The 144,179-nt window shown below is 45.1% G+C and overlaps 3 protein-coding genes across 3 annotated transcripts; 2 read left to right on the top strand and 1 right to left on the bottom strand.

Annotated features, from left to right (window-relative positions):
• Positions 1-22,080: 22,080 nt before the first annotated feature.
• SPATA18 (spermatogenesis associated 18) lies at positions 22,081-60,766 on the bottom strand. Its single transcript, XM_055139531.1, has 13 exons — positions 60,335-60,766; positions 50,830-50,935; positions 50,453-50,568; positions 48,112-48,221; positions 42,823-42,918; positions 41,110-41,331; positions 38,196-38,697; positions 36,246-36,404; positions 35,026-35,201; positions 32,521-32,644; positions 30,365-30,448; positions 25,000-25,045; positions 22,081-24,343 (listed from the first exon to the last, which is right to left on the bottom strand). Exons 1-13 carry the CDS (start codon positions 60,419-60,421, stop codon positions 24,336-24,338), a joined length of 1,836 nt encoding a protein of 611 aa, XP_054995506.1. The 5' UTR covers positions 60,422-60,766; the 3' UTR covers positions 22,081-24,335.
• Positions 60,767-70,178: 9,412 nt separating this feature from the next.
• Positions 70,179-94,058, top strand: SGCB (sarcoglycan beta). Its single transcript, XM_055139700.1, has 6 exons — positions 70,179-70,287; positions 78,337-78,543; positions 82,267-82,452; positions 83,582-83,773; positions 84,070-84,201; positions 90,379-94,058. The coding sequence occupies exons 1-6, from the start codon at positions 70,255-70,257 to the stop codon at positions 90,580-90,582; spliced, it is 954 nt and encodes a 317-aa protein (XP_054995675.1). The 5' UTR covers positions 70,179-70,254; the 3' UTR covers positions 90,583-94,058.
• Positions 94,059-99,009: 4,951 nt separating this feature from the next.
• LRRC66 (leucine rich repeat containing 66) lies at positions 99,010-129,232 on the top strand. Its single transcript, XM_055139991.1, has 5 exons — positions 99,010-99,493; positions 118,318-118,487; positions 122,362-122,551; positions 125,978-128,397; positions 129,149-129,232. The coding sequence occupies exons 1-5, from the start codon at positions 99,010-99,012 to the stop codon at positions 129,230-129,232; spliced, it is 3,348 nt and encodes a 1,115-aa protein (XP_054995966.1).
• Positions 129,233-144,179: the final 14,947 nt, after the last annotated feature.

Here is a 144,179-nt window from a genome sequence, read left to right as displayed (position 1 = left end):
GGGAGAAACAGATATAGAAAACAACCATCCATTTTTGTTTTGTTGTTGTTGTTGTTTAGGGTCTATACCTAGCTGTGTTCAGGGATCACTTTTGGTGTTGCTCAATGGACCACATGGGATGCAAGCGCCTTACCTGCTGTACTATCTCTCCATCATCAATCTTCCTTTATAATCTAAAATTTACCTTAATGTATTAGAAAGGAAATCAAAGAGAAAATCAAAATATTCCTGGAAACAACTGAGAATGAAGACACGACTTATCAGAATTTATGGGACATGGCAAAAGCTGTGTTAAGAGAAAAGTTTATAGCTCTACAAGCATTCCTCAGGAAGGAAGAGTGAGCCCACATAAGTAACCTAACCTCACAGTTTAAGAGCTTGGATGATGACCAACAAAAGGAGCCAAACCCAGGCAGGAGGAAGAAAATAATGAAACTTAGAGCAGCAATTAACAAGATGGAAGTCAAAAAAAACATTTTGAAAGATCAATGAAACCAAGCGCTGGTTCTTTGAGAAGATAAACAAGATCAATAAACCTCTGGCAAGACTCACAAAGAAAGGGAGGGAGAAAACCCTAATAAACAGAATCAGAAATGAAAAGAGGGATATCACAACAGAGACTACAGAAGTTCAAAGGATTATCAAAGATTACTTTGAGACTCTTTATGCCACGAAACATGAAAACCTTGAGGAAATGGATAAATTTGTGGATTCCTATAACCTCCCAAGGCTGAACCAAGAGGACCTGGAGTACCTGAACAGATCTATCACCACCGAGGAAATTAAAACAGTAATAAAAAGTCTCCCCAAAAACAAAAGTCCTGGCCCAGATGGATTCACCAGTGAATTCTTCCAAATCTTTAAAGAGGACTTACTCCCAATCCTTTTCAAGTTTTTCCAGGAAATTGAAGAATCAGAAACATTTCCAAACAATTTCTATGAAACAAATATCACCCTGATACCAAAAGCATACAGAGATACTACAAAGAAAGAGAATTACAGGCCCATAACCCTGATGAACACAGCACAAATACCCTCAACAAAATCTTAGCAAACAATATCCAATGACTCATCAAAAAGATCATACACCATGACCAAGTAGGATTCATCCCAGGATGCAAGGATGGCTTAACATTCACAAGTTAATCAACACAGCACTGTAGCACTGTCGTCCTGTTGTTCATCGATTTGCTCGAGCGGACACCAGTAACATCTCCATTGTGAGACTTGTTACTGTTTTTGGCATATCAAATATGCCACGGGTAGCTTACCAGGCTCTGCTGTGTGGATGGGATGCTCTCGGTAGCTTGCTGAGCTCTCCGAGAGAGACAGAGGAATCAAACCTGGGTCGGCCGCATACAAGGCAAACACCCTACCTGCTGTGCTATCTCTCCAATCCCAATCAACATAACCTATCATATTAATAACCCATCATATTAATCAAATAAAAGATAAAAAACATATGATCATATCAATAGATGCAGAGAAAGCATTTGACAAGATCCAGCACCCATTTATGATTAAAAAAAAAACCTCTTAGCAAAATGGGCATTGAAGGAACTTTCCTCAATATAGTCAAAGCCATCTGCCACAAGCCCATGGCAAGCATCATTCTCAATGGGAAGAAACTAAAAGCCTTCCCTCTAAGGTCGGAGACAAGACATAGTTGCCCACTCACTCCACTCCTATTCAATATAGTATTGGAAGTTCTTTCCGTAGCAGCTAGGCAAGAAAAAGATATCAAAGGTATCCAGATAGAAAAGGAAGAGATCAAGCTATCACTATTTGCCGATGATATGATTCAATACTGAGAAAATCCTAAAGACTCCACAAAAAGGTTTCTAGAAACAATAGGTTTGCACAGTAGTGGCAGGCAACAAAAATCAACACCCAAGTGTCCATGGCTTTCCTATATACAAATAATGAAAGAGAAGAAAGAGATATTAAAAAAAATCCCATTCACAATAGTGCCTCAGAAAATCAAGTACCTTAACTAAAATCAAGAAAAGCTTAACTAAAGAGGTGAAGGGCCTATACAAAGAAAAATTACAAAACACTACTTCAATAAATAGAAGCGGACACTAGGAAATGGAGACACATCCCCTTCTCAGGGACTGGGAGGATTAACATTGTCAAAATGGCAATACTGCCCAAAGCACTATACAGATTTAATGTAGCCCCTGTTAGGATACCCATGACATTCTTCAAAGAAATAGACAAAACACTACTAAAATGGATGTGGAATAATAAACCCCCACGAATAGCTAGAGCAATCCTTGAGAAAAAGAAGATAAGTAGCATCACCATCCCCAACTTCAAACATTACACAAAGCAGTAGAAATTAAAACATCATGGTATTGGAATAGAAACAGACCCACAGACCAATGGAACAAAGTTGAATATTCCGTCACAGATTCTCAAACATATGATTACTTAATCTTTGATAAAGGAGCAAGAAATGTGAAGTGGAACAAGGAAAGCCTCTTCAACAAGTGGTGCTGGGAAAACTGAAAAACCCTGCAAAAAGAAATGAACTCAGACCTCTGTCTAATGCCAGGGACAAAAGTCAGATCCAAATGGATTAAAGACCTCAATATCAGACCTGAATCCATAAGGTATATGGAAGAAAATGTAGGCAGAATCCTCCATGACATTGAAGCTAAAGGCATCTTTAAGGATGAAACACCACTGACCAAGCAAGTGGAAACAAACAAACAAATGGAACTAAATTAAACTAAGAAGATTCTGCCTTCAAAAGAAACAGTGACTAAAATACAGAGAGAGTCCACAGAATGGGAAAGAATATTTACCCAATACCCATCTGATAAGGAGTTAATATCCAACATATACAAAACATTAGTAGAATTGTACAAGAAAAAACCTCCAACCCATCAAAAAATGGGGAGAAGAAATAAACTGGAGCTTCCTCAGAAAATAAATACAAATGGCCAAAAGGCACATTAAAAAATGCTCTACATCACTTTTCATCAGGAAGATGCAAATCAAAACAACAATGAGATATCATCTCACATCACAAGACTGGCACACATCAAAAAGAGCTAGAACAATCAGTGCTGCTGTGGATGAGGGGAGAAAGGAACACTTTCATTTTTGTGGGAACACTGACTGGTCCAGCCTTTCTGGAAAACAACACAGGAATTCCTTTAAAAACTATAAATTGAGCTTCCATATGACCCAACAGTACCATTTCTGGGAATATATCCCAGGGAAGGAAAAAAAAAGCATAGTAGAAATGACATCTGCACATGTATGTTTATTGCAGCACTGTTCACAATAGCCAGAATCTGGAAACAACCCGAGTGTCCAAGAACAGACAACTGGTTAAAGAAACTTTGGTACATCTACACAATGGAATACTATGCAGTGGTCTTCTCTGAGGAATCCATGAAGGTAGAATTTGAATTTTTATACAATCTGGTCTAATTTCCAAGTTAGTTAGAATGTATTTTTATCCCAGATTGTATAAAAATTCAAATTCTACCTTCATGGCTTCCTCAGAGAAGACCACTAATGAAACATTTCATGGGCATCCTTCCCATAGGAAGCTTACTGTCTTTTAGTTTAATCCAGGAGAACAGAGAGAATAATCTGGTAAAAACAAGCATTAGAAAAGGAGAGAGATGGGGCCGGAGCAACAGCACAGCGGGTAGGGCATTTGCCTTGCACGCAGCTGACCCGGATTCAATTCCAAGCATCCCATATGGTCCCCTGAGCACCGCCAGGAGTAATTCCTGAGCACAGAGCCAGGAGTAACCCTAGTGCATCGCCAGGTGTACCCAAAAAGAAAAAAAAAAAGAAGAGAGGAGGGGGCCGGAGCGATAGCACAGCCAGTAGGGCGTTTTCCTTGCACGAAGCTGACCCGGGTTCAATCCTCAGCATCCCATATGGTCCCCCGAGCACTGCCAGGAGTAATTCCTGAGTGCAGAGCCAGGAATAACCCCTGAGCATTGCTGGGTGTGACCCAAAAAGCAAAAAAAGGAAAAAAAGACTAAAAGAAAGAAAAGAAAAGTAGAGAGGATAAGCAAGCAAGAGAGGGAACAGAAAGACACAGTCCAATGGCTTTTATCCCTGGCACACATAACGAGCACAGTAAAGAGCAACGTGAGACCTACAAGAAAGACCACTAAGGCGTTTGATCCAAAGAAGGACAGGACAGGACAGGAAAGCCTTCCCCTCCACCCAGAAGCAGGATGAGGCAGGCAAGACAGAAGCTCAGCATATGTCTAACCTCTGTCTCCTGACTGGAAGGACAGGGTGGTGGCTCCCTTTGGGGGAAGGCCTGCCCTGTACAGTGTTGGGAACTGGCAGGAGATGCCTGAGCAGGGTGACTCTGTGCCTACAGAGCCTGGGAAAGCACAAGCTACAGTGCTCAGGCAGAGAGGAGATTCTGTGTGTCTTCCTGAGCCCCCAGCTGACACCAGCTGGACCGCCCCAGGCTTACTTTCTTGGGTGCAAAGATTTAAGCTGTGCTTCCTTTAAGATGCCTGGAAGTTGCAGATTGAACTGTTTGCAAGTCGGCTTCTCTCCGTTAGTGGTCTCCAGCTGCGTGAGACCAGTAGACTCACAGCTCTGCTACAAGTCAGACAGCCTGGGCCGGAAACTGGGTGGACTCACGGCAGAGACTGCCAACAGGAGACTGAAAGAAGACAAGAAAGAGTCTCTACGTCTGCTTTTCCCAAAGTAGGTGGTACTGCTCCTCCTGGGTGGGGGTGAGGAAGGTCACTGGGATGATCCAGGGGACATATATTATCAGCTACAGGGGCAGTTGGGGGTGGGGGGCACTTTCTGCTTGTTCACTTTAAAAAGGTAGAATTTGGGGCTGGAGTGACAGCACAGCAGGTAGGGCATTTGCCTTGCATGCCGCCAACCCGGGTTCGATTCCCAGCATCCCCCATATGGTTCCCTGAGCACTGCCAGTAGTAATTCCTGAGTGCAAAGCCAGGAGTAACCCCTGTGCAACGCCAGGTGTGACCCAAAAAGCAAAAAAATAAATAAAAAGGTAGAATTCTCGGGCTGGAGCACTAGTATAGCAGTGAAGGCATTTGTCTCGCACACAGCTGAAGCACTAGCGTTATTAGCATTATTGTAAACCATCGTGCCTAAAATTTTAAATATATTTTTAAAGACAGGATTCTCCGGGGGCCATTAACATTAACAGGCACATTATGTGCACGTTTCTCAATACACTCTGGGCTTCTCGAGCCAAGCAGGGAGTCAAGCCAGCTCCACGCACCCACCCAGCAGTGGGAGCTGCGCCTCGGCTGCCCTCTGCTTGAGCGTGTTGTTCTCCCTAAGCGTCCACAAAACCATCCACAAACCAGACCCCAGTTCTCATTTCGCTTTCTGCCAAGGACAATTTTTCCTCAGCTTTCCCAATCCCCACAAGACCTCCCTGCAGTTCTGCAGATCCAATGGAATTAAAATCAAGTCCTGAAAAAAAAAAAATCACCTACAGACCCTGACCTCTAACAGTGCTGTGTTCCTCGTGGCTAATTTACTGGAAAGCCGCGCATAAAGGCCGTTGAAGCAGACTGCCGGCAGACCCAACCAGAGGATCACGCAAAACTTTCATTTCTCACTTCCTCAACCAGCCAGGTGGAGGTTCCCCCGAAAACCCTAAGACCTCGTGCAAGAACCGTTCCAGGGTACAAAGATCAAGCTCTGTTCCCTTTAAGGTGGACTGGAATCCAAGACTTGAAATGATGTTTCCAAATCCGATCCTCTTCATCTGTGGGCTCCAGCTGCTTGAGTTTCATGAGGGCCTTCAGATCATATTTCACATCAAACTAAATCTGGTCTTGATTAAAGTCACAGTGAAAAACGCATATGGCAGTTAGGGCTGAGGCAGCTGGGTAATAAGCCTCCGCACGGTTACACCGAGGGGGGACCCCATAAACAGCCGCTGTTCATTGAAGTTGGGCCCTAAACCCAGCACTAACATGTGCATTGCCTGGGTATTGTGCATTTGTGTTCACTGAGTTTTTAATTATTACAAATGAGTCCAGCCAGGCAAGGGATTTAGTGAAGTATGACAAATACACGTCATCGGTGCAAATTTTTCTCTAAAGTCACCCTTCCAGGATGCGTGGGGACACTCTTCAGGGTCACCTAATCTAATAAAAGGGTCAGCTGGAGCTGAGACCCTTTTGTTTTCAGGAGTTTTTACATCTGCAAAATGGAAGAGATTAAGTTAGGGGCTCTTGAATTCCCCTAGGACAGACCAAACACTGCTCCAAGGACACACGTCCATTGGCGTCAGGAGCTAGTACTACAGTGAGGCAGTGTCAGCTCACTTCCTGGCTTCAAAGCTTCAGAGCAGCCCAGACCAGAGATGCTGCCTGTTACTCCTGCAGTCCCTGCATTACGGCCTGTTACTCCTGCAGTCCCTGTACTGCCGCCTGTTACTCCTGCAGTCCCTGCATTACGGCCTGTTACTCCTGCAGTCCCTGCATTGATGCCTGTTACTCCTGCAGTCCCTGTACTGCCACCTATTACTCCTGCTGTCCCTGCATTGCCGCCTGTTACTCATGCAGTCCCTGTACTGCCGCCTGTTACTACTACAGTCCCTGCATTGCTGCCTGTTATTCATACAGTCCCTGTACTGCCTCCTGTTACTCCTGTAGTCCCCGTATTGCCACCTGTTACTCCCTCTGTCCCTGTACTGCCGCCTGTTTCTCCTGCAATCCCTGTACTGCCACCTATTACTCCTGCTGTCCCTGCATTGCAAAGCCATCTCCTGATGGAAAGAACCAACCCAGGCATATTTTTCCTAAATGCTAAGGAGTTCTATTTTCTTTCTTTCTTTCTTTCTTTCTTTCTTTCTTTCTTTCTTTCTTTCTTTCTTTCTTTCTTTCTTTCTTTCTTTCTTTCTTTCTTTCTTTCTTTCTTTCTTTCTTTCTTTCTTTCTTTCTTTTGGGTCACTCCCAGTGATGCACAGGGATTACTCCTGGCTCTGCACTCAGGAATTACTCCTGGCAGTGCTCAGGGGCCCATATGGGATGCTGGGAATCGAACCCGGGTTGGCCACGTGCAAGGCAAACGTCCTACCCGCTGTGCTATCGCTCCAGCCCTGCTCAGGAGTTCTCAACACTGTACAGATGAACTGTAGAGTCAAGGTTCTCCTACTATGGGAAGCTTTAGCTTTCTAATAATGATGTGGACATTTTTCAATAAAAAGAGCATCTCAGCTGGGTGCCCTTTGTAAAATACCTATTTCCTTTCCTACAAAAGCTATTTGTTCTACCCTTTCTCACCTGTGCAATAATTTTGGTTTGTTTTAATTTGGGGGCCACATCCTGTGTTGTTCAGGGTCTTACTCCTGGGCAGCCTTTGGGGCCAATCTATGGGGTGCCGGGGATCAAAGCCAGGTCAGTCATGTGCAAGGTAAGGGCCCACCAGCTGTACTGTGGGTGCTGGTATTGACGTGGGACAGACAGGCCACCTCCCTCAGACTGTGGAAGTAAAGTTGTCCCTGGGGGAGATGCGGAGCATCTCAGTTCTCTGACCCTTTCCCCTGCCACCTTATCTCGTTCAAAGGGAGCGATCCCCTTAGCTCCTGTCCCTGGTTCCCAGGCTACCCTGAGCTTTCTGGCTTGGGCAGTCATAAATTGCTGTAGGGATCATTGGCTTTGACTGAGGAAGGCCTGCCAGTGCGTGCAGGCTGCAGTATTAGCCCAGGAAAAACAGCTCCAGAGTATCCCGGTTAACTGGGCTGGCTTTGTACGGGCTATGGTGAACACATACTAACATATGAACATACTCTTTAGGAAGTATTTGTATTTTTACAAAGCAGCAGTCAGGCAACTGTGCATGTGAGGGCCTTTTAGGTTAGATTATATGACACTTTTTAAAAAAAATTACAGATGGGGGCCTGAGCAATTGTATAACAAATAGGGCATTTCACTTGCATGAAGTTGACCCAGATTTGGTCCCCAGAACTTCATACGGTCCCCAAGGCCACCAGGAGTGATCCCTGAGCACAGACAGGTGTGACTCCAAAACAACAACAACAAAAAAGATGAATGTGGAGGTGGTGCCCATATTTTCTTGAAGGCTCAAGGACTCTGAAAACAAAACAACACCCACAGGGGCAAAACATGAAGCCAGTCTTCAGAAACCTGTAGGGACAGTGACCAGCCTACACACAGACCCTCGTGTACATGGCTCTGATGAGCAGCCTGCTTGTGATGAACAGAAACACCCACTGGAAAGGAAGCTGGTGGCGTCTGGAACATTCCTGCTGCTCCTTCTCCCAGGAACAGCTCCAATCCCCCTGAGCTCAGAAGCCCACTCTCTCCACACAGCATCCTGCACAGGGTCCCAGGCCCACGGCTCTGACTGCAGCGTCCCCTGCCCCAGCCCACCCCACCCATCTCTGTAGGATAACATTGGTTTGTCCTTTCCACCTTGCAGAAGGGAGCTTAGGTTTATTAAGTTTCTCCCATCACAGTGCTCCCATTCCTCTATGTTTACTTGTAATCTCTTTCTTTGTGCTCTGTTGATTTGTAAATATTGTTTTTCTCTTCTTAAGTCCTTAAGTCTTTTGTTCTGGGTTCACTCCTGACTCTGCACTCAGTGTATTAGCCTCTGCCCTCAGATAGTGCGGATAGGGGTCCAACTTCATGTCCTTGAAGCTCAAAAGAATTTGGGGTGCATTTTGATTTTCACATGGTTTAACAAATTCAGTAGGTAGTAGGGGGCCCAGGGAGATGCAGAGCTTTTAGAGAACACAGAGTGGAGGTGGGGGATGCACCAGGGTGGGTTCACTCCTCCTGCCTCTGCACTCAGGCATCACGCCTTTCAGTGCTCAGGAACCTTTTGGGATGCTGGTAATGAAACATGAGTCGGACCTTGCAAGAGGAGCGCCTCACCGACTTACTGTATCTCCTGCCCCTTTGTGCAAGAAATTTTGATTTATTTAATTGCAATTTGGGGGCCACAGCAGGCTGGAGCGATAGCACAGTGGGTAGGGCGTTTGCCTTGCACATGGCCAACCCTGGTTTGATTCCTCCGTCCCTCTCGGAGAACCCAGCAAGCTACTGAGAGTATCCCGCCCGCACGGCAGAGCCTGGCAAGCTCCCCGTGGCGTATTCAATATGCCAAAAACAGTAACAACAAGTCTCACAATGGAGACATTATTGGTGCCTGCTGGAGCAAATCGATGAGCAACGGGATGACAGTGATACAGTGAAGTCCTTTGCATAATTAATTCAGAACAATACCCATTTTGTATGGATGCAAGAAGACAGTTATGCTATGCTTTTGTAACTTGGGAGTTAATTGATTCTGAATGATATTTTCCTCCAGGACACCTGTTCTCTCGACTTAAGCCTCCGTTGCCCTTACTTCCTAGCACCCCCCAAAAATAGGGTACCGACGAGGAATGGGATGGAGCCAGGGTAAGCTGTGAGCTGTGTGCTACCCTGGCATCGAAATGGGTCTGACCAAAGTGCCATAATACTTAACTATAAGTTAAGAGCTTGGTCATGGACAAATGCTGTCATGATCCAAAAAGTAATAACTAGATTCAGACCCTGCTAGGATTAGGAATGATTAATCCGGCCTGAGCACTGTAGTCAGAGTCTGCAGTGAGATGTCCTCAGGAGAGCCAACCTACCAGCTCAATGTATCTCTTACTGTGTCCATACAAAATAACTAATATTAAGAAGTAGAATTAGGATGTTAATTAAGTTATTGGACTAAGGAAAGGAGAAAAACACCTTAAGTGGTATTTTGCCCGTGAGCAAAGGAAGGGCTTTCTTATGTTGATTTTACTGCTGGACTTAGTGTGGTGGCTACCCCATGCCATGGGAGTTGGGAGTTGGAGAGAGAGAGAGAGAGACAGACAGACAGACAGACAGACAGAGACAGACAGGGAGAGAGAGAAACCAGAGCAGCAAGATGGAGCGCAGAGAGACTAGCAAGGGGGACAGAGGGAGAAGAATGCAGGGGAAGAATGCAGGAGCAGGCGCAGGGAGAGAGGAGAGAAGAGGCTGCGAGAGGGAGCGCGGAGAGATGAGCGGAAGAGACAGGAGGAGACGGGAATGAGGGGCAGTGTGAGGCTGGAATGGGGAGCTCAGAGAGACTGGGACAGGCGCGTGGGGAGAATGGAATAAACGGCAACTGATCACCAGCCGGCCTGGCCCTCGTTTGCTCCTTCGTCCGCCCATGGCATTGGCCGGCCCGGGTAGACGAGTGGCCGGAGTCCACCGAACCCAGGCGGCGAGAGGAGAGTCACCGGGGCTTTCCCGAGCCGCCCGGAGATTATGCACATCTCCAGGGTCTTAAGGCTGAAGGGAAACTGAACAAGGGGCAGGGCCCTGGAATGATCTCTGGGCTTCCCTGCTTCACTGCATTCTCTGCTGAGCTCTGCGAGACTCGGGAGACTCCGCCCACACCAGCATCTTACTGTCTGTCTTAGGGTTTAGCGCAAGCAGGGGTCTCTACTGAGCACGGAGCCAGAGAGCGCCTAAATGCTGCTGTACGGAACACCCCCTGCAAGCCCCCAAATCTAAACAGGACAGACTGTGGGGTCCCCTCCAAGCTTGCACAAATCTGCGGTTATATAGGGAGGAGGAAATAGTAACCTTATTGCCACAACTAAGAATGTTTAGAAATTGGGGTGGAGATGGATGGGATGCGGGGAGGGGGGACAAGGACCTGTTTCCTCCCAGCACTGTGTGGCCTCCCACACACCCCAAGGGAGGTCCTGGTGAGCCTCACCCCAACCCGGCACCTCGCGGCTGGAATAGCATTGCCTCCACACCGGAGCATTCAGTGTGCAGACCGACTCTCTGAGATTCACGAGAGCGGCCACCAGCAGCTCCGAGAAATTTTGGAGAGGCCCCAAAGAGCTTAAAAATAAAAATTAAGGGGGCTGGAGCAATAGCACAGCCAGTAGGACGTTTGCCTCGCACGCGGCAGACCCGGGTTCGATTCTCAGCATCCCATATGGTCCCCTGAGCACCGCCAGAAGTAATTCCTGAGTGCAGAGCCAGGAGTAACCCCGGTGCATCCAGGTGTGACCCAAAAAGCAAACAAATAAATAAATAAATAAAATTAAGGGTATTTAGAAATGTTAACTTCTCTTGGGAGGAGCGGGCAGTCTCTGAGAGGAGACTCCGCAAGCGTCACCAAGAGTATGCCTGTCTCTGTGCTTAATCTACTTCCCGGTGCTCTTCAGGAATTGCTCAAGAACCGTCTTTCCGCTGCTGGATGGGAAGCTCTTCTGGGAGGGAATTCTCCAGAGTAAAGAGTAAAGCCAAGCAAGGTAATATTTTCAGAAAGTGCAGAGGACACAACATAGTCCGCACTGTGAGGAACCAGGCTTCATAAATGTGAGGTTTTCCGAGGAAAGGTCTCTCTTCCTGACACATTCTCTTTCAATGATGTCAGTATTAGAGATTCACATTTTCCCGCAAATAAAAGAGCTCCTTTTGTTTATCGAATCTCTTTCAAGTTTTATTCATCAAATTATTGAATGATTAGAAATGCCTTTTAGGTCTGCTAGCTCTCATGTCCACATATGGGAAAACTGATCATTTTATCCTGTAGTTTGTATTGGCCTAAAATCTTCTTAAGAATTAAAATTAGAAAAAAAAGGAGGGGGTGCTGGAACAATAGTATAATGGGTAGGGCATTTGCCTTGCACATAGCCAACCTGGATTTGATCCCTGGCATCTCATAGGGTCCCCCGAACACTGCCAGGAGCAATTCCTGAGTGCAAGGCCAAGAGTAATCTTTGAGTATCACTGGATATGAACCAAAGACAAAAAAAAAAAAATTGGGGGGGGGTGTCACACCCAGCAATGCATAAGGGTTACTCCTGGTTTTGCACTCAGGAATTACTCCTGGTGGTACTTGGGAGACCATATGGGATTCTGGGAATTGAACCCGGGTCGGCCATGTGCAGGGCAAATGCCCTACCACCAGCCCCAACAACAACAAAAAATTTTTAAAAATATTTTAATTAAGTGGTATATTGACCAATCCATGGAATACAGTTCTCGTGAACAGAAACTGAATTTGAACAAGTTCTCATTTTAGGGACTGGAGCAATTGCACAGCAGGTAGAGCGTTTGCCTTGCACATGGACAACCAGCGTTTGATTCCAGCATCATATGGTCCCCTGAGCACCGCCATGTGTAATTCCTAAGTGCAGAGCCAGGAGTAATCCCTGTGCATTGCCAGCTGTGACCCAAAAAGCAAAAAAAAAAAAAAAAACACCCAAAAAAAACTCTCATTTTATTCTGAGCTCTGGCTTATTTTCATTTTTGAGTCTACAGCGAAAAGTTGCTGATAAGCACAATTTCATTTGACACAGAAACTTGTTATCTGTTTTTGTTGCTTCTAGCCCAATTTACTGAGAGACGAAGTTCACAGGACTCATCACATCCCAGTGACACTAGATGAGCAGAGATCAGGTGCAATCAGAATATGCAATCAGAACCCAGGAGAACACATTAGCAGATTCATCCTGTCTTCACGTGAGATGCTGGCACTTGGGTTATGGTGGACTTTTTTATTAGTGGTAGTAGTGTATCACCATAGGGTACAGTTACAGACTTACAAACTTTCGTGTTTGCATTTCAGTCATGCAGTGTTCAAGTACCCATCCCTCCACCCGTGCCCATTCTCCACCACAAATGATCCCAGTATCCCTCCCACCACCACCCCAGCCCCCCACCCCATTGTCAACAAGGATGGGCTAGGATAGAATAATTGTTATTAGAGATGACCAGTAAGCCTAAAATATTTGCATTAATTATTAACACCTAGGGTATCTACCTGATTAGTATTTTTTGCTTTCTTTGGGGCGGAGAGGGGGGGACACCCTTTGGTGCTCAGGGTTTACTCCTTACTCTCTGCTCAGGACTAATTTCTAGCTGGGTTCAGGGGACCAGAAGTGGTGCAGGGGATGGAACTAGGTCAGCTGTGTGCAAGAAACTGCTGTACTATATCTCTGGCTCATCAGAACCATTTTTTACTATTCTCCTGCAGAATACATAGACACCATTTTTTTTTAATTTTATTGAATCGCCGTGAGATAGTTATAAGCTTTCATGTTTGGGTTACAATCTCACAATGATCAAAAACCCATCCCTCCACCAGTGCACATTCCCCACCACCAATATCCTGGTGTACCCCCCCTTCCCCACCCTCCCCCTGCCTCTATGGCAGACAATATTCCCCATATTCTCTCTCTACTTTTGGACATTATAGCTTGCAATACAGACACTGAGAGGTCATCACATGAAGGAAAAGTTGTCTTTTCTTCTGTCATCAATAATAACATTTTAAACGAATTCAATCTCTTAGGATGCTCCAAAATTGAGGACTTGAGCCCATCCCAAAAATCTGAGCTAATGATTCAGAGCCTAAAGAGCTGAGCTGGAAGCCAAGATTAGATAGGGAGAAACATAAAGGCCTTTGCACATACTTTATTAGAGAGGGCATGGGCGATGCCTCAGTGGCTTAAAGCACTCGCCCAGGAAGTGTGAGTTCTCTACAAAGCCTAGTCCTGATGTATGCACAGAGGCTATCCTGAGAGCACAAGGGAAACAATCCTTTTTGCTTGGAGATTTCTATTTCAATCGAAACTTTGGGTGTGTGGTCTTATGCAGAAGATGTATCTGATTGATTCACAGGCTCCGAAGACATTAATTCAAGATCAATGTTTTCTAAAATGTTTCTTAAGCAATCAAATAAGGAAAAATCAAAACAGAAAACATATTTTTACTGGAAATATTTCTGCATCTGCAGTTTTATTGTTTGAAGAAAAATAATTGGACTCTAGTGACCCAAAAATACAACGCAGAAAAGCCATCTGCACTCCTATGTTCATTGTAGCACTACTGTTCACAATAGCCAGAACCTGGAAACAACCCGAGTACCTAAGAACAGATGGGTGGATAAAGAAATGATGGTACATCTACATAATGGAACACTAGACAGCTGTTAGGAAAAACGAAGTCATGAAATTTGCTTATACATGGATGGACATGGAGTATCATGTTGAGTGAAATCAGTCAGAGGGAGAGGGACATTGAATGATTGCATTCATTTGTGAGATATAAAAAAAATGACATGAATATTACCCAAAGACAATAGGAAAAAAGGACCAGGATGACCGGTCCATGGTGGGAAGCTGACTGCCCAGGGGGAGAGGGAGTGCGGTTAGGACGGAGAAGGGACTACTGTGGCAATAATAGTTGGGAATGATTACTCTGGACACAAACTGAGTGCTGAAAGGGGGTAAAGTGACAGTGTCTGGAAGGAGAATAAGAGGGATTGAGAGAGAGGGGAAAGTGTCTGTCATAGAGGCAGCCTGTGGAGTGGGGTAGGGGAGGCAGGCAGAAAGGAAACGTGACATTGGTGGCAGGAAATGTGCTGGTGAAAGGACGTTGTATGACGAGGCTAGATCATGAGCAACTTTCTAACTGTATACCTCACGGTGATTCAATTTAAAAAAGAAAAAGAAAAATTGGGGCAGGGAAAAGGAAAATAGTTGCTCATGTGATTAATTTTTACTGCCCTTGAAGCCACAGAACTTTTGTTTTACCACACGAGCAATATTATTGTGGTGTATCCCTTTATTTTCTGAGACTTTATTAGCAATATATTCTATCATTCAGGAAAAAAATGAACATATTTGCTTAGAATCACCCTACAAGTTCCTAAAATTAAGCTTTCTACCCAGAATCTACAACATAATGGGCCATGTGAAATGCAAAGTCTTGGAAAGATAGAGGTTCACTAAAAAACCCATGTTTCTGGGGCTGGAGCAATAGCACAGCAGGTAGGGCATTTGCCTTGCACTCAGCTGACCTGGGTTCAAATCCCAGCATCCCATATGGTCCCCTGAGCACCACCAGGAGTAATTCCTGAGTGCATGAGCCAGGAGTGACCCCTGTGCATCGCCGGAGGTGACCCCCCCAAAAAAACATGTTTCTCCTGTTTTATTAGAAAGAGATCATCAAAACATTTAACAAATTCATTAACAAAATGAATTATGCCTCAGTAAGAACTGTTGAGATGATATTTTTTGTTTGTTGGTTGGTTGATTTACATTGGTTTGGTTGGGTTCGGGGCCACACCCAGCAGTTCTCACAGCTTACTCCGGGCTCTTTGATCAGGGATCACTCCTGGCAGTGCCTTGGGGATCAAATAAGGTCACCGGGGTTGAACCAGGGTCTACTCCAGGCAAGGCAGACATCTTAACCTACGGCAAACCTCTGTCCAGAGGAAGGATTGGAGTCAGAAAATAAGACAAAAACACACAAGGGCTGTTCAAACTTTGGGTTCACCTGGGCAGTTATGGGAGAGCTCGTAGGCTGACCATTTTGTCAGTAAAATATCAGTCCCCAACCTTGGATCCTAACACGGGAGCCATTGTTGACATTAACTGAGACATTAAGGACCATTAGTAAGGACATCAAAATTCAATGGGTACATTAAGAGCAAAGACTGAGATATTTCACATAAGCAATCAGTAGGCAATAGGCACCCTAACAGTTTAAAGTCAAGACAATTTCCTTTTCCATTTTAACCTCTGCATTTGAAAGATCTGAAAGTTTTATACTTTCCTTTCCTGGGCCCACCCATTTTGTACTGAAATGTTTTGCTGCCCCATTTTGTACTGAAAAACCTAAACTGTTGTACCCAAGGAACTGTCCTTACCTTGGTGATAAGTTCTCACATTAATCCTTTACTGTCTTTCTGCCCCCTAGATGAAGGTGCTTGGTTGTAGAAGGGAATTTTAAAATACACACACACACACACACACACACACACACACACATACACACACACACACACACACACACACACACACACAGTGGTTCTACACAGTGGTTCTAGCAGAGAAATTATATCCTGAACTCTGGGGAATCACATGCATAAATCCTTTTTATAAGGTAAAAATGATGTTATTATGTAACACTTCACATTTTCTAGCACTTTCTGTATTTTATACCTAGTCTTCCTCCTTCAACTTAAGTTATTCTTCAAAATGGTGGGAAAGTAAAATATAATAAACGAGATTTTATCAGCCGTCTCCAGCCCAGTGGGATCTGAACCCTTGGGCTATTCAAGAAAGTCATCTCATTTCTTAAGCAACATTGCCATCTTGTGGCTAAATGCATATACAAATTTCAAACCTGCATGGACTAAGGATACTCCAAAGAGTACAAAGACTGGAATTAATTTTTATATTCTATCCCTAAAAATATTCTACCTTTATACATCTGGTTGGTTGGTTAGAAGAAAGTAATCATGTCACCCAAATTTTACACCTTTGGTTTCCAATAATTGATGTAGATTTTTCTCATCTTTCCAACTTTTGGAATATATAAACACTGAAGTTATATGAGGTAGGCGTGATAGCTTCTTTGGTCCCTTCTTTTTTGTTTTTACTCTATCATCATTTCCACCGAATCCACAGATGCATCCTAGCATACCGTCATGTCTCCAAATGCTGGTTAATTCAAATTGGGTTGCTTTTGATCCCTTCGTGCCAAAATTTTTTTTCCAGGAGCTTTTAAGAACTTACTTTTTAACCCAGAGACACTCTAAAAATGAAATTTTAAATAGGGCCTTTTAAAGAAAAACAAAGATCTTCTGTTTTCATGAATGGAAAATGAAACCATGTCATTTTTTTCCTCTGGAACATCTGTTACTTTGTCAAGTAAACAGGAAAGGATATATGTGGTCACTTTGGGGGGAAATTCCAGATTGGAACTCTCAAATGGGCCACTTGAGTGGTCTAATATCTGGGTGTCAGTTTCACTGTTTTAGATGTTTCCCTGGAGACTCATGAATAATCATAAATATGTCACTGAATCTGAAGAGTCCAGGTGACTCCCCACTTGACATAAAACCATGACTAGACAAACTACAGCCCATGGGGACTCATTATTTTAATGGGAAGTCTCACTCAGTTCTACATCATTGGACACATCTATAGGGCAGGCAGGAATGACTTGTGAGTTTAGCAAGAAATACAAATTCTGACAGCACAACAGAGCATCTCTCCAAACATGAAACTGAGAGGAAAAGCTGAATGTTTAGGGAAGAAAATTTCTTTGATTGATAATCTGTTGTACAACCCATAATAAGCCATATTGTATAAGCTCTTAGATAAATATAGATTAATTTTTTTCATTGGTTTCTCTTTTGCTAGGATATATAAGGCATTCTCAAAGTTTTTTTTAATATATTCTTTTCTATTTACAAAATTCAAGACACTTGAGCATGTGTAAAAAATTTTCTGCCATCTTTTTCTTGTACCATGAAAGGCAGATCTTGACGAGTGGTCTGTCTTTGTTTACATATTTGTCAGTGTCAAAAATAGAAAATAATGTTGGATATTTTCATGAGTGTCTTATCCGAAACAGGATCAAAATGCATTTTTCTGTGGAAAACTTACTCAGTGTGAACAATACTCATTTCTCTCTTTTATTGATGTATAATCAAAGAGTAGGTGAAGGTGTAGTCAAAGACGTGTAAATGGATCTGTATTAGATAGAGAATTAACTAATACAGACAGAAAAGAAAAGAAGAAGAGAATTGGGGAGAAAAGAAATGAAGATGCTATCTAAAACGTCAAATACCATGATCGAGTAAGATTCATTCCAGGGTGCAAAGATAATTCAAAATACGCAAATCAATTGATGTAATACAGCACATCGATTACATCAATCAATGAAGAGAAAGCTTTCAATAAAATTCAACATCCATTCATAATTAAAAATAAAAACCAGATCAGGTACAAGACAAGGATAGCCACTCTCAGCTTTTATTCAATATAGTACGTTACAAGTCCTAGCAACAGCGACCAAGCATGAAAAACTAAACAAAGGGATCCACATTTGAAAAGAAGAAATCAAATTATCATTTTCGTAAATCATGGTGCTTTAATTTTTTTAAAAAATCCATTTAAATGGAGACATATCCCCTGCTCGTGGATTGGGAGGATTAATGTTGTCAAAATGGCAATACTCCCCATAGCATTATACAGATTCAATGCAGCCCCTAAAAGATACCCATAACATTTTTTCAAGGAAATAGACAAAACACTCCTGAAATTCATATGGAGCAACAAACCCCCTTAGGAAAAAGAAGATGGATGGCATTACCTTCCCCAATTTCAAACGGTACTACAAAGCAGTAGTAATTAAAACAGCATGGTATTAGAAGAGAAACAGACCCGCGGACCAACGGAATAGAGTTGACTATTCTGACACAGCCTTTCAAGTATAGGATCACTTAATCTTTTTTTTTTTCTTTTTGGGTCACACCCAGCGATGCTCAGGGATTACTCCTGGCTCTGCACTCAGGAATTACTCCTGGCAGTGCTGGGGAGACCATATGGGATGATGCCGGGGATCGGGGATTGAACCCAGGTCAGTCGTGTGCAAGGGAAACGCCCTACCCGCTGTACTATTGTTCCAGCCCAGGATCACTTAATCTTTGATAAAGGAGTAAGGAATATGAAGTGGAGCAAGAAAAGCCTCTTCAACAAGTGGTGCTGGGAAACCTGGATAACTACATGCAAAACAATGAACTCAGACCCCTGTCTAATGCCAAGCGCAAAAGTCAGATCCAAATGGATTAAAGACCTATTATCAGACCTGAATCCATAAGGTACATGGAGGAAAATGTAGGCAGAACCCTCCATGTTATTGAAGATGCCTACAGGCATGTTCAAGGATGAAACACAACTGACCAACTAAGTGGAAACAAATATAAACAAACGGGATTAGATTGAACTAAGAAGCTTCTGCACCTCAAAAGAAACAGTGACCAAAATACAGAAAGGGCCCACAGAATGGAAAAAATTATTTACCCAATGTCCATCAGAGAGGGGTTAATATCGAGGATATACACAAGTCAAGTCACTGGTAGAACTTTACAAGAAAAAAACTTCCAATCCCATCAATAAATGGGAGATGAACAGAAACTTCCTCAAAAAAGAAATTCAAACGGCCAAAAGGCACATAAAAAATGCTCTACATCACTAATCATCAGGGAGATGCAAATCAAAACAACAATGAGATATCATTTCACACCACAGAAACTAGCACACATCGAAAAGAACAGGAACAACCAGTGCTGGCACGAATGGGGAGAGAAAGGGACTCGCCTTCATTTTTGGTGGAAATGCTGACTGGTTCAGCTTTTTTGGAAAACATTGTGGCATTCCTTAAAAAAACTAGAAATTGAGCTCCCATATGAGCCAGCAATACCACTTCTGGAAATATATCCCAGGGGAGAAAAAAAAGCACAGTAGAAATGACATTGCAGGCTGAGATGTGATCCCAGGGGCCGCACGTGTGCGACCTCACCGCAGCTACACGAGCATGATTCCAGAGGCCAGCTAAATTTCCTTTGATACCTGCAGCTCCTTGCAAAATGTCTCCAGATTGAGAACTAAGCCTCGGCTCCATGCCTGCCCAGGAGGGGAAAGGTTTTTCTCTCTTGCCTTTTCCTTGCTAGGGGCCGGGGGGGGGGGGGGGGGGGCAGGGAGTGGGGGAGGGCAGGGGAGCAGGGGGGGGGGGGAGGAAGGGCGTGGCAACCGCCATATTATGAGGACCACAGATGAGAGTTACAAGCTTGCAATGATCTAATTTCTGGAAATTTCCCTGGACTTCACGATCACGAAATCCCGTTAATCACCAATTTCTCAGGCGGGCTCAGTAAACTTTCATTTCGTCCTTTCCCTGAGATCTTAGAAGTCTATCTCAACTCGGCCCTCCCAAGGATGTCGCACTGCAGGCTCTTTCAGGGTCAGGGGAATGAGATCCAGCTTGGTACTGGATTTAGCATATGAATACACCATGGGAAGCTTGCAAGGCTGTCCCATGTGGGCAGGAAACTCTCAGAAGCTTGCCAGTTTCTCCCAGAGGGAGAAGGCTAAAGATATCGCTTCTGAGAGCTTGCTTTTAAATCTCTCTCTGGATGTTGGCCGTTGATGGGATTACACACACCTGGGTTCCTCTGCCGGTACCTACATGCATGAGGCCTGTTCGAACGTGTGGAGAGGGGCCTCGAGCATGGCTATAACTAGGTTTCGGTGGTCTTCGGTCGCCGGGAACTCTGCTCGGGGTGGGGAGGGAAGCTGGAGCCCATCCCCTCTGAGGGGCCCCGGGGAAGACAGCCAGGCGTGCAGGCAAGAGACTCTGCATCACTCTCTTCTGAGAGCTTGCTTTTAAGTCTCTCTCTGGATGTTGGCTGTTGATGGGACTACACACACCTGGGTTCCTCTGCCGGTACCTCTATGCATGAGGCCTGTCCGAACGTGTGGAGAGGGGCCTTGAGCATGGCTGTAGCTAAGTTCACGTGGTCTTCAGCTGCTCGGAGCTCTGCTCGGGGTGGGGAGGGAAGCTGGAGCCCATCCCCTCTGAGGGGCCCCGGTGAAGACAGCCATGCATGCGGGCAAAAGATCTCTGGAGTTTCCCTGGATTTAGTTGCTAAAATATAGAAATCCAAAACCACGCAAACCTCATTTCTCTTCACAGCAGGTCTGACTCAAGTGGGGAACTCCTCACAATAATAGTGAGTTTTTTTTTGTTGAAATATTGAATGTAACCAAAGTAAAGAGAAAGTAAAGTGAAATTTATCAATTACACAGGTGGGGCGGGGGTTGGGAGGATTGGAGGTATATTGGGGTTTTTTTTGGTGGTGGAATATGTGCACTGGTGAAGGGATGATTGTTTCAGCATTGTATAACTGACACTTAAGCCTGAAAACAATGTTATTTTCCACATGGTGATTCAATTTAAAAAAAAAAAAAAGAAAAAGAAATGACATTGCACTTGTATGTTTATTGCAGCACTGTTCACAATAGCCAGAATCTGGAAACAACGTGAGTGCCTGAGAACAGACAACAGGTTAAAGAAGGTTTGGTACATCTACACAATTTGGAATACTATGCAGCTGTTAGAAAAGATGAAGTCATGAAATTTGCTTATAAGTGGATGGACATGTAGAGTATCATTCTAAGTGAAATGAATAAGAAAGAGAGGGACTGACATAGAATAACATAGAATTCATTTGTGGAATATAAAGTAACATAACAGGAGACTAACACCTAAGGACAGTAGAGACAAGGGCCAGGAGGATTTCACCCTGGCTTGGAAGCCAGCCTCACATGCTGGGGGAAAAGGCAGCTGGGATAGAGAAGGGAACACTAAGTAAATGATGGTTGGAGGGATCGCTTGAGATGGGAGATGCGTGCTGAAAGTAGACTATGTACCAAACATGATGGCCTCGTAATGCCTGTATTGCAAACCATAACACCCAAAAGGAGAAAGTAAGAGGTAATGTGCCTGCCACAAAGGCAGGGGATGGGAAGGGGTGGGGTTGGCAGGAGGGATACTGGGAACACTGGTGGTGGAGAATGGGCACTGGTGGAGGGATGGTGGAGGGATCACTGGATGATTGAAATGTAATCATGAAAGTTTGTAAGTCTGTAACTGTATCTCCCAGTGGTTCGATTAAAAAAAGGAAAATGATCAATTTAAAAATACATTTCTTGAGGAGCCCATGGTAGAAATTGTAAATGTTGATATATTCTGTGTATGAAGTATCAAGCCTGGCAAGCTACCCGTGGCGTATTTGATATGCCAAGAACAGTAATGATAGGTCTCATTCCCCTGACCCTGAAAGAGCCTCCAATCATTGGGAAAGATGAGTAAGGAGAAGCTGCCAAAATCTCAGGGCTGGGAGGAATAGAGACATTACTGGTGCCCGCTTGAGTAAATCGACGAACAACGGGATGACAATGATACAGTGATGAAGTATCAAAACTAATATCTGACATTTTTTTTAAAAAAAAAGAAGTGAAATTGCTGATTGCACAATAAAGCATTACTGAAAAATATTGGAATGATATAAAAATAGCATCAATGTAAGTCCTACACTCTATACTCATGGAAATTCTATCATACAACTGACAGGTGGAATTGCAGCAGAGGGTCCCGGGGGCTTTGGGGCAGGCACAATGGTATTTTACGGTAAAAGAACCTACAGATACAGGTACACTTTTTCCTTCATTTTATTGGATGCTATTTGGTGATACAGAAAAATCTACCCAGATTATGAAGTAAAACTTTTCCATTTTATAGTCACTGAAGTGAAGCAACAAAGCATGCCCGAATGCAATAAGAGCTCATCCTCATTTGATTTGGAGATCCTTGGTCAATTATTCTAGCCTGTTTCCTGTTCCCGGCATTGTCACCGTCCCCATCAGAGACTTGAGAAATGGCACTGGGCAGACAGAGCCAACACACTGGGCTACAGGGACCTTTTTCCCAATGTGGGCACACAGGTCTGCCGAGGATTCCAGCAAAAGTTTAAGATTTGCAAGTGTCTGAATTATTTCATGGTTTTAGAACTGACCTCTACCTACCCATGTAAAATAAAGTAATTGTCCTGTGGTTTTAATATGCACCCACTTTTCCAGGAAAACACTTAGTGTGTAAGTCAAGGCTTTCCTTGAGAACTTGCCAGGAGTGCGTCACAGCTCGGAGCACCTCTCCCCTCGCCAGGCGTCCCGCCTGAGCGGCTGCCGTACCACAGTGATGCCCTGCTTTTGGGGCGGGTGATTCTACGGACAGGTGCGAGCACATCTCACAGCTTAATTTTGCTCTTTTTAGATGGTTATACTTGAACATTTTATTAAAAATTAATGTTATTAAAATTTTTCCCTTTTTTCTGCTTTACATGATAGCTAGGATACTACATCTGGATTATATTAACTTTGAGTTCAGTATAGTGAGAATAAAATAGGTATTATAGAAAGGTCGAGGTCTGGGAGAGGCAAGGCCACCATGGGGCTCATTCAAGCCCCTCCCTTGCCCCAGGCCACTGAGATAGCTGATGGAATTTCTTTCTCCTCCCAGCATGCTGCTGCCTTACCTCCCAGTAATGACTGCACAAATGCACAGAGGGAGAAAAATTAGGTTTGGGAGCACTAGCCCCCACAGGCAGAGGCTGAGGTCTCTATCTCTCTATCTCTCTATCTCTGAGGTCTCTACCTCTGTCTCCCACAGGAAGACTTAGAGAAGTCATGCTCAGACACAGAGCAGGACTCAGGGTCACATGCTGTGTGGGAGGAGTGAATGGGGATCAGCCACATGTAAGGCAAAGGTCTTATCTCCATACAGCCCTGGAAAATTTGTTTTCTGCACCGCAAAGCCGCAGATGCAGGCGTGAGCATTGAAGGTAAGCAATGGTGTGGAGCCTCTTAAGACTCTCCCTTGCCTCAAGGCTCATAGCGAATGCTGCCATTTCCTCGTTTCATCTGGCTTGTGTTCAAGGTCGCTCTGAAGTGACACAGGGCAGGGAGACAGTAACACTGAACTTACTTGACCTTCAATTTCAACGAGGTATTTCGCTATAAAGAAATGAAGGGATCCTAACTTCACATCAGTAGTGACCCATGATTTAAGGTTAAATCAGTTTTGCTAGGTGAAGTTTCCAGAAGGCCTGGTTTTGAAAAAGGGCTGGGCAGAACAGCTAAGGTGGCTCCTGGGTAGCTTCTATAATAAAATAAGGGCATTCAAATATGAAGCATACCCTGGAGAGAAACACAAAACAGTGGCAATTATCTCCAGGCTGGCTTCTAGTCAAAGCACTGCTGTACACACATAAAGTGAGAAAATTCCCTCCAGCAAGCGGCTTCTCTAACGGATACGTGTCTCAAACCAACTGCACCCTCTGAAAAGGGGGAAGAGAGAAGCCAGTGGGTTGTATTCCTTTCAGTCCTCCTCTAAATTTTGTCTGAAGTCGCCGGTACCTGTGCCCCACCTGAGCTATGACTGTCTTCCACAACTTCAGAACCATTAATTCCCCAATATTGTTCTCAAGGTAATGCCAACACAAGCAATTATGAGTTTAGGATCAATCTATAAACTGTAAGAATTTGTCTTTGGAATTCAAGGCCAAGATTTTTCTCCCTATGCCTAATTTAGTGACTTTTTTTTTTAAGCCTCATTCATATTTCAGGCCAAAAAAAAAAAAAGCCCAAAAGTCTATGGCATGGACTTTGCTTCAAATGAATATGATCCTAAACACCTAGGCAAGAGTTTTTATCGAATTGATGGCATCTGTAGCTATAAAATAAAATAGAATGCAATATTTTTGACGTTGGAAACGCTCTAAACCAAAGCATTTAACTTTCTGTGTGGAGTGATACACAGAATTGCCTTTTCACATTATCTTAAGTGAGGCTTAAGCAGGCCCAGCAGGAAGACGGAGACGCTGGGGAGGACGTGGCTGCGGATGTTCTGTGGCAAAAGAACATATCAGGTAGTTCAAAACCCTGTGGAGAGAGACAGGTCGTTGGCCAGGAGGTTATTAGAGCAGCGGGTCTAAGGTGACCCTCCCTTAGACTGGGGGTCAGTGTTTAGAGGATGGAAAGGAAACGGAAAGGATCATCCATGCTCCTTTCAATACACTCTCCCCAATAAAAGCCCCTGCAGCTAAGCCATGGGAGCTGTCCATATCGTAACAGTCAGAGGCTCCACACAGAAAGGTGTGAGGCAGGAGGGAAGATGTTCCCTGAAAAGAAAAATATTCTTTTTGCTGACTACGAAAAAGAAAATAAGTGTTAAGGGCCAAGAGGTTGCCTAGTGCCTAGGGCACCTGGGTTTGATGTCCCACGGTCCCCCTGAGCATTGCCAGGTGTGTCCCTGGATGCACCCCCTTCCCTCTCCCCCAAAGTACTGCGGGCGGTAGGAGGGAAGCTTTGCAGGGACCCCACACTCCTGGAGCCACAGGGCCCAAGCAGCATTTTGTCCTTGGGGCCTTGCATAGAACTGAGGGACAGTTGACTAAGAACAGCCAGTGGAGCTCCTGGACCTCCTTGGGATAGCTCCCACCCTGCTCCCCTCACACACACACACACACACACACACACACACACACAAATAGTACTATAAGGCAGAAAATTTGCTCTATCTGAACAATCGCACTTACTTGGCAATACACAACTTATTGGAGAAGGACTTCGACTTCGAGATATCTGGAAAATATAAAAGTATCATTTGAGGGGCCAGAGAGATAGTACAGTGGGTAGGGCACTTGCCTTGCATATGGCCAACCTGGGTTCCATCCCCAGCACCCCAAATGGCTCCCCAAGTCTTCCAGAAGTGAACTCTGAGTGCAGAGCTAGGAGAGAGCCTGAGGGTGTGCCTCCCCACCCAGTGTCAGATAAAAATTTCAAGTGGAGTTTAATAAATTTTAAAGTAATTTTTCCCTAAAACTAGCTGAGCAATTGCTCTAAGAACTGTGACTTCCCCCTACGCTTGAGGACGAAACATCCATGTGTATTTTGGGGTACATTTTTGATGCTGGGGGATCCAGCCCAAGGCCTCACACACTTGCAAGGCAGCTGCCCTGCTGCTAGTCCCAGCCCCTCCTGACAGAACCCAAAGCAAATAGCCATTCCCACCTTAGATTACAGTACACATGAGCAGCTGGCTTCAGTTGCCTCTATTTTTATTTTAATGATGATTAAATATTGAGACTTGATGCTTTATGACTCTACTAAATTCAGTATTTTCCAGATTAGTGTCACCTCTCCAATATGCCTCCTTATTAAGAAAGGTCCCTGGGGAGAGCCAGGATAAAAATAATTTTTCAAATCTCATCCCCGCTTTCATTTAGCAAAGCCAACGTAATGGGCACCTAAGGATCTGCTTTGGCCCAGATAACAAAGGCTCCCAGCAGACTTCCAAACATTTTAAATAGTTGCTACTCAGAATTAAAGCTCTTTTGGATGCACCTTAAAAAAAAAAATCAAATAAGCAACCACACTCCCCTCCCCACCAAAAAAAAAAAAAAAGAGTAGTCAAACTACTCTTATTTTATTTAATCTGGCAGGTTTTACCCAACCTGTTGTAAGAAGATGTAGAAAGGGGTAGGAAGTTGCCAGCAGGTTTGCCTTAAGTTACTTAACTATCCCTAGACACAAAGTCAGAAAGAAGAGGAGGTGGTAGGAAGCCAGAGAGGGGCTTCTTACAGAGAGGCTGCCCATCTTTAAGGCTTCCAGTAAGACAAAAATGGCTGAAAAAAATAAAGCAAAACACCAAAAGTTGTCTACTATTATTCCTTCTTCTGATATGAGGCTTCCCCTTAGAAAGAACAGACTTATGATTCTTCAGTTTGAAACTCGCAAAACCTCCTTTTCATTGGTTGCCAAAATGCACTATTCTTTTGCTTCTGTCAACTGTGAACACTTATTCCTCAATAAAGATGATTACATTATATTTAAATCTCCAAAAGCAAAAGAGCAGACACGCATGCCCTTTTTCAGTCTCGGGTCATTTCCTGCATCCCTACATCCCTACCCACTTTCCCAGCCCACTCAACTGCCAGCCATTCTGATCAACCAGCTCAAACATTAACTCCACCACAAGCCCCTTGCTCACCATCAAATCCACCAGGAACCTCTATCTCCTCTGTGCCACCTCGTGCCTCTTTGATGAACTGGATCATGTATCACACTCTGTTACTTGGTTTAAATCATATTGGTACTCCTATATTGAAACCCATTCAGAAAAGAGAGCAATTTTTATCCGTTTTTGTGCTAACCCCTCCCAAACTTAGCATCCATCAGCTACCGAAGGGAAGTTTGATAAAGAGCAGACTGGAGTGACATCAGCTGGTCTGACACTCAGCAGGAAGGGGGGGGGGCTCTTGTTAACTGCCAAGGGGTTTTCTTTTACTGGATCAAGCTTTCTGCCTTTTTGTTTCTTCAGCAGGAAAGCTAGAGCCGCATTGCAGGAGATCGTTTCAGAGGAGCACAGATGTGGCTCTCCTCCGCTACTCCCCCCAGGAACAAGCCTGCACAAATATTTAGAAAATTTCCATTTGAGGGAACCATCACTCTGGTGTCCACATGTCTTGGCCCAAGCCTGCACTCAAAGACCAATTAGGACTGACTGAGTCAGATGAAGAGCTATGACTTTTTTTTTTTTGCTTCCATAGTTGCTTTCCCTGTTATTTTAGTTTGATGGAGATAAATAATCCTCCCAAGATCGAGTACACAAAACACTCATCTCACTCTCCATACAATGAAACTTGGAAGATAGTTTGTGTCTGCAAGGCTCAGTACAGAAATATGCCCTATGCTGAAATCCAGACCACTGGAGCAATTGCTCCAAACACCTAAAAGTTGCAGAGAAGAAACCTGTGTCCTGATCCGTTGACTAAGGGGTCCCACTCTAACATCTCACAGTCCATTTCCAGCCAAGGATCAAAGTAGCATAAAGCCATTCTTAAAATGCACCAAGAAAAATCTGCTGTGCCAGAGAGAGAGAGAGAGCTCAATAGCTGGGAAACCACATGTGCCAGGGCCTGAGTTCCTTCCTGGCATGGCATGGCATAAGCACACACAGTGGGGGCCCTGAGACCGCCACCTCAACACTGCAATCCCGGTGGCTGCCAGTGCCCCTGGACCGAGACAGCACCACAATGCCAGGCCCAAGCACCAAACCATCTGGCCCAGTTAGCCAAGTATACCAGGGAATGACCCCTGGACTCCTGAGCACAGCAGGAGAGGAGGGGAGGGCAGGAGGAGAGAGGGGAGCGGAGGGGAGCGTAGGAGGAGAGAAAACTACCTTCACTTCCCTCTTTCTAGAACAAAAACTTCCTTGACCTGGGGGAGCATAAAATTGATCTGGGTTACTTCAAGAGTGCTCTTTTCACCTAGACACTTATATCCACCATGTCGGGGCAAGTACTCGAGGCCTCCTGCTTACCTAGAGTCTGCGGTGGGCAAATGACAGTGCCTCGTGCCCACCTGCCTCGGAATGCACATTTCAGCTGTCTTCCCCGCTCCCAGCAGCTACCCAAGGTCATGTCTTCAAATCAATTGCATTACTAAAACCATCTGGACTGTGCATGAGAGAGTGAGCCCAGTTAATGCCTTTACGTAAACTCCAAAGGCTTGGAGACACGTGCAGAAAACCACAGGTCAAGTGATGTGGCAAATTTACTTTGTCAAGACCAAGTCTCCATTTAAGTCCCTGGGGCAGGAAAACTGCCACCAGCCAGTGGGTGGGGGGAGGGGGGAAGGGGCGAGGTTGGATGGGGAGGGGCTCTGCCTTTGCTCTCAGTTCTACCCTTGCCCCCATCTGTAGACAGCCGCGTGCTTCAGATTGCCCCTGGCTGATGAGGCAACAATTGCTAAGTCAGCAAGGAGATCGCAGGAAAAAGACACAGAAAGAGGCTGGGGGCAGGGAAGTAGAGGGGTAGGAGGAAGGGTGGGAGGAGTCCCATGTGGGCCTTGGCTCTGGGTGCAGAGGGTGGTCCATGGGGCAGCCACCTAGTGAACGCATCCCGTGAAGCAAGACCTCCAGATGCTTCTCCGTGCCCAGATGATGTAAAGCTATCTTGTATCGCCACTGGACTGGAGAATTTACTAAATTCACTACTGCTAAGTCAATAAACCTTCAAGACAAGCAAGAAGAAGCCCAGCCATGCCTGCCAGAGGCAGAAAATCCAGTTCATGAGCTGGATGAGGGGCCCAAGGCTTAGCAAGGAAGAGCACCCGCCTCATACGCGCTAGGCTATAAGTTGGATCCCCAGTGACTCCTGTTCCCCCCACGCCCCACATGTGGTCCTAGCGGCTCTGCTCTCTGCGATCCCCAGTGCCACATCAGAGGGTGTGATATCTAGCACACAATCATGTGTGCAGGAGCACTGGGTGTGAGCACCCAGAAGAAGAGTGCAAGCCTTGGAGGGCATTACAACTAGAATGCGTGCAAGTGCCTAAATTGCTGAGTACAACCCCTGGCAAGCACCACAAGCTAGTGTGAGTCCGTTCCCTCTCCACCCAAACAGCATACCTCTACCACGGCAACACAGTGGGTGGGGAGAAGCTAGAATAAGAACTAAACATAGGACATTTACTAAGTCCTTTCGTAAAAATGGGATTCGGGTCGAAGCGCTTGGAACAAGCCTGAAGAACTGGAATCCCCAGGCAAGTGAGAAGAGGAAAAACTTAAATAACAATTAAACCAAACACTTTCCCCTCCACTTGAAACAATAACTCTAATCAATCTTTGAAATGAAAAACAAAAACAAAAACACCTAGGGAGATAACCAAAACAGTGCCCACAGAAACCGAAGGGGGAAATGAAAGAGGGATTTTAAATTCAGACTTTCTTTAATAAACAGTCTTCACTTTGAGAATGCACACTTGATTTCATGGACAAAATTTTGGAATTTATATCCAATACCATGCTATACACCTTGACCCCTCAACAACCCACTCCTGATTATCCTGATTATCTGCCTCCTGGCTTCCTAACGGACCAAAGTATCACCCCAGGCTTGAACATATGTGTATGATCATTCAATAGGACGAGTCACATCCTATGCTGCACCGGGGACAGCTGCCAAGGTAGTGAGGGTCATGGATAACTGCCTTTACTCTGAAGAACATGCCGTGCTGCTAAGAACACCAAGTCCTGTTATATCTGGGAAAGGTGCCTGCATTGGAACTAGCAAAGATGTCCCAGTGAGACAGGTAAGTGGCTCTGTACTCCTCAGAAGGAATAAAGGACTCAGTCCCCACCAGAAACCCATTGCCATGCTGTAGGTTGAACCTACTGAGATGAACTGGAATGGAAGGGACCATAATGCACCACTGAATGAGGGAGGAGATGGGGTCCTGGTATAGCTTATCCCCACCCCAAGTTCATGTCCTCACACTTGACAATGCCATCTCCCCTCGCAAACAGTTCATACACCTACAACTAGGTCAAGCTCCCTCTTGCCAAGGCTAAACACATGTTCTATGTCCACTGGTGTAATCAACTGGCCGCCACCTTTGCCCCCTCCATTGGCCTGGAGAACTTACAGGATGTAAAGAAGCCCTTACTGACTTTGCCCAGCAAGCCTGGAATGACAGTCAACCAAGTCTGCCCCTGTGAAACACTGACGTGTTTCAAATGAGCAAAGCTGTCTCCCAAGATGGAATGCCTTCAGACACTACAACTGCCTCACAGGGAAGTGCCTTGACCATTATCCAGGAAATTTGGTGGTGGAAGTGGTGACAGTTAGACACAGAGAGGGGTGGAACCAAGCCCCTGAAATTCCACAATATTGTATGCCAATGATAGTCTTTTTTTTTTTTTTCAAATTTAAAAGCCCTCCGCATACCAAGTTGCAGCGGTCTCCGGTTTTTCTTTTTTTCTTTAATTTTACTCTTTTTTTCCCTCTTTGAGGAATTTCAGGTTGCCCCTGGGGTGTGACCTCTTTGATAGGGAAGTGTTGAAAATAAGAGAGTCACCCACAGATGAGCTGTATATAGACAATTCAAACAGACACGTACCATGTTTAAGCAATTGTGACTACGGGGGTAGACGGGACTTAAACTCCTGCTTCGGCATCGAGTTACAGATCGCACTGAATTCCACTGGAAAAAAAAGACAAAATAGTGACTACCTTGTCATAATTTAGACATAACTTAAAACAGTATGCATATGCCATAGATTGAAAGGTTTAACTCATACTACTAGACTACTACAAGTCAGAACATGCAATATTTCATTTCCTATAACTGTTCAATATTGGATAATAAATTTAGGGTATTTCTTAAGTAAAATCCACCATATGAAGTCTGGAATGTTCAACTTCTTGGTTCTTGTAGAATTTTGTTTTGAGGAGTATGCTGTTAGGAAGAAGAACACTTAGATTCTCAAGTATTAGAGAATATAAGTTCGCCATGGGCCAGGATTTGCATCATTTTGTACATTGCTAAATGTCCACCTGGATATGATCATAAATAACTTTGGAAAAAATGTCATTGAAGGAAACTAATAAGTGAGTGGTAGAACGCTGCTACCCACCTACTTTCTAAATGAAACGATGAATAAAAAGGAAACTATATTCACTATAATGGACTTCACTAGCAAAAGCCTTCCTACAAATTTCCCTTCATCCAACCCTTTCCTTTGCCAAGTGTGTCCTTTTAGATTCTCATTTTGTTTTAGAAGATTGGAAAAATATTGATAGCAATATATTTGATGGAAAAGAAAGAAGTTATAAGGCACCTGTTATTTGATACAGAAAATTAAAATAGTGGGTTGAAAGCTGCGTACCAAAAGTAGATTATAGACCAAACATAATGGTCACTCAACACCTCTATTGCAAACTACAACATCCAACAGGAGAGAGAACAAAAGGTAATGCCCTGCTGCAGAGGCAGGATGGGGTGGTGGGGATTGGGGTGGTGTGGTGGAAGGGATACTGGGATCATTGGTGGAGGAGAATGGGTGGGTACTGGTGGAGGGACGTAAACCAAATACAAACATGAAAGTTCATAAGTCTGTAACTGTACCCCACAGTCATTCACTAATAAAATTTTTTAAATTAAAATTCAAATCAAAAAAGAAAAGAGAAGAAAAATAGTGGCCATTGCCTTTCCTTCCATTCCAAAGTACATTGAAGGTTGTCTTTACTAAGAGTTTGACCATAAAGGATGACCACTGTAGGGGTCCAAGACAGGATTTCTGACTCAGAGAGCACCTGCTGTTGTCAGATTAACACAACCCAATATACTGGGCTCAACCTTCAAAGTGCAAGTATTTTTCTTGAGTCACTACTAAGCTCAATGAACCATTTCAGCTGCAATGGGCTTTTTCTTAGGTTTCTTAGCGCTTCCCTCCCTGGTTCACTCTATGTGACAAATGGCTGTGAAGCACTTGCCCCCATTCTCCAGTGTAAAGAGAACCACTTAGGTGGCCGCGTTGGCCTAGACTGAGACCTCTGCTTCAGATCTCACTTTCCTCTCCAGGAAGGGCAGGGAGAACATTCCACAACATGAACCGTGCAGAGCACTCACACACCCACAGGCCCCCGTTGTAACACCCAATCCTCACCCCAGCAACTGCACTCACACACTTGCACACCCAAAAATGCCCTTTGGACACTCAATTACAGAACAAGCCCAAAGCATTCCGCAGTCCACGTGTACATAGCAACTGTCCAGCACCTATTAGCTCCTCGGTCCCCCACCCCCACCCTGTATTTCCCTTCGTCTAAACTCATGCCAAGGAGAGAAAAATTAAGCATGCTCATTGTTTCCCAAAGTGGAGGATCATCCATAAAAACGTGGCAAACTGTTTCCTGAAAGCTAATTAATCATTTTTGAAATTATTTAGAATTATCGAGGGCCTCCAATACAGTGAAGTCCATTGGCTTTTTGCCCTTTTCATGGCATCGTGTATCTAAGACCGGAGCAGGCAAATAGGACAAGTGGACTTGTTTCCTGTGGTCAGGAAAATGACCAGAGAATGAATATGAAACATCATGGAAAAGAGAAAAGAGCAGTACTTTCCCCTTGCCAGTTCCTTTTCTCTCCTTGGTATGAAATTTTATCCAGCAACTGTTTTTGAACTTCTTTTATAGAATCTCGGGTTTATAAATGTTCTCGAACTTGTGGCATAAACACTTGGGATGAATTGTCACAATGCAAGGCCACCGTACAAAAGCCCCTCGCTTGGTGACAGCTTCTCCCTTCATAATGACAGTGTCATTCTCCATGAGAGCAGGCCACACGTGGTAGAAGACCAAGGGAGCAGTGAAATCCGAGTCATAGCTGCGGCGGTACCTGTGTGACAGACACAAAAGAAGGAAGAGGAGGTAAGCAGTCCTGCATCACAGTGGGCACGGAGGGGCATGTCTCGGCGTGGAAGTGTGTCATTTTGCTCAGATCTAAATACACATGGAGACTAGTTACCTTAGGTGTGGGTTCTTGGCACAGGTGCCAGTGATAACAAGAACCCAGTATGGGCACACTAAACGCCAAGTCGTGTCAGACTAATCTTGATCCCTTCTCTCCTTCTTTGCTTTTTTGTTTGTTTGGAGGACACGCCCAGTGGTATTTAGAGCTTATTCCTGACCCTGCTCTCAGGCATCACTCCTGGTGGGCTCAGAGGACCATTAAGGATACCAGGGATCAAACCCAGGTTGGAAGAATGCATGGCAACCCCCCTACCCACTGTGCTATCGCTCTGGTTCCATTATTCACTTCTCTTCTCAGGACTACAAGACTCTAAATGCTGGGAAAGGCTGGAGAGAAAAAGCACTGAAGTTCCACAGGTTACCTGTAAGAGGTCTCATACTAATTTTGTGGATAAAGTAAAAGAAATACAGGCAAATTATTGAATGGGTGGAATAATAAGTCATCCAGAGAGTCCACTGGAAGAGGGATAACTGATAGGTCAGTGCAAACTTGATTGAAGGCATGAATTGAAGGCAAGATTGACTGGCTCTCTTGGAATCCTGTGACAAATCAACATGTTTGTTGATGATGTGCAAGAAATCATAATCAAGATGGGGAGGGGGAAATAACATTCAAAGGTGGGAGTTGGTTAAAGAAAAAAAGCAAACAACAGTATCAAAATAGAGCTCTAGAACAATAAAGCCAAATCTACTAATATGCAGTGTAATGTGGAGATTAGGCCCTGCGACTGAGTTAAAAATGCGATTACCTCTATAGATAAAGGAGATAGAGGCTTAATTGTAGCACCAGTAAAAAAAAAAACTATTAAAATATCCTAGTGGAACTCAAAAGAAGTCAAGTGTTATATGACTGGTAAAAGAAAAAACCCACAAATTAGCTATATTATGAGAGAATACGAATGGAAAGGCTATGAGTTACTCTGGAATGGTCAACTCAAAACAAGGGGAAATACAGTATTTTGTATGGATTTATTCAGTGTGGGCATGTTCTTTAAAAAATAATTCAGGGGCTGGAGTAGGCAGAGCATTTGCCTTGCATGCGGCTGACCTGGGTTCAATTCCCAGCATCCCATATGGTCCCCTCAGCACCACCAGGGGTGATTTCTGAGTGCAGAGCCAGGAGTAACCCCTGCGCATTGCCAGGTGTGACCCTCCAAAAAATAAATAATTCAAAATATATATTCATGGAGAACCTGTTGTGGAAAAATAGTTTTGTCCTGAAGATTCAAGTATTTTGGGCTATACCCCATAGTGCTCAGTGTGGAGGTCAGGTGACCACACGGGATGCTGGAGTGTGAACCCTGGTCAGCCTTGTGCAGAGCAAGCGCCTTGCCTGTTGTACTATTTCTCTAGCCCTCAAACCACCTTTGAAAAGAAAAAAACCTACAACCATTAAGCCAGAAAAAAAGGAAGTCTTGCCTAATTGCTATCAAACGTGTGAAGGACTAACAGGGTACTTAAAATACATAAAAAGATTAGACTTGTTCTAAGATATCCTAAAAATAGAACTAAATCCAACCACTAAAGATCTCAGGTTCTTAACTCAGGGCCCGAGAAATAGCATACCACAAGGTAAAAATTGTGTGCTTATGTGAGGACATTTGTGGTAGTCATTTTATAATATATATGTATATATTAAATATTGAATATTTACATAGTTATTCAAAATGTATATTTGAAATTAGCATGATGCTTTACAGTCAATGATACCTAGATTTTTTTAAATGAGTAGAAAGTAATGATCACTTGAGTTTATAAAACACCTTCCTGTTAAAAGCTTCCAGACGGGCTTCAGGAACTCATGAGGGTTCCCCAAGACTAATATGTTCAAGACAAACTACAGCACATTGAGTAGAAAGAATAACATGGGCCATAGGGATAGGATGGTACATAGGGCCTTTGCCTTGCATGGGGCCGACAGAGGTTCAATCCCCAGCACCCTGTATAGTTCCCCAAACACTGCCAGGAGTGATCTCTGAGCACAGAGCCCAGAAGTATACCCTCAACACTGCTGAGTATGATATATAAACCAATAATATTACATCACAGTCACATGTGATGATCTTTTCAGAAAGGAGTTTCCCAGGAGCAGGTCTGGCCTTGCAGAAGCGTGTAGCAGGAACTGGGAATCAGAGGGTGCCTGACGAATTCCATCTAGACCTCTTTTCCCTAAGTTGTTCTCTGGGAACTGAGGCAAGATTTATTACTTCTAAGGAATCCTTTAGCTTCCGCTTGAAGGTTGCTTACTTGCAATCATTAAAAATTTCTCCGTCAGCTCCAAATGCTATGTCTAGGGGTGGGTCCAAGGTCTGCATAGCAAAAGCAATGCAACAGATCTCCTGGATGAAACTACTGAGGAGGCAAAAGTCAACCTCCGGAGGAAAGGAAATCTTGGGATTGACGTTCATGGCTCGGATCACGTCCTGCAAAACAAAGAAAGCATCACCTTATTATCACCATGACCCAAGAAACTGACCAGTAGAAGTCTGTTCTGACTAACAGGAGATAGGGAAAACTCCTGGGGGGAAAAAAAAAACATCATGACTTGTATTTATCATTTCTTTATTTTTCAACTGTGAAATTTTATGTGAAGACAACTAATTTATTTTTAATCTAAAAATTAAAGGAATCATAAATAATAAATAAAAGCATAAATTATGAAATATAAGTAACAGAAGATAAACTCATGTCTAATGTTGTTTTAAATAATATATTAAAATAAAAATTTATAAACAAAACATGTCAGCTGTCATAGCTTGTTTTCACTATATGCCAATAAAGCTCACTATGTACCAAGTTTTCTGCTTTTTTTTCCTGTCTTTGATCTTGGGACCATGCTTACATTGCTCAGGGTCTATTCCTGAGTCTGTGCTCAGGAGTGACCCCGGAAGTGTTCTGGGAATCATATGCAGTGCCAGGTATCAAACCTAGCCGGCAACAGAGGCTGGGTGAAGGAGTTCCTTATCTCCTGGGCTATCTATCTCTCCAGTCCTGTTTGCTTTTACTGAATCCTCTCAAGCACTCTATGAGAACATGACCATTATTGTGCTCACTTAAAGATGAGACACTAAAAGTACAGAGATGTAAAGCAAACACACAAGGTCACACAGCTGGTAAGTGGCAGGACTAGGATGTGAATCCACAGCCATCTTCCCAAAGCCATTGCTTCGAAGAACAATAGTGTTCTCCCTTCCAATCTTAAGGACCCATCTAGGAACTAGGGCTATAAGTACAGAATACTTTCCCTCCACCATAAAATATGTGAGAAATATACCAAAGAGTGGGTGCTACCAAACAAGTTGGCTAATGCTTACTGCTGCTCTTTTATTACACAGAACCACTGGATGTATTTCTGAATTCTTAGTATTCAAGTGATGAAAGCCATCCTGAATCTAGGAGAAGATGCAAATGTGAATTCTGAAAAGCACACGCCCACCTGTCTGTTGCATGAAGAACCCAACACTTACGTTAACACTGCTTTGGGAGTCATATAGGTCAAGATGACAAATGATGTAATCTGAAACAGCATCCTCAAAGTCATTGGACCCCACATAGGACGGTGTCAGTGATTTCCTCACACGAATCTTGAAGTGTCTGAATGCCATTTTAGCTACATGGAACGCTTCCTGCACGGAAAATGCAGCCAGTAAACTTGGTGGGGGAGTGAAAGGAGGGTGCATAAAGCAATGTAGGTAAGAAATGAAAAACAAGAGGGTTATGGGTATGGTGTGGGAACTATGTTCATGGGAAACCATCATTAACATATTGTCAATCACAGTTTCTCAATCAATAGGAAGAAAGAAAGAAATGAAGAAAGAACCCCAACAAAAAAGCAATGATTTCCACCTAGATCTCTTATCTTAATCCTAAATGTAGGAAGCTAGAAAAAAGCAGAGTTTGAAGAGAAAATAAGTCACTCATGGTTACATATCTCATTGAAAAGTGCCAACTGATACTAGGATTCCCAAAATTTCATATCATTGGCAAATAATAATTAAATAAAATTATCAAGCTATAGAACTCAAATGTTTTGCTTACTCAACTATTGCGTGCCTGTTATGGAATGTGCCCTAAAAAAATCCTCAGTTTTAAGTTACAGTCATGGTTTCATGCTACAAACTTTAACCAACACTGTAAGCAATTCTTGGTTATATAAACCAGGGATTGTCAAGTGTTCTTCTACAAAGAGCCAGATAGTAAATATTTTAGATCACATAACTGTACCTGTCACTATTTTCCCCCAACCCTTTAAAAATGTGTCACTGTCCCTCAGTGGCTGGGTCCCCTGGTGCATTTGGGACCAATATACATTCCTCAGCCTGATATATTAGGTTACATGCTGGTGGCCAGCAACATTTTAATTGGGATCATGCAGGGCTGATATAGGGAAAGAGATACCAAGTAAGGGTCTGGGGACAGGGATTAACATGGGTTTGGTTGAACCTAAGTATAAGCATGGGTTTGTTTGAATATAAACATATGTAAAGTGCTTCCTTCAGGGGAAATTCTGCTAAGCGACCTGCCCCAGGCGTGACACTCCATCTCAGGGGCTCCAGCATTCTGGATTCTGGTCCCCAACAGTACTGTTGTCCTGTTCTCAACCCTTAGGTGGTATTTCTTCTGGAAATACAGACTAGTAGGACTAGACAAGGCCCACAGGTCATACTCTGCGGACTCAGCCTGAAGTAAATGAATACAGGAAACATTCGGTCACAGATAATTCTGCTTACAACAAGGTTTGGTTTTATAATCAACTGTTCTCTTAACAGACCCTCTCCGTGTCGCTCCCATAGAACAAGTGCATGTGTTTCAGACTCAAGGCTTATATATGAGCACTGGTCCATCTGGCGCATTCAAGCTGCTGAATAGTGGCGGTTTCATTGATTGCTTCAATAAACAAGTGCATGCACTCTCAGCCTGCTGACAGATGGAAATAGGCGGCCATTGATCTGAGAGCAACAGGTCTACCTGGGTACAAGAGCCTGTGTTTGAAAATTCCATCCGTACCCACTTAGTATAGACACAAGGATTTATAGTCCTACAGGTCTGGGCACTTCACCCGCTGTCTGGTCAATACATGTGTTAATACATATGAACTTACTGAAGGCAAGGAAAGAGAAAGGAAAGGAGGGAAGGGAGAGGAGGGAAGAGGATGGGAGAGTTGAAGAGGGGAGAGAAAGGAAGGGAAAGGAGGGATGAGGGATGACAGGAGGGTTGAGAGGAGAAGGGAAAGGAAAGCAAGGGATGGGAGAGAGGGAAGGGGAGAAAGGAAGGCAAGAGGAGGGAGGGAAGGAGAGGGGGAGGGAAGAGGCGTGGAGGGGATAAGAGGAGCGGGAGGAGGGCGGGGACCCGGCGTCAGGACCACCGGCGTCCCTGCGCGCGACTGCGTGGCCCCCAGGCCGGGGGCGGGCACGCACCACGGTGGCGATGTAGATGATGCGCTGCACCGTCTCGGCCTTGTCGATGCAGCGCCGCAGCAGGCACTGCGCGTCCAGGCGCGCCTGCGAGTAGGCGTCGCTGAAGCGGGACAGGAGCGCCGCCTTGCGCGCCACGCTCGAGCCCTTGGCGCGGCTCGGGGACGGGCTGCGGGCCTGCGCGGCCAGCGCCGTCGGGCTCTCGGGCCGGCTGCGGGAGCGGCTGCCGCCGGGGCTGCACGAGCGGCTGCGGCTGCGCTCGGGGCTCTGGCTGCGGCTGCGGCTCTCGTCCAGGCGGTCGTGGCGGCTCTGGCTGCGGCTCTCGGGCCGGTGGCGGCTGCGGCTGCGGCTCAGGCTCTCTCGCCGGCTGCGGCTCTGGCTCACGGGCCGGCTGCGGCTCTGGCTCTCGCGCCGGCTGCGGCTCTGGCTCACCGGCCGGGTGCGGCTCGTAGTCTCCGGGCGGCTGGGGCGCGCCGAGGGGCTCTGCGAGCGGCTCCTGGTGGGCCTGCGAGGCAAGGGCCGGGTGGGGAGGCGCTCAGGCTCGCGTGACGCCCCAGGAACCCCAGAGGGGCGCTCCCTCTCCTCTCCCCACCCACGGGCCTGGGGGGAGACACCCAGTGGGTCCCCCACGTCTAAGATGGGCTCGGAGATGCCCCCCGGTCAAGAAACGAAATTCCTGAGATGCGATCACGGATTGCAGGTCTAAAGCAATTTCAACGCACTGGGCTTCTCAATGCACTTTTTCTTTTTCTTTTTGGGTCACACCCGGCGATGCACAGGGGTCACTCCTGGCTGTGCACTCAGGAATTACCCCTGGCGGTGCTCAGGGGACCATATGGGATGCTGGGAATCGAACCCGGGTGGGCTGTGTGCAGGGCAAACGCCCTACCCTCTGTGCTGTCACTCCAGCCCCTCAGTGCATCTTTTAAGCGGCCCCAGAAATCCCAGCGCGTTTTTACAGATGAGGAAATGACTGAAAACTCAGGAAAACCCAGCAAGCACGCGACAGCCACAGAGCTAGTGGGAGATGGACGTAGAGGAGGAACCCCCCAGCCGCGGAGGACCAGCGCCCAGGTAGAAGATGGAATGAATGCACGTTGGAAAACGAGAAAGAGGATTTTTGTTCTGGTCCCCAGCACTGCTCTTTCATACCAGGGCACTTCCTCTCTCCTGTCCAAGAATCTGTTTCCACCTCTATAATATCTCTGTCCTGTTGGGAGTGGGAGTTGGAAGACGGGGTGAGCTCGTTCATGTGTGAGCTTTTTCTACCTGGGAAAGCGTTGTGACCAGTGAAAAGTCCAGAGTGACCAGGTGAGCTAACCCAAAAGGAAAAGGGGAGTTTTACAGGAGAAACTCTGGGGCCAAAGGTAGGGCAGAGCAAACTCTCTGAAGAGGAAAGGGAAAGAGAAAACCTTCATTTCCAAGGTTTCTCTGGTTCCACGGTATGCCCAGACATCTCAGTGTGACACTCCTGATTCCACAGGGGACAGAGACTCACAGCATGGGTTCTTGGGAGCCAGAACAAGCTGACAGCAGCACACCCACCGCTGGGGGAGTGACTCCCTCAAATGAAGGGCTAAGGTGACATTTGAGGAAAGATGGGCTTGGACAGCGGTGAGTGAGTCAGGGTAGGATTCAGGAGCATGCCAGAGAGGATCCCAGGACATGGAGAAAATGAAAAGAAGAGGGAAAATGTGAACTCCAATGGAAAACCAGCTGCTTTGCCTCACTGGGGGCAGTGTGAGAGACACTGGTTAAGATACTTGTCTTGCTGACCTTAGATCCATTCCCAGAACTACAAAGGGTTCCTGAGCAACAACAGCGGTTACTCCTAAGCACAGAGCCAGAAATAGCCTCTAAGCACTTCTGTGGCCCCCAAACCAGCAGCAGCAATGAAGAAAGACACTGAATAATCTTTCTGAATGCTCTGTCCATCATTAGAAAGGGATGGTGTCAGAATTGTAACCTAACGTACACTCTCCATCCCACAAAGGAAGATCTAGCACAAAGAACAAAGATCACCTACAGGAGGATGACGTTATCCCTGGAAAGAAAAGGACCTTCATCTTACAGATCATTCAACAAGAAACCACCTACTGCAATCCAAACCCATTCCTCGTCGTTTTGTCTAAGGACTCTCCTTTCTCTCCACTTCATGCCTTAAAACCTCAACATCGAGTGATATACATGATCGCTCAGTTCCTGTATTGCAAACCATAATGCTTAAAAGGAGAGTGTGAGAGAGAGACAGAGACAGAGAGAGACAGAGAGAGATGTCTGCCATATAGGCAGGCTGGGGGTGGGGGTGACAGGAGGGAAACTGGGGGCATTGGTGGTGGGAAATGTACACTGGTAGAAGGATGGGTGTTGGAACACTATGACTGAAGCCCAATCCTGAACAACTTTGTAACAGTGTATCTCATGGCGATTCAATAAAATAAATAAATACACGTTCACCACCAAATCAAACCCCAAAACCCCAACTGCCACTGTCATCCCATTATTCATCGATTAGCTCAAGCAGGCACCAGTAACGTCTCCATTGTGAGACTTGTTACTGGTTTTTGGCATATCGAATACGCCACGAGTAGATTTCCAGGCTAAAAACCCCGACATTAGCCCCAAATCAGTGCATGCATTGGTGCTCACAATCCAGCAAGTGTTTTCTCTTGCTGGAAGGTTGCAAGTGACAGAAAGCAACCCCTTTTGCCATTAAAAGTAATTAATATGGTTGATTGGGGTTCAGGGTATCATTTCATCTCCTCTCTTTTCCTATCCAGAGCCAGAATGTGATCATTCAACCAAGAGTTTAAAATGGAATGCTCTGTAAAATAGGTCAGACCTTCCTTGCAATGACGTTTTCTCAGCAGATAAAACAGCTATCTCATCCTTCAAGTTCCGGACCTGCTTCTCATACCTAGATATCCCCGAGCTCTGCTGATCCACAATGGATGGCCTCTCGGAAACGGTCGAATCAATTGTGGTTCTCCTTCTCTCCAGCAATCTACTTTCCGGAGGCCGCTTTTCTGAGAACCTCAATTCTGACTCCCGAGGTACTTCTGAGCGCCTAAATTCTGAGTTTCGTTGGTCAATGCTGCTTCTGTGACGTGCCTCTTCCTGGGCTTGAAGAGATTTTAGCCTGAACAAGGGAAATTAAAAAAAAAAAAAGTTATGATGGGAAAGAGAAAGAATGAAGAAAACAAGTAACACTTGAAATATTTTAATAACAGCGGTTATTCCACCTAGTATGCCATCATTACTTTGGAAAAACTGATAGAAATATAGAGGGACAAGCACAAATGAATCAAGGGCCAAATTGCTAGGTTTGAGGTGCGCTTAATTTCTGCAGCTTGTACAGACAAAAGATCAGACACTCCGGCTGATACTTTAGCAGAGTGAGTCTCAGTCCCACTGCCCCATGTCAGACTGAGCTGAACTACGCCAAACTCTGCAAGCGCTGACCTCCAAAAGCTACCCTCCTACCTGCTCAGACACTGTCTCCTCCCCACTAGCTCGAGTCTTTGAAATGGCTAGGCTCTGAGGGAGACAACCCCGTGGAAATGGACTAACACCCACAATGCTAGGTGGAAGTGTCGGCCTCTGAGCCTAATATTACAGAAATAAAGGTTTTGAAATAATATTAACATCATTAAAATAGAGGTCTGGCCATCATTAAATACTAGTAAAACCCAGAAGAAGATAACATTCAGGGATGAAAATGACAAGTAATGTAGAATGAAAGGGAAAGAATCAGGTCTTTTCAAGAATATAGAAAGGCTAAAAATGCAACCACCGCATTCAAGCTGCACTCACTAGAAACAGTGAAGAACAGGATTGGTGCTACAGGAAATCAATATAATCAAAGAATCTGAGAAGACATATCAAATGGGAAATAAGAGATTAAAGTGATGACAAAATGAAACGTCAAGTGGAAAGTGAAGCAATTCTCCCAGCTGGAATGTATGGATGTTCCTGAAGAAATGACAACCGGTGGGAAGAGGGCAGAAAGATGCTTGTGTCTCTAGGTATATTCATTTATATGTTTACAATTTAGAAATACAGTAATTTATGTTTTAGTCCAACTGCCATTACTATTTTGGGGAGGAATAATCAAGAGATTGGTGGGTTTTTCCCCCCTACTAGAAATTTTTTAGAGAGTAATCTGATATGTAAACTAAGATTTGCCATCAAAATGAGCACAGTATTATTTCCAATGTTGAAAATGAGTGTCAAATATCCAATACTAAGAAAATACATAAGTGATGAACCAGGAGACATCTCATTTGAAACAAAACCGTGGTATGTTATCTTAAAAATGAAATATTTAAATAAAAAATAATGTCTTCCAAAGTTGTGCATTTAAGACTTAGTTTGCAGTTTTAATTCATTAATTGCAAGAAATTATGAAATAGTAAGGAACTGAATCTGGAATTATGAGAAAATTTTAGGCTCCTTGTACCTAGGAAACGTTAATAGGCCATGTTTTTGTAGTAAGAAAAACATATACAACATTAATAAAAATATTGCTGCCTTTTATCTTGGATAGCAAAAAAAAGAACTTTTCATATTGTAAGGGAGAGCTAAACTTAGATTAATCAGCAGGCTGCAATTATCCTGTCATATTTCTTACTGCTTTCTTAGCTGATTTATTTCCTCCTCTGCAGCCATAATGGATATGGACGATCTGTCCTTGGTGTCTTCAAGAGTCTTTTCAGCTGTAGACATACTGTAAGAGAAATCAGCAACGAAAGAGATTTTCCAGAATTGGCATACTTTCTAAATCAAGACATAGGTTCTCAACAACTTTTGGCATAATATATAAATGCAACATAAACAAGGTCCAATTATAAGATGTCTGCATCCAATCAGATGATATTGAAAATGTTATGGTGCACTTGTATACAACTCATGCCAGTATCCTTTCTCAATGTCAAACACAAAGACAGTAAAGAGGTAATACCCACTTAAAGGACTATTAATAGTTGTTAATATTGCAATGTTTTAGAAATTAAGACTTGGTCACTCTTCTCTCCCCTTCAAATTCACCGTCAATAATTACACCAAATTCCCAGGCTGCTTCTTTCTGTGAAAACTCCATTTGTGGGCAACAGAATAAAATCTGTTCTTTACTTTGCCCATAGATATATGTTTGACTTCATTTCCCCAAACTTCTTAAATAAAAATAGATAAAGGAAATCCTCCACTGTTACACTTAGCTACCAACTATTTCATGTCTTCAGATCTCTGATTTCTGCCACTTATTAAGCTTGATTTTCCTGAATTTTCACCATCACTCAAGTCCTTGTCAATATCAAGAACTTTCTTCCCTATACACAAATCAAAATACCATATTTTACTACATGATCATTGCAGATCTTTGCCAAACTGTTTTGCAAAAAAAAGTGAGGTGTGACCATTGTGAAGGGTTGTAAACCAGTTTTATTGACTGAGGGGGAGGGGAAGAGTGTGATGATTATGCAGTTAAATAGGGTAAATAATACTGTTTTTTAAGTCTCTCTAAAGTTAAAAAAAAATGGGAGTGTGAAAGATGACCCTGGATGAACACCAATAAGTCTTCATGAAGTTGCTCTGATGCAGGGAGAGATCCTGAGATGGGGGTCAAAGGTATCCTGACTTTTCATCCTTCTGCCCTGGCCCCTGCAGCCTCCTTTCATCACTCTGATGCTGAGTCTGAGAGTGAGCAATTGCTTTAGAAACACACCGGTCTTCCGCCTATCCTTCTAATGCAAATAGGGAAGATCAAAGCTCTGGGCTCCACCCTCCCCTTAGACAGAGAAGCAGGCTTCATATCATCAGATCCACACCAACCAGAAAACACACAAAAGAAGAGGAGTTACCCACAATTCCAGCCCACCTACTCCTCTAGCTCACAGCTACCCATCCTGCACCAGAATCTCCAAGTTTGTCTCTTCTGCTCCATCACTCCCAACACTTCACCATCAATCAGTGTATAAGACACCATCATCTCTTTACAAACACACCATGAAAGATGCAAAGGAAAAGATTCTATCTTGTTCATCCACTTTATCCCGGCAGTTACAAGCATGCTTTGTCACTATAAATTGGAGGGCAGGGAGAAAGATGAATGAGTGGGACTCTGAAAGCCTAAAGCAAAGTAACAATGGCATCACAGTAGGGCTACAGGAGATGGCAAGGAAAATGTGAGTTAATCCAAGTGTGAATGTTATTGCTCCTTAAAGCATATATTGGAAAATAAACATTTTTATCAAGAGAAAACTGTCAAGACTGAATAAAAAGTAGCAACAAAGGAGACAGCGTATAAACAAGAGCATGGTTTTCTTCTCTCTCAAGATATGGTTGGCATTTATATGTAGTAAGGACATAAACACAGAAGCAAACGTTCTGCTAACTGGGTGCCCTGGCATAACATAGAGAAAGAAGAAAAGGGAGTCTATGTGTCAAACATTATTTTTAACATCATCTTAACCTTCACATATTTTCTTTTATTTCTTAATTCATTAAGTCAATTTATTGAGTATTTACTCTGTGCCAGGCATGGTGCCAAATGCTAGAGATACAAGGGTGTCATCGTGGCCATACAAAAGAGTAACCCTTTGTTAGGAGTCTTAATATATACAAACATTTTTAAGTTTAAAATTGTAGTAACTGCTTCTGTTGTATCATTACAAAAGGAGATTAAAGGGGCAGAAAGGGAAAATATCTAGGGAAATCACTCCCAAGTTGAAAAGGAAGGATAACAAAGAACCAGCCCTTCAACAATGACAGCAGAAGACTCCTTTGTTCCTTTGCCATAGATAAAGGTCTCCAGAGAGGAAATAGACTTTGACTAGATGAGGAGAGACCGGTGTGAGCTTGAGACAGAGTCAGGCTACATCACACCACGCTGTGAGAGTCCTAAGTGGAGAGTTTCAATTCCCCTCCCTTACCCCAGTATAGATGGAAGCCACTGACAGTTTTCAAGCAGGGAGAGTGACTTGATAGCATAACATAACTATATTTGCTATGTGGAAAAGGGATTGTAAGCAGGCAAGAATGAACGGAAGCTAAGAAGCCATTTGCAGGGCATCTAACTGGTTAAATATTGGCAGATTGAACTGGGACAGTAGTAATAAAAGGTTGCAGAGGGGAAAGAACAACTGTAAGAGATGTTTAGGTGGTATATTCAAGCAGAGAACCAAACAGATTGAAAAGAGAAAACGAGAACAAGACTGACAGTCAAAGCCAAGCATACACACCAATGGTCTCCCCTGGGTTAGGATCTGTTACACCTGGTAAGAACTATCCCCACTCCGCATTAAATTGGAATCTGCTCCTTTCAGACTGCCTCAAGCCAAGCAGATTTCTACAGGTTTAGAGGAGGTGAAGCTCCTTAACTCTACAGTAGGTGACACTCTGGTTTTAGAGATAAGTAGGCAGAGTGAGAGAGCTGTGTGTTCACCATAATATTGAGGAAAAGGCAACATTTGAGATTTGTGTGAAAGGGTAAAAAGTATATGAAAGAGTGTGCTTAGTACTATTCTTGCAATTTTTCTGTGTTTACTGTTATTGCTCGAGCAGGCACCAGTAACGTCTCCATTGTGAGACTTGTGGACTGGAGCAATAGCACAGCAGGTAGGGTGTTTGCCTTGCACGCGGCCGACCCAGGTTTTATTCCTCTATCCCTCTTGGAGAGCCCAGCAAGCTACGGAGAGTATCCCGCCTGCACGGCAGAGCCTGGCAAGCTACCTGTGGCGTGTTTGATATGCCAAAACAGTAACAATGGAGACGTTACTGGTGCCCACTCAAGCAAATTGATCAACAACAGGACTACAGTGCTATTGTTATTGAAAAGTAAGGAGCTGCTTTTATTTTTTGATAAATTTTTATGGTATTTGAGAAACCACTACAATAAAGATAACAAATGCATTTATGTGACATCTATGTATTCCATTAAATACATTTCTCAGAGCCCTCTGCAACTCTTCCCTCCTACCCAGTGTCAAGGGAGTTGCTGGGGTTTTTTTTTTTTTTTGGCTTTTTTAGGTCATATCCAGCATTGCTCAGGGGTTACTCCTGGCTCTGCACTCAGGAATTACTCCTGGCAGTGCTGCTGGGAATAGAACCCGGGTCGGTCACGTGCAAAGGAAATGCCCTACCTGCTATGCTATCACGCCAATTCCAGGAGTTGCTTTTAAAGTATTTGTTCATAACATGCTGGGGTGGGATGGGTTGGGGGAGTAATATTTATGGGTACCTACAGAGCCATAAGGACAACAGGAAGGAATTCCTGACTCCTAGTTGTGCTGAAAGAAGTCAGAAACCAGCAAAGTCTTATAAAGGGGCCTGGTCAACATCAGCAGCTGCCAGTGAATGCCCAAGAGATCTTCCCAGAGGAACCAAAACTCAGCACCCATCAGCACAGGACTCTAGTGTCCAGGTAGAACTGAGGTCAGCAAGAGTCCAGAGGATAAAATCCAAAGCCCTTCTCTTCCATGCCAAGAGATCATGCAAACATTATTCTATCCCTAGATGCCAATAAAAGAAATAATGGAGACAGTGAGACCTTGTAGAGGGCCAAAAATTGTCTCTACCAACCTAGAAATATCTAGCTACCCTTAAGGAACCAAAACAAACCTATAAAGAGATGGCAACTTTAAGGATCTGCCTCACTGCACTCCAAATTAGCTAACCTGAATTAAAATCAGTGGCAGAAATTCAAAGGATATACTGTTGGCAGAATATGTTTGGTAACTGTTTGCTACTACAGCTACAAAACTGCCCTGACAATGACTTCTACTGTGAAAATGAACGGATGGATGGAGGTAACTATGGATATGTGTGTGAGAGCGCTCTCACGCGCGCGCACACACACACACACACACACACACACACACACACACACACAAACATCTGGTCTGGGATATACCAAAATATTCACAGAGATGAGCTAACAGGTGGTGTTCATCTTTATGCTTTATTTGTCAGGTGCACATTGAGGAGGAAATGTGTTCTACTTGGAGCATCATGAAGTGAAATCAGTAGAGATGATTCCCTTCACAGTAAATATCTTCAGAAAACCAGGCAGAAGGCCACACCTCCTTCTATCTATTCCCTTAACTAGGTACAAAAGAGAAATTCTTGCTGTCTTACACATGTCAGAGATGGGGGCAATGCTGGATCAACCAAATTCCTTACTGATGACAAGGGACACTGAGTGCGGTGTATTCCCGTTTATCTATCTTTGTCAAATACAAATTCAAAGGTTCTTTTTAGTGATGATCACTTGAGCTTACTCCCCCATTTCTATATAAAGAATATATCAGCTGTCTATTGATGAATGGCATTGCTTAGCTTTTTTAATATACCTTTATACTTAGTAGCCATTCCCCCAAATGCAACTGTTCATTCTTTGTGGAATTGGACTCTCTCAGTCAGATGCATATATCCCCTACATGAGTCTCTCTGGCAGTCACAAACAGCCTAATTCCATACAACTTTTGCTCGTATTGCCTAAATTTTTCTCTTGAGTTCATCTATAACCCTGTTTAACCCTTCCCGTCTCATCCCTTACTGATTTCCTCTCAATAGGAAAAATTTTATGTAGCCATCTTCCTCTGTTTATCAGCATGAAGTGTTGATGGGTGTATGGAGAAGATGAAACTCTAGAAATGGAGTTAAGGTGCTCAGGATTCAAAGGGTCATAATATTAATATACTGTTTCCAAATCTAAAGATAATGACTCCTAACTCTCTCTTCCTTCACTCTTTTTTCTCTCATTCTCTCCCTCATCTCTCTCTTAACCCATATGTCAAATCACTTATTTGAAAATATGTACATTTTATGAGTCATTATTATTCCTTCAAATGGAATTAAGAACTAACATTACATTAAGAACTAACAATTCTTTTTAGAAAAAGATAACTTGCATTCCTCTTACTCGTCTTGAACCTGGTTGAGCTGAGAACGAGTCGAGTTCAAGTCAGAGTCTAATTGTCTAAAGTCTTGCTCACGAAGAACAGAATCTCGTCTATCCTTCTCAAATGAGTCCTGGATCGATGCAAAAATCCCAGAAAAAGAGCACGAATAAATAACACAACAAGGACAGACTGCAAAAACACTGTGTTGGGCTAAAGAAGCCAAATACAAAAGAACACATCATAAGTGATTTCATTTATCTGAAGTTGTATTGGAAAAACTGATCTCGAGTGATAAAAGAGGAGTGCTTACCCTTGGGAGTTACTAAAAGTAGAACCCAGAAAATGCATTGTTGTAGGGAAAATGTTTTCTGGCCTTTCCCATAAGTTACAGGGATGCCTGCATCAATCAAAATTCAATGCCCTGGGACCAGAGCAATAGCACAGTAGGGTGTCTGCTTTGCACACAGCTGACCCAGGTTCCATCCCTGCAACCCCATACAGTTCTTCAAGCACCACCAGGAATGATCCCTGACTGCTGATCCCTGAGTAAGCCTTAAGCACTATCTGGTGTGCCCCCACCCACAAAAAATACAGTGTGAATGGCTCAGTGTAAATCAGTCACAATAAGAATTATATCTCCCCATAGTCTTCTAGACTGGAGCAATAGCACAGTGGGTAGGGCATTTGCCTTGCACGCGGTCGACCCAGGTTTGATTCCTCTGTCCCTCTTGGAGATCCCGGCAAGCTACCTTGAGTATCCCACCCGCATGGCAGAGCCTAGCAAGCTACCCATGGCATATTCGATATGCCAAAAACAGTAACAAGTCTCATAATGGAGATGTTACTGGTGCCCGCTCGAGCAAATAGATAAACAACAGGATGGCAGTGACAGTGACAGTGATGGTTTTCACCATTGTTAAAATTATATCTCAGTGTTCATAAGGATATTGAGATATCATCCTACATTTCTATATCTAGACCTATGCCCAAGAGGTCAGTGGCAAAATTTTGCTTCATGATAAGTGACAACCTCTAAATTGTTTCACATAACAATTACTTCTACTTTTTACAGGAACCCTAGGTTATTGAAATCATCATTCCCACTCATTATATGAGGAAACTGAGGCATTAAAAAAATTAGATCAACTACCCAGGGCCATAGGAAAGGGAGTATAATTTAGTGATACTTCACCATCTCCAATGGCCCCCTTGCTTAGAAAAGTTTGCTTTGATTTCAGAAGGAACTTATGTACATCAACATAAGCCTTAAAAATTTAGGTGACTGCCTACCCAATGTTTTGCATGCCCAGAAATAATGATACAGTGCCATAAGCAAGGTTTGTATTCTCTTACTCTTCCAGTGTTTCACTGCTAGAAAAGTAGACACTGTCCCATTGAAACCACAACATTGACTGAAAATTGTAACACACTGTCTTTTTACCAGAAACTAAGTTTTCCTCTGATCTTGGAAGTTTCCCATTCACTTATCTAACTTTTCAGCATACTGAACTGTTCCCCACTTGAGGAACTCTTTGTCTTCTGAATCCCCATTCAGGGTACCCTACCTGTCCAGTTGACTTCTATGTGTCACTTAAAAGTTATGCAACTGGAGCCAGAACAACAGAACAGCGGGTAGAGTGCTGCCGTGCAAGTGGCTGACCTAGGTTTGATCCCCAGCACCCTATATAGTCCCCCAAACCCCATCAGGGATGACCCCTGAGTGCAGAACCAGGAGAAAATCCTGAACACTGCTGGGATGACCTTAAAACAAGAGCCACTGTCACTGTCACTGTAATCCCGTTGCTCATCGATTTGCTCGAGCGGGCACCAGTAACATCTCCATTTTGAGACTTGTTGTTACTGGTTTTTGGCATATTGAATATGCCACGGGTAGCTTGCCAGGCTCTGCCGTGCGGGTAAGATACTCTCAATAGCTTGCTGGGCTCTCTGAGAGGGGCAGAGGAATTGAACCCAGGTCGGCAGCGTGCAAGGCAAATGCCCTACCACTGTGCTATCACTCCAACCCCAAAACGAGAGCAAACAATAAAATATTATGCCTACCTCATGCCAGGTCCCAGAGGACATGGAGGCAATGTCCCAGAGACAAAGCATTGGCTATTTGATTTACATTAAGTCACCCCACTACCAAGTAGACCAGGCTAAGATTTGAAGACAGGTCTATCTTGAGAGAAAACCCAATCCATTGTGATCACTTTCAACAGTTTTCCATGTTTCAATGTCCTGAGTGGAGCAGAATCCCTCACCAGACCAACGAACTATGTCTTAGGTATGGTTTGAGTGTCCAGCCCTTAGGAAGTGTGCTCAAGTCAAAGCGGGTAGAGGTTCCTTTAGGGTCCCTACCTGTAGAGAGGGGAGCATGATGTCAACCGATTTCCCTGCCGTGGCAGTATTAAAAGATGTCTCCAGCCAAGGCAAAAGACGTGATTTGATAACTTCCATGCCGTCAAAGTGTCCTCCTGAAAGAATCCACAAATCAGACCAGGGAGAGGAATCTGCTTTCTCCACCTCAGTCAGGGCGGACAGAGAAGCACCACAGTAATAGAGGGGATGGCAAGAGTAATCCGACATTTGTGAAGGATGCGCTTGCCTCACGCAGGTTTGATTCCCCACATCACATCCCAAGCTCTGCCAAGACTGATACCAGAGCACGGGAAAAAGAAAACAAAATCAAGGAAAAGGGCAAACAGGATGGGAGAGCCTGGACGAGCCTTCCTCACCTTCCTGGGCTGATTCTGAGAGGATCTTGAATAACTGTCCCTGGACTCTGGCAATTTGTTCAATGCATTCCAGGCAAGTGTTCAAATTTACATCGCATGAGTTGTTCTGCAAAACAAAGAGAAGAGACATGAGCTGTGCAGTGCCTGACTCCAGGACGCACTGCGGGGAATGGAGCCTCTCTTTGTACAGATTCTTCCTGCCTCTGGGACGCCCCAGGAGGCAGCAACTGCTGAAGGTTCACCAAAACACGTGCCTGGCCCTCCTGGACACACAGCTGGCCCATCCTCCCACCTTTGCCTGGCACAGCCAAGTTCTGGAACTGGAAGCGTAGTGAGCTGTGTTGCTTCTGTAGTACCCAGAAGAATATCTCTTCAGTGATTCTCCTCTATCTCACTTTTACCCTGTCAGGCAGTCAAATGCAGAGCACCAAAGAAATGAGCCCTAGGTGAGAGGGGTGTGGAGCTGCAGAGTTAGGAAGCTGCTCACCAAACACTTGCATTGAGGGGGCGGGAGCGGCCGACCCGGGTTCAATTCCTGGCATCCCTGCATTGAACTTCTGGAGAATTGAGAAAGTTTTATGGCTATTGAGTCAAGGAAATTTGGAAGTCGTTTGCTTGTGTTTTTGGTTTTGTTTGGGGGCCACATCTGGCCCAGTGCTCAGGGACCATTCTAGTTGGGGCTTAGGGGACCATGTGGTGACTAGGATCAAATCTGCATTGGGCACGTACAAGGCATTGTCTCCGGTATACTAGAGATATAGTCCAGCAAATTGGTATACTAGTTTTGTATACCAATAACTCTGACTCTCTTCTCGCAATGGAACCCTGTGGGAAAAAATCCTAGGGACAAGAGAGATAGTACAGCAGGTGGGGTGCTTGCCTTGCAAGCAGCCAAGCAAGGTTCAATCCCTCCCAGGCACTGCCAGGAGTGATCCCTGAGTACAGAGCCAGGAGTAAGCCCTGGACACTGCCTGCTGACTGAGGCCCAAACACAAACGTCATCAAAGAAAGCTAGCACATCAAGTCCCAAATTTCTTGATTTATCTGTTCTATTGGACCTGGTGCTCAACCTAAGTTCAGTATAATGTAAAGAGTGTGGATTCTTGTGTATACAATAGAGAGTAATACAGAAAACATAGTCCAGAGGTCCTGCACCTAGTAAGGGAGTTAGGAGAGCAGACAATACTAGATGAATAAATGAATGAGTGATTTAACAGCATGATATTCACAGCCTCTGCGTCATTGAACCACCTTTTGCTCTGAATGTTTCACTCTTGCATTTGTCTGAAATTCAATTAGGGGCTTCCAAGCTTTTGTTCTCTAGCTAGACTATGCTCTGTATTAACTGGGCAGAGAATGCACTTGGGACTTAAGAAGGTCTGATTATGCAGAATTTGTTACAGATCTGTGTGCTCTGGACCCATGAAAACAAGGAAAATGTCTTGCAGAGAATTAAATTAAAATAATTCGCATCCCATGCCTTAGGGAGAGGAGGTCTTTAAGAGTTAGTACCTACAAGATGGTGTGCGGTAGTGAAAAGAGCAATTAGTTTAGGAATAATGCAGACCCTGACTCAGTCTGATTCCTTAGCTGTTAGTGTTAGCACAGCAGGTAGGGCATTTGCATTGCACACGGCCAACCCAGGTTCGGGTCCTCTGCCCCTCTCTGAGAAGCCAGCAAGCTACCGAGAGTATCTCGCCCACATAGCAGAGCCTGGCAAGCTAGCAGTGACATATTCAATGTGCCAAACACAGTAACAACAAGCCTCACAATGGAGATGTTACTGGTGTCCACTTGAGCAAATCGATGAGCAACGGGATGACAGTGACAGTGATACAGTGATACAAGACCCATGCCTGGTGGTGCTTGGAGACCGTGCTGGGGGTTAAAACCAGGACCTCAAACATACAAAGATGTAAACCCCCACTTGAATCACATATCCAACCTTAATTCTCTTCATTTCAAATGTGATCCTCTGTTTCCTTGTATTTAGGAGGTGGTGATTCTCATGAGACAAACAAAGAAGAGAAGGTAAAACAACATGAGAAGAATAATGTAGTTGTAATGGTATATGCCCTTATGCCTTGCCTGTGGCCTGTAGGTGTGACCTGGTGCAAAAAAAATATGTCTAATGAGTTTGTTCACACAATTTACAGAACAAAAAAGAATATATTACTTCGGGCAACTCCCATTTCCAAGACATGCCACTACATGCTATGACTTCTAACAGAAAGCATTGCACAAGATATTCAGTTTGCAAAAGGATCACATTATTCTACAAACATGTACTTACATAAATGGAGAAATTATATCAACTAATCATGCTGTATCCTATTGCCAGAGCAGATTTCCTAAAGTTTGTTCATTCATAAATCATTGAGTTCCTAAAACATGTTAAGATGTTGGACTGACAGCTCAGGAAACAAACCAACCGTAGGGGAGGAAAGATAATTTCTGCTTCTAATGAGCTAGCTCTACAGTTGAGGAAATGTAATGGAGAACCAGAGACACAGGGGGACTAAATATTTACCTTCTATTTCACTCAGTGCTCTGAGAGGACAATGAGTTGTACAAGAACAAATGGGCGATGGGGAGGGATGGGGAGAAAGAGGAGCAGCAGGCGCCACAGCAAAAAGCAGTGAAGCATCTGATGGAGGAAAAGTGGACTAGAGCCCTTAATCAACTTACAACAGGATTACTCCCCAATAAACATAAATCAAAGATAATATAGGTGGGAAATGCATTTCTGAGATATCGCTTCACCATTTGGCATAATGGTCCAAAAGGCAGGAAGAAATGACTGTTGGGAAGGAGGTAAAGAAAAGGGAACGCTCATATACTATTGGTGGGAGTGCAAATTAGTGTAGCCACTATGCAAAACAGTACAGAGATTCCTCAACAAAAGAATAGAATCATTCTACGAGCCAGCTACTTGGTTTGGGTTTTATCTGAAGGTGACCAAAAGCATCAACTAAAAAGGATCTCGATGGTAGGGGCTGGAACAATAATACAGAAGAGGGTTGGCCTAGCACACGGCCAAACTAGGTTTGACTCCTGGCACCCCATATGGTCCCCGGAGCACTGCCAGGAGTGATCCCTGAGCACAGAGCCAAAAGTGAACACCAATGGGTACAGCCCCTCCCCACAAAACAAAACAAAATAATATTTTAAAAAGACATATTAATTTGTACACTGTGTCCGTGTAAGTTTTATTTTCAATAGTCAACATTGAAAAACAACTTAAATATCCCTAAAAGAATAAATAGGCAAAGATCATAGTGGCAGGGTGGGGTGGGGGGAGACGGGACTGGGGAGGGGGGGAGGGATGTTGGGTTTACTGGTGGTGGAGAATGGGTACTGGTGAAGGGATGGGTTATCGAACTTTGTATGGGGGAAACATGAGCACAAAGATGTATGGATCTATAACTGTACCCTCACGATGACTCTCTAATTAAAAATAAACTAATAAAAAATTAAAAAAAAGAATAAATAGGCAAAGAAGACATAAAAATATTCACAAAGAATGACTCTGTTGGGGGCTGGAGCAATAGCACAGCAGGTAGGGCATTTGCCTTGCACGCGGCCGCCCCGAGTTCAGTTCCTCCATCCCTCTCGGAGACCCCAGCAAGCTACTGAGAGTATCCCGCCCGCACGGCAGAGCCTGGCAAGCTATCCATGGCGTATTCGATATGCCAAAAACAGTTAACAAATTTCACAATGGAGACGTTACTGGTGCCCACTTGAGCAAATCGATGAACAATGGGATGACAGTGCTACAGTGCAGTGCTACAATTATGACAGATTCTGAGTTTATGCTAAGTACAAGAAGACTAATGCTTATTATGCTAAGTACAAATCTCAAGATAAGTACCATGAGATTTTATTAATCTGCGAAAGATTAATAAACCCAACCAAACCAAATACAAAACCCTTTTAGTCTGTAAGAAAAAAAATAGCATTTGCCAGAAGGGAAGGAGGAAAGGGTCAATTATATGGTGAAAGAAGAAAACGAGACTTTTTGGTGGAGATCATATGCAGATGTCAGATTATAATGATTACACCTGAACCTTTATGTTAATAAACCAATGTGATTGCAATAAAAATTGCAATATATTTCAAATAACGCACCAAACTTGCTATGGATTCTCCTAGTCACATTTGCCTTCAATTCAACAGCGCCACCTAATCCTCTTGATTACCTGACTGATGAAGGTGACTGTGTATCACTTTCACATCATCATAAAGTCAAAAATCATAACATTAATTAAATCAGAAACTGTCTATTCAGGGTCCAGAGACCAAGTGCTGACACTTTATTGGCCCCATGAAAACTTCTGGACTTTACCCCATTATTGAAAACTTTAATAATACAAGCAGAGTAAGGTAGATTTGTTTGCATTTTACAAAAATCACTCTGCCAAGAGCAAACCAGACTTTGGGTCAGAGAGAATCTGATGAGGAAGTTGATGGTTATAATCATTGGGTGAGAGATGCTGAGCGTCCTCTTAGAATTTCTTCCTAGCTCCAATCATACCTATCAGATTCCACACCTAGGGAATTTCCTGAGCTGGAAGTGAGCAGGTTTAGAAACAGGTAAGAGATGTGAGAGGTGGGGCTGGAGCGATAGCACAGCGGGGAGGGAGTTTGCCTTGCACGTGGCCAACCTGGCTCCAATCCCAGCATCCCATATCGTCCCCTGAGCACAGCCAGGAGTAATTCCTGAGTGCATGAGCCAGGAATAACCCTGTGCACCACCGGGTATGACCCAAAACGGAAAAAAAAAAAAGAGAGATGTGAGAGGGATGATTCTATTTGGGGACAGTTGAAGGGTGCTGTAGGGCCTTTGGATAGAGATGACTAGCAATAGTAGCTAACAATTACTGCTCCTTACTCGATTGCCAGTCAGACTCTGAACTAAGAGCTTTAAAAAAAATTTTAAAAAGCTACTGACTGCCTACTGACTGCCATTCATCTTCCAGAATTCACTGAGGAGCAAACCAAAGAACTGAAGTTAAATGGAAAAGACGGTAACTGAGCTGGGTATTAATTAGAAAGGGAGACCACGTGATTCAAGACTTCAGGGGCCTGTCCACCATGCCGGATGGAGAAGCCCGAGAGGAGAGGCACAAAGGTAAGACAGAACGTCCCAGCAGTGCTTCATTTTGCCCAGATGCTCGTTCCCGCTCTTCTGGAACGCATTGGCTGAAAGTGCCCCTTGCGCGGGGCGGGCAGTGGAAGGCAAGTGCCTGCTTCCCTGATGGTTCTGCCCCACCTGGCTCACCCCTCCCTGTCCTTACAGAGCCTGCTGTTCTGCCTGAAGTCCAAACTGTACACCCACAGAGCAGAGATTTGAAAGATAGTCCGAGAGTGCTAAGAGGAGAGTTTTTGGAAGCGAGGTAAGCATGCTCCTTGCAAGGGAAGGGAAATAAATGTACTAATTCCATCACATCCTCATGAATGTAGAGGTGTTGACTAAGGAGGACCAGCCAAGGCAGTCAAAAAGCCTGTTTCGGTTGTAACGACAGCAACCTTTTGTACTCAGGATTGTAGTCTGGCCAGAGAGACAGCCTCTCCCTCCACCTCAAAGATTTTTCCAGCACAGAGGAGACACCCTTCAAGATCTGCTTTCAGTGTGGTTCCGTGTGCTGATATTCAATATTGTTTTCACCTTCAGGTATAGATTTCTCTGACACAAAGGTGAGTTATGCAAGAGTAAGTGCCCCTGACCCCTCTTCACTCATATACTAAAGAATCAGAAGTTTCCAGATTGTAGTGCCCTTGGGAGGGCGGGGGGCGCGCTGGAGCGATAGCACAGCAGGTAAGGGCATTTGCCTTGCATGCAGTCGACCCAGGTTTTATTCCTCCGTCCCTCTCGGAGAGCCCAGCAAGCTACCGAGAGTATTTCGTCTGCACGGCAGAGCCTGGCAAGTTACCCATGGCGTATTCAATATGCCAAAAACAGTAACAGCAGGTCTCACAGTGGAGACATTACTGGTGCCCGCTCGAGCAAATCGATGAACAATGGGATGACAGTGACAGTGATACAGTGACGGTGTCCTGGGGGATTATTTTTTTACCTTAAGAAAAATAGTCTTGGTGGCCAGAGTGACAGTACAGTGGATAGGGTGCCGACTTTGTATGTGTCTCACTAGGGTTTAATCCCTGGCACCCCGTATAGTTCCCTGCATCTGCCAAGAGTGATCCCTGAGCATAGATCCAAGAGTAAACCCTGATCACAGTTGGATGTGGCAATAAATAAATAAGTAAATAAATAAATATTGCATGGGGCTTGGGGCATTTGCAGGCAGCTTGCAGAAGTTCAGAACCAGCAATTCCAGTGCATGTCATTTGGTAGAGCAGGATCTGGAACACCTTCAAGGACGTGAACATGTTTGACCTATGGGTCCTCAGGTTACCAAGGTTACAAAGCAAGATTAGGCCCATCTCAAAGACATCCTGAATACACTCCATGGTTATGGCGGCAGACTCAGCTGCCCTTGACAAGTTCTACTCTCTGGCGCTGGCCTGCATGAAGTGAGCCTGTTTGAAACATCTCTTCCTCATCATGAGTGGAAACTAAACAGTCTCCAAGGAGAGTTTCAGCCCAGCGTTGAGCACCACTGTAGATAGCTAATGTTGTAAGGTCTTCCTTCCCTTCTCATCTTAACAGCTCCATGGAATAATCAGGGGGTTGGAATACGGTTTGAGAAAGGTTACAGGACTTTTAGAGTTAACCCATTAAAACTGCAGAGATTTTCATGATAAACTGGGGAGTCTGGGGACGTCATGATCTTACATGAACCTGGAAGACAACTCAGATTTCTTTACCCTTTTTACTAACTGGCAAGTTGACAAGCGGAGGATCTATATAACTGCCTGTCACCCAGACCTATTCTTTCTCCCTAAAGTTTCCTATCCTTCACCTTTCCCAACACAATTCAAACGTGTCTCCTCTCTGGGGAACGCATCCCACTCCTCCCCCACTGCCTACAGATATCAACAGAAAAGGATGTGGAAAGAGTCCTGAAATTATTGAGTTGTTAGGTAAAGAGGTCCACATTTGAGGCAAGGGAGAAGCCAAGGTCAATTTTAGACCAATATGACCTTGAGATGAGAATAACACAACTGAAAATGTCCAACTAATAATCGCCAGAGAAACTTGGATAAATCCAGGCTTGGAATAAAGATGTGAAATTCAACAACACATACCTAAGAGATGCAATGGGAATGTAGAGCAAAGAGATTGCTAATGTCTGGACTTTTAGGAAACAAAAAAGAGACTGAGGAGGAAATCAACAAAGCAAACAGTACCTTAGACAAGGGGGTGAGGGTGGCCATAGAGAAATCAGTTGTCTGGCAGCTCAAGAGAGGATGCCCAGGAAATAACCTCACCATTGGAAAGCTCAGAGTTCAGTTTCTCCATGGAGGGAGAAGGGAAGAAGAATCACCAAGGGAAATCTAGGTAGAAATAGATAGTGAGAAGAGAGGACTGAGAATGCGCACTTTTACAGAGAAGATATAATAAACCCTGGGTGCTTCTCAGGACTTATAGAGAGTATATTTGTAACAAAATGAACATGGTTTTTGAAGTTCATAGTTTATACAGGTTACAGGCAATGAAAAATGTTTCTTGCCCAAGCTACGTTTTGTTTTCATTTTGTTTTGAGGGTGTGGGGTTGGGTTCACACCCAACAGTGCTCAGGGCTTACTCCTGGTCCTACACTCAGGGATCACTCCTGTGGTGCCAGTATCCAAAGTAGGTCCACAACGTGCCAGATAAATGCCTTACCCCTAGCACTATCTCACCACACCCAGGTAGTTTTAAGGGTGAATTTGTTGATTAGGATTTTTTCCCTCTGCCTTCCTATCTTCAGTGACTAGACTAAAACTAGGCCCCTAGGGGTAGGCTTGAGGTATGGTTGGGAAAATTGGAAATAATTATGATGGGAAGGTGCAATGGCGGTGGGATTGGCGTTGGAATATTGAATGAAATAAATAATAAACAAATTTATAAAAATAAAAGAAAAGTAAAACAAAAGATATAAAAATTAAACAAATAAAAGTACACCTCTTTTAATGGTGGTGGAACTACAAAAAAAATTAACAAAACTCCTGGACTTTGTGAAAATGAAGGTGCTTACTGGAGAGAAGATGAAGGGCTGAGAGGCACAGGGAAAGGGACTGTTTGATGGTGTTATGGCAACAGAACTTTGGCAGTGGGTGCAGTGCATTTTACACTCTGGCATGTGAATCCTGAAATCCTATAGCACTGTTAACAAATGAGAAAAAGCAATTAAAAATAAACAAGGGTTATGGAGCAACTCAAGGCTTTTTATGTTTAATTTTTCTGAAATCTTGATAGAGAAGGAATAATTCATGCTGAATCTTAAAAACTGGGCCAAAGGTATGGATACATACACTAGGAAGAAAGCAAGGGAGAGAGCTAGAGATCTGTTTGAGCTTTCTCTCTGCTCAACTGTCCTGATTCAAAGGTGAATGGCAAGAGCCAGGGAATCATGAGAGCAGCCAGTCATCCTTTCCACAGAGATTTAAGAAACAAACTTGGTTTTGACTACAGTGCATGACTGGAATTTTGTGTATCATCTAATATAGTTTCTTGCATTTCACAGATGGGGTAGGAATCAATTATCCCAGGTCATCAGGTAGTGCTACAAAGAGCAGAACTAGAAGCTAAGGGTACTGACTCCGGGTACCCTCACTCTTCTTCCTCACTCTTCCACTTGTTTTCTAATCGTGAAAATCTTCTATTAAAAGCGGGGAAACTGAATGTTATACTCTCGGGGTGCGGAGTAATGACAGGAAACCCGAGGGGGGTCATGGGGACCCCACAGAGCGTTCCTGCGTTTGATGACAGAATATTGGTTTCTTGCAAATGCCATGGTATAGGCTTTCTGCCTAGACGCTGAAGCTGCCTACGTGCCATAATGACCTTGCACATACGTGAAACCCATAACACGGACATGTAATCCCCGCAGGACTTAACGCCCTGGGTGGTTTTTGTGGTTTTTTTTTTTTTTTTTGTAAATAAAGATCTGTTCTAAACCAACTTCTGGGTATCCTCAGAGGGAACGGCACGATTGCAGTAAAATATTAGTTGAGTTGGGGGTAGAGAGGTGGGTTGCTGGAGGAAGGTAACGGCGGAGAATAGATAGCGGGTTCCATCAGATCCACAGTAAAGAATGCGGCTCTTTCCCGTTGCTAGGGCCTCCAGCGTCCTTGGTTACCGCCCATTCTCTTCCGGGGGCCGCGCCGCCGCAGCGCCCCCTAGCGCCTCAGGGAGAAAAGGGCACCGTCGACCCCGGAGACGCGGGCACCCGGGCTGCCGCCTGCGGGTTAGGAAGCCCGAACCGTGCCGACTTTGCAAAGAAATCCAGCCAGAAGTCATCCCCCTAGAACCCAACCGCCTCCCGGGGCCGTGCCAGGACCCAGAAGCCCCCCCGCTACCCCGGGATGGGGGCTGGGGGCCCCTCCCAGCGTGACTCACGTTATACTCCCTCATCCACGACTCTAACTTGTCCTGCAACACTCCCAAAGTTCCGTTAGAAACCAGTTTCCTCAAGGTTTCCGCCATCGCTCGCTTTCCGCTCCCCTCCGGGAGATCGAGACGCGGGGAGGACTAGGTGGTGGTGGCCTCCGCGAGACGGTGGGCTGGTGACGCGGGGGAAGGGTGTTATCTTCCAGGTGGGCTCAGAGCGTTGCTGTTGCCATCCTCCCCCTGGGGTTGGACCGGGCAGGGTGCGGGAAGCCGGGGGGAGGTGCTCTGGGCCACAGCCGCTGCGCCGCATCCGCTGCCCGGTGAGTCTCTGGCTTCCCTGCGGCCGCCGGCTGCCGCGGCCATAAATAAGCCCCCGATTATTGAACAAACTTTGACGTGGGCCAGCGGTTGCTAGGGACGCAGGCCGGCGGCATCCTGGCAACGCCGGCGGCGCCCCGCCCACAAGGGGCTCCAGCCGCCCTGCCCCAAGGGTTGCCTCCCTGACGCCCCCTCCCCCCACTCTCCACCCTCAGCCTGGTCACCTGCCACTGAAGTTCTGGCCTAATCCGCTCCCCCCCGCTGCCGGTCCTATGGGAAAACTCCTGTAATTCTGTTTCCTAACCCGCTCTCGAGACCCCAGTTTTGGGGTGAGGGCTGGTGGACGCCTCCACTCCATCTGGCTGCAGCGCGATCCCTGGATGGACCCAGAAGGATTTTATTTTATTTAATTAATTAGTTAATTAATTAATTTTTTTGAGCAGCAGCCAGAGACCTCGTGTCTGGAAAAGCCAAGTTAAAATTAGTGGTAACCCAGGCAGGAGCGATAATACGTCGGATAGGGCGTTTACTTTGCACGCGCAGCCCACCTGGGCTCGATCCCCGGCACACTGTAGGGGCCCCGGAGCCCACCATGACCCAACCTTGAGCATCAGAGTGTGACCCAAAAGCACTCCAAAAAATTCAGTGGAAACCATAATAAAGTAGTTAAATGGGACGGGTCGTTTACCGTCAAGGATCATACTTTCAATGATCAAAGTATCACCGTTCAGTGGTGAACTTAATATACCAATGTTCCTTTGTAATCAATCCATTTCTGAAAATTGCTGATTATTGTTCCAATGTCCCTTCAACCAAAAAGGGAGTGATTATTTCTTGGGATCATCCCTTATACTTGATCACGCCTTTAATTCATTCTAAACACCTTTCTCTAGCCAGCCTGGAACTTCTTTTATCTGGCTTTGCTTTGTTCCTTGGGACACAGGGTATGCGGAATCTCAGATTTTAATCTAAATTTAGATTTAGAAATCTAGATTTACATCTAAATCTATATTTAAATCTAAATCTATATTTTTAGATTCAGAATGTTGCACAAGTTAATAATAAGATTTGAACAAAATTTGATAGTGTATTTTTAGGATTCCCTGAAAGTTCACTATTTGATATGCCAGGATCTCTGAATGAGACTTTGCAAAAGGTTGGCATCCTTTGGAGGCTCTGTTTCCAAAGGCTGATTAAGTCAGTGATCCTTGGAAAGAGTCAAGAACAATTTCAACCACCACAAACTTCTTAAGAAGCCTTATTTTCTATGCAACTGGAAAAGTGCAGGTTCCAAGTTATCCTTAGCTATTTGATAAACTACAGAAAGGAGGGAAAGAGATGAGAAAAACTTCATCAATTCATTTAAATCCTCACACAATTGAATCTTTTGCTCATGTCAGGTTTGGGTTAAATCCTCCTCTATTCTCTGCACTCTATCATTTCAAATGAGAAACAATAGTTCTCCACTCAATTGGATTATAATGAGGCTAAATAGAATAATTCATGTGAAGTACTTAGGATAACACATGGAATATTCTTTGCTAAGTTCCTCATAAATGTTAGTCATCTTTAGTAAAAATGCAGATGACACAATTGTTATGAAAGCTAGGATGGAAATTAACTTTCCAAGTAAAATTTAATGGTTGAGCAAACCATCTGATGAAGTGTTATACAGTAAGAAATGTGTTATTGAAATGTGTTAATGTGTTATACAAATGTGTTATATTCATCTAATATCTAGAAATTCTCACTGTATAATAAGTGAAAAAATAAAAACTTACATAAATTTCATGTTGTGATAAGAACCTAAAGAATGATTGTGATTTAAATATGCTCCCTTAAACTTCTTTGATTTCACAAATTTATACAAATTGCTTTTATGAAAACTCATTTAAAAATAAGGTTACCCCCCAAAAATTCCAGCCTAGAAAAAAATTTAACCAAAATACTCATACTTAAACTGATCCGAAGCAATACATTTGACAAAACGTCCCTATTACTAATGACTCATTAGACTCAGAGTTTTAGAAGGAATCTTTGAAATCTTCTTAGTCTCTTCTTCCTGCTGCCATTTCTCCCTAACCCTGTGACACCCACATCTAGATTAAAAACCCTCAAATCTGGCTGCCACTTTCTGAACCTCTTGGTTCTCTAGATCTTTGATAAATTTAATTAGTAGCAATTGTGTTTGTTAATAATCAAAAGGCAAGGCTTCGATTACTCAGGAGATTTTATTAACTTATTGCTACTTATCACTGACAAGTTTCAAAAAGAGATCTGAAGTGACTTGGTAATATCTCTGTTTATTTGTGTTTGGACCATATCCATCTGTGTTCAGGACTTCAGGGATCACTCCTGGAGGTGCTTCAGTGGTCATATGTGGTGCTGGAACAAAATTGGGGTTGACTACATGTAAGGCAAGTACCTAACTCCCTGCACTTTCTCTTCAGTTAAATGACTTGTAAAATAGATTACTAAGATAGAAATATGGGGGATGAAATATAGTATAATGGAGTAAAGCATTTGGTGGCATGCAGCCAACCTAGGTTTAACCCCCATTCCCCACATGGTCCCCCAAACAAGCCAAAAGTGGTCTCTAAGCACAAAGACAGGAATAAACCCTGAACACTGCTGGGTATGGCCCCAAAGTTCCCCCAATAGAAATATGGTTAACAGATAATGCAAATATGTTCCAATTTTAAGTTTATGTACTAAGATTTGAGCCCCATTTAATATTTATTTTTGAACTTTATGGAAATCAAGGCAGAGAGGGAAAGGGAGTATATATTATTGTCATTCATACAAAAGATAGAATTTGATTTCCAAAGTGTATATACATATGAGCGTAGAAAGGCATTTTTCCGGCACCAGTTCTAATACATTTGTCCGACAAAGAGATAAAAGTGTTTTATTTTGTTTGTTTTTTATCAAACTCACCTTTTGAGATCTAGAATCAACCTTGATTAATTGCTTTTGGCAGTTCATTTTTATCAATACTAAAGGATGTCCACATGAAAAAAGCATTATCAAAGAGAGGGCCCAACATGCTTTCCCATCATGTTAGCCAATATTAACTCAAGAATTCCCTAATTCTCATAAACTGTGGACATCCTTGTACACTGCCCTTAACCACTTTATCCTCTGCAGAGTTTTACCTGGGTGCTGGGCAGCATGCAACATAAGAGAGTGCTATCATCTGGAGCCCAAATACAGTACAACGTTAACTGAAGAATCCTTGTGCTCCAAGTTACAGGCATAAAGTCGAGAAATTTAGGGATTATTTTTACAATTGTATCTAGCGTATATGAAGGAAAATATCAGATACGTAAAGCTTCTCTTTGGAGAATATTTTGATGCTATCATTTTGCCTGTTTATTTTAGAATATTCTTAACTACAAAATTATTTGGAAGGTAGACCTCAAAATCAAGCCTTTCTTTTGTGATACACTAGAAGGCACCTTGGAGAAGTTATTGCAAGAATAATAAATTTGAACCATGAAAACCCTTGCTTTTGTCTCACACTAACTACTCTGCCAATTAGAAACTCCTTGTGATTTTTCCTAAGTCTAAAATCACAGAGCCTCATTCTTTTCCCCAGATGAACTCTCAGGTCTCTTGAAGTTCTGACATTTATTGATGTCATCTGGTGTTTTGCTTCTGTTTCTGTTGTCAGCACACTGGTTAAAAGTTCAGATTGAGTAAATCTTTCCTTTCTTTCCATATTGGTTAACAGTTCAATTTGGGTCAAGCTGTAGTTATGAGGAGCAGAATTACTAATTACCAAGAACTGAGCTTTGTTACTGAGTTATTCTGCACAATCATTACCATAGCTAATGCACCTCATCTCCAAGGAAATAAAGTAGTTCTCTCTGTTACACTTTTACTCAGTTTAAACCATATTCAAACTTATAAAATCTTCCTAATTCTTCAAGTTGGTCCCTAAAAAATTCACTCTTTTCTGACTCTGGAACATATTGATATTGTTACAATGATCACACTATGTTCTATTCCTTTGTCTCCTATATTGTGCTTGTGAATTTCTTGAAAGGATGAACATTTATTTAGTTTATGTTCCTTAGCACAGCTACTACCACCTCCTATGGTCTCTATATGAGTTTGTTAAAGTTTGTTAAAGAAAAAGAAAAGTGAAAGGAGGCAATGAGGGAAATGATTGGCTATTCCCAGTGTGATGTCATAATTGACTAAGGTAGGAGAAACCAATCAATAACTAGTTGGTTTCTCTTATGGCATCATAATCCTATCACTCATTCAGGAGCTATTTGATCTGGGGAAGAAAAAAATGTACCAAACACTGAGAGTAGGTTTTTCTGAGGGTCCTTAATTTTGTCATTCTGCATATTACACAGAGCAGTCAACTGCAGAGATTTCATAGAGGGGATTTTAATTTACCAACCAGCAATGAATGGAATTAACTGAGTATGCGGACACTGTACAGATCATTGCACACCATATGAAATGCAAATTGGCACCAACAGCTGCAAGAAGCTAAGGGGGGATCCTCAACAGAATTTCCAATTTTTCTCTCCAAGGACAGTGGCAAGCCTTTCACTAATGTGACCAAAAAAAAAATCTATTCTGCTGGTACCTATGCTGTTTGAGATACCCTAATCCTTTCTGCATGCCAGCTATTCTTGTCCTGCAGCTGTCTCTGTCGGATTTGCTGCCTTGAGTCAGGGAGTGCCTGCATTACTCTGAAAAAAATCTGAGCGGACCCACTTGCATGAAGTATTCTTTAGCTCCAGTTTTTACTTATGCTAGTTTTTTGTGCTTTAAGGCTCTTTGCCTCTCTAAGATAGCAAAATACAAATGGCTCCGTTCTTCAGTGTCCTCTGAATGTTTTGTGTTCTTATTTTCTCACCTTGATTTGGTTCTTCCAGTCTTCTGTCACACTGAGAAAAAGGTCTGAAGATTTAAACAAAGGAAAATACCTCTTGGAAAAAAATCAATTGCTTGGTATCTAAGTTGAAGACAGGTTGCCACAGTGGGTAGGAGCAAGAAATCAATGTGTGCTATACCAGTAAGCATTCCCGCTCAGAACACCAACCATTCTGAGTGTTCCTATAAATTCACTTCATGCCCACTACTTGTTTTTCTTTCTTTTTTGTTTTTTTGAATCACACCCAGCTGTGCTCAGGGTTCACTCCTGGAGGAATTCAGAGGAACATTTGGTGCCAAGGAACTAACCACAGTTGGCCGCATGCAAGGCAAGCACCTTAACCCCTATACTTGCTCTCTAGCCTCACGCCCATTATTGGTGTAACTACAAAAACAAAAATAAAAAATGGACTACTACATCATAGCCATGCCACTTTCAGACCTAAATGAGGTATAGAGCACTTCACAGCAAATCCAAATTGAAAACAAAACCCACACGAGCTTCAGTGTGATGTTCTCAAGGCCCAGAGAGCTTTCCTCTCTGGGCCAAGGCTCCCAGAATTATAGGAGACAGTTTGCAGATTATCTCCTTGCTTTCCATCTGTTCACTCGTGCTAGTTCTATGAAATGGCAAATACCCTGTGAAAATTCATTTAAAAGGCACAGCAACTTAATGTGCATGGCAGCTGCTACAAAAACTTTGTGTGCAAGACTGATGCTGTAAGGTGCCCGGAGCATTCAAGAGAGGGACAGCTGGCTGGAGGGCAATACTGAGGATGCAGGGTGTTAGGATAGGTCGTGTGTGAACAATGGATAAACATTTACTGGATTTGTAGTGTGGTAGCTACAACCCCCTTGATCCTGTGGTAAAATCAGACTCAGCCCCAGCTCCCTAGCCTCTCCCAGTCTGTTCAGGAGAGAGTACAGCAGCCACCATGGTCCAGTGTGGCAAGATAGGGTAAAGACAAAATTCTCCAGAAATACTATCCTTCTCCTCCCCCACCCCCTTTGAGGGGAGAATCAGGGGAAGTTAAAGAAGAAAGTGATATTTTGAGTCAGATTTGAAAGAATGGAGAAGGAGATGGAAGAGGAGAGATGAAGAGCTAGAAGAGAAGAGAAAGGGGAAAAGGAACACAGAGCCAGTCATAGGCCCTATGAACAAATGGATGTGCCCCCCCAAGAAAAAGAACAAAAATCCTTAAAGTACCAGACAGGTTTCTAAGATGTAGTAAATTTTAACACTATACTCAGTATTGGAGTCACAAAAGGATGAATAAAACATGGAGCTTTTGATACAGAATCCAAGCTTCGGTGCTCGTCACTCCTAGGTCAATTACAAGGAAAAAAGATTATATCACAATTATTCTAAAAATTAATAACATTATTTAGGTGCTAGCAACCTGAGAAGATGGTGGACTCCTGTCCAAAAAAATAAGAAGGAAGGGAGGATGGAAGGAATGAAGGATGGGGTAAAAGATAAGAAAAAGGGAAGGAAAAAAGGAAGGAAAGAAAAAAAAACCATCTTCCCCTCTGGTTGTGATCATAACCATAGAGGAAGATATTTGTGGTTGTGGACAGAGCGGTAAGATGGATGTTGTGTCGTTTAGGAGGGCGTAGGTGGTTAATTGATTCCTGGAGGCTGACAGTCTGTTCCTTCTAACAGAAACAGTTACCCTTTTTCTGGAATTGCATGATAACCTTCAAAAGTCTTCCAGAGGGCCTGCTGCTAACTTTTTTCAAAGAGAGAGGGGCATCCTGGGGTGCAATAAGTCCCAGGAGTGATCTCAGATAGCCTGTTGATTTTTTTCTATACCTCTCTCTATAATTGGATTTGCGTCAGAATCAAACAGCATAAGAACAACTTCTAGGATTAAGAGACAAAAACTTGGGGAAGGTAAGGTTATAAGAAGTGCATATGTAGAAGCAAAATTCTTCCTCACTTTTAATAAGCTCCCTGTCTCTTAGATGAAGTTAGAGGACTAAGATAAAATTCAAGGCAATCTGCAGAGATATGGATTAGGTGCAAAATTAAGGAACAGCAAAAACTGCCCATGGGAGCCTGGGAAAGCTTTAAGTGACACTTGAATGCACTTTTGGAGGATAGCTCTAAGAGCATGCTTTGCCAGAGAGAAAAGGGAAGGACCTGGAAAATGAGGCAAAAAAACAAAGAGTATGGGTTACCAGATCCCAACAGGAGGTAGGGACTAAACATCAATACAAAACATAGTTATCTTAAAGTGATGCAAGGAATCAGAGTCAATTATCAGGGACCTACTCCTAGCTCCTACACTTTAGCTATAGGTCATCTCTATGATCCCAGAAGGTGCAAATCTAGGGATATGTCCTGAGGGTCTAACATATAAAGAATAACTCATAAGTAGAGTGTTATGACCACCTAGTTAGTACATTCATCATCATCATCATCATCATCATAGTCATCCCATTGATGGTTGATTTTCTCAGTAATGTCTCCATTTGTCCTAGCCTTAAGATTTTAGAAGCCTCTCTTTACTTGTCCTTCCTAACTGTGCCACATTGGAGACTCTTTCAGGGTCAGGGGAATGAGACCCGTCATTGTTACTGGTTTTGGCATATGAACATGCCACGGGGAGCTTGCCAGGCTCTTCCATGCAGGCAGGAAATTCAGTAGCTTACCAGGTTCTCCGAGAGGGAGAACTAGGCTATAAGATGTTGCATGGCCGCAAAGCAGTGGCACGCTTCAGGGAGCTTGGTTTTGTAGTCTCTGGATGTTGGCTGTTGATGGGATTACATGGCACCAGGGGCAGTTTCTGGGTGTGCCCATCTAGCTACTGGAAAATGGGGGATCTTGGCGGAGGAGGCCCAGTCCTGATCTGAGCAGGCTTGAAGATCTCAGCCCTGGGTCCCGCACACCTGGGTTCCTCTGCTGGTCCCTTCATGCATGAGGCTTGTCCAAACACGTGGAGAGGGGCCTTGAGCATGGCTGTGACTGGGTTCCAGAGGTCTTCGGCTGCTGGGGCTCTGCTCAGGGTGGGGAGGGAAACTCAACCCACCCCCTCCAAGTAAAAACAGCCAGACGAGGGGGCTTTGCGTCACTCTCTCCCGGGAGCTTGGTTTTATAGTCTCTGGATGATGGGATTACACCGTGCTGGGGGGGGGCAGTTAGTACATTAGCCAATATAAAGAGAAGGAAACACCATGAGATGGATTATGTGATTGATGATCTGATACTTCACAGTCACCCTTTGATACAAAGTAGGCAAAAATGAGGACACTCTTGGACAGGAGAGATAGTATAGCAGATAGGGCACTTTGTACTGGGCCAATTTGGGTTTGATAGTTAGCACCACGTATGGTCACCCGAGAACCCCAGAAGTGATCCTTGGGAAGAGTCACGAGTAAGTCCTGAGCATAGCCAGGTGTGGCCCAAAAAGAAAAAGAGAAGAAGACATACCAATAATCAACAAGCAAAACAGGCCCACAGAACAGAGTTAAGGTACATGTGCATGCAGCTTTTGTGATCCCGGCCACCGCATGGTTCCCCCATCATTGCTGGGTGCAGCATTGGAGGTCCCCAGCATCACAGGGCCCTACAGTCCCTCATCCTCAGCCTTGGCCTCTCATGAGCCATCCTCTCAGTGGAGGGCTGGAGGGCTCCTCTCCCATCCCCACCAGCTCCCCCCAACCCCCACACATTCTTAGCTACCTTCAAAAACTCAAAACAGACCTAGCTGCCAGAGAACTCGTTTGTGCAGGCTGTTCTCTTTGGCGCCTCCTGCTGAGACCTCAAGGGCCCAAAGGTGCTCAGTGGAAAGTTTCAGGTACCCAAGGAACAATTCTTGCACATTGTCCACTAATTGCCTCGGTTTCCCCTGAAAGGATTGCAGCATTAATGACCACAGGGAACAGGGACTCCACTGAGCGCACTGGACGGCTTCGTGATGTGCAGTAAATATCGCCCAATACCTAAATATCTACAGCAGCAATACTCCTGAAAAAATATGACACCGTCCAACTTTATCAGCTTTGAAGTGATTGAAATTCTCTTTGAGGACTTCCGGGTATCAAGAAGCTGGTGGACTAAATGGCTATTTGATCAGATCGGTCCAACCCCAGCTCCCATCCACAGCAACCCTTCCCCACCCGGCCCGTGCAGTCTGGAGACTGTCCGGCTGCGGTTCGCATCAGCTCCCCGGAAAGGGAGAGGCAGCTCTGGATCGTGAGGGAGCCCTTTCAGGAGCCTTCAGAGGCGGCCGAGGTCGCATGGAACCTCGAGACTCGGAAAAACTCATCCAAAGATGCCATTCTCGGATCCCGGGACCACGGGGATCCGAACTTCGGGGCGGGGCGGGGCGGGGTGGGGCGGGGCGGGGCGGGGCCTGACTGGAAGTGCCAGTGAGGGGCGGGGATAGGGGGCGTGGCCTGTATGGGAGCCCCAGTGAGGGGCGGAGCGGGAGTCAGTGAGGGGCGGGGCTGAGCTGGATGGGGCGGGGCCTATATCGAAAAGCACCAGTGAGGGGCGGGAGCTAGCGAAAGGAGGGCCTATTAGGTAGAGCCTGTGGGCGCCGGCATGGAGGCGGGGCCTGGCTGGGAGGGCCAGGGTGAGGCGGGGCTTGACTGGACACGCCCTCAGTGGGCGGGGCGGAGCGGGGCGGGGCGGGGCCCGGCTGGAAGCGCGCAGGCGCCGTAGCGCGGGGTGCGGCTCAGCCGGGTCGTGTGGCGGCGGGCGCGCGAAGATGGCGGCGGCGGCGGCTGCGGCTGCGGAGCAGGTCGGTGAACCCCGCGGCCGCCTGGGCGGGGCCGCGCGAGGGGTGGCCTCGGGTGTGCGGGTGCAGCCCGCCGTGAGGCCGCCGCCGGGAGTGGGGTGCGAGAGGCCGCCGCGCGGGGCGGGGCGGGGCGCGCGGGGCGGGGCGGGGCGGGAGGAGCTGTCCGCTGCCCGGGATGCTGGCCGAGGCCCGTGGGACCCTCGCGGCGGGCCTCCGGCCCGGCTGACCCCCGGCCAGGACTGCGGAGGGGTCGCCGTCCCGAGGGCGCGTGCCGCCCCACGGCCGCGCCGCGGCCAGCCCGGGGCATGCCAGGCTCGGCCGTCAGCGAAGATGCGGGTAAAAATAACCGGGACCTGGAGCCCGGAGGCTCCCGGGTCGCCGCCAAGAAACGGTCAGCCGCTGCCCGGCTGTCCCTTCGCGGCCGCGGCCAGGCTCTGTGGCCCGCGAGATGCAGACGTCAGCGCTCCCCGCCCGCTCTGCTTTTGGGGGAAGGTGGTCGCCGCCCTACCAGGCTCTCCGGTGCAGGGAGCGCTGCCCCCACTCCCTGTCAATCATTTCCTGATCTGCAGCATAACGCGTGTCACTTGGACTCGTTTCAAGGCTTTCTCCCTTGCCCCCCCAGCGTGCACGCGTGTGCACGCGACACAGACCTGTGCACACTCTCAAGGTAACTTTCACAGTCACTCTAGCCTCTCAACCAATCTTTTTTCCCTTTGGGAGAAACATCGTTTCAGCCACGTGGAAGAAATTTGATGTCGAGGTGTCCACGTTCTGTTTCTAGAAGAGCGCTCCTTTAGGGACACAGTCATAGATCTCACGGGCAGAAGAGACCTTCCCAAAATAAATAAGACATAAGTCCCGTTTGCCTGGGGCTTAGAGTCAGATAAATACACAACAACCAGTAAAAGACAGTGGGGAGTCAGAGCTGAAGAGATAGTGCCGTGGGTAGGCGGCTTGCTTTATACACCTGTTCAGTCCCAGCACTGCACATGGTCCCCGGAGCACCATCAGAAATGATCCCTGAGCACTGCTGGTATGGCTCAGAAATTTTTTTTAGTTCAATAAATAATAGGAGTCGGGAGCAAAGCAGTTGTATAGCAGGTGGCTAGTTTGCCTTGTGTAGGACTGGATTCAATCCCTGGTACCCCCTGGGGTCCCCTGAGCACCACCAGCCATAAGCCCTGAGCATCGCTGGTTGGCCCCTACGCCAAAAACACAGCAACAATAGTAATAGAAGGAGTAATGAAAGCAGATGGAGCGTCTTGGAGATCTTGAGATTCAAGTTGTTCCTTAGCTTTCCTGGTTTTCTTCTTACCTCCACACCTGTTTTGGTAGCTTCGTCTTTGTTCACCTCACCTTGCTATGTCCTCAGGATTCTGCTGGGGTGGGGTTTTCTTCTTTCTTAACCCAGAACTTGGTTCACTCCCCTTTCTCTACTTCACAGTTCTGCACCAACCTTACACCAACCTTAACTGAATTTTCCACACACACCTCAAAACTTAAAAAGTGTTCAGAACAGGATGGCGATCTAGTCTCTCCTGAAAAGGCAGCCACAGTCCATCCCCCTGGTTATACTAATCAGAAACTCAGAAGCGCCCCCTTACTTGGCCCCACTGCTCACTGTCCCTGACTTGATATTTGAAAACTGGATCCCACTTTTTCTTAAGAACCCCTGGATTCCACAGGAAGTATAGCAGATGCCATAGGAAGTATGGCAGATTCCACTTGGGAGTTCCCCTAGATGTGTCTCACTTAACGGATCACCAGGTCCTACTATCTTCCCCAGTCTTTCCTCTCAATGTCCAAGAAGCGAGGCTCAGCCAGGCCTTCGTTTGGACTGCCAAGGACATCTACATCCCTAAGCTGCTCTATCCCCGTTTGTTGCTTTTTGTTTTGATTTTGCTCGAAAGCAAATAATCATCCTATCACAAACCTACTTGAAATTTCCAGAAGTACCCAAGAACCTCCAGGATAAAGTCCATGGTTCTATGTATTTTTAGCCCCCCCGAAAGGGTCTTGCAGACAGACTAGTATGGTAAATTGCCCCAATCCTAATAACATTAACCATGGTGATCCTTCGTCCATACCTCTGTTTACTTTCCCAATCCTGTGGATTAAGTGGAGGCATATTGCAATGGCGTTGCTATGAGAATCTTCTTAATGCTATTGCCATGTAAAAATCCATCATTCTTGCTGCGGTACCATGTCCATATATGCGGTAGCATATATTTAATGGCCCTTGACCACATCTCTCACTTCAGTCTTTGCCCCATTTCTATATTCATCCTTTTCTCCACCCAAATAGTCGGTCCAGAGAAGACTGGGGTTCCCTGGAATGCCTTTTCTCTCTGTTTTTCCTTGACATTCTCCTGTTCGTCTTGTAAGATCCAACTCAGGGGCCCAAGGATATGGCTCGGTGGCAGAGTACCCGCTCTGTGTGTGTGTGTGTGTGTGTGTGTGTGTGTTCCATCCCAAATTGTGCATTGTGATTCCCCCACACCACCACAAATACAACATGCTGCAGCCTAGCGTGCAGCCCCTGATATCAGACCTGTAGCTACAGTGGTGGCGTTGTGAAAGGGAATGGAGAAGGAAGGAGAGTCCATTCAAACCTCTGCTTTTTTAAAGAAAACCCTTCCTGGGCCAGAGAGAGAGTAGAGTAGGTAAGGCGCTTGCTTTATTCGTGGCTGACCCGGGCTCGATCTCCAGCACCCTGTATGGCTTCTAGAGCCCATCAGGAGTGATCCCTGAGCACAGAGCGAGGAGTAACCCCTGAGCACGAGGTGTGATCTTCGGTGTGGCCAAAGACCAAAAGGAAAAGAAAGCCCTGCTGGCCGGCTCCCTGCGTGCTTGCGCTCCTCTCTGCCCTGTCAGTGCTGTGCGCGCCGTCTGTGTGCCCGTCTGGTGCTGACGTGCAGTGGTGAGTGACTGTCTCTCCCGCCTCCTGGCCTGGAAGGAAGCACAGTGGCTCCATCACTCGACCTTTTTTGAGCCCTGGCCTCTCCTATCTTGTTTCTTTCCTGTGCCTTCCTGTTCTACTATGTGGCCCCCTATTCTCAAATTATGGTCCCCCGTTTATGTGAATTGTGCTCACCTGTGGTTTGGGGAGACTATCCTGGGGTGCGGAGGAGCCAGGGGACTGTAATTGCCCCCAGTTGAGACACTCTGGTCTAGGCCATCGACACATTGTCATTCTTCAATAAATGTTAAGTGCATCAGATTGAAGGTAATGCGCTTGAATTGGCAGAGAGAAGACCGCCTCCCAGGAGCCATCCATTTTTCTGCTTCTCTTCATGTGCCCCCCTACTTAAACGCTAAATGGCTAATCTAACAGTGCTGCCCTGTGCCCGTACTGTGTCTGTGCCAGTCAGCAAGCGTCGTGCGTCCCGGGCTGCCTTCCTCCAGCGCCTGCGGAGACTGTGCTCTCTCACATCTGGTGCCGACAAACCGCCTGCACAACTGTCCTTGGCAGCCAGTTCTGCACGGCAGTGTTTTAGGGTATAGCGAGCCTTCTTGACTGCCTTGTGAAGCTTTCCAGTTTTCTGTCTGCTACTGTCACAAGGATCATGCCTGTCTTTTTCCATTTTCCACGAGTCCTCAACCAGCCCGCTCCCCCTGCCACCGCACTGAGCTTCCGGCAGCCCTCTCCACTTTAAAAAAAATTTTTTTTTTTATTAGTGAATCACCATGGGACAAAGTTACAGACTTACAGGTTTTCATGCTTACATTTCAGTCATACAATGGTCGAGTACCCATCCCTCCACCAGTGCCCATTTTCCACCACCAATGGTCCCAGCATCCCTCCCACCACCCGCACCCTGTCCCCACCCTGCCTCTGTGGCAGGGCATTCCCATTTGCTCACTCTCTCCTTTTGGGTGTTGTGGTTTGCTACAGAGTATTAAGTAGGCATCATGTTCGGTCTATAGTCTATTTTCAGCCCGTATCTCCCATCCCTAGTGGGCCCGCCTAGCACCCTTTGCTCGGTGATCCCTTCTCTATCAGAGCTGCTTCTTCACCTAGACTCCACTTTTTCTTAGCTGAAGACTGTGCCTTTTCCATTCCTAGGGAAAGGAACGCTTTCTCTTCTTGGTGGGAACTGGTTCTTGGTCAAGTGTGAGCCTGACACTTAAGACTCGGCTTCTCTCCGGTCAGTGTGGCTGTCCCCTGCCTCCTGCAGGATCTCGCTGCTTCTCACTATCCTGCGCTCCTCCGGGGCCTGCAGGCTTTGCTCCTTCTAGAACCTGCCCCTCAGCTGTCAACACACTGATCTTCCTCCAGAGGGGAGTCGGGAGTGGAAGGAGAGACTGATAGATACTGCCACAGAAGGAGCGTGTTCCTCTCACAGTACATGGTTCCTTAGCTACAGTCTTTCCTCTTGTAGGCTTGCAAGTACACGTCTAGGTATTTGTAGCTGGCAGGGCTTCTTCCTGTGTATTGATTTGCCACTCAGTCCATTGGTGAAGCTGAAGGCATTGCATCTAGACAGCTCAAGTGCAGTAACTGTCCTTGGCTTTCTTACCATTAATTATAGTTTCTCATTTTCCAATTTCCCTGCCCATTTAAAGTTCCCAAAGACCACATTGTTGCTCTCTTGCCAATGTTTCTTTCAGGGTTGATTCTTCTTAATTTGCCTTTATACTGAGGGCGCTCTGATCCGTGTCTCTGGTCCAGACCACCCTCGGAGCCATCTCATACATCAGTTATCTCAAGACAAAACATGGTAATTTCTCACTCAGTTAGAATATAGTAGTATAGAGTCTTCTTCATTCCCCATGTTCAATGACTATTTGCTAAACACGATTCCCTTTTTTTTTTGCCTTTGGGGTCACACCTGTGCATCGCCGGGGGTCTCTCCTTGCTCTGCACTCAGGAATTACCCCCGGTGGTGCTCAGGGGACCATATGGGATGTGGGGAATCGAACCTGGGTCAGCTGTGTGCAAGGCAAATGCCCTACCCGCTGTGCTGTCGCTCCAGCCCCTGATTCTTTTCTCACGAGCCTAACTCTTTCCTTGAAAGCTGTGTTTCACAGATCCTTTCCCGGTCTCATTTCGGCCTTTCCCCCCTTCTCCTGTTGGTGGCCCCAACACTCCGGCAGCCTCGTGCTGGCGCTCTTTTCTTTCCTGTCTGCAAGTGCCCCCACATTTAGTAGTCTGCATCGTAGGCCAGTCTTACTCAGAAAATGTTATCCTTTTATTTATATTTGAACAGACCTACGGAATAGAATCTTCTTTTGTTTGGAGCTAAACCCTGCTGTGGTCAGGGGCCGTTCCTGGCGCTGTGCTCAGGAGTGACCTCTGGCAGCGCTGGGGATTCGAAAAAGGACGCACAAAAGGCAGGGCAAGTGCCTAACCCCCCATGCTGTTTCTTCACCCTTAGAGAGTAGAAATCCTTACCCTGTTGTCCATGAATTTTCACGACCTCTAGCACTTCAGCTCTCCCTGCTCTCAGGATTAGGCCCACACACTCCTTACAGCTTCCCTCCCACCTCCTACCGAATGCACAGGCCATGCTTTTGTAGTACTGATTTTGGTACCAGGGCAGAGTATTGTCATCTTAACTCTTTGATGTATCTCAAGTTTGTTATAATATCGAGAGGAAATGGATTCTGTCCCATATTTCTTTTACATTCTTACTTGTATCGGTGTTTGGGATTGGTGGTTTAAGCATAAAGTGCTTTTACCTACCTGTTCAATAAGTGAATTTTCTCAAAGTTCAAAATTATATGTAACTTGGGCAGTCTCGTATTCATTTCTGCCCATTCCTTTTGTGCTGACCATGTACCAGACTACTTCCCGGAGTTTCTCTCATAGTCAGAAGTTCTCTGCCTTTTTGGTCTCAGCTTCTTTGTTGTTTTGGGGGGGATTTTGTGTGTTTGTTTGGGGGCCACACCTGGCAATGCTCCAGGGTTACTCCTGGCTCTACACTCAGGAATTACTCCTGGCAGTGCTCAGAGGAACATATGTCAGGGATGTCAGGGATCAAATCTTGGCCATGTACAAGGCAAAAGTCCTTCTTGCTGTTTTATTGCTTGTGCGGCCCTAGGATTCTTTTCTACACTCTGAAAAGTTAACTGATATTCCAAAAAAGGCTTTTTGTTGTTGTTTTTTAGAGTGGATTACAGCACTATATTTATAGTATTTCTGAATACTATATTAGGAATTAAAAGTGAAAAATTAGGGGCTGGAGCAATAGCACAGCGGGTAGGGCGTTTGCCTTGCACGCGGCCGACCCGGGTTTGATTCCCAGCATCTCATATGGTCCCCTGAGCACCGCCAGGAGTAATTCCTGAGTGCAGAGCCAGGAGTAACCCCTGAGCATCGCCGGGTGTGACCCAAAAAGCAAAAAAAAAAAAAAAAAAAAGAACACTGATGTGTGTCATCACACATAGTCACGAAGCCTCTGGAACACTTAGTTGACATGCCTGAGAAGAGAAGAAAGCAGCATGTTGTGTTATTTTTAAAATAGTATTGAGTGGGTCGGAGAGAGAGTGCAGGAGTTAGGGTGCTTGCCCTGTATGCAGCTCACCCCAATTCAATACATATTGAGTTCTGAAGGTTTTAGGCCACCGGGGCTGGTCCTAGGGTGGGGAGGCTGTCACCTGGCCCTGGTCACCCTTCCCCATTTGGGGCGACCCGAACGAAACAGGCTGCCATGGGGTCTGGCACCATGGTTATGGAGAGTGTCATGTTATGTTCCCTTCCGGGAGAGAAGGATATGCGACTCTGGATCGTGGCCGAAACAAGATTATCTGGCACCAGCCAGAGGTGGCTTATGGGCGTGACTGCTGAGTTGCCGGGAGCTGGGGGATACCCAAATCTCATCATCGGCCACGATGCGTATTTTCTTGCTAAGGTTCTTTGCCTCTATTCTCAGGGAGCGAAACACAGATGGCTCCATTTCTCAGTGTCCTCTAACCTGAGTGTCCTTTGTTCTCATTTTATGCAGAACCTTCATTTGGTTCTTTTGTTTCTCTGCCACAGTAAGGAAAAGGTAAAAGATTTAAATGAAGAAATACCTTTTGGAGAGAGCCCACATTTTGAAAAGTCCGATTGTAGGAGAAAGTTAGCTTTGGCCCATTGGCCCACTGGAGTGATGAAGAACAAAGTATGTCAGCTTTCCCAACTTCTTTCCATGTGAATGAATAGATGGGCAAGTAAGTGGTGAATCTTGCTTTAAAAGGAAGACTATGGAAAACAGGACGTGTATGTCGTCTTTGTCCCCTACCCCGACAAGCCATACCCTTTCTTTCTTTTTTTTGTTTAAGTTTTTATTTTATTGAATCACCGTGAAAAAAAATACAAAGCTTTCAGGTTTAAGTCTCAGTCACATACTGATTAAACCCCCATCCCTTCACTAGTGCACATGTACCACCACCAAGAACCCAGTATACCCCCCTCCCAACCAGCCCCCATCTAAGTAGCTAGTGATCTTCACTTTATTATCTCTATACTTTGAATACATTCAATATTTCAATAGAGAACTCACTATTATTGTTTGGAATTTTCCCCCCAACAATCAGGCCTGCTGAAAAGGCATCATTTAATAATTTCTTTTCATTGCTGAGAATGAAGACTCTGTGAGCTCACGTGGCCGCTCTTGCGGCCGCGCAGTTTTGGATTTCTGATATTTTAACTCAGTTCCCAGTCTATATGCATTTCTGTAAGAAGCCACTCTGAGTGCCAAAATGGGTTAGAAGACCTCTCGGACCGTAGTCTTTAGGAGCAGAGGGTCCGTTTCGCACGCGGCAGCTCTGGATCTTATCTGGGCGAGGGCGTGCGGGTGAGCCATACCCTTTCTGAGTGTGGGGCTATTGAAAGCAGAGCATAAAATACGGAGTACCTCATAAAATACGTAGTTACCTCACACCGAGGCTTTCCTGGGCCTACCCTCTGAACACAGGAATGTCCTTGTGGAAATTGTAGTCCAGTGTGACTGGGAGTGTATCCATGTAAAGTGCCCTCATGACCAACTCAGCTGTCTTTGGTTGTGAGTTCACACCTTAATAGGTCTGAAAGAGTGTGCATCAGCGTGTGGCATTTTGTTTCTGCAGAGTTCCAATGGTCCGGTGAAGAAGTCCATGCGTGAGAAAGCTGTGGAGAGGAGGAACGTTAATAAAGAGCACAACAGCAACTTTAAAGCTGGCTATATCCCAATCGACGAGGACCGGCTCCATAAGACAGGACTGAGAGGGAGAAAGGGAAATCTAGCCATCTGCGTCATTATCCTCTTGTTCATCCTGGCCATCATCAATTTAATTGTGAGTAGAGTGTAGGAGGAGACTTTCACTTACGGGCGTGGGGACTTTCTCATCTGTTTGTTGGTGACTGCCATAGATTGTCTCTAGTTTCTTTCTGGACACTCTACTTGCTGTTTCTTATCTTTCATTGCCCGATGGATTTGAATGAGTATTTTGTACCTAAAATCTGGTATGCTGATGTTCCCATGTTTTAATTTTATTTAGAAAAAGTCTTCACAGAGTCTTCCCTTAAACAGCCCGACCTTTCAAAGTGCAGCAGCACCGCAGGAATAGAGAACTCTGCCCGGAGGACTTGTTGCCCTCTCTGAGTCTTCTGAAGAACATCAGCTTTTCTGTTTTCAGTCACCTTGCCTCATGCAGCCAGGCAGGGCAGGGTGGTGACGGGGCCAGGAGGCAGTGCAGTGGCCAGGAACACACCTAGTGTCCACCCAGCCCAGGCTCCGTGCCCAGCACCACGTGCTCCCCACAGGTCCAGCTGCAGTCCGGGAGGCCCCAGGCCGCCCGAGTAGCATCACCTCCTCAGTCCCCGTGTGCTGAACTGCTGGACCCATTGGCCTAGAGTTGCTGGGGCCAGGCAGTGGGGGGTGCTCAGAGGCCGAGTTTCCTGCACCTTGTCTCCCTCACTCCCCTCCGCGCCTTCCCACTAAGATGGCAGAATAAGGACATTTTCCCTTCTTCCTCCCAAAAAAGGCTCAACCAGAGAGACACTAGAAAGAATCCCAAAAAGTTACAACAATTTCTCTTCCTCTGAGGGAACTGAAATAGGTTTGGAGATGCTGACACTTGGTGAGTCCCATTACAAAGCCTCCCAGTCTCCCTGCTCTGACTTACCCAGGTCACTAGCCCTGGCCTTCCTAGAGAGCTTTCCAGGAACGCTCACACCCTTCCCATTAAGTACACTCCCACACCTCCAGGCGTCAGTGTATTCTTTGATCATACATCTTAGATCAACTGTGGGTTAGTGGGAGGTAAATCCCAAATCACAGTATATGCATACAAGAAGGAGACAGGGGAATGAATGGTAAATAGCCTGTCGGAGAGAGTCAGAGAAACTGCTCGAGCGGGCATGGGGCAGGGGTTACAGGGCCTTCTGGCAAAGCCTAGCAAAGCTTATTTGATCTCAGGAATTGGAAGTTCAGTCTCTTGAAAAAAAGGAGAGGAGTATGCTGAGGGCTGAACAAGCTTGTTGGAGAAATCCTGTGGAGGGGATCTTGAGATCCCTAAGCCTCTTCTTCCTTCCAGCCAGCAGGAAATTGCTCTTTCTGATAACCTTTACCACACAAAACTCACGTGTGTCTGGACCACCTGATCCAAGAGGGCACTTTCTGCCTGGGCATGGCGGAGAGGAGACTAGCCTGGCCATCCACACTTAAAGTCTGAATCCTAGCACTGTGACCTCCTTTCCCAGGCCCCCATATTCTCTTCTGTCATGTCTGGCGGCCTGGCACCATGCTCTATCTGCCCCAGGAGGGCTGCATCAGTCTTCTCCAGAGAGAAGAGGTGGGAAGAATCCAAAGATGCTGTGAAAAGCTTTCTAGTCCCTGCCCTGCCCTGAAGCTTGTCAGTCACAAGTCCCAGCCCCCTGGAGAAGGACTTTTATGGTCTCCATGCAACCTCAGCATGAAGTACAAACCCTGAGCCTCCAGGGAGCGATCATAGTTTTGAGCAAAGCTGTAAATTAAAGATAAAAGCCAAGACCCTTAAACTTTGGAGAAAGTGAGAATTCTAGGAGATAGGGGAGGGGAAATGCACCGATGACAGAAGAAAGAAAATTTATCCAGAAAATTATTGTCTTAAGAGAGGAAGATAGTGCCTTCGCGAGAGATGAACGATATGGCATTAAAAAGGATTCGAGAATAAGGAAGAGCTTCCAGATACTGGAAGATGAAGGGACTCCTCCAGCACATTCAACTAGCGTAGTTCTAGATTGACTCCAGGAATCATAAGATTCTTTTTTAGGAGTTCCGGAGAAAAAGAAAACATTGAAAAAGTTACCAAGTAAACCAAGAAAATTTCCAAGCATTATAAGCCAATCTGGATGCAGTGTAATTCATTAAAAAGAGAGAGGCCATTACTGTGGACTCTGAAGAAAAATAAATGATCATAACAATTTTCAGAAGAAAATAAATCAGAAAAAGGTATCAGGAAAAAGAAAATAAAAATTGGGCTTTTTGAAGCAGTGCTGGAAAATAGTAGACAAGAAAGCAAGGGCATTACAAGTTTGGAAAGAATATAATACCAGCCTTTTCTACTCTACAAACGTGCACCAAGCTGGGCTGTGAGTCAGGTGTGAGGGATTATCAAGACATTTTTTTAGCCTTACACTGTATACGCAATATGAAACATTCAAAATGTTTTATATTGTGTATATTCTTTGTAAGAAGCCCCAGAAGACTGTCTTGACTGCATGAGGCTCTACACTAACAGAGAGAAAGACAGGGATCCAGGAAGCTGGAAGACAACAGGAAGACAGCAGGGAGCACCCACACGAGAGCGGAGAGCACGTTCGTGCTCACAGTTTTGCAGCAGGCCCAGGGGATACAGGCCCAGAGAACACAAGGAGAGGCTCCAGAAGGGTGCTCTGGGGAGGAAAAAGTGCAAATACCCTCGCTGAGAGGAGTGAGTGTTTAATACATGTCATAAGGGAGATGTCACCCGCAGTGTGGGGGTGGAGAGGGTATAGGACACCTTTTGAGACGTGGCATTCAATCTTGAGGGGCAAAAAGTTCAAGGGAGGAGTGAACACTATTGGTTAGGGGCTGAGATTTGCTTAGGGGTGAACACCATTTCCATGGTGATCCTGCTAGTAATAAGGAACATGACTTTATAGAGGGAGAGAGAAGAAAGGATCTAAAACCCTTACCTGCTCAAATGGGGAATTAATAGATAAGCCCTGAGTGATGCGTGGCTGTTTACACATCTAGTACTGAAATGTGCGGGGTGAATTTACGAGGAAGAATAGCTGACAAGGTTGACAGTAGTTCTCTGCAGGGACCAGGGTAGGCTGGAGAAGACAAAACAGCTCTTTTTCAAGAGCGCACACCTTCTAGCACTTTTGTCTTTCAGCTGTTTGCATGTTGTTGGAATGTAGCTCTAAGCAGTGTGAGGGAGCATGAGCCAAGAAGAGGATGAGGAGGATCAGGCAAGGGGGTGAGGAAGAGGAATGGAGATGAGATTGGAATAAACTGCAACTGACGCCAACCAGCCTGGCCCTTGTTCCTTCCTTTGTTGGCCCATCGCTGTCGGCCACCCCCGGGGTGGGGAAGTGGCGTGAGACTACCGAATGCAGGTGGTGGAGAGAGAGTGCCCCCAAGTGGCCCTTCGTATTTTATTTAGTAAATACACAGCAGGTGAGACCTTCAAAATAAAATTGGTTTCCTTTACAACTGGAAAGGCAACAGGTCTGGAGTGATAGCACAGCGGGTAGGGTGTTTGCCTTGCACACGGCTGACCCGGGTTTGATTCCCAGCATCCCATATGGTTCCCCAAGCACCGCCAGGAGTAATTCCTGAGTTCATGAGCCAGGAGCAACCCTTGTGCATCGTTGGGTGTGACCCAAAAAAAGCGGAAAAAAAAAAAAAAAGAAAAACAAATGGAAAGGCAAGTAATGCTTATTGCTGATGATCCCACCTTGGGAAATTGAAGCCAGGGATCTTTTCTGCTTGTCCAGGATGAAGTGTGTGCTCCCCGTTAGCCCTGGGCTGCTTCTCTTCTCTTTTTCAGATAACGCTTGTTATCTGGGCGGTGATTCGCATTGGACCGAATGGCTGTGACAGCATGGAGTTTCATGAGAGCGGGCTGCTCCGGTTCAAGCAGGTCTCTGACATGGGAGTCATACATCCGCTCTATAAGAGCACGGTGGGAGGAAGGCGGAACGAAAACCTGGTTATCACCGGCAACAACCAGCCCGTAAGTCACCCCATGGCTTGAGGGACTCTGGAGAAAAGGGTCTCGGGAGAAACTGAGAGGAGGCGATGGGAAGTGGGTATTTCCCTTGAGAGAAAAAAAGTAAATATATTTTGTAAGTGTTATTGACCGGATCATCTTTGAACGTTACGTGCTCTTAGTATCCCAGGTTCTCTGTGGTAAGTGTGGTAAGTGCTGGCAGAGTGCGTGGTTTTCCGTTTTCTCCTCCATATGAGGAGCAAGCCCCTTGCCAGGTCCTGACAGCGTCTGCTCAGTGAGTCAGGAGAGTGTGTGGGTCCATTCTGTGCAGCTGTATTCCTGGCTGTTGTCACCCATGGGAGTAGACTCAAGATTCTACTCAGTTTGCACCCTTACCTTACTCACTGGGCCTGGCCCTCGTCTTCCTTCATAAGAGCAATGCCCACAAATCTACACAGAATACCTGATCATAGTTTTTATTATTTTTTATAAGTTTATTTATAAAATAAATAAACCGTGAGAGCACTTACAAAGCTTTTGGGTTTAAGTCTCTGTCATACAATGATGAAACACCTGTCTCTTCACCAGTGCACATTTTCCATTACCAAAACCCCAGTATACCCCCCCATCCCACACCCTCCCTCTGTCTGTGTGGCATATGGTTTCCACATTATTCTCTCTCTCTACTTTGATTACGTTCAATATTTTGACCCACCAGAGCCACCATTATTATTTGGGATTTTACCCCAACACTAAGATCTGCCGGAAAGGCACATTAGACGATTTGTTTTCTATTGCTGATTATGAATAGCCTATGATATCATGTGGCCGCAGTAGTGGCCGCGCAATCTTGGAATTCTAAAATTTTAATAATTAAATTGGGAGGGATTGCTGGGTTCCGAGATTTGTTTCTGAGTCTCTGGGATCATGGCCGTTAAGCAGCTTGGTCAGGAGCCATCGAGAGCTGCTCTTAGTTTTATAGGCTCTTTTCCTACAGGGGTGAGGGGGTGGGGGAAGAGGACACCTGGATTTAAGATTCGTGATTCGTGGAGTGAGCTGATTATCATAGGGGAGGGTCTTAAGTTTCCCATGAATTTGAGTTGTTGCGAAAATCTTTGGAAACATGTTATTGATCAAGTTATTTTTTCTGAAGATTGTTTTTCAGCAAGGAACAACAAAGCTCAGTGTAGAAAAGAACAAAACATCTATTACAAGTGACATTGGCATGCAGTTTTTCGACCCTCGAACTCAGAACATCTTATTCAGCACAGACTACGAAACTCATGAGTTTCATTTGCCAAGTGGAGTGAAAAGTTTGAATGTTCAAAAAGCATCGACTGAAAGGGTATGGTTTTCTCAGTTTTTGTCATTGGGAGAGAATTACTGTCCAAAGTTGCAAAATGGATAGGAGCTTCATTGTTTTACAGTGGCATGAAAGAAAACATTCCATATTCCAAGGCACTGGAAAAGAGTTGTTCTAGATTTGTTATTTACTTGTTTATGTGATCAAGTCGTCTCTCTCAGCATCTGTGAAACATAAATGAAAGACCTTGCTTTCCATATTTCATAGTGGAAACTGTGATTCCTCTCTGTGTTAATCACTCTCAATTTAACTTAGAAATTCTTTTTTACTGTTTTCAGATTACCAGCAGTGCTACTAGTGACTTAAATATAAAAGTTGATGGGCGTGCTATTGTACGTGGAAATGAAGGCGTGTTCATCATGGGGAAGACCATCGAGTTTCACATGGGTGGTAATATGGAACTGAAGGCGGTGAGTATCTTTTAAGCTTTAAAGAGCTAAGGCTCTGCATTCCGAGTTGCCCACATCCCAGCTAGAGGCACAAAAATTCTCTTCCTTTAATTTACGACAGACTCTTTCCATGTCTCTATTCCTCCTTCTCCTCTCATACTTCCTAAATAAAACTCTTATATTTATTTGAGGAGGGGTTGGGGTCATACCCAGCAGTGATCAAGGTTACTGCTGTCTCTGTGCTCAGGGATCACTCCTGGTGGGCTCAGGGGTTGCCTCGGTTCAACCCCGTGTCAGCTGCACGCAAGGTAAAAAATGCCCTACTGTTGTACTATCTCTTCAGCCCCAAATAAAACTACTTTTTAAAATAAGGAATTATAAGATTCTTTAAATGATCTATTTAATCATTTAAAATATTAACATAGTAGTACATTATTTTGACATGGAAAAATCTCAGAATGGGTTGTAAAATGAAAAAGGTCCTAAACAATCTGTAAAGTGTCAGAGTACCTGTATGGCTTTTGTTTTTTCTCCCTTAGAAAGTGGCATGGAGGGGCTGGAGCGATAGCATAGCAGGTAGTGCATTTGCCTTGCATGCGGCCAACCGGGGTTCGATTCCCAGCATCCCATATGGTCCCCCGAACACTGCAGGAGTAATTCCTGAGTGTATGAGCCAGGAATAACCCCTGTGCATCGCTGGGTGTGACCCGAAAAGAAAGAAAGAAAAGAAAGTGGCATGGGATTGGTGCGAAGTGACTCTGGATGCCCTGGTGGCTGTCTCCCGGGACCTCACCGAGGCAGGCTGTGTGCTCCCAGGCCCGCTTCCTGCCGCGTCAGTCTCCGAGAGCTGCAGACTGGAGCCACACGTCCACTACCATGTGCGTCTCATCCTGCCAGTTATTTCTCTGGCTCTAGTTTTTATTCAGGTATAACTGGCATATGACGTTAGATTAGCTTCAGGTATACAGTGTAGTCATTTGCAGTTGTGTGCATTGGAATATGATCCCCACGATAAATCAAGTTAATAGCCATTCGCGTACCATATAATCTTTCTCTTGTAATTAGAATTTTGAGAACTACTCTCTTAGCACCTTTCTTCCTACTGTATAATGTTATTTTCTGTATTTACCTTGCCACCTCTAGAATCCAGATTTATTTTATAATAGGAATCTTGTACCTTTTGACTAATTTTTCCACCTATTCCATTTACTGCCAACTATCCCACCCTACACCATCTGCCCCCAGCCCTCTGCCTCTCATAACCACCAATTTCTATGTCTATGAGGTTGGTCTTCTGTTGTTGTTTTTCATATTCCACATATATGATCATATGGCATTTATCTCTCTTACTTAACTTCATATAGTGCTCTCAGTTTGGGTTCATGCATGTTGTTGCAAATGGCAAGGTTTCATTTTTGTTCCTTTTTGAGGTGCCAGGGATTAAAGCCAGGGCCTCGACACATAAAGGTATGTGCTCTACCTCTGTGCCATGCTGCTGGTCCCGAGTTTACTCTTAGGATCGACTAGCAACAGTCTGTATGCACCACATGTGCTTATCGAGTTATCCATGGATGGACACTTCAGTTGTTTCCATGTCGTAACCTGCGGAATTGCTTTTGCAGTGAGCAAGGGGCTGCATATCACTTTCTAGATGTTAGTTTTTTATCACAGAAGTGCTGGATCATGTGGGAGTTCTGTCTGAGGAACTGTCTTTCATGGTGACTGCACACTCTCCATGCCTTCACAGTGAGTGAGGCTTTTTTCTCCACATCCTCACCCTCACTTTTTAATTTTTAATCTTTTTGGTAATAGCAGATATGAGCTAAGATCTCATTGTGCTATGTTGAACACCTGTTTTGGTATTTGTTGGCCACCTGTGTGTCTTATATTTAATAACTACTCAGAGTAATGTGCCTAGTCAGTTGCTTCTGTCCACTTTGTAATTAGATTAGTTATGTTCTGCTGTGTTGTATGAGGTTACTTTTAAAATATTATTTGGATAGTAAGCCCTTGCCAGATACATGATTTGCAAGTATTTTCTCCCATTTAGTAACTTGCCCTTTCATTTTCTTGATGGTTTCCTTCATTGTACAGACAGTCCCACTCGTTTTGTTGTTATTGTTGTTTATGTTGCCTTTTGGTGTCAGAAAATCATCATAAAGATAGGAACCTATGACTTGTTTAACTTCTAGAAGATTTATGATTTCAGGCTTTAATCCGTTGGAATTCATTACTGTGTATGTCATATGATAGTGGTCTAGTGTTCCAGTTTCATTCCTTTGCTTGTGGTTATCCAGTTGTTAACGAGATGGTCCTTGCCCCATTCTGTATTCCCCAGCTGCTTTGTGCTAAATTAATTGATCGTGTATTCATGGTTTATTTGGGGGTTCCCTGTTCTGACCTTTTGATGCACAGGTCTGTTTGATGCCAGTCCCACACGATTTTTATTGCTGTGGTTTTATAAATTTGAAATTGGGCAATGAGATGCCTGCAGTCTTGTTCTTCTTACATAAGATTGCTTTGGCTAGTCAGTCTTTCTGTTCCACAGAGACTTTAGGATTGCTCGTTCTGTGTCAGTGCAAAACGTCATTGGTATTTTCATGCGTATTTTGTTTATTGGAACTCTTTTTAAATATACAACGCAGAAGTGCAGAGCCTCCCGAGGAACGATCCCTAAGCGCAGAACCAGGAGTATCTACTGAGCACCTCCAGGTGTGCCCAGCCATGCCCCCAAAGACTTGGAGGGGCCAGGGAAGGATTGTAGCCAGAAGGTGCTTGCCTTGACCACTGCCAACCCAGGTTTCACCCTCAGCACCACATATGACCCCCCCCCCCCCCGTACAGAGCCAAGAATAATTCCTGAGCACAGCCCAGCCTGGTGGGGCCCAAAAACCAAAATAAGAATAATAACTTTTAAAAGTGGTTTTTACCAATTGTCAACAATGCTGTAAGTCACAGAATAACAAATTCCTTTTCATTTCTCTGCCAGTGTTTCCTTTTTCCCTTTTCTTTTTATTTATTTGGAGGGAGGGGTATTAGCACACATTATTCCAAAGAAAAAAATTGCAAAAAAAGTTTCTGAAAGATCAAAGTAAGTATATCCACACTCTGAAATTGGTGGGAGTTTTTTTTCCCAGTTAATTTAGGCGCCAGAGTGATGGTATAGTGGGTGAGGCAGTTACCCTGGAAGTGGATTTGATCCCCAGCAATCCATGTGTTCCTCTGAGCACTGCCAGGAATAATTTCTCAGTGCAGAGTCAGGAGTAACCCCTGAGCATCACCAGGTTTGCCCTCCCTCCCCCAACAACAACAACAAAAATATTTTTAATATCTCTTCTTATTTTGTATTTAGTGATGTAGAAATTGATGGGAAAATGTATAAAATGTGGTTCTGTTCTTGTGAAGGAAAAAATATTTGTCTTTGATTCTAGCTATTAAAAAGTAATTTTCTTTGTATCTCACAGATTGTATTTGAAATTTAAATTTAATACATATTACATTTCATGTAAGGAACCATCAAATTAAGAACATCTTCCTGCTTAAGTATTTGTTCAGAATGTTGCTATTTTATTCATAAAATGGCCTCCTATTATAGGCTACTTAATTAAAGCTAATTATGTATATTTCACCAAACATTAAATGGCAAAAGTAACCCTGAATCCAAGGATTTATAAATAATTTAAAAAAATTTAATAGTTCTTTGAAAGAATAAACTTTTTAAAAAATCTAGTATTTCACTTCTATAAACAGCTCCCCCCACCAAATGCATGTCCCAGTTTCTAATAATGACAAATATAAAAAGTGATTCTTTTTTTCCACCCACCCTGGATGTTTAGACCACATTCAGCTGTGCTCAGAGCATAGTCCTGACTCAGGGATCCCTCCTGGCGGTGCCCTGGGCATCATCTGGGGTGCTGGGGATGGGACCCGGCGTGGACGCATGCAAGGCAAGGGCCCTGCCCACTGTGCTATCTTTCTGGCCCCCATAAAGTGGGATTCTTGCCAGAACCTCAGTAGCAGTAGTGACTGTGTGTCCCCTGTCTAGGATAAGGCAGCAGCCACGTCAGGGTGAGCAGGGAACAGCAGTCGAGCGGGGCTGTTTCTCTGGGAGCCACGAGAGGCGAGAGCTGAGCAGCACCATTGGCAGGCGACCATCATTCCTTTTTTCAACCTGAAAATTCTCTCATTGTTAGTATGACAAATATTAAAGGTCTTAGAAATACGATTATACTCACATCAGTTTCTCCACCGTTTAAGAAAATTGAGCCTGTATTTTAAAAAAAGAATACACTTTTCATTTCAGATTGGTGGTTGCTTTTTGTAATTTTTGTAATTTGGGGGCTTCCCAAGCAGTGCTCAGAGATCCCCAGGGAACATTCCTGGTGACACTTGACCCTTGGTGCCAGATGTTTAGGTTCCGGGTTGCAGTGCTGGGGATCTAACTCAGTGACTCGAATTTGAGCCATCTCAAGACCCTTCCGTGGTCACTCTTAAAGCATCTGTCACTAGAATCAGTAAGCGTCTTTTGCCACGAGATGGCAGCATTGGAATGAAATCGGAGCATTCCTCACTTAAGGATTCTGTTGCTTGCATGTCCTGTGACTAGCCAGCCATTTCCATGGATTTATCCCCAGCAGGTGCACTCTCTGTCTGTCTCTCTGTCTCTGTCTCTGTCTGTCTCTGTCTCTATCTCTCTCTCGCTTGCTCTCTCTCTCTCGCTTGCTCTCTCTCTCTCGCTCTCTCTCACTCTCTTGGGATTCCTGCTGTAACCTCTAAATGACTGTTCACAGGTCCTGTGGCCTTCACCTTCAGGCCCCTGACCCCAGCGTGTCTTCAGTCTTCACATGCTCCCGCCTCCCGAAGACATGCGCTGCCAGGGCCCCGTCAGGCTCACGGTGTCCGTCAGTCAGCACAAGGGCCTGTGACTCAGGCAGTCACTGCTGCTCTCACCCCCAGCACCGCCTCCTCCGCCCCGGCCCTAACCTTAACTTCCCCTGCTCCCGACCCCAGCCGCCACCTCCCGGCCTCCACCCTTCCATCTCTGTGCTCAGTTCTGCAGACAGCGGCCAGAGTCAGCCTTTTAAGAGAGATCACATCACACTCCGTCCCTCTCTCTGGAATACCAGACACATCCTCACCCCAGGTCTTGTGTACTCTCCTCTGCCCAGTGGCCTTCCCAAAGACGCCCGCAGCAAACTCCCACGTGTTACCCAGCGCCTGTTGGATGGTGGCCTTCAGGAAAGGCCTTTCTGCTCACTTCTGTGCCTACCTGCTTATTCTCTCTGATGAGTTTTTCTCAGAGCACACACCCCATGGATATGTTTTTGTTCCAACTGTTTCTGTTATGTTTTGATTTTACCCCACTGAATATTTAACTCTCTGAGATCCTTAATTTTGTTTGCTGCTTTTTCTCCAGTGCCTCAAGTAGAATCTGGTACCAAATTGTATTTGAGGGGCTGGAGCAATAGAACAGTGGGTAGGGCATTTTTGCCTTGCACGCTGCTTACCTGGGTTCGATCCCGACATCCCATATGGTCCCCTCAAGCACCGCCAAGAGTAATTCCTGAGTGTAGAGCCAGGAGTAACCCCTGAGCATTGCCGAGTGTGACTCCCCAAAAAGCCAAAAAGAAATAGTATTCGATAATTATCACTGACTGAAAGAATAAAGGGAAGAAAGAAGGTAGGGAAGGCCTCAGGGTTCCTAAAAATAAAGGGTTTTAAGAGCGTACTACCCAGGAAGGTGCCTGACCAGAGGACTTGAAGACAGAGCCTGCCTTACTCTCCAGTTGAAGATTTTGAGGTATCCCAGAAGATTGGGAATTAACATTAGTCCTCTCTAGAAGAAAGGGGATCTTTTCTCATCATCAGAAACTTTTTAGTTACATTGTGGAAACCCCTTAGGAGTTACTGAATGAAAGTTTTCTGAGACCTCATCAACCTCAGTTTTACACCTGGGAGTTTTGGCGTAAGGTTAACAGAATTAGAATGTTTCAGGTGTATTGATAGCACAAGACGGACTGTTACTGAGAGGTCCCCAGTGGGAACTTTGACATTGGTTTTGTTTCCCTGTTGTTGTTTTGGTCCTGACTTCACTCTAGCTGCCTTCTTTTGTTACTATTCGAGAGATCATTGTCTGTTGACTCTGTGGAGCCCCACTCCTGGAGGTAAATAAATCTCTTTCACTTTCACTCTTACCAGGAGAACAGCATCATCCTAAACGGGACCGTGATGGTCAGCCCCACTCGCCTGCCCAGCCCCTCCGGGGCCGACCAGTTTGGTAGCAGTGACTGGGTGCGCTACAAGCTGTGCGTGTGTGCCGACGGGACCCTCTTCAAGGTGCTGGTGACCAGCCAGAACATGGGCTGCCAGGTCTCCGACAACCCTTGCGGAAACACTCACTAGAAGAGAGAGCTTGGCAGGATTCTCAGGCCTCGACTTTCTAAAGAGCGCATGCAAATCATGTTTTTACAGAGTTCACGATAACTCCAGAGTATTTTCCGAGTCCCCTGCAGATCGCGATTGTGTACCTTTTATGTGTCTCCATATTTAAAAGGGCCTATATGGTAATAGGTCTCCGTAAGTTTCACCTTAACTTCAAATTAAAGATCTCTAAAATAATTATCAGAAGTACCTAGGTCAGCCAAAATTAAATTTGTAAAAGAAGTGTATTTAAAATCCCACAAATCCTGGGGTTCAAGCTCTTGCCGTGCACGCAGCTGACCTGGTTCAGTCACTGGCACCACCCATGGTCCCCTGAGCATAGAGCCAGGAGTGAACCTTGAGTGTGGCCAAAGCTTCCTCACCACCAATGAAGACAGTCCCACAGTTGCTCGGGCCGGAGAGAGCTGGATGAACTGAGCTCACGCTTTGCGCCCTGGAGGCCTGAGTGAGACCCCGGCACCGAGTGCTCCCGAAGCCCAGCCAAGCTTAACCCTCGAGCACTGACAGGCGTGGCCCAAAATATAAATAATGTAGAAATAAAATGCCACAGTTCTTTGCCTGAAGGATAAAGGGCTGAGGCAGTTGCTTAGATTCACTGTTCTTTTTTAGTAACTAGTGGCTCTAGGCCCACTCACGATGTTGAAACGGTACACCATTGAGAAATGTTACACGCACTGTCTCGGCTTCTACTAAGAAACACAGATTTTACGGCACCAACTTTCAGCCACATTCCCACATGCCAGTGACGTCACCAAAGATCTTCCTGGTTGTGGAATGGCAGGAGACTGGTTGCTTGGTTTTGCACAAGGAAAAATAATACGCTCTAAAAGGATGTTTCCTTGAGTTATAATAAGCCTTAAGTGTTCACATTCTGATAGAAAAATGTCATATTTAATTTTTAATTATAACTTTTTTTTTCTTTTAGTGGTGCCAGGGACCCAACCCAGGGTGGCATCCTACATGCCAAGCATGTGCTCTGCCACTGAGTTTGGTCACTAGTCCCTGGTCGTAGCTGTCATTTATTAAGTATTTTATACATTTAAGCGTTACGTAGGCTTTGCATGTCGCTCTTTTCCGCACAGCTCTGAGACTAGGTGTGATGAGCCCAGCTGCGCCCTCAGGAAGCAGGATCAGCGAGGCTCAGAGACTTTCTTGCCTCGGTGACACAGGCAGTGGCAGTGTCGAGGACTGGAATTCTTCTGTGATTTAAACTTAGTTACACTTGCTTGCAAATATGATGTTCCCCATCACTGCACTGAAGTTTTCATTATTTAAAACACCAGGAAGGGGCCAGAGCGTTGGCACTTGCCTTGTCTGGGACCGACCAGGGCTGTCCCTCGCATCCGATATGGTCAGTCCCCCAGGCACTGCCAGGAGTGGAGTGATTCCTTAGTGCAGTGCCAGGAGTAAGCCCCGGGCATGGCCAGTTGTGACCCAAAGAGACAGAAGAAAACGAAACACCAGGAAGGTAAACAAAGACTACTTTGAACTCACCTAAGCAGGTAAGAATCAAAACAGTGTTCTAGTTGAAAGAAAAGAAATCAACCGTGTATCAAAGAAACGAATGATCACTGTCTCATTTTAAACTATCCTACGTCAGTTCCTCAATATGACGTGGGCTATAGAGAGTCAAACGGCTTCGCTGTGCTCACGCCAGTCTCCCGGCTGATGGACGTGGCGCACCCGGGACAGCTGAATGTGTGAAATCTCTCCCCTCAGCCCTCCAGGAAGCAGGGGGAAGAGAGCAGGCCAGGGCTCCAGACAGGTGCCCCGGGTGCCCTACTGACCCCCTCTCTTTTATGGGCGCCCTGTTATTAGGAAACACTGTGGGAGTTGATCTGTGCTCCTTATGTCACCTTTGTAATGATTTGTGACTCATGCCTTTTTATTTTCAGTGTATTTTGTATTTGACTTTCAGGAAACTCTGGCATCATTAAGACATATCGTAACATCAGGAACAGAGAGCTGCGAGTCAGAGGCCCCGCCCTGCATTCCAGGGTGAGCCTGGGCCCTGTGCTCAGGGAGCCATCCTGGCAGTGCTCGGGAAACCTCCCAGGTGACAGGAACCAAACCAAGCACATGATCCCCGCCCCTTGTCTCTGGCCCTGTCACGGTCACTTTGGTGTAGATAAGAAAAGCAACCAAAAACTAGTTTGCTTTCAGTATTGTCATTTCTCACTGATTGTAAGAAAAAAAAAAAAGTTTCAGATGTCTCAGAAATTTCAAGTACTCTGCAGTACATTGATGTCAAGGTTGGTTTACTGCTTACTGCTGATTGTCGCTCTGAAATGAAGGAAAAGAGGATGAAATTCATGACCTTTGAGTGTAACTTATAAATTGTAATATTCAGAACCCTTTTGAATGTGTTCAGTATTGTCTGTATCTGAATGATATTCAGGGAAAAAAGTCCATTGGAATTTTCAGGTGATGAGTATATTTTTAAATTGTATATTCATTCCTCGTTCACTCTATTTAGATATGTTTTGAGGGTTTTTTTTTTACTGAAACCACAGAATTCTATGTTTCAAAGTATTATTTATTAAAACAATACTATTATTCATGAAATAATCTATTTTTACTCCTCTTTGAGAAATACTTGTTTTGATACATCTTCATTAAGTGCTTTTGACACGAGAGGCTCTTTTGATGTTTTTATAGAAGTGATTGTTGAAGAAACAGGTATAGTATCGTCGGGCACTTTACAGGTTCGTAGGTCTTGCTTGTCCCCTAAATGTTCACCTGGAAAATTCCTGGGAAGCAGAACCATAACAGCCTATCCGTTTGACCTGTCACTTCTTTTTCCTGTCAGTCAAGCCTTAGCTACTCACTCTCACCACCAGATGGTATTTTCCTAGACCCTCAAAGGGTTGCTGTTTTTTTTCCTCCTCCCTTGAACTGAGCATGGGTGTGATGAGCTTCCGGCTTGGGGTGGGGAGGTAGATCATGAAGACAGATTCCAGGAAGAGAGGGCAGGGCAAGGTATACATGCTTGTTTGCAAAGGGGATAGATGAAATGAAGGCAAGATGTTTTAGAGGCTCTCTAATGGGCTGATTTTTTAAAAATGCAGAATGACCCAAAGAACCATTACTGATCTATCATATTTAAAATATATATATATTTGTATTCTTTTTGCATTATGCAAAACAAATTTATTATTTTGGCGATAAGATTATAAACATTCTAGCTAGTTTTGAGTGTTGTTCTTTAAGAGGGTGAGAATGTTAAGGTGCTAAAAAAATTAAAAAGAGATTGACCATTGAAATACCAATTACTTTTAGCAGTGTTTTTTGAAGTGTTGATGGGGCAAAGATTACAAATAATGCCATGTTAAACATGAACCTGTAATTCTATTTTGGATTGCTAACATGAGCTTTGGTTAATTCCGTTTGTAATAACTATTAATGACCTCTGTTTACAATAAAGATTCTGTAAATTGTTTGCTGTTAATTTATTTTTCCCTCCTGGCACTGGGGATGGAATCCAGGGCATCACTCATGCAAGGCAAGTGCTTCATTACTGAGCTATATCCCAGGCCCTTCGTGATTAAAATATTAATGGGTTTCTCCTTAATTATACACACATGATGCATTTAAATACAGATTGAGAAGGGGACACCATCAGTGTTTGGTTATTTTTTGGAATCCTAGAACTCAAAGTTAGAAGTTGTTTTGTCCATGAATGAATTATTCTACCTGGGGGAATGTTTAGGCAGTCACCAGTGCAAAAGGCTGGACCCCGGGGATGAAAGAGTGAATGAAGCTTGGTCAGCAGTGGGTGGAGCCTCAAAGCTCAAGTGTAAATCCTTCACCCGGCTTTATCCAGGTAGAGAACAATTGAGAAGTACCTACGGATCATAAGGTACGCCTTAAAAACACAGCTGTTATTGTATTCTTTTGTACTTCATTTTTTTTAATTGTCTTCTGCTTTTTAAAAAAAAATTAGTTTTGTTAGTCATCCATTCATACAAAAAAGTGGGTTCTACTTTTCTGCCTTTTTTCTTCTGCTGTCATCTCTTCTCTTTCCTCCTTTCTGCCACTTCCTCCTTCCCCCCACTCCCTGTCATCCACACAACACACATCCACACACACACACACCCAACATTTATAACTACTTCCTTATACTTTAATCTGCATATGTTCATTTAAAGATTGACATTTCGCCTAATTGTTTCCAAGTTCCTCAGAAATGTTTTTCTGGAATTCTTACCTCTCTAAACATATACATGTTGGTGTGTATGTATATATTTCTGACAAAACTAAACCTCCTGCTTGAGAGGCAGGGCAGAGAGTACAACAGATAAGGGCCTTGCTTTGCTGCGGCTGATCCAGGTTTGATCCCCAGCACCCCATATGATCTCTTAAGCACTTCCAGGAGTGATTTCTGAATGCAAAACTAGGAGAATCCATGAGCATTGCCAGAAATGGCTCCAAAACAAAAACTAATAGCTATCGCTTTAAGGCATAAGATTATCCATATTAGCTGTTTTGATCTCAAGTATATATTTTAAATCTGTTCAACTTAAACCAGGTAAATTAATAACGTATGTACCCTGAGAATAAATCTTTTAAACCACCTTTCACTTTAATACTATAAGTAATGTGCCTGTGAATGATGACTACTTGCTTCATTGCTATATTGCAGTAGAATGGGATTTAATTCCATGTAGTATGATTGCAAATTTGAATATAGGAACAAGTATCTTTTAGCAGCACAAATGAATTCAGTTTCTGGTATTACATAAGTAGCACACTATTGAAAAAAATCACTCTTCCATGCAGTCGGGCAACTGGGCAATTGATGACTATGTGTCTCAGAATCTAAATGCCCTTCAAAAATATGGGAGAATTGACCTTGCAAAAAACCAAAATGGAAAAGGTACACAATAAATTTCATTCTCTGCGTTCATGCTTGCCAGGCTCTCCGAGAGGGGTGGAGGAATCGAACCTGGGTCGGCTGCGTGCAAGGCAAACACCCTACCTGCTATGCTAGAGCCTGGCAAGCTATCAAAAGTATCTCGCCTGCACGCAGAGCCTGGAAAACTCCCCTGGCGTACTCGATATGTCAAAAAGTAACAAGTCTCACAATGGAGACGTTACCGGTGCCTGCTAGAGCAAATAGATGAACAACGGGATGACAGTGACAGTGATAGGGCATTCATGCAGTCAGATAAACAGGAGAGTCATGGTCAGGCTATTCAAATAGAAGATGGGAAGAAAGAGTAAGAGGAATCTGGGAAACGTGACCTTCAGGAGCTGAAGCTGTTTGGGAGTATTTAAAGGGCAAAAATACAATAATGTGTATCATTCATACATACACATTATGTATGGAGCAGGACCTTGCACACAGCTGACCTTGGATCTCTGGCACTATATATGGTCCCTTGAGTACAGTACTTTTTTTTTTGGGGGGGGGGTCACACCCTTCGATACTCAGGGGTTACTCCTGGCTCTGCAACTCAGGAATGACTTCTGGCGGTGCTCAGGGAATCATATGGGATGCCAGGGATCGAACCAGGTTGGCTGTGTGCAAGGCAAACGCCCTCTCCACTGTGCTATGGCCCCGGCCCCAGAGAACAGTACTTCATCGACGCAGAGCCAAGCATGAACCATGCAGGAGAGTGCTGGTTTTTTGTTCGTTTTTTTTTTTTTTTTTGTCAAACTGAATGTTAGGAATATGCATTGATTCAGTTGTTTCCTTGAGTATTGAAAATTTTCTGAAGACCAAGACGAAATGGGGGTTGAGGAGTGAAAATAGGAAAATAAGCCTTCAGTCCTGGAATTAGGTGGTTCTGGAATGTGAGCCCTGGACTGAGGAGGGAAAACACTGAGGTTGGAACTGAGAATGAGCTCAGAGCTCATACTCCCCTGGGAAGTCTATGGGTAGTGCTATTCTCAAGTCCTGCTAACTCCATAGGAATTTAATCAAAGTGGGTCAAAAGCTAGCTAGTTAATGCGAAGCTCTGAAGTCTACGTAATGAATGAGGAGCGCTTCGAGGGTTTTTCACTGAGGTAGATTAATGAGGGAAACAACATTACAGCTAAAAGAACCCCTTGGCTTAGCATAGGGTCGACCAAAACTAAAAACCAAAAGGCAGTGGCAGGAAAACAGTCATTCTCATGAATGACATCTAGTGATTGGGACGACAGTGGTGCCTTTAGAACCCAAGGGGATTCTTTGTTAATAAACCCATGGGCTAAATCAAGTGGTAAATTGTGTACATACTGCAATTATTAAGGCTGGAGCGATAGCACAGCGGGTAGGGCATTTGCCTTGCATGCAGCTGACCTGGGTTCGATTCCTCCGTCCCTGTCAGAGAGCCCGGAAAGCTACCAAGAGTATCCCACCGGCACGGCATAGCCTGGCAAGCTACCCATGGTGTTATTTGATATGACAAAAACAGTAACAAGTCTCACAATGGAGATGTTACTGGTGCCCGCTCAAGCAAATCGATGAACAACGGAATAACAGTGCTACAGTGCTACTGCAATTATTTACACAATTGTAGTACATTTTTGCTTGCCTGGGTCCACCCCAGTGGTGCTGGAGGCTCAGCCTTGCAGTTCTGGGGCAGGCGTGTGCTCCAGCCCTTGGAACTCCCTTCCCCAGCCTCTGTTGTTACTTGCTTCTACTTCAGCTCAAAGTCTTATTTAGTTTCCTTTTAAAGTTCCCTTTTTTTGTGTGTCTCTGTTTAGCTATTGAGATTTATAGGTTGGGAGGGGGGTGGCGAAGCAGGGCCACACTCAGCTGTGCTCACAAGCCCTTCCTGGCTCTGTGCTCTGGAGACCAGAGGAGTTTCTGGGGATCACATTAGGGTCATGTGCATGCAAGGCACACACTTTATCTCCTATACTACTTCTCTGACCCTATAAATCCTATTTGTAAAGGATTCAAGAATGTTCGGTAAAGGCAAACCACAACACCCAAAAGGAGAGAGGGAGCAAAAGGGGATGTCCTGCCACAGAGGCGGGGTGGGGTGGAGGGGACGGGGTGGGGGTGGTGGGAGGGATGCTGGGGACCATTGGTGGTGGAAAATGGGCACTGGTGGAGGGATGGGTACTCAACCATTGTATGACTGTAATGCACGCATGAAAGTTTGTAAGCCTGTAACTGTACCTCACGGTGATTCACTAATTAAAAAAAAAAAAAATGGAGCTGGAGCAGTAGCACAGCGGGTAAGGCATTTGCCTTGCACATGGCTGACCCGATTTCAATTCCCAGCATCCCATATGGTCCCCTGAGCACCGCCAGGGATGATTCCTGAGTGCAGAGCCAGGCAGGACTGAACCCTGTGCATCTCTGGGTGTGACCCAAAAAGCGGAAAAAAAAAAAGTTTGGTAAAGGGACCGGAGAGATGGTACAGGGGTCAAAGAACTTGCTTTGCATGTGCCTCAACCACAGTTAGATCCCCGGCACTACGTAGGGTCCCCTAAGCACTGTCAGGGGCTATGAGTAGCAGGAGCCCCCATACCTCCTGGGGTGGTGAACCCCTTCATTCCCCCCCTTTAAAAAGAAGTCTTTGGTACGACAGATAACATCTCTACATATCGTATCCTCATGTCTCTGAGGCAAAGTGTTCTAAGACACGTATTATTTATGTTGCATGTATCAATGATTTTAAAATGATTTGATGCCATAAAGACAAAGTGTGTGGTTCTGCTAGTCTTGGAGTTAAAAATAGGTCAATGGTCTCTTTGGGGAAATGGACCTTTCCCCCTACAGTTGCAGAAGTGGTTTAGTGTGGCTGAATGATTGCCGTTCCTGTAATAAAGTACGTAGCTGATTCCAATGCTCTAGATAAGTGCTAGACTTTGCTCAGTGCTGATGACGGGGAGGGAGAGGAGAAATCCTAATCTTAGTGGCCTCCAAAGCAGACAGCAGGCTGAATGAAACTGGAAGGGAAACAAACACGAAGGTGAGGCCCAAATGTGTTTTCTAGAAATAATCAGGGGGTGGTTCTTAAAAATGTGACAGAAATATAATTTTATACTATGCTAGCTATGGGCTGGAGTGATAGCACATGCATGAGCTGACCGGGGTTCGATTCCCCCATCTCTCTCGGAGAGCCCGGCAAGCTACCGAGAGTATCCCGCCCACACGGCAGAGCCTGGCAATCTACCCATGGCGTATTTGGTATGCCAAAAACAGTAACAAGTCTCACAATGGAGATGTTACTGGTACCCGCTTGAGCAAATCGATGAGCAACGGGATGACAGTGGTACAGTGATACAGTGATGCTAACTATATTTAAATCTCTCAATCTCTAAGAAATTAATCATTCACAAATTGGGAATCAGGATAACTTCTCCACATCTTGAAAAATTAAATTTTGTTCCTTGTATTTACAGTAAGTTTTTTTTTAATAGGTTCATTTTCCTTCTCCAGGCATTATGAAAAACCTGTGTGTCAGAGTCATTATCACGATGATAGGTGTAACTTTTACCGGGACAATGACAATCCCATCAAGAAAAAGCAGTATTTCCCGCAATTCTGAGTGCCAGTGGAATGGATATCCTCTGACAAACTGTTCTTTTACTGGAAAGCATGATATACCTGTGAACGTATCGCAGAAGGCAAACTCCGTGGATGTAAGTTCCAATTTCTCCAGGGTTCTCTTACAATCTCCCATGGAGAAGAAAGAACAGAATATAAAACGTGTGGTACTCAGGAACAATCCCGGTCTTAAAATCACCTTATCCTCCCTGGTCCATTTACATGCTTTGGAAATACTAAACCTCAGCGACAATGCTCTGCAGTCTGTGGACTTGGATTTACCCTCAGGTGTGACGCGTCACGGAAGCAGCTTGAGACGTGGATTTCCATTTCTAAAGGTACTAATTCTTCAGAGAAATAAGCTCAGTGACATTCCCAAGGGTAAGTATGATTTTAAAAGTTGGACTAGACTGAGAAACTGTGAGCAGGGAGGGAGCTACTGTTTTATGTCAATGTGAAAATTCCGTGTGTTTTCCATCTTAAGGTAACAGTTCTAAGTAACGTCATTGGCTTCTAATATATATAAACTCTAAAGAGAGTTTCTTCGTGGAATTTAGTTGACGCAATTCAACCTGTCACTACTATGATTTACAATCATAATTATATATATATATATTTATTGAGAGATACTAGGAAGTATTTAAAAGCTTAATATTGATCCGTGGTTTTAAATGACCTGCTCTGATTATTATACATTTGTTACTAAATATAGAAAAGCACTGGAAATTGCTGGAAGCAATGCTTTTGATATGTGAAACAATTCAAATTAAATATGTTACTATATTTAATTTTTATTTTCTTAGAATAAAGTTGCCCTAGAGTTGTCCTTAGAATATACTTGTTATCTAGTCTATTTCTAGACTATAAATATATTCATATTATTAAAGTGTTAATTTTATTATCAAGTCAAAATCATAATTCCTCATCCTATTTTCTAAAAGGATATTCCACTAGTCTACTATAATAAATTCTTACCCATTCTGACATTTAATAATCTATATGTTGGATTCCCTTAAATAATCTACTTATATTTCTTGGGGGTACTTTTGAGGGGGGTCACACTCAGCAGTGTTTTGGGTACCAAATTCAACCTGAACCAGCTATAGGCAGTGAATTAACAACTATACTATCTCTCTGGCTTCCAGTGTTTTATTTATTTAATTTTTATTAGTATTCCTTTGGTTTCTGGGGATAGTCACATCTATCTGATCAAGTTTTACTCCTGGATATGTGCTCAGGAATCAGTCCTGGTGGTGCTCAGGGGACCATATGTGATGCCAGGAATCAAACCTGAGTCAGCTACACTCCTGGCAAGCGTCTTAAATCTTATCTCTCTGGCCCTGGCTAATGCTGTTTTCTTTAGAAAATGTATCACATTCATAATCCAGAGATTCATTTGCCCTTTTTTATATTCACAAGTGCTAGATAATTCCCTTCCCTTGTTTGGTTTTAGTGCTGATCCCTATTTGCTAAGTACTAACTGTATGTCAGACACTGCTACAAAAAATATAACGATACTGTCATTTTTTCCCTAATCCACATCATATATGTTTTCCTTACTTTTCCATTCCTTCATTTTATGTTTTAATTTTTTACTCTTTTTCTCTTTTTCCAGCTTCTAGTCTTGTTTTAAGCATCATTTTGACAAAAATAGGCTGGCAAGGGAAGAAATGACTATTCCAATCACCATACCATTATAGGAGACACAAATAGCATATTATTCTATAATTTTTAAAAGGAGTATTATTTTAGAACATCAGGAATTAGATATGTAAGAGATAAAATAAAACTATATCATGCAATATATGATCTTCAAGCTTATTCTTTTAGGGGTGTTACATCTGGCAGTGCTCAGGGCTTACTCCTGGCTCTGTCTTTATCACTCACTCCTGGGAGGGCTCAGGGAACCATATTCAGTGCCAGGAATTGACCTGGGGTTGGCCACAAACAAGACAAATACCATACCCCCTGTACTATCTCTCTAGCTCCCAATTCAAGCTTACTCTTTATGACCATATAATTTTCTTTCAAAACTGATTGTTCTATAATTCTTATATTTTCACTTATTTGAGCAACTTTGTATGATTTTAAGCAGTCATTTCATAAGTAATATTTTGTTGGTTTGGGTTTGGAGGCCAAGAGTGATCCCTGAGCACTTCTGGCTCTATGTTCAGGGGTCACTTCCTGGCTCTGTATTCAAGGGACCCTATATGGTTCCAGAGACTGAACCAAGGTCAGCTGAATGCAAGGCAAAAGTGCTGTTATCTCTGTACTATCTCTCATACCCCATAAATAACGAGTGTATGTATGAATGGTTCACACACATACATAGATTATAAGTGGTTTCATCAAGCCACATCATTTCCATTTTGCTTACCATAACTATTTAATGAACACCATTATAGCTACACTCATGATAAAACTAATTTGGCAGGTGTAGATATCCATGCATAAACTCAATCATACTAGAGATAAAATCGATTTTCAATAACAACAAAGTTTCTGATTCTGAGCCCTTACTTCATCAGGATAAGTTGAAAGTGTGGGTATACAGATACCTTTACTTACTATCGGTCTTTCGTGGTCTTTTCTTCACTTTTTCCACTGCCTTCTTCCAGATTCTAATACTATTTTTATTGGTTTTAGAGCCACACTCAGCAGTACTCAGGAGTTATTCCTAGCTCTGCACTCAGGGATCACTTCTGGCAGGGCTCAGGGGACCATATAAGGTGCCAGGGCTCAAACCCAGGTCAACTGCACACAAAGCAAGCACCCTATCTGCCGTACTATCCCTCTGGCCCCAGATTCTAATACTCTTAAGACTCCAGAATCTACTGTGCACCCCGTCTCCCGAACCGACTTTGTAACTGCGCACGTCCTTCAGGTACCAGGACCATCCCTCCGCCACGCCCTCCCGTCCCCCCCTCAACAGGAAGACACTGGGGGCGTGGCCTGTGTCTTAGTGGGCGTGGTCTCAAAGTGGGCGTGGCCTACTTTTGGAGCGGCCAACGCTAACGTGGCCGCAGTTATTCTTTGCTACCTCAGCTCAATCGGTACTGTGTATTTCTTTGAAAATTCACTTTTGCGATCTCAAACAGTTACGCAAAATAGCCATTGGCTTAGGCTGACACTATAAAAGCTATCAGTGAATAAGGGAAGTTTAGCACAATCGGAGCCCCTTCTTCCCACAAAAAGGAAGAGGAATAAATAACTACAAGGTTCCAACTCTATACTTCCGTGACAATATGAAGAAGCAGCGAAAATCCCCTCCGCGAAGAGAGGGGGAAGAAAAGATACCAGAAACCTCAACAGGGGCTTCTCACATCTACGACCTCTCAGATAAACAATTCAGAGAGGAAATCTGGAGGAGAGTCGACCTACTCCAGCAAATATGGAACAGACATCCAATAAATTAAGGGAGGAGATGAATGAAGCGCTGGAACGGTCTACCAAGAAAATCCAGGAAGAAATGAGAACAGAAATGAGAGCAGAAATTTCAAACCTTCGAACAGAAGTCTCACAAATAAAGGAATCGGTAGATGAAATAAAAATCTCACTAGATGCCCTCAACAGTAGAATGACTACAGCCAAAGACAGAATCAGTGATCTGGAAGATGAGCTGCAGAAAGCTTATAGACAACAATAAATCATGGCCAAAGACCTCAAAATGGCTATAGAGCGAATCAGAGCCCTGGGGGATGACTTCAAGAGGAACAACATAAAAATCATTGGAGTACCAGAACCGCAGGGAAGTAACCCCAATGAAAAAAAACACAGTCAAAGATATCATTGCTAAGAAATTTCCAGAGCTGGAGAAGGCAGGCATCCAGATACAAGGAGTCCGAAGAGTACCAGCAAAAAGAGACCCGAATAAAAAGACCCCAAGGCATATCATAGTCAGAATGATGGATACCATGGATAGAGACACAATTCTGCAAGCAGCAAGGTCAGGGAAGGAAATCACATACAAAGGAGCACCCCTCAGATTTATAGCCGATCTGTCAGAAGAAACCCTCTGAGCCCGAAGACAATGGTGGGACATAGTGAAAAAACTCAACGAAATTAATGCCTCACCAAGAATACTTTATCCGGCTAAACTCTCACTCAAACTCGAAGGAACCATACACTATTTCTCGGATAGACAACAGCTCAGGAACTTCATAGACTCAAAACCAATCTTGAAAGAAGGTCTAAAGGGGCTACTGTAAGACAAGGAGGAGCCCCATAAGAACAACAAATCCCACAGAAAGATGACACAAAACCACATCACAATAATCTCTCTCAATGTCAATGGCCTAAATGTACCTATCAAGAGACACAGAGTGGCTAAATGGATCCGGAAATTAAACCCAACATTCTGTTGCCTGCAAGAAACACACCTGAACAAACAGAGTAAACATAGACTCAAAGTCCAAGGATGGAAAACAATCCTGCAAGCAAACAACCCCCTTAAAAAAGCTGGAGTGGCCATCCTGGTATCCGACAACATAGATTTCAGGATGAAAAAGATCAAAAGGGACAGCGAAGCTCATTTTCTGTTTATCAAGGGATATGTACAACAGGAAGAAATCACACTCTTAAACGTATACGCTCCTAACGAACGACCGGTTAAATATTTAAAACAACTCCTAACAGACTTCAAAGAGGACATCACTAACAGCACAATTGTAGTCGGAGACTTCAATACGGCCTTATCACCTCTAGATAGATCGACAAGAACAAAACTCAACAAGGAAACACTGACTCTGAAAGAAGAAATGGAAGAGAGAGGCCTAATAGACCTATACAGGGCCTTACACCCCAAAAAGAAAGAATACACATTCTTTTCCAGTGCACACGGAACATTTTCTAAAATAGACCATGTACTGGGCCCCAGAACATACCTCAATAGAATCGGAAAAATAGAAATTGTATCAACCATCTTTTCAGACCACGATGCGCTGAAGATAGAAGCTAACCACTCACAAATACGGAAAATCAAATCAAACACCTGGAAATTAAACAATTCAATGTTGAACAATGAGTGGGTCAGGAAGGAAATCAAGGAAGAAATCAAAAGATACTCAGAAACAAATGAGAATGAAGACACGAGCTACCAAAACCTATGGGACGCAGCTAAAGCCGTGTTAAGGGGAAAATTTATAGCTCTCCAAGCATTCATCAGGAAGGAAGAAAGGACCCACATAGATAGCTTGACTTCACGACTCAAGACCTTAGAAAAGGACCAGAAAAAGGAACCCAAACCAGACCGAAGGAAAGAAATAATAAAAATTAGAGCAGAAATTAATGACATCGAAACCAAAAAAACAATCCGAAAGATCAATGAAACAAAGAGTTGGTTCTTTGAGAAAATAAATAAGATTGATAAACCGCTAGCAAGACTCACAAAGAAAGAAAGAGAGAAAACTCTAATAAATCGAATCAGAAATGAAAAGGGGGACATCATAACAGAAACCAGTGAGATTCAAAAGATCATTAGAGACTACTTTGAAGGTCTTTACGCCACAAAAAAAGGAGAACCTAAAAGAAATGGATGGATTCCTTGATTCCTACAATCTCCCAACACTGAAGAAAGAAGACCTGGAATACCTGAATAGACCCATCAATGTTAAGGAAATTGAAACTGTAATCAAAAACCTCCAAAAACAAAAGCCCAGGCCCAGATGGTTTCACTGGCGAATTCTTCCAAACATTTAAAGAAGACCTATTGCCTGTTTTCCTCAAACTTTTCCAGGAAATTGAAAAAACAGGAACTCTCCCAAACAGTTTCTATGAAGCACATATCTCCCTAATACCAAAAGCAAACAAAGACACCACTAAGAAAGAAAATTACAGACCAATTTCCCTGATGAACACCGATGCGAAAATCCTCAACAAAATACTAGCAAATAGGATCCAACAACTCATCAAAAAGATCATACATCACGACCAAGTGGGATTCATCCCAGGGATGCAAGGATGGTTTAACATTCGGAAATCAATCAACATAATCCAGCATATCAACAAAAGTAAAGATAAAAACCATATGATCATATCAATAGATGCAGAGAAAGCATTTGACAAGATCCAACATCCTTTCATGATGAAAACCCTCGCCAAAATGGGGTTTGGAGGAACTTTCCTCAAGATAGTCGAAGCCATCTATCACAAGCCTACGGCAAGCATTATCCTCAACGGGGAAAAACTAAGGGCCTTTCCTCTGAGATCGGGTACAAGACAAGGATGCCCACTCTCACCACTCCTCGTCAATATAGTACTGGAAATACTTGCGATAGCTATTAGACAAGAAAAAGAGATTAAGGGCATTCAGATAGGAAAGGAAGAAATCAAACTCTCACTATTCGCAGACGACATGATACTATATCTAGAGAAGCCTAAAGCCTCTACTAAGAAACTCTTAGAAACAATAGACTTATACAGTAAAGTTGCAGGCTACAAAATCAATACCCCAAAATCCATGGCCTTCATATATGCAAACAATGAGGCAGAGGAAAGGGACATGAAAAAAGCAATCCCATTCACAATCGTGCCCCAGAAAATCAAGTACCTCGGAATCAGCTTAACCAAGGAAGTAAAAGACCTTTACAAAGAAAACTACAAAACCCTACTCCATGAAATCAAAGAGGACATGAGAAAATGGAAACATATACCCTGCTCGTGGATAGGGAGAATCAATGTTGTCAAAATGGCAATACTCCCTAAAGCATTATACAGATTCAACGCGATCCCTATAAGTATACCCATGACATTCTTCAAAGAAATGGATCAAGCAATCCTAAAATTCATATGGAATAACAAACATCCAAGGATAGCTAAAACAATTCTTGGGAAAAAGACAATGGGAGGCATCACCCTCCCCAACCTCAAACTTTACTACAAAGCAGTAACAATTAAAACAGCATGGTACTGGAACAAAGGCAGAGCTGTAGACCAATGGAACAGGGTGGAATATCCCTACACACAACCTCAAATGTATGATCATCTAATCTTTGATAAGGGAGCAAGAGATATGAAGTGGAGCAAGGAAAGCCTCTTTAACAAATGGTGCTGGCACAACTGGACAACCACATGCAAAAAAAATGGGTTTAGACCTTGACCTGACACCATGCACAAAAGTCAGATCAAAACGGATTAAAGACCTCAACATTAGACCACAAACCATAAGGTACATTGAAGACAAGGTCGGCAAAACCCTCCACGATATTGAAGATAAAGGTATCTTCAAAGGTGACACAGAACTAAGCAATCTAGTAAAAACAGAGATCAACAAATGGGACTACATTAAACTAAAAAGCTTCTGCACCGCAAAAGATACAGTGACCAGAATCCAAAGACTATCCACAGAATGGGAAAGGATATTTACACAATACCCATCAGATAAGGGGTCGATATCAATGGTATATAAAGCACTGGTTGAACTCTACAAGAAGAAAACATCCAACCCCATCAAAAAATGGGGCGAAGAAATGAACAGAAACTACCAAGGAAGAAATACGAATGGCCAAAAGGCACATGAAAAAGTGCTCTACATCACTAATCATCAGAGAGATGCAGATCAAAACAACCATGAGATACCACCTCACACCATAGAGACTAGCACACATCCAAAAGAACAAAAGCAACCGCTGTTGGAGAGGATGTGGGGAGAAAGGGACCCTTCTTCACTGCTGGTGGGAATGCCGACTGGTTCAGCCCTTCTGGAAAACAATTTGGATGATTCTCAAAAAATTAGATATTGAATTCCCATTTGACCCAGCAATACCACTGCTGGGAATATATCCCAGAGAGGCAAAAAAATATAATCGAAACGACATCTGCACATGTATGTTCATCGCAGCACTGTTTACAATATCCAGAATCTGGAAAAAACCCGAATGCCCCAGAACGGATGACTGGTTGAGGAAACTTTGGTACATCTATACAATGGAATACTATGCAGCTGTTAGAAAAAAGGAGGTCAAGAATTTTGTAGTTAAGTGGATGGGCATGAAAAGTTTCATGCTGAGTGAAATGAGTCAGAAAGAGAGAGACAGACATAGAAAGATTGCACTCATCTATGGTATATAGAATAACAGAGTGGGAGACTAACACCCAAGAACTGTAGAAATAAGTACCAGGATGTTGACTCCATGGCTTCGAGGCTGGCCTCACGTTCTGGGGAAAGGGCAACTCAGAGAAGCGATCGCCAACTATATTGTAGTCGAAGGCCATGTGGGGGAAGGGAGTTGCGGGCTGAATGAGGGCTAGAGTCTGAGCACAGCGGCCACTCAACACCCTTATTGCGGGCCGTAGAAGCTAAATAGAGAGAGAGAACAGAAGGGAATGCCCTGCCACAGTGGCAGGATGGGGTTGGGGGGGAGATGGGATTGGGGAGGGTGGGAGGGACGCTGGGTTTACGGGTGGTGGAGAATGGGCACTGGTGAAGGGATGGGTTCCTGAACTTTGTATGAGGGAAGCATAAGCACAAAAGTGTATAAATCTGTAACTGTACCCTCACGGTGATTCACTAATTAAAAATAAATAAATTTTAAAAAAAATAAATAAATAAAACTAATATCAATGAGTATTGATAATAAAAATCCACTCTACTAATTTAAAAAAAAAAAGACTCCAGAATCTTAATACTCTAAAAAAGCGTGTGTGTGGGCTAGAGCGATAGCACAGCGGGTAGGATGTTTGCACTGCATGCAGCCACCCGAGTTCGATTCCCAGCATCCCATATGGTCCCCCAAGCACCCCCAGGAGTAATTCCTGAGTGCAGAGCCAGGAGGAACCCCTGAGCATCACCAGGTGTGACCCAAAAGCAAAAAAAAAAAGTGTGCATATGTGTGAGTGTATATGTGTATATTGCATGCATGCATGTGTGTGTACATGTGTGTGTGTATGTGTGTGTGTTCTTCCCTTACCCCTGCTAACCAGAGTACTTATTTCAGTTTTCCCATCTTGGAAGATACTGTTTCTTTTGTCCAAATTATTTGTCAGACCTATAAATTCCTTTCTTCTAGAGATTCTGGGCTTTGGGAGACAAAAGTCAGAAAGATGTGTCCTCTGCTTTCTGCCTGCCTCGTGCCCTCCCCTGCCCGTGCCCTGCAGTGATCACGGAGCCACTCGCTGCTTCAGTGGAAAGGGAAAGACAGGGAGGTGAAAGGTGAACAGGTCAAAGTGCTATTCCACCACAAGAAGAAGGAAACGCTGGGCATCACCACCAGAAGGCACATGAACTCCCAGAGTAAACTGAAAGTTAGGGTGAGTCCTGTTCCACTGAAGCACTAGATACCCCAGGAAAAATGCAGATACAGGCCCATCTTGGATTTCTCAAGTTACACTTCTACCTCCAGTGACACCAGGGAGAAAGGGAAACTCACAAAGATGGCATAGCAGGAAGTGAAATGAGCATCTATCTGTGCAATTCCATGAGAACTGTAGCAATTCCATAGGCCAAGGGCATACAGGGCAACGTCCAGAGGCAGCCTGGAGTTTAATTGGCGTCTTTGGCAGACCTCTCCACCCCGAGCATTGTACAATTTGATTGTACAATTTGAATTATTCTCCGTCATCATCATTCACTTTCCATTTCTACAAGCTCAAGTGCTCCCTAGCATCCCCTCTTACTTCATGATTCTGGTACTTGGGCTAGGTAAGTCTGACTCTAAAACCCTTTCCCTCCTTTTCTGACTTTCTCTTTGTTCCTTTTAGATTCCTTTATTCTCAGCCCTTCAAAGGTAATATCTGGGTGCTGTAAGACTTAAAATTGGGAGGAGGGTTACAGGAAAAACACATCTCAAGAATCTACCTGAGGGGCTGGAGCAATAGCACAGCGGGTAGGAAGTTTGCCTTGCATGCGGCCGACTCGGGTTCGATTCCCAGCATCCCATATGGTCCCCTGAGCACCGCCAGGGGTGATTCCTTAGTGCAGAGCCAGGAGTAACACCTGTGCATCTCCAGGTGTGACCCAAAAAGAAAAAAAAAAAAAGAAAAAAGAATCTACCTGAACCCAGCATTTGACCTAATCAATGGTAATTGCTAAAATAGATTTTTTTAAAGATTAAAGTATTTCTAAGCTTGAAATATACTTACCAAATATTATTACTAGTCTCCTGGCACAAATTGTGAATGACAATCTATTTACAAAAAATTTAATTGGCTTTTGTCTAAATCTCAAATCATCTTTTAAAATGTTCATTTGAGGGTCCCTGAGAAAGGAGAGAAGAGGCTTGCCTGCATGCACAGCCCCTAGCTTCCAAAACACCACAAGCACAGAGATAGGAATAGCCCCTGAGCACCACCAGGGGTGCCTCCTCCCCAAATCAAGAAATAAAAATGTTAATGTTGGCCAGAGATGGGAGTCCTAGGTCACTCTAATTCGTAAAAAAGAGAGAAGCATCTGTGTTTGTTTATTTGTAGAGGTGCTTGCACTCCTCTAAATTAATAAATTAATAATAAATGACAGAGATCTCAGAAAGCAGTAAATTAGCAACCAACCATGAGGCACATTTCTACTTTTAGAAATCATGCTGCACATGTTTTAAGATGATGACTCGGACTAAAAACTTATAGAAGCACATTGTTTCATCCAGGAAAGTCCTCTCTTGCAAGGATAAAGAAATATCGGGACTAATCCAACACCAGCTGATTCTATTGTCATAGTCAGCTGTGATGTCACCAATAAGCTTCATGTTGGGAAAACACCCAGAGAAGGTGCCAGCCAATGCAATTTACAAAACAGAAGCCATCCATGATTTTAAGAGTAATATTTTCATGGTACCTTTTCTTCACATTTCCAGTACAGTGGTAATAATGGGTGGTAAGAAGGGGAATTCACTTAAAAGTTCTTTTAAAAATAAGGATTGTTCTCCAATTATACTGTCCTATTTTTATCACAACATAGTAAAGCCCACTTAGTGCCTGGAAATTCATCAGACTGAATGACTAGAATTCACCAGATAGATTGACAGATCAGATGTAACAAATTTGTTATTAATGCACTAAATTTCCAGAATCGAAGAGAAGAATGTGTTAGAAATGAAATTAAGTCATACCTGATTTTCAAAACAGGTTTTTTTAAAAATCCAATCTGTGTATTGTTTTATATACAAATACAAATAAGTAATAGCAAAATTAGGGGCTGTAGAGATTGTGTAGTGGATACGGCGCTTGCCTTGCACATCGCCAAGGCAGCCTCAGTCTGTGGGTATGACTCCAAAAACAAAAGCGAAAAGCAAACAAACTTATATTTTTCATTTGTAGGGGATGAAATATTTCATTGTGGTTGCTACTGAATTGCTGAAATACCAACAAACAATATTAGCAAAGACAACTCAGGTTCTAAAGTAATAAAATTAAATTATGTCATTAAGCTAGAGGGCAGGGTTTCAGACACACCCGAATTTTACTGCATCGGTGTCAAGGAGAGAGTCCAGGGGTTAAGGTACACACATGCCGCTGACCTTGGCTAGATCCCTGGCACCACACGGCTCCCAGCACCACCTCTCCCTACAATTGCTCATATTTATGATGGTCAGTAATCTCGCGTCTACTGCTCATACCTCTGGAGGACTCTCAGCAGCTGCTCCATGACGTTCCGGGCCCCGCCTCCTCACTACTCTCACTCTGAACCACACTGAAGGGACGGGTGTTGGGACACTGTATGACTGAAACCCAATCATGAACAACTTTGCAACTGTGGCGGGAATATATATGTACCACGGTAGCACTGTCGTCCGTTGTTGATCGATTTGCTCAAGCGGGCACCAGTAATGTCTCGTTGTGAGACTTGTTGTTACTGTTTTTGGCATATCAGATATGCCACAGGTAGCTTGCCAGGCTTTGCTGCGCGGGCGGGATACCCTCGGTAGCTTGCCGGGCTCTCCGAAAGGGACAAAGAAATAGAACCCGGGTCGGCCATGTGCAAGGCAAATGCCCTATCCGCTATGCTATCGCTCCAGCCCATATATATGTACATATATAATTGAACTTTTAAAAAAATGAACCACACTGACCCACAAGGTCAACCATCACTATCAAGATAACAAACTACCCATCACCTCCAAAGTTGCCTCATCCCCCTCAGTTATGATCTTTCCCTCCATCCCCTCTCCCCTGCTCCTCTTATGGTCTTTCTGTCTTGTAGAATCATTCACATTTTATGTTTAAGTGCAAGCATACAATACAGAGTTGGGGGGGTTCCAGGGGACCCAGCGTCTCACATGCAAGATCAAATATACGCTCTACCACTGAGTAACATCCCTGGCCCCAACAGGTCATCTTACTCTGAATGTAACTTCTTCCCGCATAATTATTTTGGGATTTTACCCCTATTGTTGACCATATCAGAAATACATTCCTGGGCTGGGAGACAGTGCTAAGCTTCCCATGTGGGAGCCCCGGGTCCAGTCCCAGCACATGGGTCCTCAAGCACCACCAGGTGGAGTCAAAGGAATACTTATTTCTTTGCTAAGTAATATTTCTTCATTTAGAAAAGACATTAAACAGACCCTGTTCCACAGCGCCAGCTACAAGTTGTAATTAGTCATTTTCAAATGGGCATAAACTCCTCCACCCCAACACACACACACACACAAACACACACTCATACACACACACACACACACAACTTTGTAAGGACCTAGAGGAGATGCTTTTGGAATGCTTAAAGCATAAAAAGATAAAAAGCTTACACAATTAAATAGGAGTTTTATAATACAAAGTCTTCCCTCCGTCCCAAAGCTAGGCATATTCTGCCTCTGCTAAACCTGCAAACTCAATTCAGTGCACGTAAGCACCAGAATGTTGCAGGAACTATGAGTTCACATCTCCAGATGGGCCAGGAAAATAGTTTCAACTTTACTTCCAGACTCATATGTTTACATATTAAAGTATATAGGGCTATTCTCTCCACCAAGAAATGTAATTTCTTGGGGCTGGAGTGATAGCACAGCAGAGAGGGTGTTTGCCTTGCACTCGGTCGACCCGGGTTCGATTCCTAGCATCCCATATGGTCCCCTGAGCACTGCCAGGAGTAATTCCTGAGTGCAGAGCCAGGAGTAACCCCTGTGCATCGCCGGGTGTGACCCAAAAAGAAAAAAAAAAGGAAAGAACAGAAATGTAATTCTTTCAGAGATTACATTTAAACTGCTTAGCAAACTGTTTCACTATGGACGAGTAGAGTTTAAGTCTGGGCGGGTGCCTCCTGGCTGGAGAGTACGGGCAGTGCTGCAGGAGGTACGGGTTTGCAGGGAGGGCAGACTAAAGTGCTCTGGGGAAATGGGCGGGGCTCTGGAGTCAGCAAACCAATATGGCAGAACTTCTTTACCAAATAGCCAGCTGAGCCTTGGTTGGCTCCCTTTATTTGACTTGTTTTGGTGGCCACACCCAGCAGTGCTCAGGGCTTAACTCCTGGCTCAGAAATTCCTGTGGGGGGAGGGTCATGTGTGTGTGGGGGGGGGGGTGTATTTTTTGTGGGTGTGTATGTGTGTGTGTGTGTGTGTGTGTGTGTGTGTGTGTGTGTGTGATTGAACGCAGGTTGGTTGCAGGTTGGTTGCAGGTTGGTAAGGCAAGCACCCTACCCACTGTACTATGGCTCTGATTCCTTCCCTTTCATTTTTTTTTTTTTTTTTGGTTTTTGGGTCACACCCGGCGATGCACAGGGGTTACTCCTGGCTCATGCACTCAGGAATTACTCCTGGCTGTGCTCGGGAGACCATAAGGGATGCTGGGAATTGAACACGGGTCGGCTGCATGCAAGGCAAACTTCCTACCGGCTGTGCTATTGCTCCAGCCCCGTTCTCTTTCATTTTTAACAAGGTCTCTTTGGCTTGGCCTATCCTTTATTTTCCTACTTTTCATATAGACCTGACTACAAAGCAATAATCTTGTATAAGTGTATGCCCCAGCTAAGATCCGCACTCGGCTCTGCTGCTCTGTGCCAGGTGGAACTCGCAGCTCCTAAGTGACTAGAAATACGCATTTTTCTATCAAATCCTTAGTACTGGCTCTCTGATTTCTGGGGTTTTATTTCAGGGCTTATTTTTGTGTGTTTGTTTATTTTTTGCTTTTTGGGTCATCCCCGGCGATGCTCAGGGGTTACTCCTGGCTCTGCACTCAGGAATTACTCCTAGCAGTGTTCAGGGGACCATATGGGAGGCCAGGGGTTGAACTCAGGTCGGCCAAGTGCAAGGCAAATGCCCTCCCCACTGTACCATCGCTCTAGCCCCTTCTGATTTATGTTTTGACCTCTATTTTGTGCAGGCCAGACTCTGTGAACTCTGGTCTACTGACGGCACATGACAGGAGTTCACAAAGATGTGATTCTGACAGACAACAGTTAACTTCGTTGTCTGGGTGGTGGGTGTATAGCACTTGGGAGCACTTCTTCATGTCTGTGTTCTTGTCACTCAACCAGGCACAAGGATTCTATGCTATATTTGTCATCAGCAACGAATGCCTTGCTCATGATATTTTGACTGAGTTATCCTTAGGATCTCTTGTTTATTCTGTACTTTTGGATGTGCCAAAGATGACAGAGCTCTACAACCATTGTCATCATGCCTGCATAATCAGCACCTTGCAGATGGCCAGCAAGAAATGAACCCTTCTGCCACTGAGTCGAGCTGATTTGGTATGGAGGCCTTTGTTAGAGACACAGACTCTCCACGTGAGAGCAGAGCAGAAGGAAATGTAAAAACGCAGGCACTTTGCAGGATGCATATGGAAAATCAAATTTGGAAGATTGCTGTGACTGGCACCTCCTTTTCAACCTTTACTTTCCGTGCCAAGTGGGCCTCCTGGTGGCTCTGGACTCGAGTGAAATAGAGTGGCAGAGACCAAGCTGAATTAGATGATTTTGCTGGAGACGAAATACATTAAATAAATAGATAAATAAATAAAGATAGCTGTGGCTTGATGACCTTGAAAATTTTTAAAATGCCTAGAAAATAGTTGTCGTGATCAGTAATAAGGCATGCAAAGAAAGCCGATAGCTACAGAACGGAATAAAAGCGCAAACTTGAAGTTCCGAGAATCATATAATGAAACCACCACCACCACCACCACCACATGTGAATTATAGGCAAGGCGGGGTGGGAGGTGGGGGGCCGATGGTCAGTGTTAGAGGAGGGTTGGCTCTCCATCCAGAACCCCCGTGAGCTTCTTCCCCACCAAGGAGGGAAAGAAAGAAGCCCTGGGCTGCCGGAAACGGGCCGTGGTGACTGGACTTGGGACCCAGGAGCACATCAGGCTGAGCTCTCCCTCCTGCCCCTCCCGCCCTCATCTGTGCTAAACCAGAAGCTCAGACTGGAAGGGCCGTGTGTGTGTGTGTGTGTGTGTGTGTGTGTGTGTGAGGTGTGGAAGGGTTGTTTTCCCTGCAATCTGAGTCAAGAGGAAAGAAACTGGACTTTGAGCTCTTGCAAGGCTCCGAGGTATCTAATAGCTCCTTCGCCGAGAGGGGAAACATCCACGTATGTGAGGCGAGGAGCTGGGGCAAGGCCGCATCCCAGGGATGGAAGCATGGCAGGGGAGGCTTCCTGGCAGCCAGAGGCCCGTCCCCACGGCACCTGCAGCGTTAAGCCTCAACAGCTGTCAGCACTGCCCTGTGGAAGGGCCCAGCAGAGGGAGACCTGACCTAGGGAGTCAGAATGAGAAGGATTTCCCCAGCCTTCCCCCCCTTCATTAGCATTCTGGGCCAGACAGCCTTCACATCACAGCCAAGAACCAGTCAGCGGACACCCCCAAGCGGGCTTCCAGGAAGGAGCCGAGCCCCGGGACACCGGAATCAGACGGGGAAGGCCTCCCGGCATCAGAGGAGAGGGGAATGGCTGGGGATTTTATGCTCCTGGTGCAGAGCAGCAAAGGAAGAAACCCCAAGGCCCCTCCAACCTTCAAGTTCCTCTCTCCTCGCACGCAAGGGTCTGAAATGGAGAACAGAACTCCAAAATCCAGAGCCAAAGTGCCTCCTACTGGATAAAACAGCAAGGAAGGAAGGGACAAGGAAGGGAGGAGAAAGTCAGCAACAGAATGAAAAAGAATACTTCTCAGAAGTTGTTTTGTTTTGCAGCTGTAGGTGGGGGCTGAGGGTCCTCCCCAGTCCTGCTCAGAGGCCCTGGCCCCGGGCTGTGTCTGGATTCAAAGGCCCAAAGAGGCGGTGCTGTCCGAGTCCCTTGGGGCCAGGGCTCACCCAGGCCACCCTCACAGTGCTCAGGGAATTTCCAGGGTGAACCCTGCTGTGTGAAGGGGTCCCCAGGACTGCACCCAAAACTAATCTTCTAAGACATGAAAGTGGGGAATCTCACAGCACAGATTTAAAATAATCATTATGGATTATTATTAATTATGGATTATTATTAATCATTAATCATTATGGAGGCTAGTGTTTGAGTCCTGACACCACATATGGTCCCCCAAGCACCATCAGGAGTGACCCCTAACCACAAAGGCAGGAGTAAGTCCTGAGCACGGCCCGATACAGGCCCAAAACCAAAATGTTAAAATAATAACTGGTAGTTACCATAGAGATTCAGAAACTGATGTAACACATTTTTAAGTCTAAAAAATTATATGGCAAGGCACATGACTCTTTTTAAGTCTAAAAAATTATATGGCAAGGCACATGACTTATCAAAAGTCAGTGATAAAGAAAAATATTAAAGTCGGGGCATGGGGGTGGATGCATTTAACACAAAAAGGCATCCTAAGAAGGCTATCAGAATTCTCAGTAGAAACTCCATAGGCTAGATTGTGGAATGACAGCACAATTCTAAAAGGTACAAAATTGCACTCTGGAATGCTCTACCCTGCAAACTGTCATTCCCAGATAAGCAAACGCTAACGGTATTTACCACCACCAGAATTCACCATACAACATTTCTGCAGTGCAAGAAATGTTTAAAAGGAGTTGCTTAACAGGAAAAAGGGGAAATGGAAACAAATTCTTAAGTTTGGTGATAAATTTTAACATGAAATAAAAACATAAATAAGAATATAGTGACATAATAAAGCATTTTAGAGGAAGACAAATGTGATAGTATGTGTTTAAATGTAAAGGAAACAATACCTGCACACACACAAAAGACTTTTAAATGCAAAAAGACTCGGGCTGGAGAGACAGTACAGTGGGTAGGGTGTTTGCCCTGCATAGAGCTGACAGGTTTGATCCCCAGCACCACTTACGGTCCACTGAGCACCACCAGGACTGATCCTTTTGAGCACAAAGCCAGGAGTAAACCCTGAGCACAACCGGATGTGGCCCCAAAACCTAAAAAAATTTAAAAGACTGTCTCAAATTCCTTGATAAACACAAAAAGAATTTTTTTTTTTTTTGCTTTTTTTGGGTGGTCACATCTGGCGATGCACAGGGGTTACTCCTGGCTCTGCACTCAGGAATCACTCCTGGTGGTGCTCGGGGGACCATATGGGATGCTGGGAATCGAACCCGGGTCGGTTGCGTGAAAGGCAAATGCCCTACCCGCTGTGCTATCGCTCCAGCCCCAAAACAAAATTCTTGAGAGAGACATTAGAAGAAAACTTGAAGAAATTGAGAGAATCACCAGGGAAAAACATCGAAAGGAAAAGACAGAAACTCTTGGGTAACAGCAGCACAATATAAAATAACTAGAAAATAAAAGATAGTAATGATTAAGTCCCAGATGTCAGTAGTCACCCTAAACATGAATGGTCTGAATTCACCAATCATACAGGGTGGCTGTGTGGGTGCAAAGTAGGATCCACCTATACCATGCATATAAAAAATTTATATGAGGTATTAAACATAGCATCATAAGGAAAGGTCAGAGCGAGGCATTTAAAGCCAATACTAGAGAAAAAAGCAGGAACTGCTATACTGGATAAAGAAGTTATGTACTAAACGGATTATTACTCTGGATTTTTTTTTTTAAAGTTGAGTCTTTTGAGACATGGATGGCACTTGAGGCAATTATGCTAAATGAACTAAGTGAGAAAATGAAAGACAATTAGTGGATAATTTTACTCATGCTAAATATGTATAACCCAAACAAACAAGAAACACATAACAAAAGTAACTCCTGCACTCTGAAAAACATAGAGGTTGCCAAAAGACAGAGGAGGAGGGCGGGGGAGAGGGGTCAGTTTGATAGCGTGGAACTGTGGTGAGAGAGGCTTACGTATAGAGAAGTGTGAAGATCTACTCCCGAAATCGGACAGTACTGAAAACTCATGAAAAAAATCAATAATATGGGATTTAAAAATAAAATAAAGTTTGATCTTTATTCTACGATTCTATTCTAATCCTAATTGATAACTGCTACTAGTAGGGTTTTTATTTTTATTTACTTTTTATTGAATCACAGTGAGAAATACAGTTACAAAGTTGTCTGTGATTGGGTTTCAGTCTTGTAATGTTTCAACACCTGTCCCTTCACCAGTGTACATTCCCCACCACCAATATCCCCAGTTTCCCTCCTGTGCCCCCAACATCTCCCTGTCTGCCTCTATGGCAGGCACTCTCCTTTCTGTCTCTGTCTCTGTCTGTCTGTCTCTCTCCTTTTGGGTATTATGGTTTACAATGCCGGTACTGAAGCTTATCACATACATCCCTTTACCTGCTGCTACTGATAGTTTAATTCATCACTTTCCAAGCCTTTTTCTCTGCTCACTCAAAACACACGCATATATATATATATACATATATATATACATATATGTATATGCTTGTCGATTTGTTCGAGCGGGCACCAGTAATGTCTCTCATTGAGAGACTTATTGTTACTGTTTTTGGCACATCCAATACGCACAAGTAGCTTGCCAGGCTCTGCCGCACGGGCTTGATACCCTTGGTAGCTTGCCGGGCTCTCCGAGGGGGCGGAGGAATCGAACTCGGGTCGGCCGCATGAAAGACGAACGCCCAACCACTGTGCTATCGCTCCAGCCCATATGTATATATACATTATATATACATATATATATTTGTGTATGACTCCTTTTCCCTAATACTTTTAAAATCATCCCCTATACTCTCCTGCAACTTAAATATTTCCTGCCATCTCAGTTTGTGTTGATCAGCTCCGTTCCCTTTTAAGATGGCAGAGCATTTATAGAATGCAGTAGCATATTTCATTTGATCATTTTTCTCTATAGGGGATCACTTAAGGTAGCACCAAGTGTTTCAGCATTATAAACAACGCCGCAGAAAGCATCACCCGCTGATATCTTAATTTCCTTCTTAATTTGAACAGGACTGTGGAAACTGAAGTCATTACAGAGTTTGGACCTGTCTTTCAATGAGATTTCCAAAATTACTTCATCTGATTTCCATAACTGCCTGCAACTGGAGAACCTCTATTTGAACAACAACAAGATATTCAGAGTTTATCCGGAAGCCTTCAAGAGCCTCAAAAAATTAAAGGTTATGTAATTTTTGAACATATGCACATATGGGCAATTTATACTAGAGCAATGTTTCCACTAAAGCGTTTCTTCTTCATGCCTAGTTGTCTTGACTGTAACGCTTTTTTAAAGTCTCTTTTAGGACTCACCTAAAAGTACTCTTCCCTTAAAATTTAGTAGTAGGCATGAAGTTTACTCCAACTTAATACACTCAGCATCAAGAGTTGCCCCCTTCTATTTTAGCAGTCAAATGAAACCCAACTCCAAGTTCCCCCTTAAGTTGGTAAGAAATTTCCTCTGAGTGATTAGCCAGCTTCTTCCCTAGGTTTTAAGGGAATCAAAAGTCCTGAGGGTTGGGGCTGGAGAGATAGCACAGTAGGTAGGGTGTTTGCCTTGCACACGGCTGACCCGGGTTCGGTTCCCAGCATCCCATATGGTCCCTCGAGCACCGTCAGGAGTAATTCCTGAGTGCATGAGCCAGGAGTAACCTCTGTGCATCGCTGGGTATGACCCAAAAAGAAAAATAAAAGTCCTGAGGGTTTTTGTGACCTGGACTATGTGGGGACTGTCCTGTAAAGCTCTCTGGTCAATGCTGAGGTCAGCAACCCAAGACCATAAGGGGCTCTGAAGGCTAGTGGCCCTTCGATACCCAACTTGGCCATGGAATCACACTTACGCCAGGTAAGAACAGCTTCTGTGTGTACAGCACTATCCACTTACTTACCAGACCAATGATAGAGTGATCAAGGTCACAGTGAACTTCTCTCAGCCTCTATTCTTTGAGAGGCTGACATGGTTCCGGGAGCTGGTTCAGGGAAAAGCAGGAGAATTCCATTTTAGTAATATATATAGGGAAAGGGGGTATTGGGGAACGCCCAGAGGTGCTCAAAGCTTATTCCTGGTTCTGTGCTTAGGAGTGGACCCCAATGGTGATTGGGGGGCTGTATGTGGTACCATGGATCAAAATGAAATTGGTGGCATGCAAGGCAAATGTCAAACCCCCTATGCTATCTCTCAGGCCCTAGTAATATATTTTTTTAAATTTGATAGACCCAAATATTCTCTTCTCATGCTATCAGTTTAAATATCACTAATGCACAATTTGTATATGCTCTTTCACCATCCTTGGTGTATGTCTTGCATATACCACATGTATACCACATGTCCCAGTTTGGACCAGCTGCATTAAGGTGCCCAATACTACTGTGGCTATCGGCTCTTCTGTTAAAAACACAGTACAGACAGGTATGTCCAGTTCTGTTAACATGCTGGACAGGCATGGTTGCAGGAGAAACCTCCCGTTGTCCTTTTTGCATTTGAATGCCACCACCAAATTTTGTCCTCTGTTAAAGGGACACTCGTGAGGGTGGGGGGGAGGGAGGGCGCAGCCTCCAGAGCAACTGCCTGGATTTAAACCCAGTCAACCATGGCAACAACTCTCTCTTGTCCTGGGTTTTCTCATCTGTCACGTGGAGATGACTCAAGACATTTCGCATTGAGCTTCCTGAGAATGAAGTGCTTCAGGATGCAGAAAGTGCTTTGAACAGTGCTTTCAATACTTGAAAGCCCAATTAAGTTACATTTTGCTTGAAATCTTTTGAAGAATTCATAACAAGGTGGCTGGAACCACAGAACAGTGGGTAGGGTGATTGTCTTGCAAGCAGCCAGCTTGGGTTTGATCCCTGGCACCCTGTATAGTCCCCTGAGCCTGTCAGGGAGTGACCCCTAAGTGCAGAGCCAGTCATAAGCCCTGACCATCACCGGGTGGGGCCCCCCAAAAGAAAAAAAATATATATATATATATTTGCTTTTTGGGTCACACCCGGCGATGCTCAGGGGTTACTCCTGGCTCTGCACTCAGGAATCACCCCTGGCAGTGCTCAGGGGACCATATGGGATGCTGGGAATCGAACCCGGGTCGGCCACATGCAAGGCAAACGCCCTACCCGCTGTTCTATTGCTCCAGCCCCGGAAAAAAATTTTTTTTTTAAATTCACAAGGGCCTAGCCCCCACTCACCTCTGCAGCCTCCTTTTGGGACATTGTCCCCTTGCTTACTGCATTCCTACCTTTCTTTTTTCTTTTCTGACATTGTTACAGTGTGTGGTATGTGCATGGTGGTGATGGTAGGATAGCGGGGATGGGAGGGCTATTGACAGGGAAGAGGATAGTCAGCCTGGTGATGTGGGGTGGTGCCAGGGATTAAACTCAAGGTCTCACACATAAAAGGCTACGTCTGTACTACTGGACCACGTCCCAGGCCTCTAACCTGTGTTTCCATCTCAGCCCCTCCCCATTGCCTGGGAGAGCTAATCTTATTAATCTTTCTAACTTCCTTGCGGGTGTCTATGTGGTGAGGTGTCCCACACAGACGCGCAGGGGCACTCTCAGTGATTCTTGGCCACCAAGACTGTGGGGAGGTTCGGGCTTCAGATGCCACAGTCTACCAGGGACCCCCTCCGTGATATTGGGGGTGCACTTCCAGAACTACATCTGGTGGTGCTGGAGGGGGGTCTCTGTGTGCCAGAGATCTAACTGGGTCAGGCACACGTGCCCTAGCCCCCCTACTATCTTCCCAGCCCGAATCCTTCCAGTTTTTGCTGTGAAATGTCCCTTCATCAGGAAAACTATCCTGAGACTTCCAGACAGACCAGGTTGGCTTCCTAACTCCCTTTCCAAACACTTAGAAGATGCTGTGCTTTCTCCTCATTGTACTTAATCCAGCTGAAGAGAATGAGTTTTAGGTATGGCTAGTCATTAATGCTTTTATTCCTATAGAATTCCTACCAAATAGTCAGATCTTTGAAGATCTACATCATGTTTGTTTTGTTTCAGACAGCTTAGTGTATGTGAATGTATAGATGTATATATGGAGCGTTTAGCACATGTATATGTATATATGTATATATTTTTTTACTTTTTGGTTTTTGGGGCATATCCAGTGGTGCTCAAAGCTTATTCCTGTCTCTGTGCTCAGGAATCCCTCCTGGCCGTGCTCAGGACACCATATGGGGTACCATGGACTGAACCCAGGTCAGCTGCATGCAAGGCAAAAACTCGCCACACTATCTCTCCAGCCCCCCTTACATGTATTTTAAGCCCCATTTCTGTACACAGTGGCGGCGGGTCTGAGTGTTTGTTTGAACTCGCTTTCCTTAGGGATTACAGAGCTTGGAGAAATCCCAGGCTTGGTATCTAACTGTGGACTTTGGTGATCACAGGTATTCTAGATTTTTATCTAATAGCGCAAGTTAGAACTCATAGGAAAGGAGGCCTGGAAAATGAGCTTCTAATAAAGACACCATAATTAAGGTGTGCACCTGGTGAGGGGACAGGTATGACGGCTGGAACACTGTATGACTGAAACCCAATCACAAACAACTTTATAACTGTATCTCATCGTGATTCAATATAAATAAATAAATAACATGTGCACCTACTTCTAGTCCTGCCACTGCCTCAGAAGGCAAACTTTTATTTATTTATTTATTTATTCATTCATTTACTTTTGCTTTAGGGGTCACACCCAGCAATGCTCAGGAGTTACTCCTGAGGAATATTCTCTGCACTCAGGAATTACTCCAGGTGATGTTCAGGGACCATATGGGATGCTGGGGATTGAACCTGGATGGACCGTATGCCAGGCAAACGCCCTACGTGCTATACTATCACTCCGGCCCCCAGAAGGCAAACTTTTAGAGAGCAAACTATTTTCTGAGGCTCACAGAGTCATTAAGAAGACAGCAGAGATTTATACCAGAATCCTCCGACTCCTGAGCCAGTGCTAAATTCTTACCATGCCCAGAGAGAAAAGGACAATGTCTATAACTCCTGCCTTCTGTCTCTAAGTGTCCTTTCTCACAGAAAGTTCTTCCTTTGTTTCTTCTTGAGCAGGTTGTGGATCTCAGCCACAATGCTCTGGCCGCCATCCTACCCATGATGCTCATTGCTCTGGAACTGCCCCGTCTGGAGATTGACTTGACCGGTAACCAATGGCAGTGTGACTGCAGTGTGGCTGTCCTCCAAAATGTCCTTTCTGAGTCCTGGAGGCAAAAGTGGGAAGGAATTTGCAACAGGTCTATAGGTAAATCCGTACCTCTTCTCTGGGGTGATCTGTGTAAACCAGGGTAAACCCCCCGGGGAGGAGGGGGAACAGCTGGGCGAGGCGGGGGGGGGGGGTGGGAGAGTGAAACATGGGGGAAGATTGCCTCTCATTTGAAATAGTGACAGTCGTGGGTATTAGTCTCCTTTGTGCTATGTCAGTGGAACCAAACTGTTTTTCTCAGCTCACGAAAGATTTAGCTAGTTAGCTCTAAGAATTCAGAAAATATCGGATTTGGTCAGAAACAGAAATTTCACAAGGAGAGAATTTTGCCCTCAGGACCCTGAAAACCATATTTATTTTATCTCAATGCTTAACAAATAATTGATCAAAGAATTTTTAAAACTTGAAACCTTATTTGAAGGGGGCCGGGGCCCAGAGGGAGCACTAGCAGCGCTTGGGGATCACTCCAGCAGTGCGGGGGCTGCAGCCCCGGCCTCCTGCACAGAGAGCACGCGCTCAGACCACCGAGCCCTCTCTCCAGCCCCAAAGCAGGATTCTCTTATGTGCTTGCTAAGCCTCCAAAGGTATGATTCTATTCCTACACAAAAGGACAAAGTAAAGAATATTGAAAAAGTATTTTCCTTTCCTCCCATTCCTGAAAGGTGTTAGGATATGCTACTTGCTGCTGGAGCTGACACTCTGGAGAGCCTTGGTCCCTCCAGCATCCCACTGTTGGTTCTCTCGGTTAAGTATAAGAACAAAGTCAGTACAAAGACTATCCACAGAATGGGAAAGGATATTTACACAATACCCATCAGATAAGGGGTTGATATCAATGGTATATAAAGCACTGGTTGAGCTCTACAAGAAGAAAACATCCAACCCCATCAAAAAATGGGGCAAAGAAATGAACAGAAACTTTACCAAGGAAGAAATACGAATGGCCAAAAGGCACATGAAAAAGTGCTCTACATCACTAATCATCAGAGAGATGCAGATCAAAACAACCATGAGATACCACCTCACACCACAGAGACTAGCACACATCCAAAAGAACAAAAGCAACCGCTGTTGGAGAGGATGTGGGGAGAAAGGGACCCTTCTTCACTGCTGGTGGGAATGCCGACTGGTTCAGCCCTTCTGGAAAACAATTTGGACGACTCTCAAAAAATTAGATATTGAATTCCCATTTGACCCAGCAATACCACTGCTGGGAATATATCCCAGAGAGGCAAAAAAGTACAATCGAAACAACATCTGCACATGTATGTTCATCGCAGCACTGTTTACAATAGCCAGAATCTGGAAAAAACCTGAATGCCCCAGAACGGATGACTGGTTGAGGAAACTTTGGTACAACTATACAATGGAATACTATGCAGCTGTTAGAAAAAAGGAGGTCAAGAATTTTGTAGTTAAGTGGATGGGCATGAAAAGTTTCATGCTGAGTGAAATGAGTCAGAAAGAGAGAGACAGACATAGAAAGATTGCACTCATCTATGGTATATAGAATAACAGAGTGGGAGACTAACACCCAAGAACTGTAGAAATAAGTACCAGGAGGTTGACTCCATGGCTTCGAGGCTGGCCTCACGTTCCGGGGAAAGGTCAACTCAGAGAAGCGATCACCAACTACATTGTAGTCGAAGGCCATGTGGGGGAAGGGAGTTGCGGGCTGAATGAGGGCTAGAGACTGAGCACAGGGGCCACTCAACACCTTTATTGCAAACCACAACAGCTAATTAGAGAGAGAAAACAGAAGGGAATGCCTTGCCACAGTGGCAGGGTGGGGTGGGGGGGAGATGGGATTGGGGAGGGTGGGAGGGACACTGGGTTTACGGGTGGTGGAGAATGGGCACTGGTGAAGGGATGGGTTCCCAAACTTTGTATGAGGGAAGTATAAGCACAAAAGTGTATAAATCTGTAACTGTACCCTCACGGTGATTCTCTAATTAAAAATAAATAAATTAAAAAAAATAATAAAAAATAAATAAAAAATAAAAAAATAAATTGATTTAAAAAAAATGTCTAGTACCAAAAAGGTTAATATTCATAAATAAAATGTTTTTATTTTTCAAAAAAAAAAAAAAGAACAAAGTCAGGGAGAAGAAATTTTCTTTCTCTCTTTCTTTCTTTCTTTCTTTCTTTCTTTCTTCCTTTCTTTTTCTTTCTTTCTCTCTCTTTCTTTCTTTCTTACTTTTTCTCTTTTTCTTTCTCTTTTTCTTTCTCTCTTTCTCTCTCTTTCTCTTTCTTCCTTCCTTTCTTTCTTTCTCTCCCTTTCTTTCTCTCTTTCTCTCTTCTTTCTCTCTCTTTCTCTCTTTCTCTTTCTCTCTTTCTCTCTCTTTCCTTCTTTCTTTCTTTCTTTCTCTCTCTCTTTCTTTCTTTCTTTCTTTCTTTCTTTCTTTCTTTCTTTCTTTCTTTCTTTCTTTCTTTCTTTCTTTCTTTCTTTCTTTCCCTCTTCTATCCTTTTTTATTTTTGGAGCCGCCCAAGCAGTGCTCAGGAGTCTCTGGGCCACTACTCCCAGGACACAGAGTCAACTAGGCCTGGCACATAATGTCTGGGCCCAGCAGTGCTGGGACTGTGGGTGGGAGGGGACCAGAGCTGCACCCATCAGTGCTGAGGAGGTTTGCAGAGCTGGGGGTGGAGGGCATGCACTCCAGACTTTGAGCCAGTTTCCCAGCTCCCCTTCTTCTTTTCCCCACCTGAGGCCTGGCCTCGTGTCTATTTAGGGGGACCATGGAAGGAGAAACATGTCATCCTGCCCAGACTTTGGAGATTGGAGAGAAGTCTTCATGTTGTGTCCACACTTGTTTGATTCTTTTTTATCTTTACATTGTTGGTTTTGTTTTGGGGTCACACCTGTCCTCAGGGGTCACTCCTGGCTCTGGGCTCAAGAATTACTCCTGGGGGTGTTTGGGGGATCATATGGGAGTGAACCCTAGTTGGCCGCAGGTAAAGCAAGTGCCCTGCCCACTGTATGATCTCTCCAGCCCCACTTGTTTGATTCTTAAGGAAAAAAAAAACAACTAGCAGTTTAAGTGCTGAGGGCTCAGTATCAGGAACCAGTAGAAAGACTTGAATGCTTTTTTGTTTGTTTGTTTGCAACCTGAGGAATAGTGAGGAAATGATGGTACCAAATGGGTTAGCACTAAGGCAAGTTTTGCTGGGGGGCAGATGGAATGTTCTAGAAAATAGGCAGCAGGCAGAGATATGGTGGGAAGAGACGTGGCGTGGCTGGCCCCATTAGGAGCAGTCAACTCAGAGCCTAAAACCATGCACGCCGCTGGGCTCATAGACAACAGTCTTACTCTGTGCAGACGTGCTTGCCGTTGGCAGCTAAGTGGCCTTTTGCACTTGAAGGCGATCTAGAACATGTGGCTAGAGGCTCCAGAGAACCTTCCAGAATCAGTGGCATCTTACTCAGCATGCCCCCTGCTCAACGCCCGTTTTCATCTCTCTTGCAGGGAACGAGGAGGCTTGCTGGGGGACCTCCCCACGCAGGATTCCCAGAGAGCCCCCGGTGAGTGCGGATGCCACCGAGAAGAGCTCCCCGAGGCGGCGGCAGCGCAGAGAGCGCGAGGACCCCGCAGAGGGGCTGCAGCAAGGCCCGGACCCCGCGGGTCCCCCGCGCTGGGAGCTGGAGCTGCACCGCCGCGGGCCGCGGGGGACCGCGGAGGCTGCGGGGGTCGCGCGCGAGCCCCGCTCCTCGGGCTCCTCCGACCTCGCCCTGGCCGTGAGCCTGTCGGTGCTCATCACTTTCTTCCTGGCTTTCGGCCTCGGGGCCTTGGCGAGGCCTTACCTGGAGCGACTGTGGGCCCGGCGGGGCGGCGGGCGCAAAAAGTCGCCTCCGCACGTGGCCTATTCCAACGAGGGCTTCTACGACGAGGTCGCGGGGAGCATCCGGCAGCCCCGGGAGCCGGACGGGCTCGCGTGGGCCTACGCCCGAACCCCCCAGCAGAACCAGAACCCCTTCCCGGTGACGGGCGCCCACCAGGACGTGGTCACTCCCGAGAGCCGCGGGGGGCCACGCAGCCTAAAGCCCGGCCGCCGGGTCCAGGAAGGTGGGGTCCTCCCCGCCGCCGCCGTGGGGAGCAAAAGCCAAGAAGCACCTTTTGCAAAGGACAGCGCCGCCCCTGGGGCTCTCCAAGGACGAGCGCGTGGGGGTCCCGACGCCCTCATCTCAGCTGCCCAGGAGCACACGCCCAGGGCTGACCACGCGGGAGAAGTGATTTATGACGCGGTGGCCCGGGAAGAGTCGCCTGCTGAGCGTCCGGCTGGCCCGGTGCAGGCCGCCTCGGATTCAGTGGCTCTCTCTGCTGGACGAAGGCAGGGCGAGGCCCCGAGGACCGGACAGAGCGGTCCGAGAGGGGACACAGAGTTACCACCTGCGGCCGCACAAGAGCCTGTTTACCTGAATCTGCCCAGCGCGAGGCAGCCGCAGGGACCCCCGCAGAGCCGTGCTGGCTTAGCGCCTTCACCCAACGATAGCAGCATCGCGGACTACGATGTGGGGGCTGCAACCTCATCCCCACCCCTGCGCCCCCCACGACGGGGCAGTGCTCAGGGCACCATGCCTGCCAACCCGGAGCCAGCGCAGAGGCCCGTTACTCCAGGCACTCGGTCTGACCTGAGCATCATCTATGATTCCGATGAAGGGTCTTTGTTTACTCTAAGTTCGACAGACTCGGAAGAGGAAGGGTGTGGGGGTGAAGATGAGGCTGACCAGAAGGAGAGGTCTAGAGCCAGTGAGGAAGAGGACTATGGGGTGAGGAAGGACTTGGAGAGTCAAGAGGATCACACCTTCCAGGTGACTCTGCGGGGAGCTGAGAATCATGAAGGTCCTTTGGAGAAATCTTCTCATCCAGACTCTAACTCGTGCCAGGCTCAGGTGGAAAGTGCTCGTGACACTGATGCCAGGGAAGAGCCAAGGACTCTGATCAGATCCCGGAACCACAGTCCTGTGGGTGAAGCGACCCCAGACCAGCTCCCAGCTCCTGTCACTGACCCTGCAGTGTGGCGCTTCTCACTTAAGGACTTGGGGAAACAGCCGTGGACTCTGGTCAGATTCCGGCACCACAGTCCTGTGGGTGAAGTGACCCCAGTCCGGCTCCCAGCTCCTGCCAGTGACACCACAGTGTGGCGCTACTCACTTACGGACTTGGGGGAAGAGCCCAGGACTCCGCCGAGGACTCCCCTCAGATCCCGGAACCACAGTCCTGTTGGTGAAGTGACCCCAGACCAACTCCCAGCTCCTGCCACTGACCCAGCAGTGTGGCGCTACTCACTTAAGGACTTGGAGGAAGAGCCACAGACTGTGGTCAGATCCCGGAACCACAGTTCTGTCAGTGAAGTGACCCCAGACCAGCTCTCAGCTCCTGCCACTGACACCGCAGTGTGGCGCCACTCACTTAAGGACTTGGGGGAAGAGCCCAGGACTCCCCTCACATCTCGACACCACAGTCCTGTTGGTGAAGTGACCCCAGACCAGTTCCCAGCTCCTGCCACTGACCCTGCAGTGTGGCGCTACTCACTTAAGGACTTTGGGGAAGAGCCCAGGACTCCCCTCAGATCCTGGAACCACAGTCCTGTGAGTGAAGTGACCCCAGACCAGCTCTCAGCTCCTGCCACTGACACCACATTGTGGCGCCACTCACTTAAGGACTTGGGGGAAGAGCCCAGGACTCCCCTCAGATCTCGAAACCACAGTCCTATTGGTGAAGTGACCGCAGACCAGGTCCCAGCTCCTGCCACTGACCCTGCAGTGTGGCGCTACTCACTTAAGGACTTGGAGGAAGAGCCACAGACTCTGGGCAGATCTCGGAACCACAGTTCTGTCAGTGAAGTGACCCCAGACCAGCTCTCAGCTCCTGCCACTGACACCGCAGTGTGGCACCACTCACTTAAGGACTTGGGGGAAGAGCCCAGGACTCCCCTCACATCTCGACACCATAGTCCTGTTGGTGAAGTGACCCCAGACCAGCTCCCAGCTCCTGTCACTGACCCTGCAGTGTGGCACTACTCACTTAAGGACTTGGGGGAAGAGCCCAGGACTCCGCCGAGGACTCCCCTCAGATCCTGGAACCACAGTCCTGTTGGTGAAGTGACCCCAGACCAGCTCCCAACTCCTGCCACTGACCCTGCAGTGTGGCGCTACTCTCTTAAGGACTTGGAGGAAGAGCCACGGACTTTGGTCAGATCCCGGAACCACAGTTCTGTGGGTGAAGTGACCCCAGACCAGCTCTCAGCTCCTGCCACTGACACCACAGTGCGACGTCACTCACTTAAGGACTTGGGGGAAGAGCCGAGGACTCCCCTCAGATCCCGGAACCACAGTTCTGTGGGTGACCAGCTCCCAGCTCCTGTCACTGACCCTGCAGTGTGGCGCTTCTCACTTAAGGACTTGGGGAAACAGCCGTGGACTCTGGTCAGATTCCGGCACCACAGTCCTGTGGGTGAAGTGACCCCAATCCGGCTCCCAGCTCCTGCCAGTGACACTGCAGTGTGGCGCTACTCACTTAAGGACTTGGGGGAAGAGCCCAGGACTCCGCCGAGGACTCCCCTCAGATCCCGGAACCACAGTCCTGTTGGTGAAGTGACCGCAGACCAGCTCCCAGCTCCTGCCACTGACCCTGCAGTGTGGCGCTACTCACTTAAGGACTTGGAGGAAGAGCCACAGACTCCGCTCAGATCTCGACACCACAGTCCTGTTGGTGAAGTGACCCCAGACCCACTCCCAGCTCCTGCCACTGACACCGCAGTGTGGCGCCACACACTTAAGGCCTTGGGGGAAGAGCCACGGACTCTGGGCAGATCCCGGAACCACAGTTCTGTGGGTGAAGTGACCCCAGACCAGCTCTCAGCTCCTGCCACTGACACCGCAGTGTGGCGCCACACACTTATGGACTTGGGGGAAGAGCCGAGGACTCCTCTCAGATCTCGGCACCACAGTCCTGTTGGTGAAGTGACCCCAGACCAGCTCTCAGCTCCTGTCACTGACCCTGCAGTGTGGCACTTCTCACTTAAGGACTTGGGGAAACAGCCGTGGACTCTGGTCAGATTCCGGCACCACAGTCCTGTGGGTGAAGTGACCCCAGTCCGGCTCCCAGCTCCTGCCACTGACCCTGCAGTGTGGCGCTACTCACTTAAGGACTTGGGGGAAGAGCCCAGGACTCCCCTCAGATCCCGGAACCACAGTCCTGTTGGTGAAGTGTCCCCAGACCGACTCCCAGCTCCTTCTACTGACACTGCAGTGTGGCACCACGCACTTAAGGTCTTGGGGGAAGAGCCGAGGACTCCTCTCAGATCCCGGAACCACAGTCCTGTCGGTGAAGTGACCCCAGACCGACTCCCAGCTCCTTCTACTGACACTGCAGTGTGGCGTCACTCACTTAAGGACTTGGGGGAAGAGCCCAGGACTCCCCTCACATCTCGACACCACAGTCCTGTTGGTGAAGTGACCCCAGACCGACTCCCAGCTCCTGGCACTGACACCAAAGTGTGGCGCCACGCACTTAAGGCCTTGGGGGAAGAGCTACGGACTCTGGGCAGATCCCGGAACCACAGTTCTGTGGGTGAAGTGACCCCAGACCAGCTCTCAGCTCCTGCCACTGACACCACATTGTGGCGCCACACACTTATGGACTTGGGGGAAGAGCCGAGGACTCCTCTCAGATCTCGGCACCACAGTCCTGTCAGTGAAGTGACCCCAGACCGACTCCCAGCTCCTGCCACTAACCCTGCAGTGTGGCACTTCTCACTTAAGGACTTGGGGAAACAGCCGTGGACTCTGGTCAGATTCCGGCACCACAGTCCTTTTGGTGAAGTGACCCCAGACTGGCTTCGAGCTTCTTCCAGTGACACTGCAGTGTGGCACTACGCACTTAAGGACTCGGCGTGCTCAGATGGGGATCCTACACTGAAGTCGCCCCTGCCATGCTTTCCTGATGGTCCCTCAGAGTCTACCCTGAGCACATCTCAGGGAAGGGGCCCAAAGGCTTTCCAGTATGAATTCGATAGAGTTCCTCATCACCGGACCTTCAAGATCACCTGGGACAGCGTAGAATCTACCCAACTGGCTTTTGTAGAAGGTGCTGACACGAAGGAGGAGTTTGTATGACTTCCCGAGGCGCATGACACAAAGGGTGTAAGATGAACGGTGGTGACCAGTATGGGTACTGGATAGTACTCAAGCATCAGGTGATGTCACAACAAGAACTCCCAAATAAAATCAACTCTGTGAGCACACAAGAGAGCAGAGTAAATAATCAGAGAATGATTCCAACTTTCACTGCACATGAATGCAGACTCTAGGTTCCCGGGTGTGAACTTGCTGTTTCTTTGAGGACTTGCTTTAGGACAACAAAGATGAAGTCAGTGAACTTGAAATCAAAGGGAATTCAAGAAACTCTGTACACATCGGAGAACTTAGATGCAACTGCTGAACAAGATTTTGGTGAATTCTACATGATTATTTTTGCATTGATCATAAAACTGCAAAATAGGTGGAACTCAGAGCAATTCTCTATTTGGGGCGGGGGGTATGCCCAGGTCATACCAGGCAATGCTCAGGGCTTATTTCTGGCTCTGCACTCAGGAATCACTACTGGCAGTGCTTGGGGAACCGTGTGGGATGTCAGGGATCAAACCTAGGTTGGCCATGTACAAGGTAAGTGCCCTACCCACTGTACTATTGCTCTGGCCCCACAATTCTCTATATTTAAATATGTTAAAGATCATTTTGTAGGAAAAAATGTAAATTAAAACTGAAATTTCAAGACTTTTTTTTGCCAAAGAAATGGTACTTCCCCATAATCCTACTCGGGTGAGAGCATCCCTGGAGCTATTCCTCTCATTCAGTCTCCTCTTATGTTTTCTCTCTTTCCTTCCTCCCCCCCCCCTCTTCTGTGCATCAAGACTTCAGGACCAGTGGTCCAGGGTTCCCTGACATGCCTTTCAGTCCTCACTAACTCCACTGCTTCACGGCCAGTCTCCTGGTCTATAACACGAGGCCAAGCCTCCCTCCCAAACTCCACTCTCACATTCTCAGCCCCATGTCCCCACATTCACATAGAACCTGCTAGGCCCTAAAACTAACCCTTTTCTACCATTCACATGATTTCCCATCATCTCTTTCTCGGTCAACAGAAACCCACCTAATAAACCCAGCTAGAACTCTGATTTACAGGCCAGAAATATAGGGCTTATGGTGCCTGCTTTGCACATGGCGACCACAGTTCAATTCCCAGCACTGCATATGGTTCACTGAGCACTGCCAGGTCTAGCACAAGCCACCCCAACTCAAACACGGCAGGGATGGGTAGAAAGCACCCTGTTTTACTGAATGCATGTCAGGTAGTATAAGATGGAAGGTGACAGAGTTTTGGAGAAGGGCATTAAGGACCTCTCCAAATCAACTGCTGGCATCATCACTTTCCTACAGTATCTAGCTCCTCGGAAACTCTTGGTAACTTCTACCCTCAACTCTCCTACAGAGCACACCTTGATGTATCACTTAGCTTAGTTTTAGGCTTTTAACTCTAGTACCTCTCTCTATCCCCACAAATAATCCTCCAATCTCCAAATCATCATATCTGTTTGCCATGCTGCTACTCAAAAACCCTTGATAGTTTCTACTCCTCTGTATAAAGACCCAATTTCATCACCTAAACACACACATCATACCTTTCCAACTTCATCTCATGACATCATACAATTTAAATAATCTACGTTGAAGGTTTATTCACTTATTTCCAAACACATGAGGCCTTCACTCATCCTTGATGAAAGCCTGTTCTCCTTGATCCCAGTTGCTACATTGAAATTTTCCCATCCTTGAACTGAGAAAATATAAGCTAGCAGAGAGAAACTTCCTCCTCTATACCACAGAATAAATATTTTGGCATCTAAATATACATTCGCTCCCTTCCTCAGATGAAAGAAAAGGTCAGAATTCTGTGGTCTGGGATGGTCTCTCCAGACCGCTCTGGCTACAATCCTGGTTAGGAATCCATCTGTGTTTCCCATTCCTGCACTTCCCAGCCTTCCCATAAGCTCTACGCCTGCTCAAATCCTTTCAACATGAAATCAAAGTACCCTTAAAATACCACCTTCATCTCCCTTGCACAGTGAGGGGCCCCAGCCCCCACTTCAGTCAGGTTTCAGAGCATCACTCCTTTCACCTGTGCCCATGGAGGTCACACACTTTCAGACAATGGGCTCTGCCATCTTCATCCAATAAAACCTCCATTATTGGGCATAATTGCCCATGCCTGCCCGGAAACTCTTTCTGTGGTCCTGTGATCAGACTCGGTAGAAGGCAAAGAGTCCAGCAGGAAACAGATGGCAAGAAATAGTGATAGCAGGGAGAGTTTCATGAAGGAACTCTGTAAACATCTGGACAGGCTGAAAGGAACCTAACCAGAGGGAAGGGCTAGCCACAATGGAAAGGGCTGCCTTGGGCCTGAAGAGACAGAGGAATTATAGCAGTGGGCAGACAGCAATTTTGGTCGTTGGCAGAGAAACAATTCACTGGCCAGCAGGAGGATGCCAAGGGGAAGAACACTCCATGCCTCTCTCTTCTCAGCTCCTGTCCCCTGACAGTGCCGCCAGAGACTGACCCCTGGGAACCAGAAGACCAGAGAGCTGTTGGTGCCTGCACCCCATACGGTTGCCCGAGCTCCGCTAGGAGTGATCATTGGGTGCACAGCCAGGAGTCAGCCCTGAGCACTGCCAGTTATGGACCAAAACCAAAATAACTTGGAGGGAGGGGCACACCTGGTGGTACCGAGGGGCTACTCCTGGTTCTGTGCCTGGGGGTCCACAGGGCTAGGGACAGAGCTTTACAACCCCTACCAGTATGCCCTGCGGTATTTTTCCCTCAGTTTGCTTGGCAGTAGTGAGGGTGGAGGCTTGCCACCTTTAGATTTTAAAACATTTCGCCATTGGCTCTGCTGTGAAATTGCCTCAAACTTTAAAATGCCCAATTTCCATATACCCCCCCATCCCATTCTGTTTTAATTTCATTTATTTTTATTATGCTTCTAGTTCTATTATTACAGAGGTAAAATGTGTCTTATTTCTCATAAATATAAAATCAGTTTGCATTTCTATAATAGAGTAACTGGAGAAGGGTAAAATTGTCCAAAGAGCAAAAATTCCACTTTCCTATTTGGCTGGGGATGAAGGGCAGTCCATTGGTGCTCAGGGGACCCAGTGGTGCTGGGGATTGGACATGATACCCCCCAACCCTTTGTCTTCAAAACTTGGATGGGCAGAAAAAGAGGTGATGGTTCAAGGTGAGAGCAGAGTGGGGAAAAGGATGAATGCTTCTCCACAAATGCAAGATTTTAGAAGAGATTATGTGTAAACACGAAGATCACATGAAAAGAATTAATGAAAGGCAATGAATTGAGGCAAGAACACAGGGGACAAAAGAAAGATCATTATATACAAGAGTTTATATTAATAGCTTTAAGTTTAGTTTTATATGAATATATTCATAGTATTATAAATCATGATACAGCAATAAAAAAATTCTTGGCAAAAAAATCTCAGTCCGTTTAGCTCTATTACATACCTGCTAGAAATTTTAGTTCCTAACCCAAAATTTCATTTTAAATCCTTTTTCTATAATCATTTGCCCAACCATAAAATTATTTATTTCTTAAAACCAAATAGTATTACTCTTTGCTTGGCCTTTACACACAAAACAAGTTCAAAAAGAAAAATGTTAATTTTAATACAAATAATGAAACAATTAGTTGAATAATAAGTTGCAGTGCTCTGTAATTGCAGCCGTTACTATTTGCCTCTTAGATTCCTTTGCTTTGATTCACTAGGGTTGAAACATGAAAAAAGCTTCCTGTCCTGTTTAAATTTTGGGATTAATTTTTTTAAAATGTCTTGTTATTTTTACCATTGAATCTGTCTCAAATAACAGAAATTATAACTACTTTCTGCAATGCTGGTAGAACCCAAAGCAGCATTAAAAAGAGAAACTACAAGTTGTTTTATGTTTACTTGCATTTGCAATAACTAACAAGTCATATTCATCACCCAATACTATCTCTACCCTAGCTACATTTTGTGATATCTTAAACCTCCAAAATAAGTCTTACAATTATTGACACTCAAATCAACCAATGCGGTTTCTATTTTATGTGGCTAAGAAAAAATAATTTGATAACAAGAGAATCCATGTCAAGATGGCTTGACACTGAAGAATGGGGACAGCGATGCCAAAAGTGTCCCGGAGATGTGGCATTCTGTCTTCCCCAAGACTGTATCAGCCCTATTATTTACCAAACAGGCATTTTGTTGCAGCAAAGAGATTTTACTTATATATAATATCCAATGAAACAAATGTGCTATTAGGGATGAGAGTTTGCTCATAGTTATTTTCAATGGAAACATTCCCTTCTCAAAGGAGATGTCATTTTCTAATATTTTCTCTAGAAGAGGCTTGTGAGTCCTCTGTGTAACTTCTTGGGGCCTGTCTGCTTCCCTCATTACTTGGCTGAATATCTAGCTGTTGTTGTCCCGAGGGTCCCCCTGGGATCTTTGTTCCTGGAGTTCCACACACACACCTGCCGCCACACGGGCCTCCTCCAGAGGCATCGCCAGGTGTTCTCCACCCAGGCCCTGGGATACGTACAGAATGTGGGACATGTTTAATGGGAAGATGTGGGATCACTCTGAGGCCACTGCTGTCATCGGAGCATCCCATTAGTCATGGGAATGGGAATGAAAAGACCATCTGGAGAGACATTCCAGGGGAGGGGCCCACAGCGCTGACTGACTGACCCGGTGCCTGTTCCCTAGTGAATGCAAATGGATATTCATCAGCTACATGAATGAGGGACCAAACTCGGGCCTTTCTGCTCTAATGAGGTGCAGAAAGTCTTTAAAAATCTAGATTAATCCTCCCTCCACCACTTCCTCTTTCCATGCCATTGATTTCCTAAAGGAAACAAGGTAAATTGGCTTCTAGTATAACCTACATTCTGGATTTTGCCCATTTGCTTATTTGCTTTCTCCTAGCTTTTTTTTTTTTTTTCGGGTGACACCTGGCCGATGCCCTAATAACAGGGGTTATTCCTGGCTTTGCACTCAGGAATTCCTCCTGGTGGTGCTCAGGGGATCATATGGGGTGCTGGGAATTGAACCCGGGTCGGCTGCATGCAAGGAAAATGCTCTACATGCTGTGCTGTTGCTCCGGCCCCTCCTAGTATCTTTTATTCTGTCTAGTATGTGGAATTCCTAGAGCTCCCATACCCAAGAATCATGATTCTCCATGCCTTGTCTGCGGCTGTTAGCCACGCTTCAAGGTCCTGCTCAAAGGTTGCTTCCCTCTTCATGCAGCCTTTCTGACGGTTCCAGATGCCCTTCCCCTTCCCTCCTTGTGCTCCCCAAACACATAACATTATCACTCTCCTTAGCGCTTATTTCTTTCTGCCTTTTACTTCTTGGTGTTTCTGACAGGGCTGCCTTGGTGGGGGATCCCTGGAGAATCTTCATCAGGATCCTGCTCCTTCCCTAAAATTGCTATTTACAAAAAAGACTTGCTTTTCTTAGTTATTCTCCCTACTTCATTAAAAAAAAAAACTTGCTGATTAAATTAAATTGCTAAGTAGTATCTTAAACATAGGGGACCCAATGTTGTGTTTGAATTGTAGCATGAGGGAATTTTTTTTGCCATATATATCCACAGAGGAACCCAGGTATGTGGGACCCATGGCTGAGATCTCCAAGCCTGCTCAGATCGGGACTGGGCCTCCTCTACCAGGTCCCCCATTTTTCAGTAGCTTGGCAGCCACACCCACAAACTGCCCCCGGCGCCATGTAATCTCACGAACGGCTAACATCCAGAGACAATAAAAGAATGCTCCCGGAAGAGAGCAATGCAGAACCTCCTGCCCCTGTGCCAGGCTATCTTCACCGGTGCCTCCTCGGAGGGGGACAGGTTGAGTCTCCCTCCCCACCCCAAGGAGAACCCCGGCAGTCGAAAACCTCCAGAACACAGCTGCAGCCATGCTCAAGGCCACTCTCCACACGCTCGGATGAGCCTCACACATGAAGGAACAGGAGAGGAACCCAGGTGTGCGGGACCTGGGGCTGAGATCTCCAAGTCTGCTCAGATCGGGACCCAGATCCCCCATTTTCCAGTAGCTTGGCAGTCACACCCAAAAACTGCCCCCAGTGCCAGGTAGTCTCATCAATGGCCAAGATCCAGAGACTATAAAACAAAGCCCCCAGAAGAGAGTGATGAAGAATCTCTCACAGCAGAGCCCAGCAAGGTACCCATGACATATTCGATATGCCAAAAACAGTAACAATAATGGGCCTCATTCCCCTGACCCTGAACGTGACAGGGACGAATGGAGACGTTACTGGTGCCCACTCAAGCAAGTCAATGAGCAATGGGAGGACAATGATACAACAATATATTTTCTATGAATATCGGGCTATTGTGCCAGGCAGCTTAGACCTCTGTAGCTGGTGTCTCTTAACATGGGTTTGGGACTGGAGAGATACAACTTCATCCCAGAATCAAATTATTGAGCAAAACTTAAGAAAAAGTCAAATAATCGAGATTTGGTGAATTTTTTTTATCAGAATAAACATAGTTGATTCTTGTCTCATGAAAATATAGAGTTTTAAGGAAAAGCAGTCAGCTATAGCTCAACAAGGATAACTAGCAGAGCCTTCATAATTCTAGTTTGACCTTTATAATCCTTTCAGTAATAGACATTGCTGGAAAGAATGAGCTCTGGTAGGGTGCTTGCCTTGCACATGACTGACTTGGGTTGAATCTGGTACCCCATATGGTACCCTGAGCACTGCCAAGAGTGATTCCTGAGTACAAAGACAGTAGTAAGACCTGAGCATCGCTAGGTGTAACTAAAAGCAAACAGATAAGAGAATAAAACCATGAGTTCCTGTAATTTTTGCCTTGGATATGATGTTGAAACTAGAAAACATTTCAAATTCAGTTTAAACTTCCAAAATGAGAAAAATTGAAAAGTAATTACTATATTTTTAGAAAATAGCATGTTTCAACTTTTCATTAAATCATCGTAGACAGAGCATTACAAAGCTGTTCATGATTGGGCTTTCAGTCATACAATGTTCCAACACCCAGCCCTCCGCCAGTTTTTAATTTCCCAGCACCAGTTTACCTCCCACCCTTTAGGCATTATGGTTTGTAATGCAGATGCTGAAAGATTATCATGTATATCCCTTTACCCACTTTCAACACTCAGTTCTTGTCCAGAGTGATCATTTCCAACTAATACTGTCATAGTGGACTGTATTCTATCTTACCTACCCCCCACCCCCCACACCCTTGTGGTAATTTTTTCCAGTCCTTCTGGCCTGTTTACCCTTGCCTTGGATAATAATTTCATACCGTTAAAAACAGCAAGATTTACATAGTAGAAAGAATAGGTATAAATTCTTTCTGTTCATGTAAATTCTACAGTTAATACCCTTAAAATTTAGTAAAAACTATTAATGTTTACTCATTTTTCTCCAAATGTAATTATTTGATTATTTTAATAGAAACTGCCTAGGGGCTGGAGCGAATGCACAGCGGGTAGGGTGTTTGCCTTGCACGCAGTCGACTCGCATTCGAATCCCAGCATCCCATATGGTCCCCTCCCCCCTCCAGCACTGCCAGAAGTAATTCCTGAGTGCAGAGACAGGAGTAACCCCTGTGCATTGCCGGGTGGGATACAAAAAAAAAAAAATAGAAATTGCCTAAACACAATGAGAAACCTAATCACATAGACCTCTACTGACTACTTTCAGATTCATTACGTACTGACATTTTTGCTGCATTATTTTAGCTTTCTCTTCATAGACAGATAACAGGTTATGTACCAGACGTGCTGGTGTATTGTATATAAGCATTTTATATATTACAAATATTATCATTATAAGTGTCCATAAAATCCAGGCACATAAGTGAATATACACAATTTCCCAGAAAGAAGCAAAACAGTATTATCTAAGTTTCCACATTCTGTAGACACCTTGAGACACCAAACTCACTATAAATACACATCTGTTTTGCTTCGGCATCAATTAATCTATGTTCACCACATTTTTTTTTGAAGTAAAACAGATTTTATTTGGAAGTTTTTGAGGTGAGGAGGGAGGGAGAGCCAGAGAGGCCCTACACACACCCCAGCATCAAGAGAGGAAAGCGTGAGAGTACACATCTCAACAGGGGAAATGCAGGCGACACATGCGCTTGGCCACGTGGGCACATACAGCACAGGGGCTCGGGCAGCATATGCGTCTCGTCACATTTCTTGAATGCCATCCAGACGCCCGTCAGACGGAGGGATGAATTTTTGATGTTGGAAAATGTAAACGATTGCTGATAATTATACAGGGAATATGAAATTCACTTTCCTTCTTGTGGCTCCTCCAAACATTCTGTTCTTTGCTAAAGATTGTATAGATGATGGAATTAATATGGGAAAAGAATTATTCCAATTTGTAGTATTCAGGTGGACAATGAAATAGTTCAACTATTCCATCTATTCCAACTTTATTCTGTAGATAAGGAAACTGAAGTCCAGATTAGTAAATGCATGGGCCCATTGTCATTAACTAGTTTTAGTTCCCAATCACTTTTCTTTTCTTTTCTTTTTTTGGAAGGGGGAGGTGATAATTTTTGTTTGGGCTTCACACCTGGAGATGCTAAGGGGTTACTCCAGGTTCTGTGCTTAGGGTCATTCCTGGAGGTGCTTGGGACCCTCTAATGTCAAGGATTGAATGTGAAGCATCCCTTCTGCATGCCAAGAATGTACTCTGGCCCACTGAGCTCTCTCCCCAATCTCAGAACCCACTTCGGGTGTCTCCTGTCAGTGAAGGTGACCCTTGCCCTTTGCCTCCCCAACCCTACAGTTGCCTCTCTGCTAGCCCCCTGATAGGGCGGCCCTGACAGCCAGGAGAGCTACAGAATATGCTTTCCAGGATATTCCACTTCTTCCAGACTCTCCTTCCCCAGAATATCAGCTTTCTTGGGGAGGGGCATGGGGAGGCGAAGCAAAATCTATGCATGGAGTCCTCACCATTGCATGTGCTGGAATTAGGGCCAACACTACGGTTAGAGCAGATAGCAATCTGCTCTAATCCTGTGTAAGATTGCCACACCAATCACTGTAGGTCTTCTGGTTTATTCCTCTTTTATTTACCAACTCAAGTTAGTTAGTATAAGCAAGGCAGGCAAGAAGGCAGGCAGCAAGAGAGGGGGATAAAAAAAAGGGGGTGACCTTTCTATATAGTGACCTGTGTTTCTACAGAACACATGTTCGCTTCCCTTAGTTTGTTTTTGCTTATTCCTACACGAGACCACCGTTGGAACAACCGGTATGGCTGTGTATGGAAATATGAAGGTGTTGGGTGATTATGAGACAATCATATGTCACACATGCCCTTTATATGTAAGATGATGCCATTTGCCCTTATGAAGGATGACCAATAGGATCATATATGTAAATTAGGGCATATAAAATGATGCTTCAGAGGGATGGTCCCTCCTTCTGCTTTCCAGTCTTTCCCTGCCCACTCCCTCCATAACACCATTGCCAGAGATCAGACTCCAGGAAGTCAAGAGATAAGAGAAAACCTAGAGGAGTTCCTGTTCGGTGTGGGCAGTTACCCTGCCGGTCCCAGGAAGTGGCTGGCTGGCCACATCTACATCTGCTGATTAGCTCAGCGTGGATGCCCCAATTCTCCAGGAGAGTCAGAGCCCTAGGTAGGGATACGATCTAACTCTTTTGGGTCCAGAAAGAGAGAACTCCACCTGAATGTCGTGTTCTTGCCAGGAAAAAAATTCAAAGATAAGATAGCGTATAGGTAAAGGCAGGAAGATGGCTTAAAGCAACAGGACAAGCCCACGCATGGATGCAGAAGCTCCCAAAGGAGAGTCACGTGAGTCTTGGCACAAGGATTTTTAGATCACTGTCACTCTCATCACTGTCACTGTCATCCTGTTGCTCATCGATTTGCTCGAGCGGGCACCAGTAACGTGTCCATTGTGAGACTTGTTACTGTTTTTGGCATATCAAATACTCCACAGGGAGCTTACCAGGCTCTGCTATGCAGGTGGGATACTCTTGGTAGCTTGCTAGGCTCTCCAAGAGGGGCGGAGGAATCTAACCTATATCTGCCACATGCAAGGCAAATGCCCTACCCACTGTGCTATCACTCCAGCCCAAGGATTTTATTTATTTATTTTCTGCTTTTCGGGTCATACCCGGCGATGCACAGGGGTTACTCCTGGCTCATGCATTCAGGAATCACTCCTGGCGGTGCTCAGGGGACTATATGGGATGCTGGGAATCGAACCCGGGTCAGCCACGTGCAAGGCAAACGCCCTACCTGCTGTGCTACTGCTCCAGCCCCACCAAGGATTTTTAAGGAGGAGAAATATGCATAAAAGAGTCAGGCCCAAGGAGCACGATATAGATGCTGCTAACGTTGTGTCAGGACTCATGCTACACCTTTAAGCTGTCTGAGGTGGGCTTCATCCAGCCTCCTTCCACATTCTGGATCTCTCGATCAGATCACTGCAGATCTGAGGGAGACCTCTCCCATCCCCCAATGCCTTTTCCTTCCCTCTTCCCAGTTAGGGTTCCCTTACACCTACAAGAACAGCAGCAGCTCAAAAAAGGCCCTCAGATGCCCCCCGCCTTGCGAACATAAACATCTGGAGAGTGTTTGTTTTGGGGCTGTTCCCGCTGTGGACAGCCCGGCACAGCTGTGCTCCAGGCTCGGCCTCCCGGTCTCTCCCGAGTGCTTCTCTGCCATCAGCATGTCCCACTGTGCACCATCAGCCTTGCCTGCTCCCCCAGGAAGATCCACACTGCGGCAAACTTGGAGGAAAAGAAAAAGACGACATTCAGTGTCTCCGTCAACCTGGGAGAATATCAGCCACCAGTTCTGATGGCCACTGAGATGGTATTTCAAGCAGGGAGATTTTTCCTTTCTTTTCTTTTCTTTTCTTTTCTTTTCTTTTCTTTTCTTTTCTTTTCTTTTCTTTTCTTTTCTCTTCTTTTTTTTCTTTTCTTTTTTCTTTTCTTTTCTTTCCTTTTTTCCTTTCTTTTCTTCTTTTCTGTTCTTTTCTTTTTTCTTTTCTTTTATTTTCTCTTCTTTTCTTTTCTTTTCTCTTCTCTTCTTTTCCTTTCTTTTCTCTTCTTTTCTTTTTTCTTTTCTTTTCTTTTCTTTTCTCTTCCTTTCTGGGAGTGGGATGAGGGGGCACAACCGGCTGTGTTCAGGGTTTACTCCTGGCTCTGTACTCAGTCATCACTCCTGGCGGTGCTGAAAGAATCATACGCCAAGCCAAGAGTGGACTGGGATCTGCAGCATGTAATCCAAGCACCTAACCCCCATGCACTCTCTCCCATCCCTCAGCAGTGAGATTTAGCAGATAAAACACCAGACACCTCGGGAAAGGTCTTGCAGGCTCCATCTTGGATGCACTTAGCCAGGCCCAGCCAGGTGGGTGCGAACACCACAGCCAACGTGTGTGTCCCTCAATGACAACTCCAAGCAAACGTGCTCGCTCCCCAGCCAGGTGTGTAACCCCCAGTGGACACAAGGGCAAGTACCCTACAAAAGTGTGCAACCCCCAGCAAGCACTTTAGTTACGTGCATACCCCTTCCAACCACAATAAAAGCCAAAAAGTGGGGGTGGGTATATCGGGGGTGGGGGCGCAGTTTTAAAGAGAGATACAGGATACCCGGCTGAGTCTGGCTTTCAGGGAAATAACAGGCCCTTTGTCAATATTTAACTCTGCTCCCTGCTAGATATGGGGACTGCCTGCTTTAAGGTACTAATCCTTGTTTATCTGAAATTCAGACATTTCACCTGAAAACTCTGTTATAATATCCAAATAGAGTGAGCTGGGGGATGTTCTGTGCAGGGGCTGCTAACGGGGTCCGCTGCTCCGGCGGTGGGAGAGGCAAAGAACGCTGAACGACATTTGCTGCCGCCGAGAAATGATGAGGTGTCTGGAATGCTCTGCCTTAGGTACTAAAGCACATACCAGCCATGCCTACAAAGCAGCCACGAGAGCCGCCTCAGCAATGATTTACAAAGCAGTAAAAATGGAAATTCACTCACGCCTAGTCCAGGGGGAGAACCCCCGGAACAGCCCGTCCTGCCGGCAGTTGCCTAGGAAAAAACAAAATAAGCAAGACCAAACAAAATCTCTGCCGGAGTGGTTCCCTGCGCAGAAACGCAGAGTTGCTTGGAGCGGGGAAGGCATTCTGGGAGAGCCCAGTTCTGAAAAGAGCTTTGCTGTGGCCGGGCCGGTGCTCGGGATCCACCACTAGCGTCACACCCGCACACACGTTAGCACCGACGATGGCCGTTGGGCCTCCATCAGGAGTCTGCTCTAACTCTGGCGGGCTCAGCAACTCAGACCAAATTACTTCCCGATACTGATGCCACTTCCCCAAACACCATCAGTCCTCCTGCTTTGACTTGTGAAATAGTGTGCATGCAAACACTCTCGAATCTACCACCCAGCTGAACCCAGTTCCCCAAAATAAGATGCAGTGCCACCCACCAGGCGGCGGTGGTGTAGAAGGTGGATCCTGGCACAGCCCTGCCCTCAGATCACCTAGAATCCAGAGGGAAAGATCCAGACAGAAGGACAGACATGTGGTACCCAGAAAAAAATCTGCCCCATGTCTGGGAAGGGAGGGGTAGAGGAGACCGGACGGGAAGGAGAGGCGAGAGGACGATTCTGCAAAAGAGCCGCTTCCCCAAGATGCTCAGACAGGTCTTCCCAAAGTCTGGTGGTTTGGGGAGCCAGAATCCCAGGTGGAATATCGCAAAGGCTCACAAGAAACTTTACTGCTCCCAGGACTAGAAGGAAAATTCTGGGAGAACTTACCCAGAGTGAGGGTTTCTACCAGAGCTGTTTTCCGGGAGATACCTACATATATGGCAGGAGAAATGTCTACGTACAGAGCATCTGGTGTTTGTCCTAGGAGCCACCGGCCCCCCCAGTGAGCACTACCTCCATTTTTGAAGCCCCAGACCCTATCCCATTCCTTAGCTCAGGAAATGTGCCTCCTCTCCTGTTTCTCCTCACTCACCTTAGAATTTGTGTGGAATCCCTGTTCACCCACAGTTACATTTGTTTTCTTCTCCTGCTCATCTGTCTGGCCGGTAGCACTGTCACTGTTGTTCATCGATTTGCTCGAGCGGGCACCAGTAATGTCTCCATTGTGAGACTTGTTGTTACTGTTTTTGGCATATCGAATATGCCATGGGGAGCTTGCCAGGTTCTGCCATGCGGGTGGGATACTCTTGGTAGCTTGCTGGGCCTCTCTGAGAGGGGTGGAGGAATCGAACCCGGGTCGGCTGCGTGCAAGGCAAAAGCCCTACCCGCTGTGCTATCACTCAAGTCGAACCATTGATTATTTAATCAGCTTGAGAAGAGCCCAGAGGGTAGAGGGAACTTCCATTCCTGCCCAGCAGCTGTATAATCGACTCTTTCCCATATGATAGAATACTTTATGGATATGTATCAGAAAGAATGTCAGTGTACTGCTTAGGCTACATTGCTAAATAATAAATGTTAAATTGAATTTTTGAAACTATTATGCTCTGGCTCTATGTAGGTCAGGAGAGGAAAAAAC

This window comes from Sorex araneus, chromosome 5 (genome assembly GCF_027595985.1).
Source record: "Sorex araneus isolate mSorAra2 chromosome 5, mSorAra2.pri, whole genome shotgun sequence".
In the NCBI taxonomy this organism is placed as follows: Eukaryota; Metazoa; Chordata; class Mammalia; order Eulipotyphla; family Soricidae; genus Sorex; species Sorex araneus.
The sequence above is the reverse complement of the archived record's forward strand: the minus strand, read 5'-3'. Positions and strand labels throughout refer to the sequence as shown.

Bases quoted from the DNA above. Each gene is read 5' to 3' on its own strand.
- SPATA18 (XM_055139531.1), bottom strand. From the start codon at position 60,421: ATGGCGGAAACCTTGAGGAAACTGGTTTCTAACGGAACTTTGGGAGTG. The intron at 50,569-50,829 runs GTGAGGAAGGCT...GGATTCTTTCAG, and splicing joins CTCAGAATCAGCCCAGGAAG to GAGGACACTTTGACGGCATG. The intron at 48,222-50,452 runs GTAGGGACCCTA...GCATCGATCCAG, and splicing joins TCATGCTCCCCTCTCTACAG to GACTCATTTGAGAAGGATAG.
- SGCB (XM_055139700.1), top strand. From the start codon at position 70,255: ATGGCGGCGGCGGCGGCTGCGGCTGCGGAGCAG. The intron at 78,544-82,266 runs GTGAGTAGAGTG...TCTCTTTTTCAG, and splicing joins TGGCCATCATCAATTTAATT to ATAACGCTTGTTATCTGGGC. The intron at 84,202-90,378 runs GTGAGTATCTTT...CACTCTTACCAG, and splicing joins GTAATATGGAACTGAAGGCG to GAGAACAGCATCATCCTAAA.
- LRRC66 (XM_055139991.1), top strand. From the start codon at position 99,010: ATGAAAAACCTGTGTGTCAGAGTCATTATCACGATGATAGGTGTAACT. The intron at 122,552-125,977 runs GTAAATCCGTAC...TCTCTCTTGCAG, and splicing joins AATTTGCAACAGGTCTATAG to GGAACGAGGAGGCTTGCTGG. The intron at 128,398-129,148 runs GTGTGGCACCAC...CTGACCCTGCAG, and splicing joins CTCCTGCCACTGACACCGCA to TGTGGCGCTACTCACTTAAG.